Here is a 139,722-nt window from a genome sequence, read left to right on the forward strand (position 1 = left end):
AATCGAACCCTTGTTGCACAGGTGGCAAGAAAGGTCTCACAAGTTACAACCATTAGGCCAACCTTGACGCGAAATAAGTAAATGGGAGTGGATGTATATTGATTAGTATTCAAGTGCAGAAAATGAAGCTTAAGATATTTTGTTCAGAAATAATTATCACATTTGTACAATCTTCCAAGAAGAAAACAGAGAGTTACATGCGTTTTGCATACTTTTGTGTTTGTGCCCATGTCAGTTTGTCATCTAACAAAGAGTGAACAGATTTCAGGATCTGTCATCAATTAATGAAACAGCACAGCAAATGCAAATGGCATATGAAAAGCATTTTTTTGCCACGATCAGCCGAGAGCAATATGTAAGTAAATAACTCAACAATAAATGATCTTTCAGATCATTGTGTTCAAACAGTAAAGAAAAGTACAACACAGTTTCATAGTAAGTCATAAATTTCTTTCACAAAAATGTAATAAATAACCAGACTACAAGAATGTGTGACAATTTGACAGCTTTGTTTCATAACATATGAATACAATTTGTGTAAAAGAATGAGAAACTGAAAATAAATATTTCATTTCCAATCAAAATCATGGATCTTCCTTTCCACATATCCCAGATGGAGAACAGAATATGAACTGAAAGCATAAAACTTTCTTCTCCTTTTCTGTCAGGGGACTTTTGAAGTCCTGGATAATTGTGTGAGCTTAACATGTAAAAACTGAAAAGAAGAACCTCCTCACTCATGATCACTATAATCATGTTACAATCAGCAGAACCCAACAAGGTTGGTTAGCTTGCATTATCCTCAAAAGGAGGAGTCTTGAGTTAAATATCATGATTTTGATCCACCACGTCGAATGTCAAACTGATCTACATATACCAATGGTGTAGCCGTCTCATTCCTCGTCCTCTTGATATTTGGACTCAACAAACCCCTATGCCTAAAGCCATACAACTTCAACACCTGATTATCCGCAAAGTTAAACGCTCTTTCCATACTCTTCAAGCATTTCTCAACAGGATAATCGGCGTAACTCCCACAAGGCTTACAACCCACGAAATGGGTCACAAATGGCCACCTCTCATCACCTAATCCTGGGTGGTACTTCTCCAACATCTCCTCATACTTATCCACCAACCCAGTCCAAAACCCGTGCAAATAATACGAATTCTCCACAAACACCTTATTCATCCAAACCTCCTTCTGAGAGATCAACAAGTAAATCAAAGCCGACTGATCATCCGCCTCAAATGCAGGTCTCCCACTCAAAAACGCGGTCACTAACCTCCCCGCCTCATCCCTAGTAGGACCTTTGGGACCCATAGGAGCCCAAGTATCAAGCAAATCCAAAGTCCACTGACAATTCCTAAACAAAACACTCCCAGTATTCAAAGCAATCCAAGACTTCTTCTCAAACAACAAATCAGGATACCCATGAATCACCAAATTATGATCCTCATACTTACTAACAGGAATCTCAAACACCATATCAGTAAACAAAGCATCACTATCCATCCACCAAATCCACTCTATTTCAGGGTGTGACAACATTAACCTTCTAATCAATGGCAATTTAGACCAATACCCAGATAAATCCTTATCTAAATGAGCCATATTATAAACAATTTCAATCCCATGAAGTCTACAATAATCAATCTTATTCTTAATACTCTTAAGCAAATAATGATCACCAATTGGATTATCACAAGGATTAGGAGGAGACCCACTTACCAACAACATCCGAGGTTTCCCATTTACATAATTTGGGTACTCTTTATTCAATCCAAGCCATTCTTTTCTTTGATCATCCCAATTAGTAATCTTGGGACCAAATGTAAATGTAATGTTTGGATTAAATGGTGGCTCATCATCATCAATTTCAGCTCCATCAGATCGAATCTCGGCGATTACTCGCATAGCTTCCGCTTCGAGATTCGATCTCTCCGCATCGGAACTAGTTCCAAGATTCAGCCCTATGGTGCCTCGAAGTACCAAGATGGTAACAAACCCACATAAAATAGTGATCTTTATGTTGTTCATTGTTTTAGCTATTTGTCTACCGCGGGACCCACGTGAGCGGTTGTTGCCGGAGGAAAGTGTGGTGGTTGGAAGGGTGGTTCCTGTTGGGCCGGCTGTGGGCCGTTTTTGGGCCGTGAAACCCTCTTGGCCCATGATTCGGATTTTTGAAAAATACAGATCTAATTAGATTAGATTAGATCAGATCAGAAAGATGTAGATGTAGTAGTAGTAAGTAGTAGTTGAAGATGATGAGAATTGAGAAGAGAGTGTGAAATTGAAATGGGGTTTTTTTTGGGAGTAAAGTAATGGAGCGTGGTAGGGTGTAAGAGTAGGAGAGAGAGAGGAAGGAGGAAGGAGGAAGGAGGCAGGAGTCAGCACCGACGATGGGGTTGTCCACTCTTTGTCTTTTGTTTTGAGAGTTTTTTTTAGGTTTGATTATTATTACAATAGTGTGCAAAAAGGCTAAGATGTGAATGTCTGAATTTTTTTTTAGCATGATTGGTGGAAATAAGTAAAAATAATTTGTTTGTGCATTATTATTAATTAATAATTCTAATTTAATTTGTTTTGAATTTTTAAAGATAGTATAGTTTATTAGTAATTATTATTATATTTATGATGATCGTGAAAATTAACAAATTCTTTTTTTATTAAATTGGATCAAATATAATCATTGATTACTTCTATTTATTTATTTTTTGTTCTAAAGAAAGGATACAGGTAACTATTTATAATACATCAATTTTGGATTTTTGTGATACATTTGTGATAAGTGCTGCCGCTTGAAATAGAAACCGGGATGCTTTTGAGTTTGCCTCATGACTTGAGTCTTGGAATTATCTGTGAATGAAATTTTGTCCTCATATGGAAGGAGTGTGCATTTCTGAACAACTTTTGTGCTGCATTTGGATTACCCAAAATTCAACCTCCCTCTGCCATCAATAAAAAGAGATATAGAGAAAATTTTCGACCAACTCGAAAAATTATTAACAACGACTCATACTATTTAGGACTGTCTCGATTGTACTTCAGGTTAATTATATAACGAAAGGGGGACTGGACGGTAGGTAATTAATCTCGTCAAATGATTTATATTACCAAACTGGAGGGTTTTTCCTATCCACCTGAGATATTCAGAAGACTGATCCATTTGTCGTATTTTATACAAATCTCATCAACAAATCATTTTGATTGTAATGACATGTGAAAAACGAATTCTCCGAGTTACTAAAAGAGAGAGATAACATCCGATATATATGGGTAAACATGACTAAATATATGGGTAGAACAACTTACATCTTTACTCAATATTAGTTTATACACTTATCGTAGCATATGATTTTATGAGATAAGTTGTTTAGTGGATATCAATTGTTATTTTATTGAAAATTGGATGTAATAAGACTTAATTAGTGGGGTATACTTTTATTGAATGATAGAGAAGATGAGGTACTTTTTATTTGCAAAGACAATTAGGTGAATCAAAAGGCAATGGAGAAGTATTAAAAAATATTAAAATGACCATTGGGGACGAAGTGGGGTTAGAGATGAGTTGTTATATGGTAAAGAATGTTGGGCCATTAAACAAATCCACGGTTATAAGTTGAATGTCGCGGCTATGTCAATGTGTATAATGTTAGATGTGTGAAGATAAAAAAATATCTGCTGAAAAATGAGATTATTAGGAAGAAGGTGGGAATTACTTCTATTAAGAATAAGAAGAGAAAGAATCACTTGAAATGGTTTGGATATGTCAAACGCAGATCAACTGATGCACTAGCTAGTTAGAAGACTTGAACTCTTGAAGAGTGGCAAAGTGGTGCAATAGTAAAAGGTTAGGGATATATTTAGAGGTGTTCATAAAAAGTCGAAACAAAAAAATAGTAACGAAAAACTGAAACCGGACTAAAGTGGTGGTTATCTTACCGATAAAAAGTTCTAATAGTACGGTTACCGAACCAATAAAAGTAATGATTACATGGCATGGTTACGGTCATAAATTTTGAGTAAATGGTTAACCGAATAACCGAAATATTTTGTTCCCTATTTAATTATTGTCAAACATTTTCCAATAATTTCATTAATTCTAATATTTGTTATTAAGTAACAACAATTAGAGGAAGTATGTGATTATTTGAAAATTTTAGTATTAATATAGATATTATAATTAGGAAATGAACTGAATTTTTGGTGTTAATTACCTTTTCTAATGGATTTATTATTCACATTATAATACATTTTTATATTAGAGTATATATAATATTAAAGTATATGCACAAAAAAGTAGAAAATATACATGTAAATGAAGTAAACTATAATAGTATAATTTGAATAACGATTAGTGGTTAACCAAAAAAGTACTGAAAAATGGTTAACACTTAGGCAGTGACCGGTCTAAATAGTTACGGTTATGGCTTGCAAAAAGAGTGAGCCGAAATTTAGGGTACCGATTTGAAATATTATTTCAAAACGATTAACCACTCATGAACATGCCTAAGTAAACCTATATATGAAGGTGAGATATATTAATCAGTGGATAAATTGTCCATAAGCACATACGGAGACAATGTTCAACACCAAACGGAATGAGTCGAGGTAGGTGGTGGACAACATTATTCCCATCACTAAGCACATGTGACCATCTAACAGAGGCAAAGTCCTTACATAAAAAATCACATCTTCTAGCACATCTGAATTAGAAAAATAGATAGCACCTCTAGACAACCTATTCACAATAGTCAAACAATCAGTTTCAAAAATAACATCATGTAATCCATAATTTCGAGCCAACTTGATTGCAAAACATAAATCCTTTCCCTCTGCAACTTCAATAGGCCACCAAGCTCGAACCCGACGTGCAGCGCAAAAAATCACCGACCCTTTCGAACTTCGAGCTACCACGCCTAAACCAATCCAACCATCCTCTCTAACTGATGCATCGGATTAGATCTTCCCACTACTAGCAGGTTGAGGCATCCATTTACGCACAAGAGTCAGGGCTTTAAAAATCGCGTCGTTATAGATCTTCTTGGAGTATAGGCCATAATCTTTCGGTGAACTCACAGTCACAACATAGGACATTACAAGATTATTCGGCATGCACCAAGCTTAGAACACCATTTTATACCTTCGCTTCCCTCGTGTTTCCCTCTAAAAAAAAAAAGTAAACCTAAGAAAACATGGTTTTCTTGGAAAAGATTTTTAAGAGTAATATGAACTTATTTAGGATTGAGGTAATGACGTCGAATAAGGCGAGGTGGACGGAGAATCTATGCCAATGACAAAAGTTTGATTTTGGTTTTCACCATTTTATATTCATTTTACATTTTTTCTGTGTATTTCACAAACTTTTTCCCTCAATTTATTTTATTTTTATACTTTTCTCAAACCTTTTAATTTCTTTTTCTTTTTCACATTAATCTTCTCAAATTTTATTTTACATTCCCATATTTTTGTTTTCTCTTAATACCTCAATCGATACCGTTTACCGGTGTTTGCCATACTTTATAAAGATTTTATGAACAAATTAATTTGACTGTAATGAAATGTGAAAAACGAACTTCTCTGAGTTACTAAAAGAGAGAGATAACATTCGATATATATGGGTAAACATGACCCAATATGTGGGTAAAACAAACTTACACCTTTACCCAATATTAGTTTGTACACTTGTCGTAGCACATGGTTTATGAGCTAAGTTGTTTAGTGGATACCAATTGTTATTTTATTAAACCTTGGATGTAATAAGACTTAGTGGAGTATATTTTTATTGAATGACATAAAAAACGAGTTACTTTTTAATTACAAAGACAATTAGGTGAACCAGTTGGATAAGCTTAAAAAAATATTAATTAGGGACGAAGTGGGGTATGACATGTGCTGTAATATGGTAAAAAATGTTGGGCATTTACACAAGTTCATGTTTATAAGTTTAATGTGGTGGCTATGTGTATTATGTTAGATGTGTGGATATAAAATAAAGAATCGACTGAAAATTGAGATTATTATGAAGAAGGTGGGAGTTACTTCTATTAAGAATAAGATGAGAAAGAATCACTTTCAATGGTTCGGATATGCCATACGTACACCAAGTGATGCACTAGTTACAAGACTTGAAGAGTGGCAAAGTGGTGTAAGGGTAATAATCACCTTTAATGGTTTGGATATGTCAAACGTACACCAAGCGATGCACTAGTCATAAGACTTGAAGAGTGGCAAAGTGGTGCAAGGGTAAAAGGTTGGGTGGTAGACCTAGTGATTGAAAGATGTATGGAAGGTTTTTGTAGAAGGGAAGGTAGAATAGGTTTTGGTTAATAAAAATAAGTTCAATCAAGTTGACATTTTATTTTGATGCATAATTTATTAACAAAAATCGGATGAGGGAAGTACCTAATCTTTTTTTTGTAGGGATGACCACAAAAATATAAATATTTTGGGAACACACTAATTTAAAAGTAGGCGGTCTCACTAACCATATTCCATATGCTACAGAATCCAAATATATGGACTCAAATAAATATATATATATATCCAGTTATAATACTCTTAAAATTGGTTCGTTTAAGAGTAAAATAAAATCATAGAAATAAATTCTATGTAAAGTATCTAAAGCTGATATTATACACGATTTCATATGATATAAGCATACTTATTTCTAAGAGTGTAAATGAGACGAGACAACTCGCGAGCTACTGGAGATCGACTCGGTCAAAATCAGGTCAAAGCTAGACTCGATTGAGCTCAGATAGAACTCGAGATGTTGGTGAGTCAATTTGAGCAATTCGTTACTTAATTTGAAAGCTCATGAGAAGCTCGAATACCTATTATTTGTAGCACAATATCTAAATTGAACATATTTTCAACTTTAGGGTTGCTTTTAACATAAGAAACTTGAAAACAATTGAGATATACTCGATGGTCAAAGCTCAGTAAAAACTTCACTCGAGTGAGCACGACTCAGGATACTAACAAGTTAAGACGAGATAGCTCAAACTCGAATTAGACTCACAAAATTTTACACCCTAGCTACTTATTTCTATCAAAGTCCACGAATCCACATTGTCAAAATCGATGAACCTCCCACATTATTGTATAAGGTAATGATCCACAACTTAAAACATAAATAGCTTATTTTATTAATTTTTTTCCAAGAAGTTGGTTTTATTAGGAAAAAAACTTTATCTACCCAGTAAGTCAACAACCCACTACTAATAGAAATAAATAAATAATGAAATCCAACTCATCAGTTCTATAGTTTTTTTAATGTGCTATTTCTAGTGGGTTAACTACCCACCGGGTAGATGTAGCATTGCCCGTTTATTTGTTTTCCAAAAATAATCAAGTATTTTGATTTTGAGTATTACAAAAAAGATACTTATTGTTTGTTACCTTATTACGGTATTACCCTTGTTTTTACCATGTTCCTCTACCCTCCTTCCATTACAGTTTGCATCACTCTCTCTAGATTCGTTCTCTTCAGATTTTTATCTAAAGGGTTGACGAACTACGACACACTTTTTCGAATTATCAGCGTCAAATCAAATTCCCTAATTTCAGGAAATACTCAGAGAATCCAATTGAGGGCTAATTCAACTTCTTCCCACGCGATCGGAAACTTGGATCTTCCCAAAATCTCAAGGTTTGTTCTACCACTGATTCTTTAGATTTGAAATTTGGATCTTAAATTATATTTTGAGCAATAATTTAGAAATTTTTATGCAATTATCTCGTTCATTGGTAAGCTCAACGAAGAATTTGGATTTTGGGGTTTAGTTGAACCCACTGAAAGCTTATAGTGGTAGATATTTCATAGTTGTATGGAATGTAGTGCATTTGTTAGGGTTTTGAGATTAAGTTTTGGGAAATGTATGGATTTCTTGAATTGTTCTTCAGCTTTTGGCTTGGTATTCAATTGTTAAGGTTAAGATCAGAAGTCAGTAATACTTTTTGTGTGATCTGAAATGGAAGGATTGCAATCATTTTAACCCTTTTCGGATCGAATGTTCCTTCGACTGTTTGGAGTTTAATTTATTGTTCCTTGCAATCCAATTAGTAGAATAATTTTACCCATTTTATTTTTGTTTTGGTTTGTTTGGTGATCAAATTCTACTAATTTCGAAACTGAGAAGTACATGAAGCTCAATTGACAACCCAACAAACTAACACTTATCGAGGAAATGTAAATCTGGAATTGTAATTTGTGACATTGAAATGTCTAGCTGTCAGTTTCAACTTCCAAGTGAAATAACTTGGCTGTCGTATAATGCTTATTTCAGATATTAGCACTGGACTGCTGAGAAATTCTGGGTCTCCAAATAAAGTTGTAGTGTGAACATGGGTCGTCTCAAGCTACAATCTGGTATAAAGGCGATTGAAGAAGAACCTGAAGAATCTGAAGTTACCTCATCTCATAAAGATGCTTTATCATGTATGATTAACTCAGAAATTGGTGCTGTATTGGCAATCATGAGAAGGAATGTGAGATGGGGTGGTCGATATATGTCGGGGGAAGACCAATTAGAGCATTCTCTTATTCAGTCTTTGAAAGCATTGCGTAAGCAAGTCTTTATGTGGCAGCAGCAGTGGCATAATATTAATCCTGTTCTGTACCTCCAGCCATTTTTGGATGTAATTCGGTCTGATGAAACTGGTGCTCCTATTACTAGTGTTGCTTTATCATCCGTTTACAAGATCCTAACGCTTGATGTGCTTGATTTAAACATAGCAAATATTGAAGATGCCATGCATCTGGTTGTTGATGCTGTCACCAGTTGTCGGTTTGAGGTTACCGATCCTTCATCAGAAGAGGTGGTACTGACAAAGATTCTTCAGGTTTTGCTGGCTTGTATGAAAAGTAAAGCATCTGTTGTATTGAGTAATCAGCATGTTTGCACCATAGTTAATACTTGTTTCCGGATAGTTCATCAAGCTACGACAAAAGGTGAATTGTTGCAAAGAATGGCAGCACACACAATGCGTGAACTTGTGAGGTGTATCTTCTCACATCTTTCTGAAGTTGAGAGTGTAGAGTATTCTTCGGTCAATGGAGGTCCAATGAAACCTGAGGTCTAGCCCATTTTCTTTCTGGCTTTCTTATCTTGTTGCCTTTTGTTGCACTAATGTTTTTTGATTTTTATGTTGTCCTTCAATTTACACTAACCGTCTTTACTTATAGTCTTTCGTGTTCCTTTCTTCGATATTGATACAACAAAGTCTTTTGAAAGTTTGTTGCTTAGTTAATACCAAGGCACCAGATAGCAAATAGACTCAATAAACTATTATCAAATGAACTAAACCACACATGAGCATGAATTATGCGATTTACAGGGAGGTCAGACTGTCAGACTGCCAAAGGAAAGATAAATTATGTCTGTTAAAAGCTGTTGTCATCTGTTGCTGCTGGAAAATCACGAGAGCAGAGTTGCAAAGGACCTTTAGTTCAGTGAAAATGCCAAATGTTAGGACTTAGTAGTTTCAGCACTTCATAGGTGGGCATACTTCTTTCTTATGGTCGGGCATGGGCAAGGATAGTCACAAGTGCACTTCATAGGGGGTGAGGGAAGGTTGGTGAGTTGTGACCTTTGCATGCAATGTTTTAGATCTTACAAGTGTGCTTTTGATTTGATTTGTGTGTTTGCTGCTTTAACTTAGATTTTTGAAACACGCTGGGTAGACATCTCTGGTTCAAAACTTGATCAGAAAAGCTCATTAGATAATCACTACTAACTCTCTAGGATCCTTTGTTCTTTTGAGGTTCTTTGAGCCTGTTAGAGAGGCATTGCTATAATGTAATCCCTTTAACGTCTAGGCATGCCCTACTGAGAAGGCAATTAACTTTTGTGGTGGTTAAGTTTCCTTTTACCCCTATTACTAGTTATTAGGCCCGGGCTATGCTCCGGGTAAGAAAAAATTTCATTTATTAATATAATACTTTATGATAATGACACTAAATATAACTTAGCCTAGTGGTTAAAACTTTAGTATATGTACTTGAGATCTCGAGATCAAACCCTATACTATTCAATTTCTTAATTTTTTTATTGTACATGGATTACATGAACTAAAACTCCCTAGGAAGAGCGCCACGTGGCACAATTTCTTGTTTTCGCACTCCTTTTAATATATTTGTATAGATTCTTGGATGAAGTTTCGGTCCAGTTAATATATCATTGTGCCAAATAACTGATCAGGGGTGCAATAATATGACTAATTGCTTCTGAAGAACTAAAATTCTTCTTTCCAATCTTTTTAAAATTGGGTAGCAAATAATTTCACATTTTATACATTAAATCTACTTGTGTTGTAACTATTATCGTCATACCAGGAAGTCAAGTCATTGTTAGTAAACTTTTCTATCATGATGCAGATTGGAGGCCTCGATAACGAATATGCTAACGAGTTTAATAATGGAAACCGTAGTTCAGAATATGATGGTCAGTTGCCCAGTACTAATTTTGGCTCCAATGTTCCTGTGGGTGTGGGTGGTGGTGTGGTGGATGAAAATGGTGCTGGAAATGGGAAGGAGACCAGGGCATATGATTTGCATGTGATGTCAGAGCCATATGGTGTACCCTCCATGTTTGAGATCTTTCATTTTCTATGCTCTTTGCTGAATGTTGTTGACAATATTGGAATCAGTCCTAGATCTAATGGTTTGGCGATTGACGAGGATGCGCCTCTTTTTGCTTTGGGTCTCATAAATTCAGCTATCGAGTTAGGTGGAGCTTCTTTCCTCAGGCACCCCACCTTACTGAATCTAATACAGGATGAGCTCTTCCACAATTTGATGCTTTTTGGTCTGTTACCAAGTCCTCTGATTCTCTCTATGGTATGTAGTATAGCTCTGAATCTATATCATCATTTGCGGATGGAGCTTAAACTGCAGCTTGAGGCTTTCTTTTCTTGCGTGATCTTAAGACTTGCACAGAGCAGATATGGTGCTTCCTACCAGCAGCAAGAGGTTGCAATGGAGGCTCTTGTTGACTTCTGCAGGCAAAAAACATTTATGGTAGAGATGTATGCTAACTTAGATTGTGACATAACATGCGGCAATGTGTTCGAAGATCTTGCTAACTTGTTGTCAAAGAGTGCTTTTCCTGTAAACTCTCCTCTGTCTTCTATGCACATTCTTGCTCTTGATGGGTTGATAGCAGTTATTCAAGGAATGGCTGAAAGGATTGGCAATGGATCTCTTGGCTTAGAACAGGCACCAGTTAGTCTTGAGGAGTATACTCCATTTTGGATGGTCAAATGTGACAGTTATAGTGATCCTAATCACTGGGTTCCATTTGTCCGTCGTAGGAAATATATCAAGAGAAGATTGATGATTGGTGCTGATCATTTCAATCGGGATCCAAAAAAGGGTTTAGAGTTTCTTCAAGGTACGCACTTGTTGCCTGAGAAACTGGATCCACAGAGTGTGGCTTGCTTTTTCAGATACACTGCTGGGTTGGATAAGAATCTTGTGGGGGACTTTCTAGGGAACCATGACGAATTTTGTGTTCAAGTTCTTCATGAGTTTGCTCAGACTTTTGATTTCCAAGATATGAATTTGGATACAGCTCTGAGACTCTTTTTGGAGACTTTTAGACTTCCTGGAGAATCACAAAAGATACAGAGGGTGCTTGAGGCATTTTCCGAGAGATACTACGAGCAAACTTCACATATCATGGCCAACAAGGATGCTGCATTTTTACTGTCATATTCCCTTATTATGCTGAACACAGATCTGCACAATGCACAAGTTAAGAAAAAGATGAGTGAAGAGGACTTTATTCGCAATAATCGACGCATCAATGGAGGGGAGGATCTCCCACGTGAATTATTGTTGGAGTTGTACCGTTCTATCTGCAAAAATGAGATCCGCACTACACCTGAACAGGGTGCTGGTTTTGCTGAGATGAATCCAAGCCGGTGGATTGATCTAATGCACAAATGCAAGAAGACTGCACCATATATCGTGGCAGATTCCAGGGCTTATCTTGATCATGATATGTTTGCTATAATGTCTGGTCCAACAATTGCTGCCATTTCTGTGGTATTTGATCACGCAGAGCATGAAGAGGTTTACCGAACGTGCATCGATGGTTTTTTAGCTGTCGCAAAGATATCAGCTTGCCACCATCTTGAAGATGTACTTGATGATCTGGTTGTTTCTCTTTGCAAGTTCACTACACTTTTGAATCCATCTTCTGTTGAGGAGCCTGTTTTGGCATTTGGTGATGACATGAAAGCAAGGATGGCCACTGTTACAGTCTTCACCATTGCGAATCGCTATGGTGACTATATTCGCACAGGATGGAGAAACATTCTGGACTGTATCTTAAGATTGCACAAGCTTGGTCTTCTTCCTGCTCGTGTGGCCAGTGATGCCGCAGATGACTCTGAGTTATCTTCCGATCCTGGACAAGGGAAACCCCTCACAAATTCATTATCTGCATCTCATTTGCCATCCATGGGTACTCCTAGAAGGTCTTCTGGGCTGATGGGCCGGTTCAGCCAACTGTTATCACTAGACACAGAGGAGCCAAGGTCTCAGCCCACTGAGCAACAACTTGCTGCTCATCAACGTACACTTCAGACCATTCAGAAGTGTCACATTGACAGTATCTTTACAGAGAGCAAGTTTCTTCAAGCTGAATCTTTATTGCAGCTTGCACGAGCACTCATATGGGCCGCTGGTAGGCCTCAAAAAGGAGCCGGTTCACCAGAGGATGAAGACACTGCAGTGTTTTGCCTTGAATTATTAATTGCAATTACATTGAATAATCGGGATAGGATTGTTCTTCTTTGGCAGGGTGTGTATGAGCATATTGCAAATATTGTGCAGTCCACTGTCATGCCCTGTGCCTTGGTGGAGAAGGCTGTCTTTGGACTTCTTAGAATTTGCCAGCGGCTGCTTCCTTATAAAGAGAACCTAGCTGATGAGCTTCTTAGATCTCTCCAGTTGGTGCTCAAGCTTGATGCTCGAGTTGCTGATGCATACTGTGAGCAGATCACCCTGGAGGTGACTCGCTTGGTCAAAGCAAATGCTACTCACATCAGATCACAAATGGGTTGGCGCACCATTACTTCTCTTCTTTCTGTAACAGCTCGACACCCAGAAGCTTCTGAATCAGGATTTGATTCTCTGGTGTTTATGATGTCTGAGGGGGCCCACATGTTGCCTTCTAATTTCATTCTTTGTGTAGAGGCTACTAGACAATTTGCAGAGTCACGTGTTGGACAATCTGACCGGTCCATCCGTGCTTTGGATCTTATGGCTGGCTCTGTTAGTTGTTTGGTGAAGTGGGTTCTTGAGACTAAGGAAGCTGTGGAGGAAGATGCTGTGAAGATGTCTCAGGATATTGGGGAGATGTGGTTGAGGCTTGTTCAGGCCTTGAGAAAAGTTTGTTTGGACCAGAGAGAAGAAGTAAGAAACCACGCTGTTTCGTCATTGCAGAAGTGCTTGACCGAAATGGATGAAGTCCACCTCGCACACAGTTTGTGGCTGCAGTGTTTCGATGTGGTTATATTCACAATGCTCGATGATTTGCTTGAAATTTCCCAGGGGCACTCACAGAAGGACTATCGTAACATGGAAGGGACGCTTACCATTGCTATGAAGCTGCTCTTCAAGGTATTCTTGCAATTACTCCCTGAACTCTCCCAGTTGACAACATTCTGCAAACTGTGGCTGGGTGTTCTCAGTCGGATGGAGAAATATATGAAAGTCAAAATTAGAGGGAAGAGAAGTGAGAAGCTTCAGGATGTAGTGTCAGAACTATTGAAGAACACATTAATTGAGATGAAGAACAGGGGAGTCCTTGCTCAGAGGAGTGCTTTAGGTGGAGATAGCTTGTGGGAATTGACATGGTTACATGTTAACAATATCTCTCCATCTTTACAGTCTGAAGTATTTCCAAGTGAAGGAGTTGACGTGAGTAGTAATACACCTCCCGCTGAACCTGTGGCCTTAGAAAGTTGATAGATTTGAATCTTTATCCTGAAACTTAAATCTCTGTTGAGAAAATGTTCCGTTTCGGATCACACATCTGCTGAGAGAGCTGAAGTTCTGTGTAAACGCTGGTTTATACAAAGGGTGTTTAAAACTTAGGGGGAGAGAGAGAATAGGGTATGCATTGCGTCGGGTATTTTTCACTAAGCGAGGTGTTGTTGAAGATGGAATTTCGACTTCAGCGCTTGAAGTTCTGTAGTGTTTCTAGGTTTTACAATAGGAGCGTATTGAATGTACCTTTTTTTACATATGGATTAGCCAGTGAAAGTGGATACCTGGTCGTCCTTGTGCTAGATAGTTACAAGTGAAAACGTAGAGCATTATATTGCCGTGTAATTGATGTACAGATATTCATCCTGAAAGTATCTGTCCTTTAATGTTGAATACTATCCTGTATTGGTAATTTTGGCATATGAACCTTTCATGTGTTAGCTAGCTATGAATTTTTCTGTGTATATAGTTGAGGGGAATACCAGAAGCTGGTGCCATTAGCATGGCCATTATGCAGTCTGTTGCTAGTTTCAGAACACACTGCGGCAAGCGGTTTCTGGGTATCTTTTACCCATTTGTATTGCTTCTCGTCTGGAAGAGGCTTAATAGTTGAGAGTTGGAATGCCCAATACTTGAGAGTTGAACTTGAGACTATTAAAAGAAAAGATATCCCAATACTTAGTGCTCTCTACTTCTCTTTCAACCGCATCCGAAAGTCCTAAATCAAGGCACATATAAGATGTGCCAATTGTTGATTGATTAAAGGTATGTTCTCTTCAATTTATTACTTATTTTGAGAAAATTAGGAAAAGTTAAGAAAAATTATAAAGATTTAGAAAAAATAATGAAAAGTTCAGAAATAGTATAAGGAATTTTAAAAAGTTTTGAAAAATCAAGAAAAGTTCATTCGGAAAAAATCATGTAAATTGAAGTTAAATAAGTTGGAGTCATGCACTCATTGTCAATGAGGGAGAGGTGGTAGCTCAGTAAAGTAGCACCCGAATTTCAGGGCATTGTCCATGAATTTGAATCCTCATCCCAACAATATGTTGGGGAATATACTTTTAGCCTGTTTAGCCTTGTACCTAGCCTTTGAGCTGATATGCCCTCCAGGCTAGTAGCCTAACAAGGGTTGATTTTCATACCAATTATCTTTTCTATAAAAATACACTCATTGTCAGTGGTGGATCTTGGAACTTTTGCTATTAGGGATAATTACCTACTTTAGATCTGTAGTTGATATTTTATTTTTGGGGCTCCCATTGGGACCCTTTGGTAAGAAGATAGATCCTGCTGGACCAGCACCCCTCGCAAGCCAACAAGCACAATTACACAAGTCAATGCTTAAGAGTAGAGGGAATAAGGAAATCCCTACTCCTAAGCTACTCTTTAGATCCGTAGATGATATCTTTTTTTTTTTTTTGGGGGGGGGAGGGGGGGGAGGGAGGGGGCATTGGATAATGATAAAAAGAAAATTCAATAGTAATTAAGAAAATAAGAAAGGAATCCTTAAAAAAAAAGTCAAAGCACATGACTAAAAATAGAATAAAGAAAAAAAAAATCATCAAAATGATAACATCCTCGATTCCTCGTAGTTTCGTGCATCACTATTTTTGTTTTTATTTTTACAAAAATGACATGCATTAATAAAAACATTAAAGTACAAGTAAGTCCTTTGCCTAGCTTGTATTACTAGGTTGTGGGATTCATTTATTTGAGGACGCCTAATACATAGACTTACAAGACCATCCTTAGACTTACTACTAACCGATTTTGCACAAGGACTTGAGACACTGCTAACATCTAACTTACTAAATAGCACTAGGAGCAACGATACCAACACAAGAACTTGAAACAGTTTTTTCTTGGTCTTTGGGAAGGATCTTTATTGAAACCAACTTTCCTCTTCATTCCAGCACAAAACCTGCCAATAAAATTACACAGTTGTATGAAGTAATTTGTACTCCCTCCGTCTTTTTTTATTTGCTACATTTTGCCATTTAGGGGTGTTTCAATTTATTTGCTACATTTGCAAATATTTCCATATATAGTACATAGGTCCCACACTTTATTTACAAATTTGCCATCACTCCCTTCTTGATTTTGTAAATGTTTCCATATATAATACATAGGTCCCACAATTTACCTATTTGTTTTTTTATTAATTCCATTTATGTCAATGGTCCCCACTCCCTCCTTGGTCTTTGTGAAAAAGTGCTTGTAGCAAATAAAAAAAGACGGAGGGAGTAATTCACAGCATGTGGTTCCCTTTCCCATGTCCTCTTTTCCTTTCTAACACACAATTGGCTATTTCCACGTGCTTGGCTATTTTGGTCCTTTTATAACAAGCTAAGAAAAATAAAAAAAGTTGTCAAAAAAAATTCCCAAAACTTTTTAGCGGTTAGGCCAGGCCCAAACCTTCCCCTAAAAAGCCCATCCCTGCTCATGATGACATTAACGATGCTAAACAAGTTTTGTTGGTCCTTTTACTCTTACCTTTTGTGAGTGTTTATGCCTTTATGGTTTTGTGTTGAATCTTTATTATATATGGTAGAGCTGTCAAAATATTACCAACCCGACCCGAACCCAATCCATTAATAATGGATTGGCTCAAAATTTCAACCCATTTAATTAAATGGATCGACCTAATTCAACTTGTTTAATTAAATGGGTTGGGCCAGGTTCATAATTTCGACCTGATTTTAAACCGTGTAACCCATTTATATGAAAACAGCCTAAAACCCCTAACTCATTTCACAACTTAAGAAATTGGGCGTGCCTATATAGAAAGTTAAAAAAAGTAAAAATTCTAACTAATTACAGTTAATGTTGAACAATTGAGTATGTTGTTGTAATGGTGTTGATTTTGAACTACACTTGGGTTGATTTTTTTTGTTGATATTGAACAATATCTAACATATGGTTATTTAGTAGCTTAATGTTAAGTTGCTGCTTACTGTTGCTTTGTAACCCTCTTTGTTTTATTTTTTTCTAGAAAGAACACGAAAAAAAAATAAACAAGTTGACCTGAAGGTTGACTCGTTTATTATAAGACTGGGTTGGGTTGTAATTCTCTACACATTTAAGTTAACATGTCGGGTTGGGTCAAGGGTTTTCAGCCTATTAACCCGCCAACCCAACCTGATCTTGACCCAATCCGACCTATTGCCATCCCTAGTATATGGCAACACATGGGGTCACTAAAAAATTGAAAAAAGGAAAAAAGGGTGTAACTAACTATTTCATATAAACGAAAACGAGAAAAAAGTAAGACATTTAAACTGAACTGCTGTTTTCTGTAAAAATAAAATGAAAAGACAGTTTGCACGCCAATGCGTGCATATGAGGCTAATAAGTAGTAACTATGATCTGAAGAATGGTTTTATCTTTTAAAAAAAAAAAATCCCATTTTCAACTACAAACACTTAAGGGAAAAAAACTCAAGAGGTTTTGAGCATTACAATTTTTACCATTTGCAGACCATCATATTTTCTATTAAGTATGCAATTTGTTTTCGTGGTATACAACACGTGCGTCCAACTAAATTTACTTGCAAGTCGCAACCGTATATACACAATAGTCGTTAAAAGACAATGCAAAATTACAATAAAAAATTCCTACTTTTGGTTATAAAATAATCGTCAATATAAAAAAGTGCATAATGCAAAGAGAAAAAACACCTAAAATTTCACAAAAAATATTATGTAAGTGCAATTTCTCTTAAAAGCAATACAAATCAATGCAATTTTTAAAATCGAAAATAAAAGTATCATTCTCTTACTTTTCTTTTATAACGATTCAATTAAAATTATAATCAACCAACCGATTTTATATTATTTTATAATAAAATAATAACACTAAGGCTCCGTTTGGTAGGGCGTAAAACGTTTTCCCGGAAAACTGTTTTCCTCTATTTTCAGTTTTACATTGTTTAGTTGGTAAAAGAGTGTAAAACCATTTTTCCTTGGGGTAAAATTACTCTCCCAATGATGGAAAACCATTTTCCTTTCAAAATGAAGGGAAAACTATTTTCCTTATCTCTCTTATACACTCCTCTCACTACCTTCTTAATTTCCCTTTATTTTCCTTTCATTTCATCATTTTTCTTACATCGAACCAAACAACTAGAAAACTAATTTTGAAATTGTATTTTCCATTGCAAATTATTTTCCATGAAAATCATTTTACACTGAAAACTTTTTACGCCCTACCAAATGGATAAGTCAGAAATGTGACAACACCCAAAATGTAGATAATAACTAGCAATCCAATAAGTTTCCCTCTTCTTTGTTTCCCCAGCAGGCCAGCACCTCTCTCTTTCTTTGTCTCACACACTACAGTCTACCTTTCCTCCGCATGTGAGTTGTGAGCTTGTGACTGCTGCAATGTCAATCCCTCGCGAATTATACCCTTCAGAAGACGACCTTCCATACGAAGAAGAAATACTGAGAAACCCTTTCAGTTTGCGACTATGGTGGCGTTATTTGGTCGCAAGAACCGAATCTCCCTTCAAAAAACGCTCAATCATCTACGAAAGAGCACTCAAAGCTTTACCTGGAAGCTACAAACTCTGGTACGCTTATCTTCGTGAACGTCTTGAACTTGTTCGTAATCTTCCTATTACACATTCTCAATATGAAACCCTAAATAATACTTTTGAACGTGCTTTAGTTACTATGCATAAGATGCCCAGAATTTGGATTATGTATTTACAAACCCTAACTCAACAAAAATTGGTTACTCGTACTCGTCGAACCTTTGATCGAGCTTTTTGTGCTTTGCCTGTTACTCAGCATGATCGAATTTGGGAACCCTATTTGATTTTTGTAGGCCAGAGGGGTATTCCAATTGAGACTTCACTTAGGGTTTATAGGAGGTATTTGAAGTATGACCCATCTCACATTGAGGATTTTATTGAGTTTTTGATTACTTCTGAGAGGTGGCAGGAGGCTGCTGAGAGATTAGGTGGGGTTTTGAATGATGATCAGTTTTTTTCGATTAAGGGGAAGACCAAGCATCGGCTTTGGCTTGAATTGTGTGATCTGTTGACGAAGCATGCTACCGAGGTTTCTGGGTTGAATGTGGATGCTATTATTAGGGGTGGGATTAGGAAGTTTACGGATGAGGTGGGTAGGTTGTGGACGTCGTTGGCGGATTATTACATTAGGAGGAAGTTGCCTGAGAAGGCGAGGGATGTGTTTGAGGAGGGGATGATGACAGTGGTGACCGTTAGGGATTTTAGTGTGATTTTTGATGCGTACTCACAGTTTGAGGAGAGTATGTTGGCGTATAAGATGGAGAACTTGGATTTAAGTGACGAGGAGGAAGAGATTGGTGGAGAGGACGAAGAGGAAGAGGAGGAGGATATTAGAAGGGATGTTGAGCTCTCTGTGGGGAAGTTTGAGAAGAAGATTCTGAAGGGATTTTGGCTCCATGATGATAATGATGTAGATATGAGGCTTGCTAGGTTGGAGCATTTGATGGATAGGCGGCCTGAGCTAGCTAACAGTGTTCTTCTTCGACAAAACCCACATAATGTGGAGCAATGGCATCGCAGGGTGAAGCTCTTTGAGGGTAATCCAACTAGGCAGATATTGACCTATACTGAGGCAGTCAGGACTGTGGATCCCATGAAGGCCGTAGGAAAGCCTCACACTTTGTGGGTAGCTTTTGCTAAGCTTTATGAGAGTCATAAAGATCTTGCTAATGCTAGGGTGATTTTTGACAAAGCTGTGCAAGTGAATTATAAGGCACTGGACCATCTTGCTAGCATTTGGTGTGAATGGGCTGAGATGGAATTGAGGCACAAGAACTTCAAGGGAGCATTGGACCTGATGCGACGCGCAACGGCGGAACCCTCTGTTGAAGTTAAACGTCGAGGTAATTAATTTTGTTTTAGACATGTGGTACTTTTAGTATCTCCTTTTTGCCATTGCCACTTGCAGCAGGTTTTACTTTGAACTTTCCTCTTACCTCTAAGCTCCAATAAGCCATGAGATTTCATTATGGTAATTATGGGCGCAGAGGCTGTGAACTTAGTTATTTGCTTACTCTCTAGCACGGGTATCACTTACCCATACCCGATGCGATACATTTCCATTACGGATACGTGTACCCTGTCCTAAAATGTTGAAATCTTGTCGTTTTTCGTCCCCGTACCCGAATATGAACCCGCACCCGAATTTGAACCCGTACCCGGATTTGAACCTGTACCCGAATTTGAACTCATACTCATCTCTGTGCAACTTAGTTTGCTCACTATGCTTTGGCTTTATGCAAATTTTCTAGAATATCAAGGAATACGTATCATATCAATTATATTGTCTGGTGCAATGGAGAAATTACCTTAGCTGACTATTTTTTGCTGCTCAAACTTTTAGAAATATATTCAAGGGCTATATTTGCTCTCCTTAATGTTCGGCTCGGCAAAGCTATAATAGAATTTGGCTGAAAATCCTTGCACATAGTGACATAGAGTTGATTTATACTATTGCTTTGGGCAGTAGAGTGGTTTATACATTTCTGTACAGACTTGAGGGTTGGGAAAACATGGATTTTTCCACTGATACTTAATCTAGTTAATGCTGTTGTTTGTTTTCTGCATGTCCTACGGCATCATGAGCTGACTTTGTGCTTTCGTGATCAGTTGCTGCTGAAGGTTATGAGCCTGTGCAGATGAAGCTGTACAAATCATTAAAGTTATGGACATTCTATGTAGATTTAGAGGAAAGTCTTGGTTCTTTGGAGTCCACTCGTGCTGTGTATGAGAGGATATTGGATCTAAGAATTGCAACTCCTCAAATTATTATTAACTTTGCAATGCTTCTGGAGGTATGATATCTCATATATGGTTTACTAGGACACCATGACTTGCTAAGTTGCTATCATGATGCTGTTGCTTATATTTTAATACTCTCGCTGAATGTCTATAGGAGCATAAGTACTTTGAAGATGCTTTCAGAGTGTATGAAAGAGGTGTGAAGATCTTCAAATACCCTCATGTGAAGGATATATGGGTTACGTATTTATCCAAGTTTGTGAAGAGATATGGGAAGAATAAGTTGGAACGAGCGAGAGAGCTCTTTGAGAATGCTGTCGAAACGGTATGTCCAAGTTATTGAATATAATAATAATGTTCTGTCCAAGTCACTGCAAGTTATTAGTTTAGCGTACCTGTTGACCATCTATTATTGATTTGTATTATCTGAGGAACTAGTTTTTTCCCTTCTTTGACAACGTCCTTTTTGGAATAAGCATGATTTATTATACATATGGCCATATGTTGAAAATTAAAATCTCTTTAATTGGTCCTTATAGAAGGGCCTTTGTCTAGCCGTGTTTCAGGGTCTGCTTTCATGTGCTTCTGTATTCTGGGAGATGGCGGAATGAAAGGTCTCGCTGATTCTTGGTCTGCCTCATGCTTTAAATACGTGATGTGTGGTTGACTGGATGGGAATAAAATAGACCCTGACGTATTTCAGTTAGTAAATATATTTTTGTCTGAAATTTGAACATAAATTGAAACAGGGTTTCAGAAATCTATTATTTTATTGATTTCTATTTCTGTTTCTTAACGTTTTCATCCATTATTATGCACATCTATGATCACTAATACTCATGTCTTTAATTTGAAATGTCTCAGAAATATTCTTTTTTAAAATTTCTATTTCAGGCTCCTGGGGAATGTGTAAAGCCTTTGTACCTGCAATATGCCAAGTTAGAGGAGGATTATGGCTTAGCAAAGCGTGCAATGAAGGTTTATGACCAAGCTACTAAAGCTGTTCCAGCTAGTGAGAAGTTGAGCATGTACGAGATCTACATAGCTCGTGCAGCAGAAATGTTTGGTGTGCCAAAAACTAGGGAGATATATGAGCAAGCAATTCAATCTGGTCTTCCTGACAAAGATGTGAAGACCATGTGCATGAAGTATGCTGAGCTTGAAAAGAGCCTTGGGGAGATTGATCGTGCTCGTGCAGTCTACACATATGCCTCCCAGTTTGCGGATCCAAGATCTTATCCTGATTTTTGGAGTCAGTGGCATGAATTTGAGGTCCAACATGGAAATGAAGACACCTTCAGAGAAATGCTCCGCATTAAACGAACTATTGCTGCTAGTTACAGCCAGGTAGGTCCATCTTGTTTCGCACTTCATTTGATTTTTTTAATTCCAATAATTTATTCAAAAATTTTGGTGTTATGATCATCAATTCTTAATGCTGCGTAGGAGGCTTTCTTAATAGTGACATCCATGTGCTTTTTGTTTATATATGTCTTTGCTATGAATTGTAGATGTATTGGTGTGTTGCCTTTTAGCTTTGACTGTTTTCTGTCTGTTGAATATCTTCCACTTATGTTTCGGTTAATGGTCCGTTTTTGCCTAATATTGCCGGGAGTTTTTTTTTTCTTTAATCATTCTAATGATCCCCTAGTATTGCTTAAATGTAAATCCGTGTGATAGCGTGCTGTGATCCTTTACTTGCTTGAACTTAGGCAGTTTGGCTCGCATATCATTTCTGTCATTGCCATTTGAGAATGTCATTTTGCAAGTTCAAAACATTAACTCCACGTCTTTTTTTACGTATTCCTGAGCCCTAGGAACTGTAACCATTATCGCCTTATCTAGTGTCAATGTGAAAGGACAGTCTGAAGTGTACAACAGTATTTCCAGTCAGGGTGTTGAACACCTCATTATCATGACATCCCCAGTAAGAAACAATGTCCTTTCTTCTGAGTGCTATTCTAGCATCTGTCTTTGTTTTGTGATGCTCGAGGAACATACTCTTTCATTGGTTAAGTGAACTTTGCTTGCTGTATTTAAATGTGCTATAGGAGTAAGCAAGCATTATGGTGTGCAATATATTGCCCTGAAACGCTACCTCTCTTCTCAAATGCAGTGTTACTAGGATTTAGCATTAGCCATTTACGTTAATTATAGGATGATAATTGATTCAAACCCCTCTGTCCACGGTCATGCAAGATATGTCTGTACCATCACTATCATGTCATAAGGTTTAGTTTATAGCGCACTCTTGAGTCCTGACTGATGCTGGAATACTTTCAGGATTCTGCTGGAAAATATTAATGTGAAGATAATCAGATAATTGTATCTAAATAGAAAAAATACCAACTTTTTACCTCACTGTAATGCAACACGACTGGCTGTAGAAGACCTGGACTGGAGAAGTTACTGGGCAAAGTCGTGTAAAATGAAATTATGAAGCTAACAAGGTTATTTTTGTGCAAAATATATAAATGATAACTAATAGAGAATTGATTTTTTTTGCTGGAAACACTAATTGCATTTCTTATAATAGTCGTTTCCCTATTTCAGTCTTTTTCGGATTTTTGCCCTTTATTGTGTCCATTTTCTTATCTTCATGCCACCAGAAAGGTTGTCTGTTGATCAGATCATTCACGTTCTCGAACCAGGATAGTTCATGTAAACTAGTAACTTGTGTGCATTGATGTTACCCACTTGTTTGGTGTAAAATAGTTTTTGAACTTTTATCTAAGTAGTCAGGCAGGAAATAAAAAAAGGGGAAAGTAATGAATTTTGAGCTCGATTAGTCCTTAATGCTTGCATACTTGAAATTTTTAGCTCAATTAATCAATACCACCAGCTTATGTGACTTCGACCTGAAAACTATAGAAATAGAGGGAAAGCGAAGAGAAACTAAGAATGTTTTGAGATACGAATTTTACCTATTGAGTAATGAACAAGTAAATCTAAAATGTGTATGAATGTATTTACAATGTGAAAAGAATCTGTTCTATGGATACCAGGTCCCTGCACTTGTGTTATGTGATTGTGTCCACTTCCAGGATAGTGCTCCTCTGCATGAAGTTTTGAACTTTAGCGTGTCTTGACACTTGCGTATGTATTTATATGCAGCAGTCTACCTGTGTGTGTAAAATATAACAGTTGCTTATCTGTAACGATCTGTCCCTTCTGTTTCCCTGCCACAACAACCTTGTTCCGGTGTTCTCACATTGCTCTCGTTCCACCAATCGTACACTCCACCTATGGCTTCTGGCTGGCAGTGTCATCTGGTGGATTTGGGGATGTCAAATGCCAGACCTTAAATCCTTGAATCTTTTCAGACCGTGGATGCTGCAAGTATGCTGTTGGTGGTGGTGGTGTAAGTGTGTATCCCAAAACTACATAAAAGTGCGCAGGGCTTCCAAATATAGTATAAAAAGGGAAAAGAAGCAATTCTACACCATCTAAACAACCCAAGACCGCCATATCACTTGCCGTTCAAACCCCCTTTAATGTCACATGTTAACTTCTTTCATTATCTGCAAAGCGAGCCACATATGGTGCCACAGCGGCCCTCATTATCGCGCAAGTCAGGTCTTTATAACTCTCGGTACTTCACACATGCCTTGATGCCCACCCACAAGCATGACCCATTTTCCTAGCACACTTGGCCAGACACGCTCCTTCGTGCATAGCACCCAAGGTTAGCTCACAGACCTGACGTGGACACATGTGCGCACAAGCTAGTATTAGGAGCACCTTTGCACACTTGGGTTTCCACTCTCTCTTTGGCTGAAGTTGTATGGGAGTATGGTTGAAAAGAGAGTTGTAAGAGCACACAACTATTTAGAGTGAATTGCCCACTCCCTCATTCATTATATGTATGTAGGTTACATTTTCGGTGCTGAGACTGCTAACATTCTAGATACATCCATCCTAGAATGTCCTACACACTATGTCTGTAAAAGACGACTTGAATGTACTAGATCCTTCTACCTCCTTGGATGTTACCGCAAGAGCCATGGTGACCATATTCTAGAGGCTTTTCACATCCAAGGCTTAGATGCCCATGTCCTAGCACATTCGACATCCACTATAGGTCCATCACAACCCACTTAGGGTGCGTTGTCTTCAACTTATTCTGGCTTATTTGAACTTGTCAAAATTTATGTGAAACTTGTCAATTGTCATAATTTGTTTCAACTTATTGGAAGATTTTGACATTATAAAGAATTTCTTGATTAAAAAACATAATTAAATTACTTATTAATATTATCATTTTATTAGCATTATTACTAGTATTATTTGAAAATTTTATATACTTCCTCCATTTTAAAGAGATGCTCTATTTTGACTTGCAAACTTGCCGATACACAACATTGACCATTAATATCTCGAAGCATCATTATTTGAAAAATATAAAAACTGAGTACATTCGTTATTTGAAATTTTTTCAAACATTTAAAATTGAATTTTTGAAAATATACGTCGAGACTCGAGACAAATTCAACATCTTGTATGCTAACATTGAATTATATATATATATATATATATATATATATATATATATATATATATATATATATATATAATATATATATATATATATAAATATATATAATATATATATATATATATACTTCCTCCGTTTCAAAATAAGTGCAACATAGCTCAAAATGGAAATTTTTTTTCTTTTATTTACAAAAATGCCATTACTTAATTTACTCAACAACTTAATTAATTTATCATTAACCAATCTAAACAACATTAATTAAACAACCCACCCAACCCCTCTCTCTCCTCAACTCAACCCATCCAACCCCCCTCTTCTTCACTCAACCCACCCAACCTCCTTCTGCACCACCAACCTGCCACCACCACCAACCCGACCACCACCAACCTGTCACCACCACCAATGCAACCACCACCAATGCGACCACCACCAACCCGACACCACCCACCCGACACCACCACCCGCCACCACGCCCAGTCCTCTCTCTCTCAAAATGAAGAACCAGAAATCAACAATGGTGGAAACTAATCTCTTCAATTTACTAAGCAAAGAAATCATCTTCATCGTCCTACATGACCTCAACGACAACAATCTACAATTTCGATTTTAAATCGAAGAACCCTAAAACCTAAAACCTCAAAGAACATCGCAATACCCTAAAATCTAAAACCTCGAAGAACCCTAAAGCACTTACCTTCATTCTCGATCGCTACCCTCAGATTTGGATGCTAAATTTATCTCTTTGCCCTAGAATGCGATTTTTCTCTCTCCATCATTGCTTCAACGTGCCCAGGTTTCGATTATGTGGTTCTTCTGTATGTGTTTTTCTCTCTCCATCTGGAATGTTGGTTTCCGGGGTGGGGGAGGGATGATAGGGTGTTTTGCGGTGGGCAGGTTTTGAGGAGGGTGGTTTCCGGTGGGAAGGGGTACGTGGGGGAGGGGAAAGAGATTTTCCGGTGGTGGTAGCGGTGGTCCGCTGACTCGGTGGTGGGCTGGTGGCATTGTTGGGGTGGATGGCATGTGGAAAGTGGTGGGGCATAAAGTTGTTGGTGCAATTAGTTAAGAGTTTTATTTAATTAAATTGCCTAATCTCTCTTCTAAATGTGGTCCCTAACTTTCTCTCTCTAGATTCCTTGGTCTGTGTGCCACTTCTCTATGTTGCACTTATTTAGAAACGGAGGAAGTATGTAGAAACCATAAGGCTCATATAAGAAAGTCTTACCATGATTTATGGTAATCATAGTAAGACGTGGGTAACTTGTTGCCCTAAAGGGGTCACTTATGGTACACATGACCCTTTTAAGACACGGGGTGATTCATTATCTAAAGTGATCTTTTAACTCGTAGAATAGCCCTTTTAACTTACAAAGTGATCCTTTTAGGGAACAAATTAAGGTTGACTTACACTAATTTTATTGTAAGATGGACGTACACAAGACTTACTAATGTGAATACTGCAAAAGTCAAAATGGAGTTTCTTTCTATTTAAAAATAAAAGGAGTAATATTTAAGCTGTTAGAACTTATTGGAACTTATCTAAAACTCACTAGAACACATTTGAAACTTAATGAACTGATATGAACTTGTTTCTTTTGAAACAAGTCAGAAAAGTTGACGAAGACCATGCTCCCTACTAGAACATAGCATAGTAAAGTTGGGGGTGTAGGAGACGACCAGTGATAGTATGCACCGAGAGAAGCGGAAGAGAGAAACAAAGAGAAAGCTACCATAGAATTGCTGAATTATCACGTCTTTCTGTCAATGTAGCTGGAAACTTTCCTTGGTGCCTTAATTTGTCATTGAAGCTATACATCCGAGTAAATCAGATTGGCTGTATGATGGCGAGTTATTGCCCACACGCGGACAAAGAAGGGTAAATGAAGTAATTATGTTTGGACTGGGCTGCTGCTAGGTTAGGGGAGGGAGAGAAACTGCAATGAAAATGCAAAAGGTTTTTCTTTAATTCTCGGGGGCAGGGGGATTGGAGGGAAGTAATGATTGATGCAGAGAGGTCACTGATAGGTTATGACTGAGGTGGACTGCAGGTCAAGTGTTTCATCTTCAACATACCAAATGTTAATAAAGCAAACACAAAATCTTTACCATTCCCCAATAGAGTTTCTGTAGTGGACGTTCCATGCTCTTCTATCCTTTGTAATTTCTTCCACATGAACCTCTTAATGTAGAACTTTTTTCAAGGAGAAGCAAAGTTCTTGACCGCTGATATGAAAAGACAACTACCACGAAAATTGATCTTGGCTTGCATTTCAACTGGAAATTTTGTGCTTGAACTTTGACCATCCTTTCTTTGCATCTGGTGCTATATTTGATGTTCAGATTTGAGCCAGGGTTTTCATTATTTTAATGGATTTCTGACTGTACTTTATTCCCTGCAGACACATTTCATACTTCCTGAAAATATGATGCAAAAAGATGAGAAGGTAAGCCTTGATAAGGCTGTGGATGTACTAAGACAAGCTGGGGCTGGTGAAGATGAGATGGCCGCTCTGGAAAGGCAGTTGGCTCCTGTAGATGATGATGTTCCAGTCAAGGACAAAGCCAGGACGGTCGGGTTTGTCAGTGCTGGGCATGAATCTCAAGCTGATGATGCTGGTAAAAGAAATAATGTAAATCAGGAGGAAATTGAACTGCCAGAAGAGAGTGATGATGAAGATGTAGAACCGGTTGAGATCGCACAAAAGGATGTTCCCAGTGCTGTTTTTGGTGGCTTGGCTAAGAAGCGGGAAGACCCTGAGAAAGATGAAGATGGGGAGGAGGAGGCCAAAGGGGCTGCTGATGCCCGTCTTGGTGCTCTTGAAAGATTGAAGCGTAGAAAGAAAGAATAATGAAAATCCTTATAAGATTTGGTAAATCCATTTAGTTGCCTCAAGTTACACTTCAATACCTCAGACTTTGTAATATTTTTTGTAGCCTACTTTTCAGTTGTAGATTCATCAAATATGTGATCAGATCATCTTCTGTTATGTTACAATAGTAGATTTTTTTTTGTAACATTTGTTTATAAAGTTACTGAAATGTGAAGTAATCACCATTAACAAGTAGAATTCGAACATCTGTTTTGAGTGATCCACTTGGACTATATGATATGCCTTTTGACGAGGAAACTACGTCAGAGCGCGTTATCTAACATGCATGACCAATTTAGCATCTAGAAAATAAGTGCCATAATATTACTAGGATTAGCCTGATAAATTTTGGTTTTAAATAGCTATTCACTTATCGTAGATGGGTAATTTTTTTTTTAAGGTAAGATGAAGTCTCTTGTAAGGAAGGGGGAAAATTGGGGATCCCTTCTTGCAAGGGGTGAGACTCGATCCCTTGACCTCTGATATCGAAAATGATGTCAATACCACTAGGCTATCACCTGCTGCTCATCGTAGATTTGTAAATGTCGTAATATTTTGTTAGGAGTGTTTCAAGCGTATATCATAACTAGATTTGTGTCCGTGTACAATGATGTATATTTTCTGTAGACAAAAATTACAGATGAAAATAATAATATTTTTTTTAAAAAAGAATTCAAGTAACTAAATAATACAATAGTTGATAAAAACCAATTATTTTTAATTTCTTCTCTTTTGTTTGGATGATCTTCAATGCACAATTTTAATCACCCATATCTCTTATTATACATTTGAGTAAAAAGTTAATTTTAAAAATATATATCAAGATAGAATTTAATTGGTCATACACAAATTTTCTATATATTAGTGATTATTCTAATTCTGAGTCTTCGACCACGAAAGTAAAAAGAAAAAGAACAAAATGAAACTAAAAAGAATATGATGGAAAAGAATTACTATATAGTTACTAATTACACTTTAGAAATTTTAGTAATGGATTATAATTTGTAATTTTACTAATTAGAATTTATATAGTAGTATGATCAAAGATAGTAATATAATCTACCGTCAAAATTTACTAATTTAAGAGTCTTGCTAAACGCCGCCCTAAAATTTCCACTTAACGCCCTGTATTTTTGTATTTGTATACATGGGTTGTATTTCCCTCCTACATCTCTTTCATCCACAATAACTCCGGCAATTATTCCGGCTAACTTTCCCAAAACTCCGACAATTTTCCGGCTAACTTTCCGACGACAATATCTCCTGCACAATAAATCCGGCAACTTTTCCGGCCACATTATTGCATTATTAATATTAATTAAATTTTATAATTATTTTAATACACAAAATCGGACTATATTGACTTAAAAAAAAAGTGTCCAGGCACCTAAATTAGGATCCCGACCACAGGTTCAGGCACCTAATTTAGGTGCCTGACCACAGGTACAGGCACCTAAATTAGGTGCCCGAACCTGTGGTCAGGCACCTAAATTAGGCGCCCAACCACAGGTACAGGCACCTAATTTAGGCGCCTGTACCTGTGGTTGGGCGCCTAATTTAGGTGCCTGACCACAGGTTCGGGCACCTAATTTAGGTGCCTGAACACTTTTTTTTTAAGTCAATATAGTCCGATTTTGTGCATTAAAAGAATGATAAAATTTCATTAATATTAATAATGCAATAATGTGGCTTTATCGGAATTATTGTCGCCGAATTTACTATTGTCGGAAAAATTGTCAGAGTTTTTGATGGGAGATCTTTGTTGATGGAGAGTGAAGAGAGTGATGGAGTGATGGAGAGTGAAGAGAGTGAGGGAGGGTGAAAGAGAGTGGGATAGAGTGTTAAAGTATAAATACATGTATATATATTTATACAGGGCGTTAGCAGGAAAATCTAGGGCGGCATTTAGCAAATGAGTAATTTAATCATTTACCTTGATGGAGCTACATTAAAATCTTGTTCGCATAACTTAACTGTCACTCCGTGATCAGCAAAGCAGGAAGCTGGGAGGTCGTCCTTTCGGTTGTCTTCTTCACCTAACGGACTTTTTAGGGTGGCGCTTTTTCCCGTTTCCGCCATTAACAACGCCGCCTAGCTTTCTCTCTCCTCAAATACTTCTCTCAATTACTTTAGGAGAGAGAAAATGAGTGAGGTTTTCGATGGCTACGAGCGCCAGTACTGTGAGCTCTCGGCTAACCTTTCCAACAAATGTTCTTCCGCTTCTCTTTTATCAGATCAAGGTAATTCTTTTTCTCTCTCATCTTTTGCCTGATTTTTTTTTTCCGGTTTTTGTTCATGTTTGATTTGATCGAATTGCTGGTAACTAATTCTATCGCTTTAATTTGTGAGAAAAATGTTTAGTTCTATGATTAGGGTTTTTGGAAACAAAATTGGATTTGGAGATTGTAATCGTTGATGATGTAATTCTAGGTTTTGGCGGAGGGATTTGTTGGTTCTGAGCTTGTGATGAGTGAAATTTGCTGCGTTTCTGACCTTTATAATGTCCGATCGATCTACCTTGGTGGTGATTCTGGAGCTGAGGGGTGGGTGGGGGGGGGGGACTAGAAACAACATTTTATTGGGTATAAGAATTATAACGTATGTGATTCAGGCAGCTTTGATAAAGATCATTCTTCCGTGAGTCGATTCGAGTGGCTTATTGATTAGTGAAGCAGTTGGTTCTGCTTTATTTTGAAATTGTGCTAAGATTCTTATGTTGTAATTGAGCAGTATCGCGAACTTATTGATGGGTAGATGTCATGTTACTATTGGTTAAACCAAAGTAATTTTGGTTGAGAGATTCGAGTATAGGTTTGTGGTTAGGTTCAATTTTGTGTATCTTGTGAAACAGTTTCATCTCTATGGAGGTAAGAAAAAGTTTTAGCCAAGTTTGCATAAGGTATCTATTGAGCAGCACACCTGAACAGGAAAAATTAGAAGAAAAGAAAACGAAAAATTGTTAGGTGATCCATGGTAAGTTGGTAACCATGCTGATGTAGTTCCCTAAATTAAGAAATTGTAATCATGAGCCAGTATCATTTTGTTTCCGACAGGTTATTGGTCCTCACATAGGATTAAATATGATTATCATATATTTTAGGTATAACTTGGTGCTAGTGGTTTATGAAGTTATGTGGTCATTTTCTTTACTGGATTGTCATGTTACTAGGATGACTTGATGATCTTGGTTCAACTAATTTTTTTTTTTCCCGTTCATCCCATCCAGAGATGAGATAGATGCTTGCGATTTCAGAAAATGTGCTATGAGGTGAAGAGTGTTATGTTTTTTTTCTCTTGTGTGCGCGTTTGGGGGGGGGGGGGGGGGTTTGGGTGGGGAAAAGGAGGAAAGGGAGGGAGGTTTATGCTCTTTCCCCCATATATTATAAGGGTTTGTTGCAAAGCCAACTTGTTAATTCAAGGCCATGATATACTATTGATGAGGTTTAACTGAAAATAGAAACCCCTCTGTTTTGTAATCCCACCATTACATGACAATTCCTAATAAAACTTAAGTAGAATCCGAGTTTTACACTTAGATACCGGTATCATCCTTGTTTTATTGTGTGTATTCATCTCATTTTCACCTCACATAAAGAAACCACTTTTTGTCACTTTATCTGTTACTTTTGGCCCTTTAGATATGTTGTTCCCTATTTCCTACTTTTACGTAAACGTATATTATCTAACTTGACGTTATACATTGGTTGAAATATTATGCGAAATTCTCTACTACAATAGCCAAGTGATGTCTCGTCCTTATTGCATCTGAGATGTATAGGGTCTAATTATTATGTAAAGTCTGTAGCATAAATTTGTTTTCCTGGATTGATTTATTGAAAAATTAGCCAATGTTCAGAAAATCATCAAATTGTTTTGATCGCTCTTCTCAAACAATTGTGCAGATCAGCCTTTTTTCCTCGTATGCAGTTATTCAATAAACACAAAAAAAATATTTCGCTCTCTTACACCAACCATTCTGAGCCAATCTGCACACAAAAACTTGGCTATTATGTCTTTACAATCTAGTTGGGGCTCACAGAAATGTATAGCAAAGGCTGCATATGAGAAGTATAAGATGTCGTTGCTACTTCTGGTTTTACCTGTGACATCTATGATAATATCTGTAAAAGCACAAAATTAGATTGATAGTTTACTAAAATAATTTTGACATGGCATATATCTGAGGCTGGTGTCAGATTATGGTGATAGGAGAGCGTATACCTATATTATATCATATATGTTTGAGAAACTTGTGCTCTGCAGTTCTTTGTTTGGGGGTAAAACATATTCATGTTTTGTACTTTTTGTGTTCTTTTATAGATGCAACATTTTGACTTTTACACGGCTTATGTGACTAACTTTGATCGTATTTATTGCTAATATATATAGAAAATAAAATGTTATGATATATGTTGTTGGATTAATTTCAATGTGTATTTTCATAATATCAACTTTTAATAATTTACTGATTGAATATTAAAGATGTCAATGGTCAAAATAATGTATTGGGAAAGCTTAAAGTCATAACGTTGCAATTTTAAAAGAACGGAAGAATTATTTATTTTTGATGTTCAATTTTCCTTTGGAGATTATATAATGTGCTTCACTTTCTTTTTTTCCCATTGATGTTTCTTCTCCCTAGCTATACTGCGGTAGATGGTTAGTACCATGGTAACTCTTCTTTGATTTCACAAATGGCTTTAACTCTTCCTTGAAATAGGACAATAATGGTGAGCTATGGTTTGTTTATTTGATAAAATTGGCAAAGCATGTTAATATCAGAGGTGAAATTCCACTAAGTGGTTGGATAACATGTTTTTAAATGAAACCTAGAGGATCTTTGTTCAAATTGAATATACAACATATACTCCTTGGTCTTGAATGTATGTCAGTAGTAAGTGTACGACATGTGAATCTCTACTGATTAAGTCTGTTCCCTATTTCTTCTCCCCACAAATTTTTTTCTTCTCCCCACAAATTTTTTTTCTTCTCCCCACAATTTTTTTTTTCTTCTCTTCCTTGTCATTTGGGCAAGAGGACATGATAAATGTAGCACGTAAAGACACTGAAACCACTATTGGAGTGGCGAAGCTCTCAACTTCATGCTTCTATCAAGGTTGTTTTACTACTGTGAAAACCTACTATATTCAATTTTGGTGTAGCACTTATAGATCTATGTTTCTCATTGCTTGCTAAGCTTCTTTATGTCTAGATGTGATCTAACCAAGTGCTTGAAGAGTATATCTCCTGAAATAAAGACGAAACAATTCCTGTGATAAGTTATTCCTGTCATCTTCCTCTATGTTGTTTATGAAATGTTGTCCTTTTTAAGGTTCCTTTCCAATTCCATCTCTACTATAGAAACGGACATGAGAGATTGGACCCCTAAAAGTTTGGAGGGGATTGGCCCTAGCTTTGTTGTGAATTCTCTTTGGGTCCCTCCAAGAGGCTCCAATATGTCTGGCTATGGCCATTTGCTCCCTGTAGTGACTCAAATGCTATAGGATATTGAAATTTTAGACATGCTGTTGGTCACCTCACAAAGTGGAAAAGACCTTGTTCGTAGTTTCGCTTTCCCTTAGTTACCTCACCAGGTAGAATACGCCTGCTGTCTTAAAATGCCGAGGACAAATTTGGAGTGCGAAAAGCCACAGCAATTTATTTTAGGAAGTACAGCATGTAGGGTTTGTATCCAAGCACTGGAAGAACTTTAATATACATATTCTCATGACATGGTACTTCTCTGTTTGGTTCCTCTCCCGTTACCCTGTCCAATTGGTGAATTCCCTTCCATTACTGATGGCTCCTATTCAATCTGTCATTCAAAGTAACAGTTTCTACAATCTGTTGTGCATGGACTTCTGATATGTGTCATGTTTGCGTGATTTGCAGAGCAGAAACAGCAGAAGCTGACGGATATTAAGGCAGGCCTGGATGAGGCTGATATATTGGTATCACACTCTAGTATGTCTTTTGATGGATTTGGATTTTCATGTGCATAATTCTGTGATGTGACCATTTTCTGGCTTTATTCAGATACGGAAAATGGATCTTGAAGCGAGAAGCTTGCAACCTAATTTGAAGGCCATGCTTCTTGCAAAGCTGAGGGAGTATAAATCTGGCTTGAATAACCTGAAAAGAGAGGTGAAGAGAATCAGTTCACCCAATCATGATCAGTCTGCCCGTGAAGAGTTGCTAGAAGCTGGAGGGGCAGATGCATACAAGGTACTTATGCATAGCACCTTACATGATTTTTTTTTTAAATTCCGAAAGCTGCTATTTAGAGGACACTAAGAAATCAATCTGCTCTTTGTTCTTTTATGTTTCTAATATTTTTGCGCCACCATCTCCTTTTTTTTAAAGGTTCTTTGCATAGCATTGTTGTTAGAAATTAGAATATATTGCTCCTAAAGCTTCAACAGCAATCATACCCTTTTATTCATACTGGTGCAAGTAATTTAAAACTTCTACCCAGCAGGGTTCTTTGGCTGGTGTGCTGACACTTGTAACTTGCAAGTATCCTGGAAGTGTTTTTTTGATGTCACAAATCATATAGATGGTATTTGGCATGTTATAAATATACGTCTGATGCATCATGATTTGTTCATGCTGGACCTCAACACTTGATATTCACTTTCAACTCCTCTATTTAGTGAGATTCTTTTAATTATAAGGGTTCGGTTGCTTCAACTTATTTTAACTTCATACAAAACAATTTCAGATAATTCCAGACAAAATAAATTGTTATTAGACAATTTCGAACCAAAAAAATGTGTGTTTAGAAAAATAAATTCAGATAATATAAATTCAGAACAAAATCAGTTGAATTGTACAAAGTCCAAGAACTACAGATTTCCCTCATTAGGCTGCCTGCTGAAAGCATGTTAATAGCATTATATTCTCTGAAGAAACCTGTGGACTTATTATTGAGAACTATAGCTGGTTTGCAACTCTTAGTCATTTGTTCTTATAGCTTTAACAGTTTTAGAAGTTTGCCCACCAAATGCCAATCCTTGTGTTTCTCATGTGAGAAATGTGCAGCTTCTGGTTAAGCTTTTACTAATTGAGATTGCCACTGTAAGCCGGTTCAAGAAATGTAATGTCTTTGTCAACAGATTGATTATTATCTTGCATCCCCAGATGATTCTCAAAGCTGTATGCCTTTGACTTGCTGAGTTGATTTGCTATTTCCTCTTTGTGCATTTTTTCTTTGCTCTTTCCTACTGTTAAGGGATATGTAAGAACTACATCAATCGTCTCTTGTGCAGACTTCTGCAGACCAAAGAGAAAGATTGACATTTTCAACCGAAAGATTGAATCAGTCCAGTGACAGAATTAGGGAGAGTAGGAGAACTATACTGGAGACAGAAGAGTTGGGTGTTTCGATTCTTCAAGATTTGAACCAGCAGCGTGAGACCCTCTTACATTCACACTCGAAGGTATCCTCCCTATGCTTTGCTAAAGTTTTAATGCTCATGCATTCATTCTTTTACATGAAAATCATGAATGATGGAGCACCTTGGGAGGTAAAGGAGTGCTGCTTATTATTCCTGTCATTTTTTTTTTTACTTTACTGTTTAACTGAGTTTGGAATGGACCGTAAAGTTTTTTGCCACAGCACAATCTGGAAAATGAATAAGTTAATCAAAGATTGAGGGAGTAGAATCTAATGGTCAAAAGTAAGAGCTTTAGCTCACATTTAGACATGAAGTCCCCCTTATATTATAATTCCTTTGTTTCTTAACAGATGCATAAAGTGTCGATGCACATCTTTGACTATTAATATATTCAATTATGTATTATAAAAAATTATAAAGAAAAAATATTTTGAAAATATACATTGACTCATCGAGATTAATGCAACAATAATTAGAATAACGACAACATGCATATATATAAGGGTTATGCTATATGCAGCCCTTAGGGTTGCATATAAGACATAAATACACTACTTAAAATGGAAATAAGTTGTGAATTTATGAATTTTTTTTACATCAACCGATGTAATAAATGATCAATTAATGCAACTTATTTCCATTTTTAACTTCTTATATACAATCCTTAGGGCTGCATGTAGCTTTTTCCTATATATAAATTAGTGATTTGTTCAAATTAGATATCCAAATAGTGTTAAAAGTTAATATGATGTATCTATTAAGAAACAGAGGAAGTATATATACTTCTCCTGTTATGAGATAAGTGCTTAATATGCGCACATAAAAGAAACTAGCATTTCACTTATTTCAGAATGGAAGAAGTATATAATCTTGCACACAATTTGATATAATAACGTAAACTTTGCTGAGTGAACAGTGGTCTTGAAAACCATCTACTTGTTTTGCTTGCAGCTGCATGAGGTAGACAGCGCCATTGACAAAAGTAAGAAGATCCTAACTGCTATGTCACGAAGAATAAGCAAAAACAAATGGATCTTTGGTGGAGTCATCGGTGTTCTTCTCCTCGCCATCATTTTTATCATATATTTTAAGCTTACTCACTAGTCCTCCTTTGCCAATTGCCACTATAGATGACAAGTCTGATTTCTGCGTTTCGCTTGCAAATCAGACAACCAGAAATGGAGACACAAATTGTAATGCGATTGATCTGTATATTTAGAACGTTGCTGTTGATGTATGTAATCCAAGAACATTATCTTTCGTTTGTATAAAATCATTACTGTCCTGTTGCTTCCATAACTTAGTACTGGGATTTTACTTTAGTGGGAGGCTGGGAAGCCCAACTTAAGAGTGCTGTTCACTCATCTGATCAAGAATTTCAATCGCTCATCTGTCTCATACTACCTCTGCTTATTTTAGTTGCAACGATTAGACATTTTCCCTCTCTACTTTATGTCAAATCGTTGCAATTAAAAAAAACAGAAGTAGTATGATGGACGATCTTTCTAGTGAAGCATCCTGTCATAATCCAATTTGGTTCTCATAATGCTCATACATTTCCTCGACTATTACTGTTTTCACATTTCTATGGCATGTCTTACAAGTATTACGTTGGAAGTGTTGGCCATCTCCATTGTTTTCTAGATTCTTACCATGGTGTTTTCCTCTAAACAGTAGGTATACGACTTCTGTTCGTTTTTACTTGGAATGTTTCTCATTTTAAGAAGTTGTATATTACTTGCAACATTAATATTTTTGACAAAATATTACAAGATGATAAACTCGGAACTTGTAGGGAATAATCCATAGTTGGAACTTGGAACTTATATTAAAAAATGAATAATAGTTGGGCCTTTCTTGTGAATTTCTCCAAACAAAAAAACAGAAGAAGTATTATGATTTGCTGAATATAATTCCAAAAAAAAAAAAGGTTTCTAAACCAAAAATATTCAAACGGTTTTAATTTAGACTTTTTACGTAGTAGGCCACCAAACAAGGCCCAACTAACACCAAAATAAATCAACCAACCAACCAACAAAAAAACCGAATTGAGATTTCTTACTCCAGTTTTCCAAGTAACTCAAAACTCAAAAGGCTGCTGAAGAAGACGAAGAAAAAGTAACAGTAATGGATTCTCTCTCCTCTGTATCTCCCTCAATCATGCTACCTCCTCTACGCCACCATCTCAACATTCCTACGAACTACAATTACACCTTTCTCTCTCCTCCTTTCTCATCCAATTTCTCGATTTCCGTGAAGAAGATGAGAAATGTTCCGGTGTTGCGCGGTAAATCGATCAGCAGCTCTGATGGAGAATCAAACGGTGATGATGAGGTTAGTAGTGATGACGTGGAGGTAGAGAGAGCCTTACGATTGGACGGAAGTATCCCTGGTACTTCTGATGAGTTTCTGGAGCAGGTTTCGTCACGTGCTTACGACATCCGACGCCATCTCCACCAATCTCTTGATTCCAGCTGCTATGATGGTATATTTTTCTTTATCTCTCTGTTTTTTCTTATTTTGATTGAGTTTTGTTTGGTTGATTTAGGTTTGATTAGAATTTTAGGGTTGTGTTTGTGAATTTTGGTAAAGAAATGAAGGAGATTGTTAGTATCATCTGTATTTGATTGTACATGAGAATTAGGTTTAGATTGTGGTGATTCACAGTTTTTAAGCTGTTGAAATTGGCTTCGGTTGTTGATCCTGTGCCGGTTGAATGTAGCTAACACATGCTTAGTGAATCACGTTAATTCTTGTGTCGATTGTTCTTTAATGCTTCGTTGCTTGATTGTGTCCGTTATAACAAACGATTTATCACAAGTTTGATGTGAAAATTTGGGTTTTCTAGAGTTTGAGGCTTCATTAGGAGAGTTGTGTTACATAGACTTTGTACTTTCGAAAGGCATAAATGACGAGCAACGGAAGAATATGAAGGGTTAATAAATGATGTAATTGGATGTATTTGTATTTTATGAATACGAGTGCCATGGCTTCCGTTCAGGGCGAGTGGTCGTAATTCTTTCACAGCCTGGTTGTAAATCATTTTACAAGTTAGTACTTGATAAGAAAGGCATGATTGCTATCATATTGAGAAATTTTGGTTTATGCGACTTCCATGAAGGTATCTTTCTCAAAAATAAGAAGAATTGAAGGGAGGGATTTTGTTCAATTGGGGATCAGTGTAACATTGAAGTTAAGGGTGCACTAGCTTCATCTTAAATAATGAAAGTTGCAGGTCTAATAAGTTCTAGTTAGTTTCCTCAAGTTCTAGTAAGTACCACTTCTAACAACTTATAAAAATAATTTTCAATAAGTTGAGATAATTTCCAATAAGTTTAGTTGTTTCCAATACCTTTAGGAAAAATAAGGTGAAGAAAATGCACCCTATGTGAAGTTTGATACTCGGTAATAAGTTGCAATGATGGTAATGAATTTTTTCTGTATCTATGTAAGAAAAACCTGATGCCGACGTCTATTGTAATAAAACTTCATCCCCAAAAGACAAACACTTCAATCTGAGGCGGACTCTTGGAGCCATACCTACACAATAAATGGGAAAGAGTATCTGTGTCTAACCTATATCAGGACTTGCTTTCTCTAACCATATCTCTGGAAAGGATTTCCAATGAGAAGGAAAGTGAAGGATGAGAGAGGGCTCAAATTCTTTCGCAATCTCTCCCGTAGGGCCTGGGTCTTTGCAGTATATGTTCATCTCATTTATTATTTAGAAGGCAGAGAAATGTCTTCACCTCTTCACATCCACTATCTATCCAATTTTACTAAGAGTCCGGTGATAGGCATTATAATATCTACATCCTGGACCCTCTTTCCCCTCTGTAGCTCCCATGCATTGCGTTGATTTGCTGATACTATTTCACCTGATGTTGAGGAGGGGTTGCTTGAAGCTACCGACCTAAAAAAACCCTACTAAGACAAAGGTAACCCTTCTTTTGCAACATGTTTATCATTTCTACGTAATCATAGTCATTCCTTTGTCCCGGCTTTAATGTTTGATAATGCTATGCTGACATTTGTTTTGGAGGGAGCTAGTATGAGGGCACAATTTTACCACTGAAGGCACAATTATGATATGAATGTGAAAGTGACCCCTCTCCCTCTTCATAAGCTTCCTAGTTCCTAGGCTTGCAGTGAAATTGATCTGTTTCCCTGATCTTAGGTTGGTACTCATATTTCTCAACAGAAGCATGACTATTGACTACATCTGTATAAGCATTTGACCTTAGAAAGCTCTTTGATAGCAATAGTTTAGTCTCACTAGGATGTGTGATGGTGCATTTATTAATTATGTCATTGTTCTATTTCACTTCTGAGATTTATCAGCTATGCACAGCAAGTCCTTCAAATCTACTGTACCCATTACCCAACGTCTCTCACTCTATGGGTCTCTTGTCCATGAAAGATGGTTTATGATGTCATTCTGTTTATTAGTTCTGCTTCTATAAAGGACTAGTTGTTGGTGAATCTTGGGAAGTTGGATATGATGTCTGATGCTCACTTAACATGTATGTACATGCGCATATCACTAAATAAGGATAAAGGATGTGAAGAAATTAACAAGGGGGTGATAGGGAGATAAGGTGATCATTGGCAAGCAATTTCATGTTGCCAACTGCCAACTAGACTAAGTTTCTGCAAGTGTGCTCTCTGTATCTGGAGTCTGCAAGACTGCAAGTATGTTCTGGTTGTATATAGTTGTGTTGCTTTTTATAAAGCAAGTGCATGTTACTTGTAGAATTCTGTAATATACATTTGATATTATACCTTGTTTTTCTCTGTTGCTTGAAAAAATGACCATTTTGCCTTCCGCAGTGCTGGATGATAATCCGTGGAGGGAAACTTCAAAACCTGTGTATGTCCTAACCCAAAAGGAAAACCAACTATGCACAATGAAAACTCGAAGGAATCGCAGGTTTGCTATTGGATCTATGCTTTAAAATATCTGCCACAGTGCCATCTCAACCTCTAAAACTGGCTAGCTGTTTCCATGCTAACAATTGAAATTTCTTGCTATAGTGAAGTTGAAAGGGAGCTTGGGATGTTGTTTTCAAAGGGAAGCAAACGGAGCTCTGAATTTGGCAATCAGACTAAGCAATCAAGAGGCAGCAAGAAGTTTCAAATGGTCGTGGAGGACGTTAGGGAGGGAATACTTGTAAGCTAATGTTTTTATCATTGTATTTTTGTTTATTTGCTTTGTTCTGTGTGCCATTTTTTGGGGGTTAAGAAGTGTGGATAACCACTTCTGAATCCTTTATAAGGATAAGATGTCATGTCGGTAGATTCTGGTTTGCAACTTGGTGACCTTGCAATGCACTTCGGCTTTTATGTTCGAGTGGAACAGTTGGTTACAGTACACGGGAAACTTTTTATGAATTCATTATGCATTAAACTTGTCTGAAGACTGGAACTATTTAACTCTGATTTCTTATATTACCTCAAGTACATGTGTCCGGTCCTCGACACGCAGGCATGACTATGAACACTTTGACACTTTATTTTGGACCTTGCTTTTTTCTGTCTATATGAATTTCATCCTTCTCATATTAGCAGTTTTCTGTGTGAAACAGGTATTTGAAGACCAAAATGAAGCGGAGAGATTCTGTGACCTAATGCAAGGCGGCGGTCAAGGCTGTGAAGGTGTTGCTGAGATAGAAGCATCATCTGTAAGAAACATAACTTGTTCTCTCATGCTACATAAAACCAATGTTCAATTTTAGCTTGACGCAAATAGCTGTTGTTCAGGTTTTTGATCTATGTCGGAAATCGAGAGCTTTGGCTGTTCTATTCCGCAGAGGCAGGACACCACCTCAACCTGAAAATCTCCAACTTAATTTGAGAGCTCGAAAGCGATCTCTTGAAGATTAACATGGTTCACTACTGCAGAGTGTATATTTGTATAGAAATACAGAAAGTTGTAAGTTGAACACTGTAACTTAATATAGTAATACAATGATTATAATGTATATACACAGCCCAAATGGAGTATATGTCAAGAAAATTGCACAAATATTCTTCTTTCTATTGTCATATATTCTGCCCCCTTTACTATTAAATTTTTGGCAAACCTGCTTTGAAGAGTCGAAGTTGACTTTACACTGAGAGAAATATGCTTTGCATATTCCATGATTTTACTTAATTAAGCATTACATTTCCATGTAAGGGAGTCAAATTATTTCTCAACTTTTGGGGACAAGAAAGTAATGATTGTATTGTGTTAAACAAAGATCCAATTGCTAAATTTAATTAGTAAATTAGGAGATTATCTTCTTACTAATCCCTTTTTCTTGCCTCAAGATCGAGTTTATATAATTATAGTTTATCAAATTGACATGAATAATCCCAATTTTCATCAGTCTTCTTAAAATAATTCCAACTTTGAATTATTATAGAATAATCTCAACTCTAGGGGGTACTTTTTAAAAATAATCCGAACTATTAATTTTCAACATATTATAGACCACCTAAAATGGATTAGTGCACGCAAGAAAAAAAAGATAATTTAGCTTATTTTGAGAAAGTCCCCTCAAAAGTTGGGATTATTTTGAGAAGACGGGTGAAAATTGAGATTATTCATGTGAATTTTTATTCTTTGTTTTTCTTTCATGATTTTCTCATTGACATAGGATTAATCGTTCATGTATTGCGAGTGGATCTGTGGATGAAAACATATTATCTAGGATTTAAAAATATGGACTCCAATGGAAACATCTATCAACAAATTGTGAAGAAGTGAGTTCAATAGTTCACCCTCTATTAACAAGGTCATCCAAGAGTATAATATGAGAGTGGATAGCCCTAGAATATAATATACACACAAACACTAATTAAATCACCCAATTGGGATTAATGACTGAGTCTTTGAAAGCACTGTTTGGACGGTGCAAACTAAAATGTCATTGTCAATTGTACTTAGTTTTTTTATTCAAGCGAAAAATATTAAGGTTTTACTAATCCTCCTACTAGATAACCATGCTATCATTGTCCTTTTTTCATGTTGAAAGTGTCCAGAAATTGCTAAGTACGGATATTGTATTCATGAATTAGGACATCTTCATAAGATATCATGTTTACGAAACTACCGTTCTACAATTTTGGGTTCTATAGTGACAGTATTTGGATTAAATATAAATTGGCATTTGGCACCATTTTTGGACATTGGTTATTCACTTATTCTAATAAGAAATGACAACAATTAATGAAAGAAAGGTGATGTTTAATTTCACAGGAGATTGAGAAGGAAGATAATATCAATGATGTTTATATGACCTTATTATACCTTATTAATGTTTATCTAAACTTATTTTATCAGTGTGTCAAATTTTATTTCGTTGAATTTATCTGAACTTATTAGTCTTTATCAGAGCTTATTTGAACTTATTTTTTTCTTATAAATATTGAAAATAAGTTGAACAAAATAGAACAATGTGAAATTCAAAAAAATATCTCGATTTCACGTTTAGATAGTCTTTTAACCATGACTTATGTTTAGGCCTTACCGCCTTAGGGTGTTTTCTCTTTGGCCGAAAAAGTTAAAGTTCAAGTCTAGTTAGGCCTAATCAGAAAAAAAAAACATAAGATACAATTAGAACTGATCAAGTCCAATAACACATCTCATAAACTCAGTTTAAATAAGTAAAAAAAAAAAAACACAACCAATCATTAGTCTTTCTCAAAGTTTATTTAATTACTTCAACAATATAAAGAAAATCCATTAAAAAAAACTCCATAAAAAAAAATAAGACGCGTCAACTATGATGAAATAATGAATCACCTGTAATCCTTGTGTAACAGAACTAGACAGAACAAACAAAATTCTGACAAAAGAAAATGTAAAGAAATATAAAAAGGACGAATCAAATCTAATCTAGTAAGGAAAAAAAAAAAGGAAAAAATGGAAATAAATATACAGTACTTGGTAATAACATAAATAAAGAAAAGTAAAAGGAAAAGCCAAAACAACCAAACAGAATAACGGATATCACACAAACAAATCATTCCACTTCCGCGTCTTCCTTCTTACTTCTTTCTCTCTCCTCTAAATTTCTTCTTCCACACTCACAAATTTCCAAAAATCCCTCACTTTTTTTTTTCTTCTCTGATTTCACTGATTCATTCATTGATTGATTCAATTTGGACCGTTTGATTCGCCGGAGATTATGAGCGACGGCGGAGAAAGCTCTTCGGGATCAACCGGAATGGACGTCGGAGCATCGCCGGCGCCATTACCGCCGACGGCGAACAAAGGAGGTGAGAAGCAAAAGGAGAAGGAAAAAGCTAGGGTTAGCAAAACTTCGGCGATTTTATGGCATGCTCATCAAAACGACGCCGCTGCGGTGCGGAAGCTTCTCGAAGAAGATCGTACTCTTGTTAATGCTAGAGATTATGATAATCGAACTCCTCTTCATGTTGCGTCGCTTCATGGTTGGATTAATGTTGCTCAGTGTTTGATTGATTTTGGCGCTGATGTCAACGCTCAAGATCGCTGGAAAAACACCGTATAATATATAATTTTCTCTCTCTTTCATTAATTTCTTACTTCGTTTCAGGAATTCACTGCTTTTAGTTATGATTTTGGAGTTAATGAGGTTGAATTTGACGAATTTTGTTGGTGGTTTTAATCTCGGAATTTTAGTTGTGATTGTGATTTTGAACTTCAGTAGAGCAAAATGAATTTGTTGCGAGATTTTGTTACTTTGATGTATGTGTTGTATGATGGCATGTAGTGCAAGAAGATGATCGTAGAGTTCTTAGACATGCTTGATCACATGACTTTTTAGGAAGTCTCCATAATTTATTGGGAGTGTAGTACTATTTAAGCAAACAATATTGTTTCTATGTTTGTAATGTGAAGTAAGATTACCTCTTCATAGTGTAATTTTTTTGGTGTAATTGACACAGGAAATATCGTGAATTCGTAGTTACGTGGCTTTATTGTGATGAAATCTTCAAAGGGCATAAACATTTGTTAATGGAGGATTATGGTTCCTAGGTTGATTTTGGACTAATGCGTGTTCTTTCCTGAAAATTTTCTTGTATCTGCTTCAAAACCGAAAGTTAAGAGATTGCATCTACCAGTAAAGAGCTTTCTATCAATTTTTTTTTTTTTGGGCACAGGTCAACCTAGAGAGTACTTGTTTCACCAAACACCTTACCATATAGTGCTAGATAAAGATGAACACTCACCCTTTTTTATGAACGTTATGATTAGCATGTGGATTTTGGTTAAATTGGTTCTATTCGTTTTGAGTCGTAAGACTGCAGAGCCTTTTTATAGTTGCATTGGCAAAGCTGCATTTATCTGCCTGTCCTCTTAAGTTGCTTAGGACAAAGCCTAATTACAAGCATTGGTTTAATCCCATAATGATAATATGGTACAGGAATTGGTGAAATTTGACCCATTTTATTGGAGCTTGGACGGTAAAATTCTTGACGCCTAGGTTAAAGCGTCATTCTGATTGCATGTTAAATTTTGTATTTGTTGTTATTTCCTCCATTATAAAGATTTATTTGACTCACTAAGAATAACTAGTTGGATTGCACTTAATTATAGCTTTTTGGTTCATGACAGCCTCTAGCGGATGCTGAAGGTGCAAAAAAACATGGAATGATCGAGCTTTTGAAGACATATGGTGGTTTATCTTATGTAAGTTAATCTCTTGCATTTCTATGTACGACTTCAATTTTATGTAGTAGGTAGTGGCTATCCCTTGGTCCATGTGTTATTAATTTGGAAGTGGAAGTACTCCTTCCATCCTTGCTTAAAGCTAGCAATAACTACCATTGAGCTCACGCACAGAGATTAAGGAGGGAGAAAAAGTATAGAAAGGAAGTGGATAAAAGTAGAATGTTAACTTTGAGTTGAGACTTGGGACATCTTTTATGGTTAATGTTTATTTTGAAGTGGGGCTTAGGGAGTTTACATCATGTTTTGTTTTGCTTCAGGCTAGAGATTCCGGGGTTTTCATCATATGTCTTGCAATAACAATTTATCTCATGGACGATGTTTGGTGAATTTGTGCATTATTTGTCCTAATTTTTAGCTTGAAGCATTTTAGTAGTGGACTTATGTCCTCTAAAAGATCATTAGTTCACATTTAGATCCCTCTTTGATGATACATCAAATTTTTTCATGACATCAAATTGCCTAGACTTTGGGAGTCTCGACGGGTAGAAACTAGAAAGTAGTTGTATATTTCGAATTATGTGAGTGCAACAGGATATCTTATTGGAAGGTGATAACTGTTGTGTGTACACTATAAATTATAGAGAATAATCTCCTCTTGTGTATTTTATGCTGTCATCAGGATTAACATATGAGAACTCAGATTTGCAATTTGCTTAATTGCTTTTCTTTTTGCAACTAATAAATTACATATGTGATGAAGTTTTTTGACTCATTACTTTGTTCTTTCAAATGCATCAATGGTCTGAACCATGATGTACTCATAAGCCTATTTAGTATGCCAGTGTTACTATTTTGAGCCTTTCGTTGGCTGATCTATTATATATCCGCTGTGTCAGGAAGCATGCCTACTGGTCAAGATTCATAGTTTCTGAGTAATTTGAACTTTCAGGGACAAAATGGAAGCCATTTTGAACCAAAAGCTGTTCCCCCGCCCTTGCCAAACAAGTGTGACTGGGAGATCGATCCTGCTGAGCTGGACTTTTCACATTCAGCAATAATTGGAAAGGTGTGATTTATGCATTTCTTTTAGATCATCTGTAATCAACTAATTATATCCTGTGATCATTAAGGTTAATTTTTATCTACTTCTTTCTTAAACAAATTTATATTTTTTGAAAAATAATTAATCCTCATCTCAGACACTTTTCTGTCATATTTTACTTTTGCTTTTCTTCTTTATTTTCTGATTCAATGTATCAGCTCTCATTTTGATGTCATCATTGTGTAAGACAATGATAAAACTGGGTGAAATTTATTTATGATAATTTGCAGTTCCGCAGTCTTCAATTTAAGGTCGTTGGATAAAGGTTATGGCCTATGGGTGACCTTGTATGTAGTTTATCTGTGCCCAACCTCTCCAAGATCATGCTTAGAAGTTGGGGGCAATGAGATAAGTTAGGGGTTAAAATAAGGTGGTTGTTGGTTCTTGATCAAGGGGGAACCTATAAAGTGTAAATAAGTAAGAAAATTATTGCAGGCGGAAACAGTATCTGAACATCAGGAAGTCCTATGAGTGGCTGGTTATTAGCATGTATCTACCTTAAACTCTTTTTTGTCATGTCATTGGCTTCCAGCTCTCTGATGCATATGCATCTGCAGATGGTGGCTTATGTTATGGACTACTTTCTAGTACTCTTTTGACTTTTTATCCCCTTTTGATAATAGTGTACTTCATGCAGGGATCATTTGGTGAGATCTTGAAAGCCTACTGGCGAGGAACTCCAGTTGCAGTCAAGCGCATACTTCCATCTCTTTCAGATGATAGACTGGTTATGTGAGTTCAAAATTAAAAGATAGCATTTCCCAGATAAGCATATGATTTTAACATTTTTAGGATATTTTTTATGATGATCCAACTTGTTTACTTATTTTTCCATTCCATATCTGCTTGTTCAGTCAGGATTTTAGGCACGAGGTCATTTTACTGGTGAAGCTTCGTCATCCTAACATTGTTCAATTTCTTGGAGCTGTTACTGAGAAAAAGCCCTTAATGTTGATCACTGAGTATTTGCGAGGGGTAAATTGATGCACATAATATTTGTATTCGAGTTTTTTAATTACGGTCAAAAGAACTTGCTTCAGTTACATGTGACTAGATTGATTGTTATGCTCATCCTTGTTCATATTGTAGGGCGATCTTCATCAGTACCTTAAAGAAAAGGGAGCTCTTAGTCCAACAACAGCTATAAATTTTGCATTGGACATTGCAAGGTATTCTGAAGCTTTTTTCAGTAGCAATTACTTTTGTTCTTTTCATATCTGTAGTATTCATGGACTGCTAGACAAAGTGGGCCTTTGCAGAAAGGTGTTACACGATTTAGATGTTTACTATTAATGTTCGTTCCATGGATGTAGTTGACTGTTGCTAATCACCTTAAGCAATGTGTTGGAAGGAGAAAGGATTGAAGGGAAAATAATAGCTTAAGGAGTATTAATATCTAAAAATGATATAATTTTATAGGATAGTGGTTCATTAAATTAGCTTTCTTCAGTGCCTAATTGTCTTTTGTTACATTGATTCTCAATTTGTCAGTCTCTTCTAGCATTTTGTCATTAGTAAATTATACGGCTGATACTGAAAAAAGTTCTATTTTTTTTGTTTTTTTAGAAACTAGTTACTGATATGGCTTCTCGACCAAGTTGGTATCTTTACATTTACAGACGATTGCAAGGCCTTTACTTCTAGCTATGTCAGTTAGATTCCTCTTGGATCCATTTCTTAATTTTTCTACAATAAAGTGGTCCAAAATATAGCTGTTTCATTGGAGTTTACGTAAACCTAGTCAAATCTGATACCAGTAACCAAGAGCCCTGGCAGAATGCTCACCTGCTTGTCAGGCATTACATGATACAAAAGTTCTATGCTGATATGAGAGCCACCAATGGTAGTGCCTTTAGCTGTATGTGGCTCTCTATATTAAGGTTATCATCTTGTAGAGATGCAGAACGGTCTTTGTCTCTTTGATGATGCGTATTTCACTGTTTCTTATATATATATATATTTTTGCTAGTTTATGGTTCTGTGTGAGAGTTATAATCCATATCTAACAGTTATATTTCTGAAAGGGGTTAGAGTATACTAATTCATGTCCTATTGGAAAATATATTCTATGGAAAAGAGTTTCGCTTTTTAGTTCCACTGCCTATCAGAAAAAGAAGTTATTTGCTTTCACTGACATTGGAAAACCACTCACTTCTCTTTCCTCCTATCCCCATACACCATTTTCCATTTGGAGTTTTTCATTGGAAGCCTGACTTGATCTTCCCTAGTTGAGTGGGAAGTGGATATGTTGGAGAAAGTTGCACAAGAAGAAAAAAAAAAAAGTTACACAAGAAGCAAAAAAGAGGAGGACGCAACATAATGGAGGGACTGAAAATGTGTATAATTTACTCTGAAGACTAAAGAGGGGGTCAGAAAAATTGAAATTTGTATCATATAGGAATGTCGTATGTATCCCATGTTGTCATAGGTTCATAGTTGTACAGTTTATTTGAGGATCATAGAAGGCTGACTCTGTGTACTCTTTCCTTCTGCCTCTTCTTTGACCCAACCTACCATTTTGAGAGCCTCAATGAGTGTGCTTTATGTGACCAAACTACCATATACAGATTTTCTGTATTATATGTTCCACATGTGCAACTCCCACCTCTCTTCTCATGATCAAAGCTGCCACATTTTTGTCTTGGCTACTTTCATTTGTTGTTATTTCTGGTTAATTTGATGACTATTAGACTGTTCTTTCTGTCCCATAATTATTGTCTGGTACACTATTTACCCTAAAATTATCTTCCAGTCACGTACTTCAGTAAAAGTTTTCAACCCTCCCAGTCGAAGTGGGTCCTCTGTTATCTCTCTCCATCATGTTAATACTCAAAAAGTCTATCTTCTCTGAGTCCAATTACTTTAATCTGTTATTCACACTTAACCACTTTTTGGCCTACCCCTTACCAGTCTTCTTGATATCAATGGCACATAGGGAGTTGAAATCTTGATAGCCTTTTTTATAGTTCTATGGCGCTCCTCCCTTCTGTTTGGATTATCATATATATTAACCCCTGCCCTTGGTCCATCAAACCAAGATACTTTGTTCATCCTGCTTTGTCAATCTTAAATGAGTAGTCCAAAGGTTATATTTACATAATTTAACTGATAAGTGACAACTATTTATAAACCAGGTTGATCTGAAATGTACAACTATATTTGTCGGATCCATCTTCAAAAGTAGTTTTTGGACACATTTCTTTTTAAAATAATTTTATATGCTAATTTTAGCTCAACTTGGCAAGTCTCTTCCTCTTTGCAAGAGTAATGGATTGTATATGTTGTATGCATTGAGATGGATGTGTGGGGACATCTTACTTATATGCTGTATCGACTACTTTTCTCTTTGCAGTAGTACTATCACAATAGTCTATTTAGCAACACATAGCGTGTTATCTGCTGTATGCAGACGATACTGTGACATATGGATGAATAACGGATGAGACTAGAGCTATAGACTTGATACTGAGTTGGAGTTATGGAGTTTAAAGTTAGAACACCTAGTGTTTAGACTGAGTTGTAATTCAAGAATTGGGATTATAGCTTATATATATTCTCCCTCCGTTCTCTAACTTCTACTCACTCAAGATATTTCAATAACCGAGGAATATAGGAAAAGGGACCATCCATGTGTCTTTTAGTTGATTTTAAGGTGAAAAGACTAGAAGTGAGTTTGATGTTGTGGGATATTGGAGGATAAACGAGGAAAGAAGTTAAACAAATACGGAATAAAGCAAAGATGAGTAGAACTTAAAAGAGCGTATGTAAATGGAAAGCGAATGAGAATTAGGAACTTAAAGGGAGTACTTTTTCTAACCTTCTCTTCTTATTTTGTGCATAAATAAAAAGTTGTCTATAATATTTTTGGAACCTTATCTTGTTACTTTTTAGAACATTTATATTGTTTATAATATGAGTATACTTTATCTTGCATGAATTTAAGGGTTTCAATATGCATAGCAATTTTAGAAACTGGTCATTATAGCTAATATGGTGAATTAGTATTATGGATGTCGCAGTGTTTTAAAATCATATGTTATTGAATGGGAGGTTACATAACGTCGCCTTTACATAATGGGATGGCCTTGTTTTTGTCCCATGGTGCTGATATATTCATCAATCACGTTTACTAAATTAAAGCTATCGGAAGGTATTGGAAGGAGTTTGTTCTTTTTATTTGGGCTGCTTGTTGGTTTCGACTTAATCTGCTGTTACTCTGTGTTGCCTTTTGGACTATATTTCCCTATGTTATTCCTTTTTTTTTCTTTTGAAAAAGAAAATACTTCTTATGTATGATTCCATTTGAAAATCGAGGCTAATATTTTGGAGGTTGGGCTGGGAGGAATGGTCCCCTTTACATCAGAAGATTTTTTGTTCTCTGTCTTGTTAAAACAGATTGTTGTAATGTATCAAACCTAGGGAAAGGGGCACTTTTGGTATTGCATAATTAGTTAGTTTTAATAGTAGCTTGTAGAATAAGTTAGAGAGTTAGTGAGAGAAATCATGTTGATAAGAAAATTGGGTGAGCTTTTAAGAGTTGAATGGGAGAGAACAAGCCTCTCAAAAGCTTGTAATTATCATCTTATTTTACTGTTCTTCCAGAAATTATCAATCAAAGTTCATCTTACATATATATCAGTTTTTTAAATCCAGTCCAAGCTATGTCAGTTCATTACAATTGTATTTTATAAAGATTCATCTATTTGCTTCCTCATGCAGCATTATGTGATCTGATAACCATGCTAACCTGACTTGTTTAATTGTTATTTTTTGCAGGGGAATGGCTTATCTGCATAATGAACCTAATGTCATAATCCACCGAGATCTAAAGCCAAGGTCGGTGCACTTGCAGTTATTTGCCTCTCTCTCTGTTTGGGGTGGGGGATTGGATTGCTCGTACTTATCAAAAAAATTCACGATGTGCTGCATGCTATTTCCTTGCATGCCTCTAAGTTCAAGAAGATTGTCGCTGACTATTTGACACTCATGTGACTCGTCCACATGCTTGATAACCTTTTTGATTTTGCGATGGTTTCAGGAACGTGCTCTTAGTCAACTCTAATGCTGATCATTTAAAAGTTGGAGACTTTGGACTAAGCAAGCTCATCAGAGTTCAGCATGCTCATGATGTGTACAAATTGACTGGCGAGACAGGAAGCTGTGAGTGTTCTCACTGTTCTGTACTTGTGGGTTTGATGGGATATTATTCATGCGATCACTAATTGTTCTTCATCATTTGATTGATTAAAAAAACAGACCGCTATATGGCTCCTGAAGTATTTAAGCATCGGAAATATGACAAGAAGGTTGACGTTTTCTCCTTCGGCATGATATTGTATGAGGTGAGTTCATTGACATGTTACAGTAAAAAATTGTTCCGCCTATCCTTATCTGATGGAATAATCTTGCAACTTTTCTCAGATGATTGAAGGAGAGCCTCCATTGGCAAGCTATGAACCATACGAGGCAGCAAAATATGTGGCTGAAGGACACAGGCCTACGATTAGGTCTAAAAACTTTGTCCCGGAACTGAGAGAGTAAGTTAAAGTGCAAATATATGAAGATTGATTGAAATTTCTCCACCACATCTATGTACGATGTGACCTTGAAAAATTTTCGTCTTCCGAGATTCTGTTTCTGATCTTTTTACTGACTACATTAGTTTGTAAATAACTCCCTTTCCCCGACAATGATTTCCACACTTCTGTTAAAGAGATGTCCCAAGTTGCTTTTCAGCTTTCTCTTTTGAGTTGAAAAAACAAACCTTTTTTATCACATCAATCTTTTTTTAATCTTTCCACATCCATCCACTTATTTTCTTCTCTTTATCTAAGAATCATCTTTAATTCTGCTTTTGTAAGCACTCTCATTTTCTTAAGAAACTGCTATGAAGCCTAGAAAGAGTAGAAACCTACGGGACTTGTAGTTCCACGTGTAGAAGCCCGGAATGTATTTGTGCTAATGAAGCTCGGAAATGATCGGGACCTAAGATTTTCCCATTTCAGAAACATTTCTGTTTGCGAAACCCCAATAGTGTATGCCACATAGATGAAATACCTACCATGTCTTATGCCTCACACCCTCACCTATATCTACCCTCAATAGTGTGCCAAACCCTATTGTGTGGAAACATTTTGGTACAGAATAATTTATCGAACCTGATGGTAGAAAGCTTTGGGTTGGACCATGTGACTGGAATTATTTTTGCAAAGCTGCTTTTTAGTCCTATGAGAAAGTGAACCCCCCCCCCCCCCAACCCCAAAAAACCCCACTTAGACACATCCTCCCTCTTTTTTTTTTTTTTTTGGTTTTTACCCTAAGGACTCCATTATTTTTTCACTATCTGTCTAATTAACCAAATGTTAGCACAATTTAGCATGCTTTAAAATTTATGTTGTCGTCTTTGGTCATAAATCATGACAATGCTACAATTTTTTTTTTGGGTATGTTGTGTATTTTATTACCTTTTCCTTACAATTGTTTTTTTTAAGAATGTTTTTTTGGGGTGGGAGGCGGGGTGGAGAGAAGGGACATTGCATGATTGGGGTATTGGCCTTGATTCTTTGAGTAAATATACATGTAATGTTCTAGTGTAGTCTCTGTCATTAAGAATGTTTTTTTGGGGTGGGAGGCGGGGTGGAGACTGGAGAGAAGGGACATTGCTGATTGGGGTGTTGGCCTTGATTCTTTGAGTAAATATACATGTAATGTTCTAGTGTAGTCTCTGTCAAAAAAAAAAAAAATTTGTTCTAGTGTAGTTTCTGTCAATTATTGGTTTTTCCATCTATGATGATCAATTCTTTGTTGGTATTCAATACAGGTTAACTGAACTGTGTTGGGCTGCTGACATGAACAATAGGCCTACCTTCTTGGAGATTCTTAAGAAACTTGAGAAAATAAAAGATAATCTTCCAGCAGAGCATCACTGGCACTTCTTTTCTGGATGACAAACTCTGCATTATTGAGCTCGTAGTCTGACGACTTGCTTATTTTTTTTACCATCACTGTCGATTGTTCGTTCATACTCACATCCGCTGTGCAAAACTGGCTCAAGGTATCACCATTTCAAGCTTTATCAATCCCTTGATTTTGTTTGAAGGGTGTAACACCTGTTTATTAGCTACCATCATTTGAACATTATTTTTTAAGTCGGGTCATTAGCTAGCATGTCCAATTCTAGCCAATGCACCTTGTTCAAACATTATAGGGTTTCTATTACAGATCTTCAGTCTCATTTTTGTATCGCTTTGGTGGGGTTAGATTATTACGTGTTTGGTGTTGTATTCACATTTGAAAGTTCAAATTTTTTTTCCCCTTCCTGTAAATTGTACTATTTGTGTCGTATGTTTGTAATTTCTCGCTTTTTTTTCCCTTTTCTCATAGGCTTTGTAAATGACCTATTCTAATGGAAATTGAAAAATAAGCGTTTCCAGCACCTCCTAGTTTGTGTTGTGTAATTGCAGAAGAATTTATTTTCCCCTGCTTGCTGTTATCATCGTATCTATTGGACAGCGGGAAATGGCTCTGTATTGTTCTCATTTCCCCTAAACACCAGACTTCAACATCACGAGAAGACCTATCGGATTTATTTGCTGCACTACAAGATCACTACAGATCGTAGTATTTCTGTATGCTTTTGGTTAGAAAATCGTCAATTGCTGTTCGTTGCATAATGAAATGTGTTTTATGATTGTTGATTGAGATATTATTGGCAAACAAGGGAGCTTATGTAACAATGGAAAAGAGACCGCGATCATTTTATAGACTGGAGTGATATCGCATATTTGGAAGGCAATCTCTTTTGGAATGAACGATAGGTCACAAGTTCGAATCCCCCACCCCTTCTTTGTACTTTGTACCACCTTCGTGGCTCATATGGATAAAAAAAAAAAATCAAGTGCTATAACGCTTAAAATCTTCTGGCCTTCAAAAGGAAGCTGGCCAATATATGAGTCCAGTTCTAAGCACATAAACTAAGCGAATAAGAAAATCAATCGACACTCTATGGTTGCATCGCGTGGTTGATAGCAAGATAGCCAAGAATGCATGCTATGGTCCTGTGAACAAGGCATGCTGATATTGGGGAGCCCCATGTATTTATATATAACTTCTTTAACAATTAAGACTAACAATTAAACTGAGAATGAGAAAATTGTCAAGAATCTTAAAGAGGAAAACATGTAGATATTTCAAGTGGCTTAACTATTTCAATTTCATTACAGTCGAGAAAATTTTACAATAAAAAATAAAAAGTTGAAAATTGTTAGCTAACTTAAAGCAACTTTTTTCTCTCAAAGAAACTCTTCAAGTGCCACACTTGTAAGCCCGCGACGGATAGGCAAATAACAAGTGAGAGGAAACTCAACCAATACATTCTGGAATTAGTTGTTCTGTTCAAAACTTGCATCTCTTCTTCCCTGTGGAGATATCAAATGGGAACCTTATTAGCAACAAGATTTATTTATAGCAGAGAACACTTAAGAAGACAAAGCTTCCTTTAATAACCTCCTCTTAGTTTAGCTGAGGAACAAAAGAGAAAGCTTACCTATCACGAAGGTAGAACATTTCCTCGTGAATAGAATTTACAGTATCCATTAGCTTCTTTAACTCTAATTCCATAACCTGGTAAAAAAAAATTTGTTCAATCACTTATCTATTCAGTAACTAAGCTTCGTAACATGAAGCAAATGTACAAACAAAACTATGTCAAATTTCATCATTGAGAGTTGAGACACAGGCTCAATCAAAGTTTATAAGAATAAATGGACACAAAAGTAATACAACCCAAAATATGAGGAAGTACTAGTTTCTGTCTAGTCCCAACTCCACATCAGAGCACTGTTGCAGCATAAAATAGGGAAAAAAAATAAAAGATGTCTCAATTGGTACCCAGAACCCTCTTCAAATTGGTACTCTCCCTCCATAGCCTGTCCTGTTTCCTCCAAAGGATCAACCCCCCACACACCTTCCCCCACCCTGAAAAAAGTAATGGCATACTCTGCACGTGTTGAGATAACTTGCCATATTAATTATCCAATGCTGTAACCTTTCCCATGTTAAGCTTTGGGGCAAACAATTCGTTGCTTAGTTCGAGCATAAGCAAAAAAAAGATAATGCCTCACAACCATACACAAAAGCCACTAGACAATAATTGAGGGAAGAAGACATCCCGCAACAAATGCAGCAGTGATTATAAAAGTTTTCTTCCCTCATCTTCCTTTCTATTCAAACAAGACAAAATGTTTGTTCTTCTCCCCCCCTCCCTTTCCTTCCTAAATCTGTATCCAAACAAAATGTTACTGAAGTTAGTTCGAACATGACAACTTTCACCCAATTCAAATTTCATTCACTCAGTTCAACTTTCCCTCAAAATGTAACAAAACATGATTCAGTCAAAAGCATACATATCAAAAATAAAGTAAGGGCACATTCAGCATGATACATAAAAAGAGACAAGAGCTTCAACCGACAACTTGATGTTCTCAAAACTTCTATCAAGTAAACACAGTAGGACAACCCCCCCCCCCCCCCCGGCGCAGCCAGAGTGAATCAGCAAGGAGAGAGATCCACTTTATCCATGAAGTGAGGGAAGAAAGATATCAATGTAACAATGCTGATCGCTTTCCATTTAAGCTAGAAATTTCAACTATAGGTCTATGTCAGGAAAATTCCTGTATTGCTCTGCCCGTATCCTTCTTCATTTGGCTTTTGTAAGAATTGGTATAAATACAATAGTAAAATAATGTAACCCTCTCTTCAGAGTTCAGGCTCTAGCAAGATTCTAACTCAGAATTTCTACTTTACATCACTCATATCTCACAAGCGACCATCAGGCAAAAGGTCAATTGTACTCCTCTTAACTAGAGGCAATAGAAAACTCATCAGAGGGGCATTTAAGTGAACTGAAGAACATCCCTTGAGTTACATAATACAGATCCATTTAGATAAAAAAGTGTGGCAAGACTAACATTGGAAACCCACCAATTTCTTGAGCAATGGTCAACAAAAAATTTCTTCTAACACATAGATAAGTATATAACAGTCATCACTCGACAAAAAAAAAACAATAAATACATAAATGAAAACAGAAAGAAACAAGCTCAAGACATTCTATCACCAATACAACCCAAGTCACGAACTGCAAAAATACCAAAATAAGAATCTTGAAAAGCCTCGCCTGCATTTTCCCTCATCACAGCATAATTCACATATAAGAAACATAAAACGGTCGTTACAACTGTTTAAAAGTCACTCAACTCAAATTACCATAACAAACACAAAAATAAAATTTAAATCACCTATGCCCTTAATTCAACCTTGGTCTAGCCACAAAAATGTGGCTACATCATATTCGATTCCGAACCTCATGCTTAGATATAAGTGCCCTGCCAAAGGAAACCTCAATCACCACCTAAAGCTCACAACTTTGGATTTATATAAACCCCCACCAATCTCCATCATCAGTTCATCATCATCATTCTACTTCATGCCATTATCTAAACTCTAGCTACCTCAAAACTCAATAATCACATAAATTACAATACAAAGAGCATACGTTAAGCATCAATAACTTCAAATGTCAAAGATTGAACAAACAAACAAATCAAAAGAAATTGAAAATTACCTCAACCGATCCCTTTTTAACAACACTACCCCAATCTTTAGCAGCAACACCAGTCTTCCAATCAAAATCTATAGTCACAGTAACAGAAGGATTATGTTCTGGAGTCCAAAAGCACGCCATATAATCCCCAGTCTCAGCTGCGGTAAACGCAAATTGTCCTGTTTCAACATGATCTGCTGTGTGATAATTATTCCCATACGACGACGTCACCTACAAACTCAAATCAAATCAAAATTAGGGTTTTTTTTTCAATTCCACAAAATCAACCCTTTTTTTATAATTTCAATTGTCCCCGAAGAAATCGATTTCAAGGATGAATAAAAATTACCCGAACAGTGACTTTATGAGTTTCTGGCAACGGAATTCCTTCATTGGGATTGACGATGTGGTACTTTCCAACGGTCATGGAATTAGTCCTGATGTCCTCGGAAATGCATTTTGTTTGGCCTGATAGAAGATCAAATCGTAGAGATTGAGAAAGATTTAGCAAAAACCCTAGAATTAGGATAATTTGCAGTGATTTCCGTAACATTTTGAAATTTTTTTTGTTGAAAGATTGAGATATTCTTCTCTCTCTTCTCTATTACAGCGCCTGGAATTTTTGCGATGAAATCGCAGTCGATATAGAGAGGAGAGAGAGAGAGAATGAAACGAAGGAGAAGAGAAGAGAGTCAAAGGAGGTGTTTGGAGAGTTGAGTAATTAAATTTGTGAGAAGACGTGATTGGAAGTTGGATGTTCATTTGCTGATGTGGAGGCCCCTTATTGGAAGGAATACGTTTAATGGAGGAGGTTTTTTTTTTAAATTTATTTAGGTTATTTTTGTGTTGATTTTTTTTTTAGTGTGGTGAAACTTGGAAGAGGTGGGAGGTCATGAAAGGATTTTGACTTTTTTTTTATTTGATGAAATTTAGTTAAATTCACCTTAAAAGAAATTTTCCATTTGATGAAATTTAATTAAATTCATCTTAAAGAGATTTAATTTAGTAAAAATATTTTTAGAAAAAATAAGTTTAGTTGCAAAGAAGACGATAATAATGTATAGTACAACAATACATATTAACTAAAGTATGTCTTTTTTTAGCAATAATGACATTACACATGTTTTCAGACAAGACAAGTAAAGTAGTTGTTGACTCGGACGACTCCATATATCATTTACCAATGTAAATTTGAAGTGTTAAATTAAACACTTGCAAGAAGTGAAAAAAAAAGTTGTAGATATTGGATTGTGCTCGTGAAATAATCTTCCGATTCTTTTAAATTTCTACATAGTAAATTATAATATGATTATTGATCAGTATAATTTTAGACTTCAAGAGAGTATATAATATATATATATATATATATATATATATATATATATATATATAGAAGTGAGTTCATATGAGAATGCATACTTATATGAGAAATGAAAATGAATTTTACACGCTATAACTCTTATGAATAACTTATGTAACTCTAATGAAAAAGTGATGTAACTCCAAAAACAAAATATTTGAAGAAAAAAAATTCAAAAAAAATAAATTTTTTTTTGAATTAAAATTTTTTTAGAGTGATATAACTCTAATGAATAAGTGTTGTAACTCTAAACCAATCGTGTGGTTGAGATTCATTCTCATTTCTCATGTAAGGAGCATTCTCATGTGATATATATAATTACAAAGACTATAATAAAACCTTTTTTTTGAAATTTAGGTTCATGTGTGTGATTAAATAGTGTAATGGCGTTAATTAGGGAGGTTATAAAAATTTTAAGAGTTTTTTTAATAATATAGTAGTACTGAAAAGTAGAACAGATTATTATTACCATTAGATTGATGAGTATTAATATATACATTTGTACTTAATTATCTTTAAATGAGAAATATTATGTTGTCTTTAAATTTTTTAGTTTCCTGCAAACCCGATGTAGGTGGCAAGTTCAAAAGAAATTTAAGTTGTCCATATAGGCGATCTTAAGAAAGAAAAAAAACATAATATAATATGTCCTTGCCCTCTATGAAGGCAAGATGTACTTCTTACTTCTACGAGAATGTTGGGTTTTTTATGAGTCACTCGAATGGGTATCAGATGGTTGGTTTGGATCTTTGATGGGTATCGAGCAAGCAAAAGGAGTGACTATTAGTAGTAGCAGTATTGCACTTTTACTCGAGCTATGTTGGCGAGCCACATGAGCTACCAAGTATGTGGGCCGTAACTTTTGAGATAGTTGGATGTAAATAATATGTCTCCTCAATGATTATTGTGGGAGGTAAGTAATTATATCCTTTAATGCTTTTCTTAGATGTAAGTTATAGTATATATTTTTGTTTCCCATAAAAACCAAAAAGTGATGGTAGAATAGTTGGTTAATGGGTTTAAATTACAAATGAGAGGTTGCGTAATCGAGTCTTCACGTATATGCAACGTGGCATTTGTTTGCATTAATTTTTTTTAGATATATATATAGATAGGGCAGCATAATTTCTCTCTAAACAATGTCACTCCGTCTCCTTTGACTATTGCCTTGCTAAATATTGATCCAAATTTAAAACCAACTTTAAATAGTTAACTCATTTTGGTTTCTTTAGGTGCCTCTTCTGAGAGAAGGGTGCCATAACTTTTCTTCTTGTACCTTTTAAACAATATAGTCATAATATTACAAGATACATAAACTTGCTGAAGGTACATTAACTTGAAAAGATATATGATAATCTGATACAGATCAGTAATCATGAAATATTACAAGATCTAAAATGTTATTCTATATTTCCAGAATTCTTGTAGCAAATATCAATCGCATTTAGTCATTTACATACATAAATGAGAAACAAATGAATCATCAAGCTGAACATTCACAAAGTTAACTGAATTTTCAGTCACCTCCAGCTTCAACTTCACATAAGAATTTGTTTCAGAATGGCTTACAGTAACTTCATAATCACCATGAAACAACTTAACTTCAGAAATTCCTTGTTCATTAGCTGAAATTTCAAATGTTTTTGAGCTTGAAAATTCCGCGATCAGCTTATCAACTACATCTCCATTTGGTGTGTTGTTGAAGTTTTGATCAGTCAAGCACATCTTGCACTCATTGCTGAATGGTGAAGTTGGCCATATCACAATTCCTTTAACACCGGGATGTGAATATCCCTCCCTCAAAACTTCCTCCAGATACTTTGCCTGCGTCCACAAATAGTTAAGGGTATGACATGATCTTATAGACCTTTTAGAACAGTTGTGACATCAGGAAATTAATATATAGCAGAAAGAGACTTCTTATTCCGAAGATTAAATTGTATATGAGACTGTTAATGATAGAGTATTAAACTATCCATGGGACTCCAACCATCAGCTTAAGTTTTCAGTTGAGTTGTTCCTTTGACATGGTATCAGAGCCAGCGTGACATAAAGGTCACGGGTTCAAATCTCATCCACCCCCTCCTTTCTAAGTGGAATTAGCGTCAGGTATGAGGGAGACACTCCAACCATCAGCTTAAACTTTTGATTGAGTTGGTCTTTTAACAGTTAAGGTCAAAATGAGTTTATGTATCAGATGGTTTGCTCTCAATATCAGGCGTTAAAGACCTTTTGCTAGTAACTTACCTGAATCATATAGACATATAGTCTACAAATTCTACTTACTATGAATAAAGGTTCTTTCATAACAAAACTCAAATATAAAAGATGCACATATTCTCTACTTGTACTAACAAATAAGAGATATATTCAAGTACCTGGTTCTCCCCTTTATCGACAAAGACTTCAGTGAGCCACAAAGGGAATCCCATTGAAGCTAAGTAATCCATTCCTGCTCTCATATAAGCAAGGTTGGGCTGACCAGGCACAAACCGCGATTGCAACCCTATTCCCAGAGGCAATGTTTCATTACCATTATCCCTCGTTTCCTTGTAATATGATGATATGTTCTTTAACTTTCTTGCATATTCTGCTGGTATTGATTTTTCATCTTCACTAAACTCTATAGAATTATACTCGTTCATGAACAGAATCGGCTTTTGATCAAGCTCGTATGCTCTGGCATAAAACTCTGCTGAAGCATTTTCACCTAGTTTATTCTCATAGAAGCGAAAATGCAAGTTTTCGTTCTCAACATCCCAATGAATTAATCTCCCTTTATACCTCAAAATAACTGATTTCATCCTCTTTTCAACTACTTCTTTCAACTCTTCTGAGGTAGTTTCGCCATTTATCCAAGTAGGTTGGTATCTTGGATCGTCCCAAACAATGTTGTGACCTCGAACATCAATATTGTTCTGCTCACAGAATTGTAGCATAGCATCGGGAATGGCATAGTCTTCTTCCCCTCGTGTTTTTTCTGTAAAGTACCATTTCATTTCGTTCCCAAAAGCAGTGATCGAAAATCTTGAGGCAAACCAGTTCTGGTACTTGGTGTTGTTTAGGATATTTAGGTTTATTTCACAACCCATAGGGAAGCCTGATTTTGTTCGCTTCAGAGTAATCTTTGCTCCTGCTGCTCCAATATTCTCTTTGCTTGTCGCATTAAATCTCACCTTTCGCCTTTTCACCTACATGGATTATGATCTTTGGGAATGAAAATCATAGACTAAGGCCTATTCACTTCAACTTAAAAGAATAACATTGATTAAAAAGCAAATACATTCAGTAGATATTAGTTTCACTCAGTAAAACCAAGTGTACATAAGAGAGAAGCAATAGAGAATCAGTAAAAATCAGTCTTAAACTCTTAATGAGTAGCAAAATTGGGTTTCAAGCAGTAAAACTGTAAGAGTAAGAAGTAATGAATAAGCAAAAATCAATTTAACCAATAAAAGTCAGATATACACTATGTAACTGCAATCATGTTGGTTCATTCACCTCTGTAATGGTTTTTTCTTGGTGCAATCTCCATTGCTTCTTAGTAAAAGGTTGCAAAGCGACATTATCAACCCAGATTTCAACACTTGTGTTCTTGGTCTGTACTTAAAAAGGCCAAAGACCCACATTTTTTGCATTAGCTTAAGGTACAAAAATATACTTCTATAAAACCTAAGGAGAAAAAACTTACCTCGAAAGTCAAATCGACAAGGCCTGAAAATGTTGCAACTATTCCACCTTTAAGCATGCTCCAACATCCTTGCTCAGCTATAACTGTACCTCCATGGAGATATTCACCACTAGGGCTTCTAAATTTAACAGATATTATTTCACTGCCTTCACTTAGTTGAATCCATGCTGTAAAATCAATACATTTGAATGAAATCTAATCAAGACTGGATTTTGATCAGGATAATCCTCCTACACTCGAATGTATGTGGGGTGTAACATAACAGTCGAATATCCCATACCAAAGATGTCTTGGCCTAGTGGTTAAGATTGAGGTGCTGTGAACAGGTTCGAATCCACCTCACCTTCTTTGTAATGCCTTCGTGGCTCATATGGATCAAAAAAAAAAAACAGTCGAATATCCCATAGGGTGAAACCAATGACTCATTACACAAGTAGGAAGCAAAACTATATCTTACCAAAGATGCACATTTTGGTTTTTCAAAGGATTTGCATCTTCAATAAATAGAAGGTTTATGAATTATGAGTCATAATTAGTTGAAAAACACACCTTGCTTAAATTCTTGGACAAAGGGAAGTTACCTGAAAATGCATATAGTTTGCCTTTTATAAGCTGCACCCTCTGCGAAAGGCCATCAGATGGCTGAGTTCTGTTAAGAGCTGCTATGAACTTGTTGCCATTTTTTGTTATTCGTTCTTCAATTTGCCCTTGTCCAAACACGGTCCATCCTTCAACACCATTATCGAATTCTGGATTTTGTATGATCCCTCCACCATATTGAACCTTCCAAGCTTCTTCCAAACACTTTGATCAACATGCCAGTAGGAATGGATGAATTCATGTATCACAACAACAAAGGCAAGCAACATGATGTATGAATCTCGCATGACTATATTTTTTCTTGTATATTGGTGATGAATTGTAGTCAAAGTTAATAAGGCTTGACATTAGGAAAAGCAAATTATTAATACGTAAATTAGGATAATAATGGTCTTGTTAACTGTAAGAAAATATATAGATGAGCTGATATCGTTTGGAGGACCTAGTACCTCTGTGGTTGCTGTATAGTCATATGTCAAAGCTTGCAGTGTATCCCCTGCATCAATTTAAACCAAAATATTTCAGGAAAAAACAACTCATACGACATTCACACACTATCATATCTTGCTACTTGCTACTCCCTCCGTTAATAAACCTAAGGTAATCACATATTTCGCTCTATTGCTTTGACCATTAATATCATTTATAATATACGAAGGATGTCTTAGCCTAGTGGTAAAGATTGAGGTGCTGTGAACGATAGGTCATAGGTTCGAATCTCCCCTCCCCTTCTTTGTACTTTGTAATGCCTTCGTGGCTTATATGGATCAAAAATAAAAATATCATTTAATAATATTTAAGGATATAGATTATAGATCTTCGACCTCGATATATACTACAACAGTATTTCTAATTTTCACCTTTGCAAAATGACGAAATAGGAAAGCCAAAAACTCAAAACTTTAAATAGCTAAAACATATGTAAGAAAAAAAATGGGCCAGAGCACCTAAACCTACAATGAAGAAAAAAATCAACATGACAAAATCCATACATCACTATTGTCTAATAGTTGTATAACGGGTACTCATGTGTGGTCCCTTCCCATTTTCTCAATTATTTTGGGCCTTTTTTTAGTAGACTAAGCAAATTAACAAAGTTATAGTATTTTTTTTTCCAAAAAATTTAAGGGATAGACCCAATCCTGCCCCTTTAAAAATTCGCCCCTCGCATTCTTGACTTCCTACATACAATTATACAAAGCTAAACTCCCATGAAAATGCTCTAGATATGCACAAGTAATATAATCATCCACATTAGCCATGAGAAGAGGAGGTAAAGGGGGAGAGAAAGAGAGACCTAGATATAGTAGAAAGCATGCATGCCATAATAAGAACATGGTCTTCATTTCTTGGGATAATCAAAGGCAATGAAATATTTGAGTTTAAAGGCCTGCCAATTTTCTAGGAAGTGCACTTGGAGAATGTTTAGAGTCCTTAATATATTAAGTAATTGGGTGGCTTAGAATTTGTACAAAAACAAGAAGTAAAAAGTGGATTACTGCAAGAGAAGTGGATTTTGAGTTGAAGGCACAAATATCTCACCAACCTATATATATTTGTGGCATATAGAAGAATCCATTGGAAACTTACAAGCAAAATGTGTTAGATCTTAGATGTGACATACTTCTTTTGTTCTTAATACTCGCTACACTTTTTATGATGGGAAGTTTCACATTACTTGTTACACTTCTTTTTTAGGCAATAAACTTTCTTTATCTCTTTCCTCTCACATAGGTCCCTTTTCTTCTTACTCTCTACCTCTCTTTTTTCCGAAAATTGCCTAGAAATCCGTGAATTGAGAAGTATAGCGAGTAATATAAGACGGAGGAAGTAATAAACATCTTTCATTGCTTTTATTCTAGGAATTTTTTCTCTTCTTTGGAAATGAAATGCTAGAGGCCAAACTTAGACGAGTCATTTGTTTTGATGTAAGTTGATTAAGTAAGGATTCAAAGATTCTATGATTATTACAATTTTATGAAAAAAAATAATGTCTATCTTCATTGGAGATCAAAATATCATACAATATGAGTCAGGTCAATATTGATCTACATCAAAATCATATCAAATTCGAGTTCACTTGGAGCCTTGATTAGGTAATATGTTTGAGTAGACAAGTATGTGTTCTTTTCTATAAGAATTTTTTTTATGAAGTTAGCCAAAGACCTAGTGTTTAGATCCATCATATAGTCAAATAAATGCACTCAAAGTACGCGCATCAGCCTTTTGAGATGAAAAAACCTTTACTATAAAAGGGAGACAGCTTTCCTAAAAGGATAGACAGAAACACTAAGTATTTTGTTATCTTGGATGTGGACATCTATAACTCCAACCCGATCATAAGAAACAGAAATGGTGCCAACCAATTCCGGTATTGGATCCATAAATTTTAACCGAGCACCAGTTTTGCTTACTCCAACGTATGAGCGACCACTTCAACATCATAAGAGCACTTCCTCCTTACAAGTATACAAGCCAAAAAGAACAATCCTTCTTGTTTGCTTGTTGAAATAGCTCATCTTTTCACTCTTTTTTTCTTTTTCTTGGGAGGGGGACTGGTGTTGAGCAAAGGTATAGAGTAATTTCCATCTAAATGAACTCCATATGGGAGAGAACCAACATCAAAACTGGCAGTTCATCGCATTCTCTAATTTACACAATCAACTAATCAAGAATTACATATCTTTTGAACCCGGGGCTTCTTTCATTCCATATCTAGAAAAGGCGTCTGCAAGTTTAGCTTTCTCCCTGACTTTTAACCTGCATTATTGTTAGAAAGTATGTCAAGAATGAGATAATAAGACCGGAACCAGACATTGATGCATACATTTCCAACATGCTAACTCAATGGTCATGCAATAAACAGTAGCTTACTTCTTTGCAGATCCTGGAATACTTAGTTTTGGCTTCTTGTTTGTCTTTAGGTTTGGTTTCTTGTCTGTCTTTACGTTTGGTTTCTTGTCTGTCTTTACGTTTGGTTTCTTATCTGACTTATTTGTTACCTCTGGCTCCTTTCTAACTGCTTTAATCTCCTCTTCATACAAGGCAGCACGTGCCAGCAGTTTCGCTTCTAGCATTTCTATGCGTTTTATGCGATCACTAGCACTTAACTTTTCCGAGTTCCCTAAAACATATTTGCCGTCAGGGCCTTCAACCAATTCATTAAAATCATGCTCAACATCATCGTCTTCATCGTCCTCTAAGACAGTAAAGGTTCCTTCAGAAGTGGTGTTGTATTCGTCAAAAGATGATCCTCCATAACTAGCAATGGCATCAAGCGGCTTCAGAATTTCACACTTGATAGGCTTCTCAGACTTGCCAAAAGGAACAATTTGGCCTGAGAACTTCTGAACAAAGCTGTTGTTGACAGAAGAAATCATTTAACTCACAATTTTAACAAAAGAAAAGAAAAGGTGTGAATTGAGAATTTTTACCCATTTGGTTTAACACAAAGCTTAAGCGTCAATTTGGTGTGAGCCATTAAGTAGATAGTGAGGTTATGAAGTAAGACTGGATATGGTTTTATATTCATCTCTTTCTTATAAAAAGAGAAGCGTGGCCACTATATATTTTATTACGTGGACCATCTCTAAATAAGGAAATGGATAAAGTATTTTGAAACATCCCAAAATGGGAAATGGGTAAAATAATTGAAGACAGAGGGATATAATTCTACTTCCAGGCTCCAGCTTCCGCAATCATAGAGGCAATAATATCTGAATGGAGAGAGTACATGAAGGGTGTGTCCAGCACAAGCTTTCTAAGTAGCTTTTAGTGTCTTGACTAGGTCAAAACACTAATTAAGAAAAATAGTGGTGTTTGGCAAGTTAGTGGTGTAAGTAGCTTTTAGTGTTATGAGTAGTGTTTTAGTAGTGTTTGTGAAAAGCTACAATTTGTAGCTTTTGGGGTAGCATTTACTACTCTAACAGCTAAAAGCTACTACCACACTATTATTGCCGAACACGCCCGAAGTAGTCTCGCAGAACAGTTTGCTATACATTGCCTTATATATAGCACAACGGATTTTTTTTTCATTTTTTCAATGAGAAGGAAAATCACATACCTGTCTGCATCCTTCAAAGATTTGAAATCCACAAAAGCGAGGCCTTTGCAGACAGGATCCCTTGTCTTTTTGTTTCCAGAATTCACCGGTGATATGTTTATTATTCCAGGAATTCCTTCAAAGGCTGACTTTAGATCTCTGTGGATATTGCGTTTTTTTGGAAGGTTGTTGATACGAACACGAATTCCACCAGGAACACCTTCAGAAGCAGCAAAAAAACCCAGATATTAGTGCATAATCTATTTGATGATACCTCTATTAGATATACAGCAGCTCTTCAACATAATCAACAGAAGTTGAATTTGCAACCCACAACATGATCTACTGGTGGTTGTAAGCAGTGCGAAAGATTCATGAAGAATACAAAGTCAGCCATTATAACCACATAAGTTTCTGCTAAAGACATTTCACATACACTTCAGAAAATCAGCAAATAATGAGCATCACAAAGAGTCAAAGAGAAAGTTTATAACCTGAGCTACCTGTGGAACAATACGATTTTTCTTTTATACCACAGCATATAACCCATGAAGGCTAGTGATTGGAATTTTATGTTGTTACTGTTTATCACACTTCCTCTCTGAAGTCTAAACTAAATGTATAGCCTACCAGTTCCTGAGAATGCAATGATTAATCGAACTTCCCAAAGAATTGATCGGCTGTATTGCTACTTGCTAGATTCCGAATAACACCATACAGCTGTACAGTAGCCAAAGTCACAATAAGCTGCATTGTTGCCTTTTCTTCCTTTAGTTTAGAGAAGAGGGTAATTTAATCTTGCAATGATTCCCATCAGTCACATTAACCAAGCAACAATTGCATGGAGGGTTTAGTAATAAAAGGTCAAATTGGCACAGATTTGAAGCGGGTTTGAATTTCCATCATTCCACTGCCAACAAGAGTGCGAAGAGTGTGATTCAAATCAACCTAGCAGGTCGCATAACATACTGAATTTGAATCTTATCAATTAACTAAAATTTGTAAACAAGTGAATCAGATGAAAAATTCTAACAACAGTACACTAACAGCTTTCTTTAAGACAATAATGATTCAGGATCCCTAATCTTGAATAGCTAGAAATCATTTTCGTTTAGGAGTTCATGAGGAAGGCTACAAACAGACTGACATTTTTGACTTTCTAAAAGAATTTCATTACCAGCAAGAATGAGAGCGAGCATAGCTGATGATATTGCGCAGGATTGAAGGATGGAACAGAGGAAGGTTGGTCAGAAGAAGTGGCAGCAGTATGCAGCACACTGCTGTTTAGGATGAAGGCTTCCAAGTCTTCTTTTCTGGGATCTGTAGTTCGTACCGTTTATTGAATCACAATAACCATTGCTTATCCGCTCGACACCTTTAACTTAAGAACTAAGGAATTATAGACGATTGACATCAACTGGCAGGAGTAGACTTCGAGTATTGGACTTAAGCGAGCTGGTCGGGTCAAGGAACCGTTTGGCGAGTAGCCTTTAACGATGCTGATCTACCTCAACTTCTTTCCCATTGAGAGGTTCTAATAAACTTCGTTTCACCACCCTTATTTCCTTACAAACAATTGAAGGGAGCTCTTGCCTGAAAGTGTTCTTAATCTAAATTTCATGCTAATAATATACATAATATTATGAACAATAATCAGTTAACTCCAAAAATCAGCAACCATCAGTTCTACATTTTGAGAATAATAACACAAAGGTTGCAAAAAAGTTATCCAATCTCATCACACTACATAACTCTTGTCGTCTATCAAACACTTCTATGCGATTTAACTCCACTAAAACTTCGTATATGAAAAAAAAACTCAAAACTCCCAACACCAAAATGTGAATTTTTATTTTCATATTACTCGCTACACTTCTCAATTCACCGACTCCCACGCAGTTTTTGGAAAAGAGAGAGGTAGAGAGTAAAAAGAAAAAGGACTCATGTGAGAAGAGAGAGATAGAGAGAGAGTTTATTGACCAAAAAGTAAGTGTAGCAAGTAATGTGAAACTTCCCACAATGAAAAGTATAGCCAGTATTATGAAGGAAGTACTATCTAAATTCATGAACCACATAAGATAAGATATCATACGAGTCAATCTTCAACCAAAAGAATTCAACAAAATGCAAAAAAATCAAAGCTCTAAAACCAAGAAAAACAATTACATACCTTTAAAAAACTCATCCTGGAGCTCATTCTTTGGCTTAGGCTTAATAGGTTCATTCTTAAGCTTATTAATATTAACCATTTGAGCTTTAACACTTTGTTCAATTTCTTCAAGCAACTTATCTTCAAGTGCAGTATCATACACCTTTCCTTCACCAAACCCTTTTGGTTTTTTCACAAGCCAATCATTCATCCTGTTATATGGGACCATAACCTCACCATCTTCATCTACATCTTCATCTTCATCTTCTTCATCATCATCAAATTCTTCATCTTCATCATCAAATTCTTCATCGTCAAAATATTCAAACACATCTTCTTCTTCCTCATCATTTTCATCCATTTTAATCTCAATAAAGCTTGGATTTTTTTCTTTCTTTTGTGAAAATAAGCAAAACCCAGTTCGCCCCTGAGAATGAAAGGCAGATAAATTAAAAAGGGTATTTCCAAAATTGTTTCTTTAAGCAAAAATTTCAAATGCAAGGAAAAAAGATGGGGAAATTATACTTACTGAAATTGATAATGGGGAGTAATTGAAGAGTGGTTTGTGGGTTTGGTGTTGGAAGATAAGAGAGAATGGAAGATTGTGGTTCTTGTGAAGTAGAGGTGGTGGTGGAAGTGTTCCTACGCCCAACATCGTCGGAGGAGTGAGAGAAAGATAGAGCAACGTGCGACCGTATAGGGAGGAAGAAGACCAGAAGAGAGGAGATGAGGCAGTGACGAGGAGCTTAGCACTGTTGTACTTTTGTTTGAAGAGAGAGAGAAATACTTACAAAAATGAGCCTTTTCTACCCTTTCCTATCCTCGAATGAGCTCTACCGAGCTAAGTTTGGCATAGTGGTAAAGAAATAACCTTCCAATTCGAAGCTCGATCCCTATCTTTTATTTCCACTCTTAAAGTGTCTACCCGCAAATCGATATCAAAATAACCTAGAGAAGTCCAGGTTTGTTATGTGTACTTTATTTTAATCGTAAAAAGGTTTTGATTAGTTTTTTAAATTAAGATAAATTTTGTTCAAGAAAAATTAAATTTGTCACACTCATAAAATAATGTCTGATAAATTCAAATAAGCTCAAATAAACAAAAAAAAAAAATAAGTTGAAAAGAAAATACTTGTATGCTTCATTCCATCCGGCTTCTCATTTTTTATGTACTCCAATTTGATCAGCTCCAATGTCAAAATTGAACGTAATACAACTGATCAATCACATTTGAGTTTGGAAATAAGGAAGTTTAATACTCCCTCCGTTTCAATTTAATCTACATACTTTGACATTTTACACTATTCACAAATTTCTCTTTGACCATCATTTGTGATTTATACGTGGATGCATATATAGTCATGTGTGATCTTGTTAAATTCATCATAACATGGATTTTATTAATATGTACTTTTTATAATTTTTACAAATACAAAACTAAAGATATATGTCCTCAAAGTTTTGCATTGACATGCGTGAAAAGTGTAAGTGTGTAATAAAGTTTGAAAAATGGAGTTAAAACTCATGTCTCCCAATTTTTAAAAACTGCTCCCTAAAAAATTGAGTGTAGTTGGCAGTTTAAAGAATGTGATTGGTGCGTTATACCACCTATCAATGCTCACATGGTGCAACTAAAGCAAGAAAAAATGTAGACAAACAAAGTGTAGGCTTGATTGAGTTGATAAATACTAGGTTTTCAACCTATCCTTTTTCGGTGATTAGATGGTGATTTCTCCTCGTTGATAAATACTAGATTTTCAGCTTAAAAAGGTTATTTTTTTTTAGTTTAATCTAGTTACTTTTTGTATAGTTTATTGCTCCATTTCCTTTTTTTAGAGTGTTCTTCTGCTTAATTAGTTACTAGTAAAGTGTAGGCTTTTTATTATAAGCCCTAATTGAGTTTCTGGTATTTTAAAGGTAGTTATTCTGGATCTTCAATTATTATGTTTTCGTTGGAGGTTCATGAGAGTCTTAAGGGGGAGAGGGGGAGATAATTGATTCCTCATTGAGGAGGAGAATCTCATGGATTAAGATAAATTTCTGATTTAGTTAATCTCAATTAAGTTCAAAAAATTCAAACGGTGTTCTAAGTTCTACAAAATAGTTGAAAGAGGAAGGTATTTTATATTTTAAGCAAAGAAAATTGATAATGTCCTAGAGAAGTATGGCTATGCAGGGTCATTCTTGCTTGGTATGAATTTGTAGAAGAAAAGGACACGGTTTTAATGTTTTGAGTTAGCTATTTATATTAAACTATGCAACTTGCTTTAGCAGGAAAAATGAGTTTGAACATGTTGGTCTGATTTGTTCGGCGTCTTAGATTTTCAACTGAAATAGTGTTAAATTTTTATTTAGAAAAGCCATGGCTGCAATAGAGTTAGGGTAAAGAGAGTGGCTTATTGGGACTTGTTGATGGCGACCAAGATTAAACCTGAAAATTGAGGGGTAATCATGAAACTTGAAGAAATCAAAAGCTCTCTATACAAGGAGAAATTAAAGATACACCTCCATGATGATATCGCAACAAGTTTATGATTAGGACTTTCTTATCCAAATAAGAAGGCAAAAGCATATCTAGAGAAGGATAATTTTGAGCAGGATGATATACAAGAGAAGGACTCAGGATTGAATGATAAGAAAGAAGCTCATGGTTTATGTGCTATTGGAAGGAGGTGAACTCTTTTATTTCCATCTCAAGGAAAGATTATCGAATATTTATGAAGGAAAATCTATTCATTGTTTTAATTCTAGGTTTGGTTCTATGATGACTAAAAGGACAGTCATGAGCTCAAGAGTTGGTGTCAAGAGGAAGGATGCATGTCAATTAAAGAATGTGGATGAGTCGACCATATTTGATAATTGGAAACCGTAACAACCCTGAATTTCCGGTACTTCTAAAAACACATCTTATAATAAATAAACACATCTTATAACAGTAGCTTTGGAAAAGTTTCAAATGGAGTACACTTGCACAAATCCAGTTATTCAAAACTAGTCCAACTCCACAAGACTCAAAAAAGAGTGATTTTCATAAATAAATAGTAGAAAGATTCTAGAATACTCCCTAAAATACAAACTAAAATAGGAAAACAATCTTATGTGTACCAATATTTCTAACCACAAAAATAATGCACATGATGTTTACCATTCCTACTTTTTTACTTATGATTAGCATTACAAATACATCTTTATCATCTCGAAGACGGAAGCACCACATAAATATCTCATGGTAAGGCAGGAAGCTCAACTTTGTCAAAGGAGAACAAACTGACTCGTCCATCGTCTACATGACCAATTTTCAGAGGAATGCCATTGCTTTGTCTCTCCAGTTCTTTGATATGAGACAGCGAAGGTGGATGGCCACTGTATAACAGAGTATTAATTGAAATGACTAAGTGTACATCTAAAAAACCTTTGGAAAGAGATATATTAAACACAACAATGTAGATGGGATTTGAAAGTGCTTCACCAAACAAGAGTAAACTCCAAATATGCTCATAAGCAATGATATCACTATGAAGGCATGGTTGGATTCGAGAAACTGAATCAGGGGGGAGGGAAATAGGAGAAAACCGAGAATGACACTGGATGGAGGTGGTGGCGTAGTGCTAAATGGGATAATGTAGTGACGGTGTGAAGAGGGGGAATGAACAAATCAGACTCATTACCCCGGTTTTGGGGGTAAGTTACCCTAAGATGGTGGTGGGTAACTAACTAACTATAATAAATCCCTCTTCCTCATACCATCACTGCATTTCCACATAGTGCAACTAACCAGAAGAATAACATATTTGTCATTTATACAAGTAGTTTTTGTTTGCCATGCATTGATCACACAATAACGCATATCCTTATATAACCACAATTTGATATCTAATACTACATTCAAGGAAATACATCAATTGTCAACTATAATAATTTCCTATCTTCTTTTTATCATTCAAAATCTTATACCAGCAACATTTCTATGCATACAGAAGCAATGAGATAGTTATTTTCAGCTTCATTTATATACATAAATTAAGCCATTTTTACTAATCTAATAAAATACACACTATGAAACATCTCTCTTAAACATACCATGACGGTTGGGTTTCTGTATTTGAAGGCCATATTCATAAAGCATAACAACTAGTGTAATAATCATACGGACCGTCAAAACTTTGTGGCAGGGATATGATCACATGCAATAATACTGCCGATTCTCACAAACTTGAGATAAGAGTGAATGCTTTCTACGTTCTACAACTTTCAAGTTTCAGGTACATATCTCATCTGTTCTAGGAGATAAACATGCATTGGGAAGCTCATATCACATGAAGTCACTTTCTGCAATTCAGCATAAAGATTTGCAGTAACTTTAGCCAGAAAAAAGGAGGAGAAATTAAACATGTTACCTGGTTGAATAGACAACAAAATTTGGATCTCCAGGACTTGTCTTCTTGAACTGGCTGTTTGGAAGATAAACTTCATAAACAGGTAACTGGACAACGAAATTTGATTCTTCAGATTTTTTCTTTTTGAGCACGTTTGTAAGATAATCTTCAGAAAGAGGACATTCTTCATTCAGTCGTAAATCTTTCATTGACTGAGCAAAGGAAGTCCCAGCCACTAAAATTTCCGCAGTGTTGTCTTTCTCTGAAGGATCCTCAACAAGCATTGTGCAACTCCTTATGCTCTTCAGGCTCCAGGCAATGCCAAATCTCCCTACAATGTAGCCAAGAGACTTAAGATGCTGATAAACCTTGAAACCTTCCCAACTGCAACCACAGTTTTCTTGTGCAACTTTCGGATGGATCTCTCTTAATGGCATTTCTGTATTATTATCATCAACTAGAAGCAACGCCCCTATTTGCACTAAAAACCTATCATATGATGCAATTATCAGACTCAAGCAGGTTTATATCTTCTAACTGTGGAGAGCTCCAAACATCTTGTTTAACGATAGCATTTCCAAAAAAAAGCTGGACATAATTATCAGAAAATACTAAGGGTACAGAGATTGCTTGCCTTAATAGATAAGGATCATCTGGTGTCAGAAACGCAGATTTACCAAATATAAATAGTAAGTATGCAAAAGAAAGCCTTATAACTATTTATTAAAAAATTAGTGTTACCTCATAAGAGAAACTAGTCAGTTTTTTCGTCTGAGCAAACTAAGGATTCAAATGGTAAGACCTAAATTTTATTTGTTAAAAGCACAAAAGGAACTCAAAAACAACAAAAGCAGCAATGCCCAAAGAAAATCTGAATTCTGAAGCTAGCAAATAAGGAGAATACGCGTGGTACTCAGACCCCCAAAAAAAACAACCACCTTATATCATTGTAAAACTTCTTCGACAATGATGGGCATGGAGATTATTTAACGAAACAACCTCCTGGTAATCAGGTAATAGTTACCAAGATGTGCACCAAAATCCACTTCACAATAATTGCAATTGAACTGATGAAAAAGGTACATATCATCATTGAAGTAAGAGAAATAAAAGGTGAAAAGCTCAAGCTAAAATGGTCACTGGATTACTTACAGAGTCTCTTCAATTGAGAGATATATCTTGCCATTACGATTAATCCCCATTGATTTCAACAAATTACCCTTGTGATTCATAATCTCAGCCATCGCCAAATCATCTTTCCAACAAGCCTTCAAGACAATACTCCTAGAACAGAAAGATAATATGTAGTTTAGTACCAATACTATACCTTACATTCCTTCTTAACTTTTACATATTGGAATACATTACCTGAATTGCAATTTGAAACCGGAACCGGTTTCACTGCACAATTCTTCATCATCGGAATCCTGCGAAAAGATGTCAGAATCACTCAATTCCTCTAAAGGGCTTGACGGCTTTGCCACCTCCGCTATATCATCCATTGATGTGTTATCACCAATGATACAAAAAGCGAGATCCTATTTCATATCATGAGGTTCTTCAAGATCAGATCATGTAATCATAAAATCCCTAGAAGATTTGGACCAAATAAAAAAAATCACTTCAGTATGGTAGAATCACTTATGTCTGAAATTCAATAGCATTAGACATACTTGAGCTGTCAAAATACTCTTATTTTGGGGGGTAAATAAAGCACACAAAACCCCAATGTAACAAATTAATCCATAATGAACACTGTTTAAATCCAGTAGACAACATAAAAGTCACAACCATTGTTACAAACCAAAAAAGACATTAACTAAAAGATTAACAATTGTTCACGAGGTCTCATACTTTGGAATGAATTTATTATCTTAGAATAATAGGTAAAGTTACATTTTATAAACACATAACAACTTCTTAAGATCACAATTAGCACAAGAGCACAACAACTATCGCACATTAATAATGACAACCATGAACTATAGCCAACAGGGCCAACACTAATAAGAGATCTGATCAACACATATAATCCAATATCATGCTATTCATTACATAAGAAATGTGTTTCCCTATGACCTCAACAATAGGCATTATCTATGAAATGTTCCTTTCCCATTCCGATGTAATCCTATACAAAAAAACAGCCAGTACAATCTTTTGTATGTAAATATTGCTCCTAAATATGTCGGAATCAACCAAGTACCCACAACAAGAATCAAAGAACCCATAAACAAATCTCTTAATGGAAATTTCAAGAAAAAAAACATAAGAATTGTGGGACAAATCTAACCTGGGCACGGTGGCGGATCCAGGAATTTATGAATGATGGGTAACTACAAACCAGTCCATGGATTTTTCTAAAAATACTTCAAAAAGAATCATTCAAAATTCATATTATAATCAAATACTTAAAAATAATTAAAATTAAAGAAATCAGAAACAAAAAATGCTCCAATGTCCAAGTACTAAAAGAAAATAGATATTATGCAATAAAGTAATTTGAATTTATATTTCAAACATTTATTCGAGAGGGTTTAAAGTGAGTATCCAACTATCAGTGCTCCAATTAAATAAAGATAACAAATCAACAACCAATTAACACAAACAACTTAGCAACAAGAAATTAACATTAGGTTTAGTCATTTAGGTAAGTAGAAATTAAATCACCTATATTGGATGTTGGAGTTGGCGAAGAGGGGTGCCGCCGGCCGTGGGCTCCAGCCTCTAGGGAAAGGTGGGCGGTCAGGCAGTGAGTGTAGGTGGCCGGTAGACGGATTCAATTACCTAAATTCGATGCAAGGAGCAATTAAGGAAAGAGATACAACAGTATAGTTAAATTTGATTCAATTACCTTCTTTATTCATTGATGATAAAGTTAAATTTGACTCACTACAAATGCATGAAAAAATTTCAACAAAAAAACTACCACTATGCTTAATTTATATGGTACACAATAATAACAATAGTTCGGTGAGTACTCAATTGTGTAATTTCAAATTTATTGTCAGACTATTCAAAGTCTACTTGGAGGTCATCTTTTTTTCCTTTTCCTTGGGGTGTCATCTGTCATCTGTCATACATGACTCCCCTACGAACTGACTCCCCTACGTTGACTCCCCTACGAGGGGGTCATTTATCAGAAATGACCACCCTTTGTCACGATCACCTATCATAAATGACCCTCTCATAAGAACTTCATAATGTTTTGATCAATGTTCTTTTGAAGGGATGTTTTGATCAAGTTTTAGTAATGCATAATTTTAATCCCAATCATTTTGATTGCAGATTTTTTATTTGGAGGATGTCTAAACTTAAGTCATGTTTATTTAATAGAAAATCTTGCTTCTCGTAATTATTACTATGTGTTGATTTATTTTTTGTATGTTCAATCAGGATAGTAGCGGAGATGAGAGTCCATACACTTGTCGCTATTTTAAAACCGATCAAAATTTTAAGAATCGCCAAGAGTTGGAGGAATGGGTAAGAGAAATTGAAAAAGAGTGTAAGATTTGGTTTTATTTGCAAAATTCTTTTCATAACCGTGTGTACTTAAGATGTGAAAAGTTTTTGTGAACAAATGAAGGAGCAAACATAACCACAACATAGGTAAATATAATAAGCGGCATACTTCGGTTGCAAAATTGATGAAAGAAGAAGTTGCAAAAATTGGCACGTATTGTCAATCTAATATAAAAACCAAGCAAATACTCAATCTATTCAAGAAAGCAAACCCCAAAAATACAGCTCAATTAAACACGTTAACAATGCTTTGCAGAAGTTGAAGAGGAATATAATGAGTTCTCTTTCACCGATGCAATTCTTTTTCAAGATAGTAAAAGATTATAATTATTTTCAGTGGCATAGGAGGGAGGAAGTCACCAATGTGTTAAGTAATGTACTTTCCGCACACTCAAAAACTACTGATCTACTACATCTATTTGTATGATTAGGCTCTTCACCAAAATGGAAGAATGAATTTAAGGCATAGTTATTTTATTTAAAAAAAAAATACAAACTACAAATCAAACAACATTCATTTTATCATCAAATTATGCACACATAAGGGGAGATGATAACACCAACAGAAAATATAATTGCAGCAAATGACCACAGTTTCTACTACAAATTACAATACAGAAGAATTTAAAAGAGATACAAATGGTAAGCATAGTTTACTCGCGCAAACAATACACTTCAACAAATTCAGACTATTAGCTCAACGTTACTGCTTCATACAGCATATACTCAAATATTCAAGCTACAGCACACCCATTATATTATAGTGCACATAGCCAAGATGAAACTCTTGAGAGATCTTTTGCTTCAACGAAAGCGGATACAGAAACCACAAAAATCTATTGAGCCAACCAGTTAAAAACTTATCTAGACTATGATAGGAAAAAGATCAAAACAATTTTCAGTCTATCATGAAAGCATGCAAATATACTGGCTAATCATAATTCATAAATCATAAATCATAACAGCAACATAAAATGGATACAGCAAATGAGCATGTTTTCTACTGCAATACACAAGATTATTAAGGAGATAATTTGGCAAGTACAGTTTACCAAGCAAACATTTATCAATAACTATATTTTCTATGGGCAGCAACAAGTAACGAGCACCACGAAGACTAGTTTTCTGAACCTGATTAAATCATACTTTAATCAATAACTATATTTTCGATTCAATAATTCATACATTCAATTGCATCGATAAAGCAATTAGAAACCTAATTAATTCATGATTAATCAGTGGCGGACCCAGGAATTTGAACATGGGGTACGGAGTTACGGACGTACAACAAACACAAAAATAGTAGAAAAAAAGTTCATAAAAAAAGTTCAATACGTAAGTCTTACAACCAAAATATCCATAGTCATAACCATTAAACTTAAAAAAAATGCATAAGATTAAACTTTAAACTAAAAAATGAATTGTTGAAGATCGGGTTGCTTAATTTGTTTTCCCTTGGATTTACTTGACTTAGGTGTATCATTTGTCATTTCCTAATTGTATTCATAAAATTAATTGTCTTTCGAATTTCAATAAGTAAACCCTAACTAATTAATCAACAATGTTCAAATTCAACAATTTACACCTAAATATTCAATTAAATTAAGAATCTAACGATATATAAACTTAGAAAAGTTGAAAAATCTGAAATTGAAACACAAAAGTATAAACTAAGAAGTAAGAACTTACAAGCTTGAAGCTACGATTTGCGAATGAGTTCGAACTTCGAAGTCCGTGGGTACTGGCCTACTGGGTCGCGAACTCGCGATTCGTGAAGCCGAACTGCCGAAGAAGGCGAATTGGGCGGCCACCGGTGTGGCGGCGTCAGCGTCGCAGTCGGCCGTTTTTGTGAGAGAGGAGAGAGAGAGGAGTTCAGCGAGAAAATGAAGTTGAAACTTGAAACGCAAAGCGTGTTCGGTGTTCTGCTGCGCGAATTTTTTTTATTTTTGTTATTTTTTTTTTTTTTAACCCTGTAGCCCATGTCCCCTTCTAGATCCGCCACTGATTCATACATTTAAATTACATCAAAAATCAAAATTATTTTTCAATTTAAGTAGGTTCAATAAACTGACCTGGGGTGGTCGTATGATTTCGGCGAGGGCAAAGGGATCGTCAGTGTTGGGCGTCGCACGAGAAGGAGGAGTTGGGGATGATGGTTGCTGCTGTAGCCTGTAGTCGTAGACTGTAGTGCACTAGTGCTGTGGGCATAAATAATACTTCCTCCGTTCATATAACTCAGTTACACTTCTCGATTCACAGATTCCTAGCCTCCTAGGCAATAAAATGGGACTCATGTGAGAAGAGAGATAGAGAGACTTTATTACCTAAAAAGAAGTATAACAAGTAATGTGAAACTTTTTACAATGAAAAGAGTAGCGAGTATTATGAAACATATGAAGTAGATGACTTAGGCTATGTTTAGTTCACCTGAACTTATCTGATCTGAACTTATTTTTTCTGATCTGATCTGATTTACAAGAACTTATCTCTTATAAAATATATTATTACTTTGTAATTCATTATTATGCAATAAATTATAAGATCTTATTTATAGTATTACTATTATTATCATTTTATTTCTATTACAACTTTTACACAACTTTTATTATTAATAATAATTATTTTTATTATCATTATTATAATAACAACAACAATAATTATAATCATAATAATAATGATTATTACTAAAAATAATTATATAACTCAAGTAATTAATTTATAAGAGCACTTATACAATGTTTCACACTTTTCCCTTAAAAAAAATGTTTCACACTTGAGAAGTCGGCAGATTCATCTCTTTTTTTCATATAAAATAAAATAAGATATACAAACAATTATGACTTGCACAAGAAATAAATAAATAGCGTGCAACTTCAAATAGCTAGAGAGATTTGGAATTCAGCAGGAAGATGTATACTGAATCTAAATTTATAATTTGTATCTCGCACTTAGCTTATTTTGAAATGTAATATGAACTTAATAGTTTCGTTGTCATGAATTTGAGATATCATATTTTATATATTTCTCATTTTTACGTGAATCTTATGTTCTTAACATGTGGCTTTTAATTTTTCTATTATTTAATAACAACAAAAATAACTTAAAATAAAGATAACAATGACATTTATAATGATAACAACAAGATTAATAATAATTATCAATATTAATTTATAATAGTTTCGTTGTTCATAAAATTTCCTAACATATTATTTACTCAAGACGGACCTCGTACCATTGAATTGAACCAACATCTCCATCAATTTCAAGCTCACATACAGATTTCACTAGAAAAGAGACTGCATCGTTGAGTGTTTCAAATCGAGCGAGGTCAGGTGGTAACACCTTGTTTGGCCAGTTTTTTGGCCAAACTTTAAGCTTCATCTTCAATTCTTCCTCTGAGACAAACTCCTCACTCTTCCCTAGTTCCAAGTAGACATAAGTATTATTTTTCAATTTCAGTTGTTTTTCTTTCAGTTGGTCTTATGTGTTCTTTCAGTTGGTGTGTAATTTCTTTCAGCTTGTGTTGTTTTTTTTCATTTGGTTTTCTGTGTTCTTTCAGTTGGTGTGTAAATTTTTTCACCTTGTGTTGTTTTTTTTTCATTTGGTCTTCTGTGTTCTTTCAGTTGGTGTATGAATTCTTTCAGCTTGTGTTGTTTTTCATTCATTTGGTCTTCTGAACAAAAATTGAAACCAACCGAAAAAAATTTGAAACCAACTAAAAAAAATTGAAACCAAGTCCGACCAAATATTATGGTCGGACGCGTCTGACCCAATACATTCTCTTTAATATAGACCTATAGATTCGGATATCATCTACCAATTAATATCTCGTTTTTATATCCAAATATTGCAAAACAAACCTATCATTTTGACAAATTTAAATTAAATTCCGAATCCTTCTTCATCTCCTCGCAAACAAATATCCAGAACGGGAGTCTAACCTCTAAGTATATTGAACTCAAAAATCAAATAAATATTGTTTTTTCGCGAGTATGACAAAATCAAGTACTCCTAGTAAATACCTTTTGAGAAACTACAAGTTAAACTTGCGATTACACATGATGTTATTCTTATGGTTGGATTGGATTGGATTGCAATGTTTGCACATATACTTGATCTGGTGTTGGTCTTATTTCGTTCATTTGATGTTGGTTTTATGCATGTAATAATTAAATCGAGATTTTGTATACTACTATTCTCGTAATGGAAGGGAGAAAAGACACTTTCTGTTTTGGACATAGTAGAAAAATAGGGAAAACTGTCGTGCGTTTGTAGGACTTTAGATGCTCAATGCGGAAAACGAGTATCTTATACTCAAACATTTAACCCAAGATCTTTGCATAAAATTAACATGAATCTAATAAGAGTATAGAATAATACCTCTTGATGCGTGAATTCCTCTTACACCACAAGCCTTCTAGTGGAGATCATTTAGAACGTCAAACATCGTTCCTCTAATGTTGGTCCACGAACAACCCTTGTATCATCACGTATGCTAGTGCGGAAGAGAGTAAAATTCTCTTGCTTTTGAGGTGTATGGTAGTCGAATGGGGGGAGGAAGAGTAAGGAAAAGATCATATTTTCTTTCACAAGGTGATGTATGTACTCACTCTGTAACTCTCGTATCCCTATATAAGGTGGTTGTAAAGGAGGTGCTTCATGAGGCTTTATTTGCCTCATAATGTCACACAACTTAATAAAATCATGAGTTACATTTCACTCCACCCATCTAAAAAGCATCCAACCATTTCACAAATAGATTCATATAATATCCAAGGGTGTCACATTGCGTGACTTCATAGGACCTAATATAGTAGTAATTGGTTCTATTTATACTAGCCTAACAAACCGCAATTAACTTCTGGAAAAACATTGCAGTCACCTAATATTATTAAATATATTATCGCTATAATTTATCCATATACATTTTAGTTTGTTACACTCGATCAAGGACAAAATCCTCCAACATTTTGATTTAGTACAAGACGTGAAAGACGATATTGCCCTTACTGCAGTATGTTTTTTCAATCTCTCTCTTCTCCTATCCTTCTCATTTTCCAGTAAAAATTGATTATTGACATTCTCTCGAATTTCCACTTCTCTTCAATCTACCCCATCTGATTCTGCGCTTGAATTCTTTTGATTTCAGAAAATCGTGCTACATTCTGCTATTTTAATTTCAGGAAGTGGTCACTGCAACCGAAATTAAGATCAGGTAATTTCGGAAACTTTGCTAATAATTAATGTCTTTCAGCCTAATTGAATTGTTCTTGTAATTGTATTTGTAGAAATTAGGGTTCGGCTAATTCGCGTGATTGCAATTGAATCCTTTACTTTAAGATATGTGATTAATGTATTATGAGTGTAATAAAGGTCAAAGTAGAATTAGTAATTTTTGTTGTTTTCCGAATTAACTAGCGGTATTCTGTTTAATACTCCTCGTCCGAATAAAAGCGTATCTCAATGCTTGCAAAATTGAGTTGATTAGTTCCTAAAAAGTTATGATTTGTAGAATGATGATCCAAACCCTATTATCAGCTCAAAAATGAGTTGTATACAAATGTGAACCACTCACACATGTAATTTATCACTAGAAGTAGCACAAGCGTATCGACGGCACCAACAAGTCATCATCCTTTTCCTAATAAAAACCCTAACTACAAGGCTGCCACTTAAGGAGCTAGTGCTAATGTTTGATCTCATAACGTTGTATATAATCCTGATGGTTACTAGAACTCGCTAAATTTTTAACTTTCGGCTTTCGTTTGGTTTGACTAAAAAGATTTGCAATGGAAATAAATATGAATCTACTATTGGATGAGAAAGAATTTTTTATTCTATGTGCTAATCCGAATGAAAATTATGCTACTAGTAACGGTGATCACAATTTGAATGAAAATAATGATCCTAGTGTTGGTTGAATTTTCGCCTCTAAAAGTGTTTCAAGGATAGCACTTTTTAGATAGAAGCTTGTATTACTACTTATTTGGTAAGAAACAATCATAATCTAAGTATATTATAGATATTTTTGAGATCGTTGTACGTAACTTTGAATTTTTTTTAATATAAGGGCCTCATTTTTAACTTTGAGCACAGGGCCTCCATATTGTTCGGGCCGGGGCTGGAAGATGATCCCTAAACTTCATTTTATCAAGATATAGACCAAATTTAGGATGAAAACTTGAGGTTTATGAAACTAATCATCATATTTTATTTTATTCTATGTGCTAAGACCTTCAATTTTATGATTTGATGAATATTAGATTTAGTGTTGTTTGGTTGAAAATTGATGGCTGATAGGGCTGCATTAAGTTACTTGGGGTTTAGGCTTATGATTTTCGTTGTTGATGCAGCAAAGCATTTCCGTAAGTTGGAGTTATTTTCCATAGCATCCTCTAGATCACAAATAATTAGCTAGGGGATCTAATTTAGTTTTCTAGTAGGATTATGTATTCATTCCAAATAAAAGTTAATGCGTTTGTGATATTTGGTTACTCTATGTTATCAGTCATTCATGAAAGTACATATGCTCATAATAGGCTGGGGTAATTGCTGGTCTCTGACATGCATAAGAGCTTCGAGGAGCTTATGAGATATTAATTCTGCCAAAAATAAAACAAGAAAATGGAAGAGCTCCAATCCTGACTCAAGGTACCTGAGCCAAGCTTGAGCATATATATTGAGACCATTTCTGGCAAATGTCAGGGTGCAAATCAGCTTTGATCCATGATCCATGATCCAATGAGAGAAGATGGTTGATGGAGTATAGAAGGCTAGAACATTATAGATTTATGTCTTGCCTTCTTCATTGTCTATTGATATCAAGTTCAGCTGATTCAGCATTTAGATTGAGCCTAAAGAATTAGAGATTCACTATTCTTTCTTCTGGAGTTAGAGTGGATGGTATAGAAATGGCTCCTTGAACTTTTTTGTGCTACTTTCTTACTGCAAAGTATCTAACTGTCTTTGGTTTTTGAGTAAAGCAGCAACTGGAAATGGTATCTCTTTGTTGTTAGGGTGAGGTTTGTAGTGTGTACTTCAAGTCTCCGCCCCCTTACCTCCGGATCTTGCTCTTGCTGGGAGGTTTTTAGAGGCTAGGGATGATATCGATATATAATGAAGCTAATATAGAAAGTAGCTCAGAGTTCAATCTTTGCGTCAGGAGATGGTGAATAGTTCACTGGACATTTTGCTGTCATACTATTATGGTACTCTGTGTTCTGTTTTATTGCTTACGGAGTTATGGTTGATTAAAACTTTAGCTCATACGTTGAGCTTGTTTGTAATGTAGAAGATTCGCTGAGTGCTTAATGTAATCCCTTGATCTATCAGTCAATGACTCAAACTTGTAGATATGTTCAATGTTCAATGTTCAGTTTTTATTGAGTTGTCAAATCGCAATGCAACCAGGAAGAAACAAGGCTAACCACCGCATTGTTCCCTTACTAGACCATAACTTCTTGTGAGATTGCTATTTACTGACCTCTGATGTTTTACCTGGCACCTAGTTTTGGAATCAAAAACAATTTAACCAAGAAGTTCCATACTCTAAACAAATACAGTGCTACTTGACCTGACTTTGAATTTAGCTTTTGCCTCTGATTTTGTCACAGATTAGGGTTGTTTTGCAGTAAGAAATCCTTCGAAGCTGTCTGTTTTCTCTGTAAATGACTTTTTTTTTTCTCTCTTGCGTCTACTTAAAGATGGAAGGATCTGAGGGGGAAGCGATTAGGACTGCATCTAATGAGGTTTCTCATGAAATCAAAACTCTGATAAACCCAGATTCTATTGAGTCACTCAAGCAGATGCAACACCTCATATTGGGAAGATTGCAGGACAGCAATGCAGTGCTTTCATATTTCAATGAATACTCGGAGAATTGCTATGCAGATGTCATGGGTGACTTTTCGAAAAACACTCGTCTCTTGAAATCAATGAAAACAGACCTTGACTACATTTTTCTCAAGTTAAGGAGTATGAAGTCAAAGATCTATGCTACTTATCCTGATGCGTTTCCAAATGGATCTTTGGAAGTGATTGACACGAGACCAGACCTTGACGCGCTTGTGTGTGACGTCAGTCAACAAGATCAAGCTAGTTCAATGGATTCCCATCAACAACCAACTGTGTAATATATTTCTTGAATGTAAGTTGTATATCAAGTTTGTGGTTTAAACCCTGTTTAGTGAGTGCTACTTTGGGTCAATCATACTTCTTTATATGTAAATCTAGCCTCCTTCAGTCAGCTTCCTAGGGCACCAAGAATGTTGATTGATTCTTTGAAGTCTGAACAGTCAATAGGGCCATTTGATTGAGTGATTAGCGGAAAGGGAAATGAAATTGTGTTTGCTATCCTTTTTTTCATTTTCAGTTTTCAGCTTTTTAACAATGAAAACAAAATTATCGAAACTACATCACAAGACTTCCCTAATAATTTGGCAAAACAAATGAAGTTGACAATTATCTTGTTTGATTCCTTCTCTTCTCTCCATTTTGATTAATAAGTTTATCCCAAATTTCTTACTTATAGTGTGTTCTCCTCGTCTTCAATAAATATGTTTTAGGGATCATTACAGTTCATCAAGTCGAATCATATGCAAACAGGGTTAATTAGGCTCAATCGGGTATAATAAGTCCAGTAAAATAAGTTCGTGTAAATTACATATCCTCTAAGGTTTCATCACCTCAAAACTAACCACCATTGCCAAACTATACATACCAAACACCGCCTTCACCGCCTCCATCCCTTACCCTACCAAGCAACCCTATACAAACCATCACTACATCACCTTTAACAGACAGTTAACAAGGAATGGAACAAGTATATGTATTTTTACTGGTATTACTAATTTTGGGTATTGGAATATTTACAAATTAACGTTTATGGTGAGGTATAACAGGTATTATTATGGTATGTTATTATGTTATGTTGATATTGAGGCATGCAACACGCAGCATGTTTTCGGTGAAGACTGAAGAGCAGATAACAGCTATTTGAATTTTGACTTTGTATTGTGATGAGAATTATAGCTGCGCATTACAAGGAAGTTTTGGTGTATAGTTAGTATGTTAGGAGTTTTAGGTGTTAGATGGACAAGTATTAGTTTACGTGTCTTGCAAGTTGCAAGGTCTTAGTGCCTAATGTGCGAGAAGTGTCAAACTTAGACTTTGCTGAGTTGCTCCTTTTTCTTTTTCTTTCTTTTTTATTGGGAGGGGTTGGTCCCTTCTCTAATCTTACCTTGTTTTAGGTTTTATCACAGGAACAATGATGTCTTGGCCTAGTGGTTAAAATTGAGGTGTTGTGAATGATAAGTCATAGATTTGAAGTTCTCTTTCATTTTTTGTCCTGCCTTCGTGGCTTATTTGATTAAAAAAAAGAAATGTAAGAGTTAGTCTTGTGTGGATCTGGTCCATAATAATATTATTGTGGACCAAAAACACTTATTTAACATAGTGACCCTTTTTTCATATCTTAACATAATAATACGGACATACGGTTATATCTACCACAATGACTGTTTATTTTAAGAGAACGTATTGTGTCGGACTCGTCCGACCATAATCTTGGTCGGACGACTTTCAGGTGGTTCCAATTTTTTTTCAGGTAGTCTTCATTTTTTTTCAGGTGGTTCCAATTTTTTTTCAGGTAGTCTTCATTTTGTTTTCAGTTAGTCTTCTTTTTTTCAGTGGGTTTTTGTGCTTCAGTTAGACTTACTTGGGTTTCAGTTGGTCTTTATTCTTTTTCAGGTAGTCTACATTTTTCTTCAGGTAGTCTTCATTTTGTTTCAGTTAGTCCATTATTTCTTTCAGTTGGCCCATTATTTCTTTCAGTTGGTCCAACTGAAAGAAAAAAAAGTCCAACTGAAAGAAAAGAAAGTCTAACTGAAAGAAAAGAAAGTCCAACTGAAAGAAAAGAAAGTCTAACTGAAAAAAAAAGAAAGTCTAACTGAAAGAAAAGAAAGTCCAACTGAAAGAAAACAAAGTCTAACTGAAAGAAAACAAAGTCCAACTGAAAGAAAACAAAGTCCAACTGAAAGAAAACAAAGTCCAACTGAAATAAAACAAAGTCCAACTGAAACAAAACAAAGTCCAACTGAAAAGAAAAAAAAACACTAACCTCTGCTTTCTCTCACTTTTTCCTTCTTCTTCATTCCTCTTAACTGATTTTTTTTTATGACCACCCTTCATTGGAACTAAATAGTTTGCAGGAAAAACAACATTTTCTAAACAAATTTATTAGGATTTGAATTCTCGTGAAAATTTGAATCTCATCTGCATCTTGAAGAAATTCCCCACAACAGATACGAGTATACGAGAGATTATTGTAAAAGCTCCATCGTAGGCTTAGAATTCCATGATAATTGTCTTTAGTAGGTGCATCACCATTTTTCGCGTCCAAGTTTTGATTTCGGCGAATCCATTCGGCGAGGCGAGGCCTACAGAGACAAGGCCATAGTCGGCGTTGTTGATGCGGCGAAGAGAGTTTGCCGTCCGACGGAAAGTATTGGGTCAGACGGTCTGACCCAATACTTTCACTTATTTTAATATAGTCACTTTTTCTCACATTAGTTTATCAGGATAAAATTTTCACTTTTTGACATAGTAACTTTTTTTTCACGTAGTCAAACTTCATAATCTATATCTACTCATCTTTTAAATGTATTTTTTTTATAAAATGACCTTTTAATCACATGAATTAGTATTAAGCCTTCACTTATTTAGAGCGAACCAAGTCCATATAAGTTTTTTAAAATATAAAATTAGTGTAGTAGTGGAGTCTTAGATTCTAATTATATTTGGTGATCTATTTTGTTTTTAGTTATTGATTCAAACTTTTTTTTAAGCAGCTTGTTTGGATTGGGGATAATGAATTAAGGAGTAATAAAAATCGAATCACCTTAACTAAAAGAAAATGAGGGTGAGTACTTGAAGAAATTGCAAGGGGAAGATATAGTGGTGTTATGATGATAAGGGAGGGAGGAATAAGCTATTATGCTCTCTATGAGGGTAATAATTACCCTTGGAGTGGTGGTAACTTACTATTACTCCCACACATGAGGTAAGTTTTTTCTTCTTACCAATACTAGTTTATCCTCTTTACCACTTCATCCCCTTTATCAACACTCTAACCTCCTTAATTTTTATTAATTTGATTTGTATTACCCATTGATGCATTATCCTCAATCCAAACATGTCTAAATTTAGTCGTCAGTTTATTTAAGTTCTGAAATCTTGTTAATATATTTCTTTTTTATAACCTTTTTCTAGAGTAGATGGGAAAAATCCAAAACTTTGGTGTTTAGGTTTTAAAGTATTTCAAATAGAACTTTGACAATATTGATTGGTTTAGCAATATATTATACTCTATCCGTGTTTTAAGATATAAGGCATTCACACTTTACGAAAATTTGCTTTGATCACAAATATCTCTCATAATATGATAGACAAAAATTATAAAAAATTATACCCTTGGATTCGTCTTGAAAAATACTATAATAACATTATTTTTTAAAATTTTTTATCAACATAAATTGAGAGTAATTAACGGTCAAAATTCGACCTCGAACATTGTATATGCCTTATATTTCGAAACAAAAGGAGTAAGAGATGATTAACTGTTACATTGTTATTTAGTACCTTAATATCTTATATTTTCTTGTTAACAAAGGAGTGTATATGAAAACATATTCATATATTGAAGTTAAAGCTCCTAATCATGCATTTTTTTTTCGTTTCTAAACAATTTTTTCATATTAGGCCTTGTTTTGGTTGTATATAGGAAGTCATACTTCCTATTAAGTTATACTTCCTAGGAAGTTATTTTTTCCATGTATTTGAAATTCCTAGGAAGTGTAAAATTGTGTTTGGTTGATAATGGAAAGTAGAACTTCCTATGGGAAGCTCTACTTACTAGGGGGACCTAGGTAAGTAACTTCCTCTATTTTGGAGGAAGTAGAACTTCCTAGGAAGTGCAAATTCTCATGGTTTTGTCAACCAAACAACTTCATATACTTTTACTCCATTGGAATTTGCACTTCCCATGATTTGTTTTATCAACCAAACAAAGCCTTAGTCTTTATGCGAAAGGCCCAAAAGTCATTAAATGTATAATACTTCCATATTAAATCCTTAAGCTGATTAGAAATACTCCCTCTGTTCCAATTTAGTTGCTACATTTGCTTTATCACAGTTTACGAGATGTAACTTCAAACACCAATATCTTGAGTTACATATATGAAAAAATTATAAAAATCATATATTTGAAATATACAAATTGGGACGAATCAAACAAGATCCAATATGACTATGTTTTTTTCCTATGTATATGGAGTACTCCCTCCGTCCCAAAAAATAGTTGTCATTTCATTTTGCATAGTCTCCAAAACGTACCTTTGACTTACGATATCTTCTATTTCTTATTAATAAAAAATATAAAAAGTTGATATTAAGAATTTATACATTGAGACGAAACTAACAAGACCCCTCATGAATATGTTCTTTTGTGTACATTAGTTAGAATATTTGGTCAAAGTTTTTAAAATTTGACTCCCAAAATAGAAATGGGAACTATATTTTGGTACGGAGGGAGTAAAAGATAGTCAAAGTTATGACGTGAATAGTACCTACGATCAAAATATAGCAACTAAATTGAGACGGAGGGAGTAAAAGACTGGAATATCTCTATTATATAAGTCAAGGGAGGAGGTGTGGTGTCCTCTTTTGAAGTGACTAAAATACCCTCTAATAATTTAAAATAATGTTTTTCTTTTTATAAAAAATTGAAAAATGAGAATCAATGAAATTTGCCATATGAGTAGGTCAAAAATGGAATATGCAATACCATTAATAACCTGGCAAACTAGATTGACACAATCAATTCATGAAATCAATTAGAATCTTCAACTAAAAAAGTTAGCAACATATCGTGATAACATCATATTTCATATTTACAAAGTTCAAACAATATGGTTTATTAACATCTATAATTGTTAAAGAACTATACTAAAGTCACTGAAAAGAAAATTATTAAATGATCAACCAAATTTTATATTGATGGCATTGAACAGTTAAAAATCATTCACCTTTAATTTAACGGTTATGCTATATGCAGCCCTTAGGGTTGCATATAAGACATAAATATACTACTTAAAATGGAAATAAGTTGTGAATTTATGAATTTTTTTTGCATCAACCGATGTAATAATAAATGATCAATTAATACAACTTATTTCCAATTTTTAGCTTCTTATATACAACCCTTAGAGATGCATATAGCTTTTTCCTTAATTCAAAAAGATAATATCTACAAAAGAACCTCAATAATTTACATCACTATCAAAATAATTTTAGATATAAAAAAACATGTCCATTTACGTATAACTATATAAGATCATCGTCCATCGACACACGCATCGCATGCATATGCAACTATTACTCACCTAAAAAAGGAATTTGTATTCAACAAAATCTTGTATGGATTATTTATTAGATCCATTTATATGCTAAAAGAAAGACATAGAAGTGAGCGAAAGTACAGAGTTAATTTAATTGAGAGTTGCTTTAAATTTAATGTGCTAATCACGTAATGCCGAGAATCGCGAATTGGCGATGTTCATGGCAAGTTACATGCGCCGATCCCGTCATAAAACAAGGCCTACCTGCTACAGCTGCTACTAGTACTCATATCATATTCATATTTATGTAAGTACCACTCTAACTTGAAATATCCTTTAATATTGATGATGAATCCTATAATTATCACATTGGAGACAACACACTCAATTACTCATCACTTTACAATTACGTTTCATCATTTCTAACTTCTCTTCTTCTGTTCCCTATCAAAGTGCCTTTTCTTTTGAGATATTGTTGCTTACTTATTTGCGTATCAACGTATTGTTATTTGCTGTCTTGCACTCTTACTTTGTGCTTGTACACAACATAATGAGGAATTTTTTACGTTAAGAGACTATGTTCTCGTAGATGAATAATGAAATGGAGTAGTAAATTATACTTCTAAACCGACATGGCACTAATTTGTCTGTTTTTTTTGCGGAAATATGTTGTGCATTAAGGGTCTGTTCTACCCAACTTATTTTCAGTTTAGTTCAGTTTAGCCGTGGACAATACTTTTAATCTCACATATCACTATTTATTTCAGTTCAATTCAACTATTTTATGCCGAAAAGAACATGTCCTAAATACCTGGTAAAATGTTCGGTTGTCCAAAAAATGGCAAAATGAGAAAAGTGGAATGTGTTAGGAATCAACGTCTTGCAACATTAAGGAAGTACCTACATACGGGATGGTAAATATTCCCATAAAAATCTACTTTTCCTGTTGTATTGTCAATCAAACACTTTTAACAAATATACGTGAATTTCGTTATAGAACTTAGTTCCTGCACTTGAAATTTCATGGAATTTTGATATTTCATATATATGAATTAAATCAAGCGATCATTTATTTGCACTCCATTCTTTAACGATTTAATCTATATTGCAAGAAGTTGTTGATGACTTCCACCGTCATATCAAGTTAATTTCTACAATTGATCTTATAAGAGACGACCTACTTTTAATTTAAAATTAAGCTCGGTCCCAAGCTCAATATTAAGAAAAGAACATGCCACCTTTATTTTAATATTGTGACCGATTTAATCTATTCAGTAATGATATTCTTTAACCTATTTAGTGACAAGTTTGATCCATTTAGTGACTAGTTTAGTCCGTTCGATAAGACTACTGAATTATTTTTTGAAATTGTCTGTTGTAGTTCGAGAATCAAGAAAAGAAAGGAGAAAAGAAGGGATGACTAGAATAGTGTTGGGTTAGAGTGAAATGAAATAGGCTTGTTAGAAAAATTCAGTATTGAGTTTGTCTAATTTTATATTAAAATTAGACCGCCTATTCTAATAATTTGTGTAATTTCTATATCAATTTATACCAACTAATGGTGAAGAGGAAAGAAATATATATATCTCACGGTAAACAAGGACTATCTTTTCTCAACCATCGGCCTCTTCTATAATTTACCATATAGTACTACAAAATAGTTATGGACGCATCCTCAGGTGAGGGCTGAAGTTATTTGATGTAATATAGTGTTCCTTAAGTATATACACATTAGTTATTTCAAAAAAAAAAAAAAGTATATACACATTAGGATTTGAGGATTAGAAGATGTATGAGAACACAATCATACTTTACAATCCTTTTTTATGGGAAGAGTATGACATTTGACAAATATCTATATTGCTTTCCTTAAACTACTACTTAATTTCACTACAAATATTAGTGTATCTTATATTTAGATAATGTTTAATTTCAATATTATAAGTGAAATAAATCAAGTAGAAAAATAGACCATCATGTAGATTTTAATTCTTTTAGATGTATATTTTTAAACTCTGAACTTTATAATTTTTGAAAATTTATAACTAAAGATTCTACTGGTTAAAAAAGCGACTTGAAGGTTACAAAAAGTTTAATTGCAACAAAAAATGGTGGAAGTGATAATTAAGTTATAAAAATAAAAAAGTAAGACAAAGTAGGCAATTGAGTATAGTATATAAACGGGTGTAGCTGTCTAAAATATGCCTCAGTCACCCAAATCACATGAAAGTCAAATTCATAATCGAACGACTTCTTATGTAATTTGAAGTGATTATAGTCAACCGCATTATACATTAGTATATATAAATTTTTTGGTATTAAAACAAAGAATGATTTACGAGCTCTAATTTGACCTAAATTTTATCCTAATATGACTCTTGAATGTTTTTTAATAATTTATTATGGCCTTCTTTTTAATACCAATATAGTAATATGACATATTGACATATCTTATAATACTTTGACCTTTTGTTCTCTTTAGACGACATTTACCTTAAGATGTGCTTGTAAAACAATTAATTAATGCTAAAACATAGTCCAAAATTCTTGTTTGACATTTTCACAAAGATAAACCCCATAAAAAATCATTAAAAGAGACGGTCTAACTTTAATAGAAAAATAGACTTAGTTACTAAATGGATTAAATTAGTTACTGAAAGAAATTAAACTAGTCACTATTAGATGGACTTATCGTTACTTAATTTTAATTTAAAAGTAGGCGGTTTTCAACAAGACAAACTCAAATCCGATCGCATCATCCTCATTAAAAAAGGAACCATGTTAAAAAATTGTATACCAATTTCTATCTTTACAAATCACAATTTGACCAATTTAATTTGAATTCAAAGGAAAAAATTATTCAAAAAACAGAATTCCTAGAAAAATCAACATTTAGACGGTTGTACAACATTCATTAAATTCTCCTTCCTCTCTCTTCTTTCTCTCTCCTCTCTGTTTCTCGTGAATTTTCTTATCTTCCTCTCTCTCTTCTCTCTCATGATTTCCGCGCTTATCATTCCAATTTCACATTTCCACTTCTTCGATCCACATTGCATTCATCATCATCATTTTCTAGGGTTTCAAATTCGATCACAAATTTTTCGACGCCATTGAAGAGTAAAACCTAGAGCTTTTGATTCTTATCACGAATTTCAAATTCTTCATCGTCCGAATAACCGCATTCATCAATTTTTACACCTGCAAATTTCTCGCATTGTGTTCTTCGTTCGTCGAAAAATTTTCAAATATAAAGTTTTTTTTTACCTTTCTTCCGATGAATCGGCGATGAGGTGGAAGAGGAGAGAGAAATGGAGGTTAGATCAGACGGTTTGCAGCAAGTGAGGTATGAGAAGATACCGGTAACAACAGTGATTGAGAGAACTAGGTTAAAAGTGTGGTTTATTAGGGTTTGCTCAACTTTTGTGGTGTGGACTTGCTTGGTTCAGCTTGTTGCCATTGAAGAGTTATGGCGTCCAAGTTTCCTCGCTAATTTTTCATATACACTGTCGCATATTTCTACAGTTCCTTCGATTATCTCTACTCCTCCTCCACCAGTTCTTCTTCCTCCAAGTGAGTTGATGTTTCTGTTCTTGAATTTTTTTTTGTTGGAATTTATGCTATTTTTTTTTTTGGTGAAAAACACTGTTATTTGTTGAATTAGCTAGTTGCTTTAGTTTGCTTGATGTTGTTATACTTCTCAATTTGTTGCTGACTAAATTTGGCGGAGAATAGTTGTGATTGTGGATGGGCTCGGATTTTTTAACAATCGATCTTCCCCAAACCGATGTTTTTGGGTAAAGATAGAGTTGAAATTTCTCATGCAATTTTATTTGCTGAGGAATCGGAGCTTTTTTTTTTTTTTTTTTTACATATTAGTGGGTGGGTTTGTGGAGGTTGTGAGGACGTATTTATCTAATACTTCTGATTGATAGACTTAATAAAGTTATAGTGTTAGATGAATAAAGTGTTAGGTGTATGTGATGCGACATAAGAAAAAAAGTTAGAAGCATAATAGTTATCATTATTGTGAATAGTGAATGTAACACCAAGGCTCTTACCGCGGTTGAGGTATCGTTCCCCGTACTCGTATCAAAGGTATGGCGTGTTGGATGTTTTCTTCGTTCCCTGAGTGACTTTACTGGAGTAGCATTTGAGTGTAAGGGTGTGCTATGTGATTCTGTTGAATATTTAACTATTCGCATTCTGTCACCGAAGCTGCCCTCAATTTTATGATTGTTTTCTGGTGTGACTTTGATCATAGTTCAGCATACAGAGGCCCGTTTTATCTTTTGGGCTTTGTTACCTCAACACCTTCATTTACCTAACATGACATGGCACTTGGATCCTTTGTTTCAGAGCTCAGACCAAAAAGTTGACATATTTCTATGAAATGTATGAGTTCGAACTCCTGGATCCGATTAGACACTTTATCTGAGTTTGAGTAACATAGTATCTGGGTTTTGTTCATAATCTTGTAATAAGTTGTTCCTTACTTTATGATTCGTGTATTTTTTCGTTTGTTTATCCTAGTCTCTGGTATAATTTAGGACATAGTGATGTTACGAAGCTAAAAGGTTTTATTTAGGTGATCGTGATCGATTCTTTATTTACTGGTTGCAGGGAACTACACAAGTAATGGGTTTCTTAGAGTAACATCAAATGGAGGCTTGAATCAAATGCGTGCTGCGGTTTGTTTTCTCTTGGTTTTAGTTTTCGTGCGCTTTTTCATTTTTAAATCAAATGTTCTCATCTTAGCATGTCTTGGATTACAGATATGTGACATGGTGACAGTTGCTCGGTTCTTAAATCTCACTTTAGTTGTCCCAGAGCTTGATAAGACATCTTTCTGGGCAGATACAAGGTATATTTGCTTCAGCAGGTGTTATTTCTTTTCTCATTGACATGACTTCTGTGGAATTTTAACTCTTTTAGGTTCTTGTGCAGTAACTTTGAGGACATCTTTGATGTGAACCATTTCATTGATTCCTTAAGGGATGAGGTCCGGATCATTAGGAGACTACCAAAGAGGTATAATAGGAAGTATGGATTCCAACCGCTGGTTATGCAACCAATTAGCTGGTCCAATGAAAAGTACTATATTGAACAGGTTTGTTCCTTTGATCAATTTCACATTTGAAACTAAGGAAAGAAACAAGGATGACAAAGGAGTTAATATGGTTTTTTTGTTGTTGTTTTGACATGGAAACCAGATAAATATGATATATGTAGCAGTGAATGTCCTGATATACCATTTTGTTTGCCAAAGCTTGGTAGTAAATCATTATGCAAATAGACATCATTGTGAAAGATTTTGAGGGATGAATTTTTTTGAGAATCATGTATTTATAAAGCTTCTATGTTTGAGTTTATTGATCTTTTCCAGCATTAATGATTTTATTCAATTACATACTAGTCGTTTCTCATTCATTTTGTTGTCTGTTAGTCATGTTTATTTTTGAGGGAAGTTGAGTGCTAATGCGGTGCATATGACATTCTAGAAGTAGCGATGAACTTGTGACTGTGGTGTGACATATGGAAATTTCTGAACCTCTGACTCATCATTTCAATTCTATGAACTCTAACGAATAAGGATTATCTTTTTCATCTTTAATCCATAACGTTTCCATTGGTTAACTACAGAGAACAGTCTCTTTTTGCTGTTTGTTTGTGCCTATGTTTGGAAATGAAGTGTAGATTTTAGGGTCTTTAACTGATTGAACTCTGTTTAGGCGAGATAGTTCTTTCGAAACCATAAAGATGCAGTTGTTGGTCTTTCTAGAGGACTTCTTCAACACCTTTTGTGATATTTTCCTTTTTCTTGGCCTATAGTGAACCTAGTTAAGATATGAATATAATTAGTTGTGCCACTATATTGTCTTAGCTCTATGATTTGTATGTTTAACTATGGTAAAAGGAAAGGGAGTTGAACGAGAGAGAGGAAAGGGGGAGGAAGGGGAGGGAGCGAAAAGTGGGCTTGTGTTATCTCTTTGAATTTCTGATTGCGGAAGGATTTGGTTCACTAAAAGGGAATGAAATTAGTTTGTTCGATTTCCCTCCCTCTTCTTTTTAATTAATTAAAAATAAAACAAATGCATCACTTTTTGTCCATTGTTAGTGACAAGCACTAAAAGCAAGTAAGCAGTTTTAAGGAACAAAAAAACTTAATATGGTTCCTTTCTCAAGTAGGGTCTTGACCTCTAGGGTGATTAATCTGTTCAAAGTTGTATCTAAGCTTGCAGCTCATTAGGAAAGAGGATGTTTCCGATGTTCCTGAAGCTAGTATGAACATTTGAAGGTAATCTGTTTGTGAAGGGGAATTGTTTAGTCATATCGCAATTCCCAACTCCCAACACAAAATTAGTTTAACCTAATGATGTGGATTGTGGATACATCATTTGACTGTTGAAATTCCAGAAAAGGGGAAATGTTGAAGGTTCTAATCGCATCAATTTAAAACGAACACCTAATGTTGAAAATATGTTATGCTGGTTGAAGCTTGTTTTTGCTGACCCTGGTCTTCCCCCGTTAATGGCCCTTTTGATGACCTGATATAAACTCGCAAAGGTGGTGGCGTGTCAAGTAGTTTACCTTTTCTACTTGCTCCTAAGAACTTTTTTCCCTAACACATGCTCCTTGTCTGATGGGCATTATGCAGGTTCTGCCTCTTTTTGAGAAGCATGAAGTGATACATTTTAACAAAACAGATGCGCGTTTAGCGAACAATGGACTTCCTCTTGAATTTCAGAGACTCAGGTGCCGTGTCAATTTTCAGGCCCTGCAATTCACTCCTCAAATAAAGGCTCTGGGTCAAAAATTGATCCGCCTACTTCAAGCAAAGGGGCCTTTCGTTGCTTTGCATCTAAGATATGAGATGGACATGCTGGCTTTCTCAGGTTGTAACTATGGCTGCTCCAAGGAGGAAGCTGAGGATCTCAAGCAGATGAGGTTGGTTTGCTTACTTTCTAACATAATTTTTTTTTGCTGAGCATGCTTGCCTTTTAACTATGGGCTATGATGTGAGTGAAGGCTTTATTTAGAGATTATGGTGAAAGGATATAAAAGCATAACAATGTGGTTTTTAGTCATCTTATATACGAGTTTTAGGTTGTAAGCAATTGTCTTGAGTCAGGATATTGGAGCTGCTGCGTATTTCATGTTTAAAGGTTTCCAGTTGGAGTTAGGATATTATATCCACGTGGCTTGATTACAAGGATCACTATAGTATTAGACTATTAGGTGTGAATGTGACATTGTAGCAATCATGAAAGATGTACTAGTATGTTTAAAAAGCCTTTTATTTGGACATTGATTATACTGTAGGCCAGTACAAGACTTGCACTATCAAAATAAGATAGAAATGAGGTAAGGAATGCAGAGAATTTATTTGTTTTGCTCTTTGTTTGAGCAACTGCAAGTCTGCAATGAATACCAGGCTCATAACTTTAGAATGTCATTATTGAGGATTGCAAAAGGAAAAGTGTGCACTCATTTGAAACCTGATTGTTTAGTTTTCCTCCTAGCTTCTACTTGTATGGGTGCAGTTGTTCTCCATAGACACAGGGTTTGTTTGGAAGTTGTAGCTTTTACTGTCAGTATATATCTAGCTCAATCTGTCTACTTATAAAATATGCAGTGTCATAGAAGTTAAATTTTGTAGTATTTGCTAAACACTACCCAAATAGTAGTCCTCTAATTTAGTCAAAATACTAAAACTACTCTGCAAGATGTTGCAAGAAATTCCTAGAGGTCATGCCTAGTATTGAAGTTTGGTAGGTGGCAATTATGTCCACTACCTAATAGTTGTGTACTTGTTCCATTGAATTTTTTTAGGACTGATTACCAGGAGTTTTTTTTCTCTCATGTCTTCTTCTCTGGAACGAAACTTCTATTTGTCTTGTGTGTATCTGTCCTTGTTTAAAAGTCGAGTCATTCAACTGCACAAGTTATATTCATTGAATTCCCTTATCTGATCCAATACTTCTAAACATAGAAATTTATGTAGCATTTGTTGCATCTACCTTTTATCTAGGTATGCATACCCATGGTGGAGGGATAAGGAGATCAATTCTGAGGAGAAGAGGTCCCAAGGTTTATGTCCTCTTACACCTGAGGAAACAACTTTAATTCTACAGGCCTTGGGTTTTGACAAGGACACCCAGGTATATATTGCTTCTGGAGAAATTTATGGTAGTGAAAGAAGACTAGCAGCGTTAAGGGCTGCATTCCCCAATACGGTAAGTGATAAAAGTTTGTTGTCTTTTATCGTGATATTACCTCTGCAGCTATCTACTACCTTGTCTGATTTGGCAGACTGCTACTTATATTGTGATTTTATGGCTATCTGGTAGTTCGTGTATGTGTTATAAATAAAATGTGATAATTATCCAGAAATATTGTGGAAGTATAGAGAAACAAATACTTCAGGGATCTTTTGTTGGGTTGTGTTGTTTATTTGGGTTGGTAGAAGGGATCACTAATTTATGGGGTGCAATTTCGTGATTTGTGTGCTCTGTTTAGGGCTTTAGAACTACTTAGTGAGTGAGATAGATTGTTTTAATTGATATGTGGACGCATGGAGCTGTTGCTTGCTTTGAAAGTTCAAGCAACTAAACTTGCCTTTGTTAACTATTCTTTCTTTTCTTGTTCATTATGAATTAACAAATTGGCAGCTTAAGAGTTATGACTTCCCTTATAGTGCTTAGATATATTCTCGTCTGTGAAAGAGTGTTACTTTTGTTTAGCTCTTGGTTCCAAATCTAGGATATGCTGAGAATTAACTTTTATTGTTTTAACGAATAAAATTGAGAACCTTAAGGATGTATTTTAGTATTTTAGGCACAATTACCAATTGGCTTGATGTAAATTAACAGTTTGGTTTAGTTTTTGCTACGTCCAGTGATTTTGTGGACAATACTCATATATACCATAAATGATTACAGATTAAGAAGGATATGCTGCTTAATCCAGATGATTTACGGCAATTCCGGAATCATTCTTCTCAAATGGCAGCGTTAGATTTTTTGGTTTCAGTTGCCAGTAATACATTTATTCCTACATATGATGGCAACATGGCAAGGCTAGTTGAAGGTCATCGCAGGTATCCGTTCGTACTTGTCATTGGATTCTAATTTATTATGAAGTTTTCTGAACAGAAGTGGTAAGACTGATAGTATCTCCTCTAGACTTCTCAGACAGATAATAGGAAGAGCTATTTCACATTAAGATGTGAAATAATGATGCTGATTCCTCAAATCTATTTTCAGGTATCTTGGTTTCAAGAAAACCATTTTATTGGATCGGAAAAAGCTTGTTGAATTGGTAGATTTACAACAGAATGGGACACTTCCATGGGATAATTTTGTTGCTGGTGTTAAGGATGTGCATTTAAACAGATTAGGACAACCCGTTCTCAGGAAAGTTATTCCTGATAGACCAAAAGAGGAAGATTACTTTTATGCCAATCCCCAAGAATGCCTTTGTGAAGATCCTAATTGCAGCGACTTAATAACAGCCAGTAACACCAGTGTTCTACATTGAGATTTACAATTTTGTTCTCAAGTGTGCGTAGCTTAATCAACAAGTTTGAGCTAATTTATGAGCGTATTATTTTCGAGTGATTGAGTAACTTGTTAAAAGCTTATGGTAAATTATCCTGAAAGGTTTGCTTGGCCATGAACGATGGTCTTGTGAGCTCTCAGGGGAAGTTGAAGAGGAGGAACACTCTGCAAGTTAGTAAGATATAGTGTTTTACCGAGCCGAAAAATAGGAGGTTGTTCCAGTAGGATACGTCAGTCTGATGGTGTGTTTGATTTGGCACATTTCTGCCAAGTGAATAGGAGAAATTGTCCATGAAGTGTTATAAGTAGGTATAATCTGATTCATTCTGCAAAAGAAGCAGTTTGATTCTCTTTTCTGCCTTCCTTAGGTTCTAGCAAAGCAGTAGAATTTTCGATGTCTTCTTTTTTTCCTTCTCTCCCTAACTTGTATAGTGTAATTCATTTTTCGCCTGAATCATATTCCACAAGAGCTGATATGAATTATGGAATGTAATTCTTTGCTTGGAATAAATTTGTCTACTGAACTTGTGCATAGTCATAAACGATGATCATACTGGCTATGAAGGAGAAAGAAGCATCAACAATTAAAAATCAATCCCAGTTAAGATACGGTTTTCTTTTATGATCATTCTTACTGAAAAAAATGATTTAGGCTTAAATAATTTGGCTTAAAACCTTAAAAAGACAAAAATTAGTAGGAAAGAAAAGAAATGATGTAGGCTAAAAGGTCTCCACAACAAATTTCGGGTGGAGCTATTTTATATTAATGGAAAATTCTACATAGTATCATTATACTTTTGACTTTTACGTTTGGTATTTAAAATAATTTTGGATTTTATGCGAGACATGCAAACGAGATAAAAGTCTAACCTTAATTAACCCCCCATTCCAAACTACAGTCGTACTACGTAGAATTCAGAACAATTTTGGGTATCATACTTGAAAAATCAAAATTAAACTAGTACAATGTATAATTTTCCTATACTAATGTATGGTGAATTGAAACTGACAGTATCATAGAAAGCTGACTCTAATAGAGAAAACTGATTATATCATAAAAAACTGACTAATGCAAAAGGTGATTGAATAATACAAAAACTATATTAAGTAAAAACTTATTATATCACAGGATACCTGGTGTATAGTAATATATTGAGAATCGCATTAGTCAAATTTTTTAAGGTTTACTAGTATTATGATTAATTTTATTTAATGGTAAGAAAAAAGATTCTAATAAGGATGATATTTGACTTTGATATGAGTTCAACTTGATTCGGTGTAAAAAGAACCCTTGAGTCTATTTTTCCTTCTAGACCAATTATCGGGAATAAGAAATACATAAAAATAACTTTTGAATGGCAATTTCATTAAGTTCATGTAGATGCTCCCAACAATCCTTATCGAATTTTAAGGTTATAATACATGTTTTTGGGGGTCTCACAAGGCTAGGTAATAGTCCTTATGAAATGAATCTCGAGCCATAGGATACCATTTGAAATCACATCCATGAGTTGCAACGAACATATGGTTGGCAATAGAGACGTAAGGAGCTATTTCAAGTTGAACATCATTATTCTTCCATTCCCTTTTAATTTGTAACACTTGGATATTCCAATTTACTTGCAATATTAGTTATTATTCGTTTTCTTTATCTCCCTTCTCATCGCAGGAGTTCGTTTATTCTTCTCTTTGCCTTAATTGTCTTTCACCCCATGCTGCAACAGTATCAGAACATATGACCTATAAAATAAGTTATACAAGGAGATCTAAGACAATGTAGAAGGTCCTAACCACCCAAGAATCATCCCAAGCCAACCCCAATCAATTGTTATTGTCTTGGATAAAAACATTATAAGAGTGAAAAGTCCAAAATTTGCCCCATAACAACAAATTTGAAGGTAATAAAACACGCAATTAGGACATTCCCAAGTCTAACCTCATGGGATACAACCCAGGGCCATAAAAAACCATTTGAAAGTATATCCATAAGTTGTAAAAAGCATATGGTAGGGAATTGAGGCCTTTAGAGCATTTTTAAGATTGGAAAAGGTCGAAAATGTAGGGTGTTTCTACCACCCGGAAGATCTTGGATAAATAACATCAATAGGATCGAAAAAATTCAGAATTAGCCTGAACTAGTCAACATTTGAAGTCTATAATACACATTTTTGATACTTTTCAAGAACTCGAGAAACTAGCCTTATCGAATGCATCCTAAGGCCATAAGAGACTATTTAAAAGCAAATTCTGGACAATGCCTAACATATTGTTGGAATGAAGATTCAAACTATGAACAATATTCTGAAATACGAGGTGATACTCTACTGAGCTACCAGCTGTCCCATGTATACATATTTTTTGGGAGAGGGAAATCTCCTTTTAAGAAAAGACATCCCCTTTAGACCAATCGTATAGTAGATGTCTTAACACGATTACACGAGTCATCAACTCATCTACTATAAAAAAAGAACATCTAGATTGTGAGTTCCTCTTTCCAAGGTGAGTAACAAGCAAAAATGGCAACTTTGTTCACTCTCAGCTCGTCATCAAATCATGCTTTCCTCGCTTCTTCCAAAACCCAAAAACCCCATTTTACAACCTCATCTACTCCCAGAAATCCTCTCTCTATCAGATGTTTCAGGCCACCGGAGCCCGGCCCACCTAAAGAAGTCCAAACTTTATGGGCCTGGCTCACTGATAAAGGCATAGTCTCACCAAAAAGCCCAGTAAAGCCAGGCATTGTTCCAGAAGGCCTAGGATTAATAGCCCAAAAAGATATAGCTAGAAACGAGGTCGTTTTGGAGGTACCCAGAAAATTTTGGATATACCCAGATACTGTAGCAGCTTCAGAAATTGGGTCTGTTTGTAATGGGCTTAAACCTTGGGTGTCTGTTGCTTTGTTCTTGATGAGAGAGAAAAAATTGGGTGATGCTTCATCTTGGAAACCTTATATTGATATATTGCCTGATTCTACAAATTCAACTATTTATTGGTATGTTTTTTGGTCAATTTGATTGATGTTGAATTATGGGTTTGTTTTTGTTTGCTGTTTTTTGCTCAAGTTGATTGATTTTAGTTTATGGGTATGTTTTTGTTTGCTGTTTTTCTGCTTTAATTTGGTAGGGTTTTAAAGTTTTTACATGGGTTTTTCACAATTATGTTGGTTAGCTAAATGAAATTTTGGTTGTTGCTTTTCAGAGCAGGTCAGAAGAGGAACTCTCTGAGCTTCAAGGTAGTTCAGTTTTTCTAATCAATAGTTGCTTGTAAGTTGTAGTTATGCTATCTTTATTCACTCCCTCCATATACAGAGAAAATAAAACTACACTTCAACTTTTGTGGTCCAACTTTACCAAGTTTCAAATTTGACTTCATTTTCCTCTACTAATAGTTATATTGTGTTAATGGTCGAAGATATGCATTAGAGATCATGAACGTCAATGTATTGATGTTATCTAACATGTAGTGAGTATTGTTTAGTGTCCCACTTGGATTTAGTTGTCACATTACTAATATGGTTCGCTAGCATGGTAGAGTTAATATACCGACGGAGGGAGTATCAACTGAAACAGTTGTAATTTTAAGTCATATTTTGGTGTATGGAATTCTAGCTTTAATTGTTGACCACCTTGCCGTAGCATTATGTTAGCCACTCGTGATAAGGTTTCATTCTGAATTGAATACTGACTAATATTGGGACAATGAAGCAGGTGGCTAAACAGAATTTCAAGGAAGCTTTTAACACAGATTCTTGTACCGGTGGCTTTGTTTCATTGACACTATTTTGTTCTTCTTTGTACCGATTTGTTCGCTGTATAGTTCAATCAAACCAAGTATATGCCAAGTCTGCAAATTTTATATACACTTTAGCCTGAACAATGAGATCATGGAGACTCATTGAACAGATTTTGGTTCAAATCATTGATTTTCTAGTATTGATTTACAAGTATTAGATATGTAATATATATCAAAGAGAAACTAGAGGAGAAAGAGAGAGACTTTTGATTAAATGGAGGTCAAAACCCCAAGAACAATAACAAAGAGAAAGCTTTCGAGTAGCCTTCAAACTCCCACTATACTAAATTTCCCTCAACAATTTTCATGCCTTTCTTATTCTTCCTCAACCCTATTTATACTGCTAGGTTGTACTATTTTCTCTCTCTACAAGATTTGTCTCTCTTTTTGTGCCATATTCTGTGCCATTCTGTACCATATTCTCTGCCATGATGATGAGCTGTCACTCGTGAGCCGTCAACAGGTGCTCGTCATCCCCTCTAGAGGTTTCCAGAAGGATCACCAGGTTTGCCTTTATTTTGGTGCCTAGTGTAGGTGATTTTAACTGGAGGCCTCCATTCTGTTACAAGATATTAAGCTCCTCAAACAGCATGAGTGTTCTTGGCGCTTCATTGTATTTGCTGTTGCTAGGACTTGGGGGATATGAGAGATGTCGTTTGCTTTAGGCTAATTTGTCAAATCATATCAGTCACGTACAAGTCCTTTGGTCGGGTTTAAGAGCTAAAGTTAAATTTCTATATCGTATACCTCATAAAACAATCAAATTAGTGTTAAGATAGTGAAGGGTTTTGTTTGGGCCAGTTTCTAGTTTGCCAACCTTAATGTGGTTGGTACATGTTTACAGGTAGCCAGCTGCTGAACACAACACTGGGTGTGAAAGACTTAGTAGCAAATGAATTTGCAAAACTCGAGGAAGAAGTAATAGTTCCTCACAAGAGACTTTTCCCTTTTGATATAACACTAGAAGATTTCTTTTGGGCATTTGGAATCCTAAGATCAAGAGCATTCACTCGCCTCGAGGGCCAAAGTCTTGTTCTAATCCCCTTGGCTGATCTGGTATCCTCTCTTTTGATCTCCATCAAGTGCATAATTTGATTATTACTATATTTAGCTCTTCGGTCTGAGTAATGGCTAATATGTGCATTTAAAATGTCTAATAAAGTAATAACCAATGTTAAATCAGTTGCAACTTTTAGCTGGGAGGTTTTCTTCGATCTAACATGTAAAAATGGGCGCAACAGATCAATCACAGTCCTGATTTAACAGCACAGGACAATTCTTGGGAAGTTAGAGGAGCCGGTCTGTTCTCTAGAGATCTCCTATTCTCACTAAGGAATCCCACCAGAGTGAAGGCTGGTGAACAGGTAGCCTTTCCATGTCTAATTGAACAATGAACTACTATAATGCTTAGTTTTTGTCCTTATCTATTTTATTTGTGTGCAGCTTATATGATAACACATGTTTCTCAAAATGTGAATTCAATAGTCAAATGCAAAAGTTTGCTTTTACATCAATAACATTCCATGAGCATCTTCATCATTCATAACCACTCAAATATTTGTAAACAGGTTTTGATCCAATATGATTTGAACAAGAGCAATGCCGAATTAGCCTTGGATTACGGGTTCATAGAATCTAGGTCAGAACGCAACACATACACCCTAACACTAGAGATACCCGAATCAGACCCCTTTTTCGGGGACAAGCTAGACATAGCTGAGTCAAATGGCATGAGGGAAACTGCATATCTTGATATTGTTCTAGACCAGCCTCTTCCAGCAACTATGCTCCCATATCTTAGACTTCTGGCACTTGGTGGAGGCGATGCATTTCTCTTGGAATCAATATTTAGGAACTCTATATGGGACCACCTTGAGAGTCCTGTTAGCCGTGACAACGAGGAGCTTGTTTGCCAAGTGATACGTGATGCTTGTAAATCTGCTCTTTCTGGTTACAGTACCACTATTGAAGAGGTTAGTCATGCTTGTTCCTGTTTGGATGAATCCAATCCTTATTCCTTCTTTTTCTTTATTCTCTTTTACTGATTTCTTCATTTGTTCATGTGACAATGTCACTTGCTGTAGGATGAGAAGTTGATGATACAAGACGATCTGAATCCAAGGCACAAGATAGCTGTAGGGATAAGATTGGGAGAGAAGAAGGTGTTGCAGCAGATTGATGGGATTTTTAAAGAAAGAGAGATGGATTTGGGTGTTTATGAATACTACCAAGAAAGGAGGCTTAAGGATCTAGGATTGTGCGGAGCACAAGGGGAGAGAATACCTTGGATAGGGGAGGTATAGTTAGTCTTTGTTTATAGTTCAAAATGCAATGATGGACCGTGCAAGACCTGTTCGCAGTTCATAGTTTATATTGGCTTAGAATCACGGCCTGAAACTAGGAACGAAGAGATGCTATGGTATCCCATTTCCGATGTTGATCAATGTGTAGGATTGTAGACTAGCAATGATATGTCGAAAAATTAATTGTTATGCTTGGTGTATTCATGGGTTGATTGGTTATATATATGTATTATACCAAATATAGTAGCATAATTGATTCCTATCATTCAACAGTTGTATCATAGTTCAAAATTATAGATATCTATCAAAGAAGGTTTGGCTCCCTTGGTGATACTCTTAACCCATATTCTAAAGGTCAAGGGTTCTAATCTTACCAAGTAAAGGTGCTTGAGCGTGGGAATTGTGTCACCGAGGTTGAGGCTTAAATCGATATATAGAGTGGCAACGGATTGGATTTTACAAACTCTATATCTCACCAACTTCTATTCGAACTTGGATTATTTAGAATCAGGTTCGGACTTTAACAGGTGATATGAGGAACGCACAGAACTCGAACAAGTGATATGATTCACTGTAAAAGCCGAACAAGAAACTCAAAAGCTTGTTTGAGCTCGGGCCGTGCTTGAGCACCTATAGTCCTTATCAAGCTTAGCTCGAGCACGTTAAAACTAAGTTTATTTGTAGCTATTCACCATTCTCTTGTTTAACCAATTTGTTTTATTTCTGCATAGTCCAGTTTCAATATTGCTAACTTGCTAGTCAATACAGCCATATGAAGCCCTTATTTTAACTTACCAAATATGAATTTGTTTTGGTTGAAAGATGAGGGTAGTTCATGGTTAATTGGTTATTGCCCATCCCACGTTATAGACGTTTTCAAATTCGTGTTGTTTTTGCGGATCAAATTTTGTGTTATTATCCCTTAAGCACGCAAACATTTGTTTCATTCAGAAGAATTCTCCCCATAATTATCGAAATACCTCACAATTTTGATTTCCACTAAACCTCACACGTCCCATTTAATTAGTGGTTATAAATAGTGGTAATGGTAATAGAATTTAATATAAATTTGTAACGAAGTTTCCATGTCAATGACCATGTGATTGAAGCTTTATCATGAAACATGGATTTCCTTTTCTAAATTTCCATTACCATTCAATACCACCTTCCCGAGTGATAATGGATAGTAATGAGATCCTAGAAACAAAATGGATATCTTGGAATGGAGTAGCATTACCATAGGTAATGATATTGGATTTCTAGTACAAATTTACACTATAATGCATTACCATTCCTATCATTTATGACCTCTTACCGAACGAGCCGACAGAGATATAGTAAGAGTGACCGAGGGAGCGATAGTGTGCCAGTTTTGCCTAAAGAAAAGGTTAAGTATAGAACCTGTGATACACTTCGCCATTGTCGTTGTAGAGCTTGCTGGTTAAGGGGGCATGGAAACACGAACTTTTCTAGAGTAATCTGCATTTTCTGAAAAATGAACAAGGCTCTATTTCTTGCTGTGGTTTATATAGTCTATATCCTTTTTTTTGCTTCATCTCTTCCCTTCCCATCTCCCAACACCATTTTCAATTCTACAAGTTCGTTCTGATTCTATTCAATATACCTATCAATTCAATTGAGAACTTGGCTGCCGATCCACTGATAATCAACAGGAGAAGTTGAATTAGGCCTTCCTAAAACTGATTACTCTAAATATCATAGGCAATATTATAGGATACATCTTAAGGGTTTTGATTGCGATGTTTCTTGGAAGATAAGAATCCAAAAGATTCGGGTTCCAGGTTTCATATGAGATAAAGATCCATATGATTGACTGAGCAACGATCAATTCTTTGCCTGCAGGCTGCAGCTCTTCCACAAGGGTTTCAGAAAGAACTCTCTAAGCTTGACTAGGTGGTCTAGACCTAATAATAGGCAGCGTCTAGCATCGACTCTAACAGCTAAAAATGTTGAGCTCGTCTCAATCCATCAATTGCAAATCACTTGCAACAACCTCCGCTAAGATTTTTTACCATCTCAACATGACACCGCCAATCTTTCCCAACAATTACATCGATGACACCTCTATAGTAGTGTGTGGATGCAGCATTTGAGAAAGTGGATTCTCAGCCACTCTGTATTGAGTGGTTTACTATCACACATTCAGTGCGTTTTAGATAGCTTACTAAAGAGACCAACTCGTTAATAACACCAAGGGCGTCCATCATTCAAAGAAGGTGCATAATTGTGATAATCAGCAGATTTATACAACTTACAACCCACCATCAATAAATCTCAGAATTCCATAGATTTATCAGTTCACAGAGGACCAACTACAACAAGCCTAGAATGGGTCGTGTGAGGAGAGACATTGAGTCACACTAGAGTAGGACACTCAAAGATGCACCAATGCTACTCACTAAGTGATTAAAGTTAAAGTCTTCTACTATAATCTTCTTCTACTGTAAGAGAAGGTCAGATTGATTGAAGGCGTCGACTCTAATAATAGCACATCAATTGAGTAGTGCAACTTAGTTGATTGAAGGCCTCAACTCTTCTAATAGAACTTCGATCAAAGTGAAGATTGGTTGATTGAAGGCTTATTCTATAAACTGCTTTCATCAACTAAAGTTGATTGAAAAACCAAACATGAACATGGCCCATAAGAAAGGCCTAGAATTTGCATCATCAAGTAATCCAATAAGCAAGATCTATTGCATACATGTAAACAACACCCAAACTTACACACAACTACACAAGCCCATAGTAACAAGAAAAGAAAACAAAGAGAGACAACAACACATCAATCATGTAAATAATTTGAGTTAAAATTCCATGAAAAATCACAGAAATTGGACATAAAAATGTATATGATTTGTCCCAGGACAAAATCAGTATCTGCTTATTAATTATCAGCAAATTAATCTCTACCAAGTAGAAAATCTTAATGCCACATGATTCTATAAAACTCAAATATCTCAAAATTTGCCTGAATTACCTAAATTACAGGAATTGCTTCCTACACCTAAACCCAAAAACAGAAATCTCCAATCTTTAGAGCTACCAATCAAATTTCTGTATAACAATTTGACAACAAAAATTTGGGTTTTTTTAAAAAATTAACAAAACCCTTAAACTAACCCTCTTTTTGAACTTCAATCTCTGCTTTTTGCTCAATTTCCTCTGAAGCAGAATTTTGCTGGTCATTCTCTCGCTCCATCTCTTGTTTAACCTCTTCTTCAGCCGCTTTTTCTGCCCTTAAAATAGGTTCATAATACTCTGAATGAGCTTCCATACATTTCTTCAAATTTCCAGTAACTTCAAAACATTTCTCAACAATATCTTCATTATTTTTCTCTGATGCTTCTACACATTCCTCCCAAGCTATAAATGCATCCTTGCAACCTCCACCTTTCATGAACAAGCAGAATCCACACTCACCTTCCTCCTCTTCTTCTTCGCCGCCATTTTCTCTCTCCTCATCGTTGGTTTGACCCTTTTGATCTGGGTTGTTGGGTTGATTTGAGATTTCTGGGTTTTGATTTTCTGGGATATTGGGATCTGGGTTTTGATTTTCGTTGGTTTTGGGATCTGGGTTTTGTGGATTTTGGGAAGGTGAAGACATGTATGAAGCAGAGAAAGAAGTGGGTGTTGTGGGTTCGGAAAGGTTCTGAGAGTTAGGGTTTTGAGATGATGATGATGAAGAATTAGCTCCCATGGTTGAATTTTTTTTATATATATATATATAAAGAATTTAAGTATGAAAAGTAAAACCCTTTGTTAAACCCAGTGAAGAAGAGTGAAGAACAAGAGTAGGCGAGTACTTGGGTATTGGAATGTGGCCGCCTGGAGATGGAAATTTTGGTTGTGGTCTGTGGAGTGTCCACAATGGGAAGATGACTTGGAGGAAAAGTTCCTTGAGAAAAATAACTCAGTAAAAATTCGAAATTAGAAAGATTTTATTATTATATATATATAAAAAAAACAGATAGATTATCGAAGTTTTAGATTAGAGGATAAAAAATGGTAATTGATTTTGATTTTTTTATTGAGAAAGATAATTGGTCCGAGTACTAACACATGTAAGGCTAGTAGCGTGCAAAACACACCAGCTCAGATGTAGAGTACAAGGTTAAATAGTCCAGAAATAAATTCCATGAGGATTTGAATCCTGGGCAATGCGCTTGAATTCGGTATGATACCACTGAGCTACTACCTCTTTCTCTCAATAATTAATTTTAATAAATTCATATATATATTTTCCAAAGAAAATAATAATATAGAAATTGCAAACTAAAGTTGATTAATTTTGGTAATTTGTAGGGGTGATATTACTCTTCAATAGATATAAAAATGTGTCGGATTTGAGATGGGTCCAATAAAACTAGACTCGAATTTTTTTAAAGTAGACCTAGACCAGTCCCGAACCTATTGGGTATAAAAATTTTAGCGTCTTACCTAGACTCACTAAAGAATAGCGGGTCATGGGTCTAAAATGGTTCCTTAATTAGGTTACTTGATTTAAATGCTCTTTTTGCCAAATTTTGTGTGTGTATATAACAAAGTTAGTGTTGAGTATGATTATTAGAGAATAGATTTACAAATCAAGAAAAACTATTACTTCCTCCATTCTATAATAAATAAAATACTTACTATTTTAGACCATTCCAAAATAAATGAAACGTTGATATAGTTGGTACTCTCTTACTATCATGTGGGTCCTTCTTTTTCTATCTCTCTATCTCTCTCAGTCTCTCCTCCAGCATGCTTTTTTGAACATTAATATCTCTAATTGCATATAAGAGCATCTCCATTCATGGGGCACCCCATTTTTTCTCTCTCCTCACCTTATTTGTGCACCTCATTTTCCACTACCTCCCCATTTTACCTTACTCAAATTTGAAACACATACCTCCACTCATCTACCTCCCCATTTATCTTCTCTCTCTTATATCCTATACCCCACCACCTTTTCTCTCTCCTACTTTCCCCGCCACGTGTAAGCTTCTAATTTCTTCTTCATTTGGGCAACTCCCCTAAAACTTGAGCATGCTCATTAAATGGGGAACCAACCCCACTCATGTGGAGGCCCATTTGAGGAGAGAGACTCCATATGGGGAGGGTATTTTTACCCATTGGAGGTGCTCTAAGAGCATCTCCATTCATGGGGCACCCCATTTTTTCTCTCTCCTCACCTTATGGTCCACCTCATTTTCCACTACCTCTCCATTTTACCTTACTCAAATTTGAAACACATACCTCCACTCATCTACCTCCCCATTTATCTTCTCTCTCTTATTTCCTATACCCCACCACCTTTTCTCTCTCCTACTTTCCCCGCCACGTGTAAGCTTCTAATTTTTCTTCATTTGGGCAACTCCCCTAAAACTTGAGCATGCTCATTAAATGGGGAACCAACCCCACTCATGTGGAGGCCCATTTGAGGAGAGAGACTCCATATGGGGAGGGTATTTTTACCCATTGGAGGTGCTCTAAGTAAAAATTATAAAATGTTGATATTTGGAATCGACACATTGAAATAACTTTACAAGATCTAATATTACTATGTTTTTTCTTATATAATGGTGAGAGAAAAATGGTCAAAGTTGATTGATGAATAGTGTCCAAATGAAAAATGATACATGTATTGTGAAACGGAGTACATAGAATACAATCATGACTATTTCAAATTCATACATTTAAGGCTTTTGACCTTTGAGCATCTAATAAACAAAAGTAGACTTCAGTACAATCCAGTCAAAAACTTTCAGCAATTTCTTTCTTTTTTTCTTGCTTGATCTTCCTACACGAATTATAAGCTCATAACTGAATATAAGCAAGCGTGCAATATGCTTAGGGATGCTTATTTTACATACCTCCAGCGTAAAAAGAACGAGTATGTATTTTCTGAGTGCATTGTAGAATTGGCAACCAATTACCATCATAAAAGCTACTAAAAACTCGTACAAGCATGAAGAGCCTACAAAATCTATTGTACACTTACATATACATAAAGGTAGATACACCAACAGACGTTTTTCTAGGCGCATGTGTATGTGACGCGCCTTTACGAGTCACATACCACTCGTGCTACACACACGACCGCACCTGTGCAGTATATACGCACCATGCTCCCCCTGAGCATATATAGGCCAGGTCAGGTGTATGATTGACACTAATAAGCCCACAAGGAAGAGGCCTGGAAATAGGGCACTAAATAAAACAATGGTATCGTAGCTTCCCACCACCAACTCCCAGGTTGCAAGGCTAAGGAAGCCAAATGATTCCAGGATTCTCAAATAGCTAGACCTCAATGCAGGGGTATCACCTTACGTTATAATCAGGTTGACGGAATTTTTGGTTTGCTTAATCGTCCTTCTCATCATCATATTCATCATCACCAGCATCGTGTCGATCATGGTAGTTGAACGGAAGCGGAACAGATCTAAAAGCTCTAAATTTACCCACATTGTTCAAGTGCTCATTTTCCAACCTGCCAACAAAAAAAATTCATGTCTTAGAGAGAACATGGACAAATGATCAAGGAGAAAAGATATATCGTGAACTTGTTCAGCACTAAACAGTGAGGAAGAATTGTAGGGATCACCCATTGAGTAGCCACAATGCCCCCTCCTCACATGTTCACTGAAGAACCATTTTCAGAATAGCATAACTCATAAAAAGGTCGCAATCACAATGTTCACATTGAAAGGGAGAACAAAGACAGCATCATTATTTCCAGACACAGTGAATATACCTAAAGAAGTTCCAGATCCCACGACGAATTATTTCCAGGCAGGAAATAGTAGTCGAAATTGCTGTTTTGCGTAGACCTTTGACATTAAACTCTAGAACAAGCTGTAGCCAAGCAGCTCTTAATAGAACATTTATAACCTGCAAAATGAGCCTTGTCAGAATTTTGAGTTACAAAATAAGCAACATTAAGTGCTGTGAGAATGCGAAGCCAACTTATAGCCAATTACCATAGCAAAGTAGTACACACTCTTGTGTGAAACTAAGAGTCTATCCCTTAAGAAGAAGTTTTTCGAATTCCGTCTTAATAGTCCCCAGTCCATCACAATATCCCAGTATATATTATATGCCACTGCCATAGCTGAGGTTAGCAAGGCCATCACTAACCAGGGTGTTCCGTTCTTGAGTTCATATACTGTTCTCATAACAACGGCCACTATTGCCGTAAGATACTTCAGTGCATTGTATCCATGTACATAGTCTCTTTCTTGAACCAATCTACGAAGACACTATACATAAGCACGAAAACTGTCATTCTTCAGAGGACAAAATTTCATAGGTATGAACCAATGATGAGCTTTTCATCTAGATAGATTATTGTAGATAAAACCAAAACTGGCTCATGATGAAGAAGAAAATGCACCTGAAAGCAACGGATCCAGTATGGTATAATGGCTATTACGAAATAGAAAGCATTGTATGCTCCATTGTGGTGGCACTTGCTTTGTCCTTCAAGGAAACCTCGTTGACTGTAGTAACAAATGTAGAATTCAATAGTCCTTATTGCCTGAATCTGATACCGTAAATTAAGAAAAACTCAGCAATGCAAGACAAAGGAATAAGGATACACGTATCAAGCGGTGAAGTAATCGACAAAGAATGAGAACCTGACTTGTTATCTGGTCTGCCAAGAAAAAGTCCGGAAGTGTGACCTGGAAAGAATATTATAATATGACTGATAAATAATACATACCATCTAAATTCTATAATGCACCAATACAGATTTTTCCTCGATTTACCTCATAAAAGGGAGCACATACGCATCGAAATAAACATTTAATCAGAAAATATCGACTTGAGCGATATATGATATTGAAAGGACAGAATGTGATACCAAGAGACACCTGCACCGCAATTATCATTTGCTTAGAGACAGTTCAGCTTTATCTCTTCTATAGATGAAATAGTTATTCAACACATTCACTATTAGGAGAACATTTATGTGATTCTTATTCTTACCAAAAGAACTAGTAAGGGGATCAACTTGGCATAGTTCATGCTCTCTGTGACTGTCAAGCCGATAAGCATGTTGAAATTTGCTAAAAAACAAGCAAGGGCTAAAACTGCAAGTCCGCTGCTGAGAAGGAAAACTTCTCGATAACCCAGTTCCGTTCCCTGCTTAAAATTGAATATAAATGGATAATTGACTTGATACCGTTTCCATAAGTATATGTCTGCAGCATACATGAGCATATGTAGAACTATATACAAAGATAAGCTGCAATGAAGATGATTTCTTAGTGAGGATGGGAAAAAATGAAAAACGAAAACTTCTGTAACCAAAACCCTTCTACGATTTAAGAGAATTAGATTACCTGTACAGTCCGAACATGTTTTCCATGTAAAGGGATCCTTGTCCTTTCTCCATAATTCTCCTTGCTCGCACCATAAGAATAACGGCAATAACAAGTGCAATTGAGCAGCCAGAAAAGAAGCCTGAAAAGAACAGCAGAAAAACCAGAACACATTATCTCCATTCAGCATATCTAGGGAGGATTCCTGCATCCAGGAATAATACTACATGCAGTATTAAGACATTTACTACATGAGTAGGGACATTGATCCTGCACTGCACACACCTGAAATGAATGTTACTCTGTGCTTTTCTCTTCGTTTTGTGGGTCTCAGAGGCTTCATGCCTTCTCTTCGATTAGCATTAAAGAAGTGCTTGACAAATGAGTGTTCTACTTCCTTTATGAGTTTCATAATCTGTATTGATAACAAAGTGAATCAGAGAATTTTATGGAGGATCATCAGCATATATAGTCTCACTCTCAGGAAGTAAACAAGTGTAATTCTCAAAGAAGACTTCCACTCAGCAGCAATCAGCATTTTATTCCAGTAATCACTAGCTACTTTTTTTTTGTATTGTGTGTAAGCTGGAAAGGAAAATGTCAGGGACTTGGATATTGCAATCTTTCATAGTTTTGCAGCAGATAAACAACATTATTTAGGAGTTAGGAGCTCTTAGGGTAGATAGATAGATTTAACCATACCTCATCGCAGCTCCCCAGGTAAGACTTGTCCACGATTTTCATGTATGATCGAGCTGCGTACCTTAGCGTGGTCTAGCATCATGCATTATATCAGTAAACAAAGAACTAATGTATCAATTCTTAGTTTCCTAAAAATCTCAAAACAAATAAGGATACCATAAAAGGCCCTCTGCTCTCACCTTCTCATACTTCTTCATAATCTTGGCAAATGCTGAGAGGTTTATGAAACTTGCAAGAAGCAGAAATTAGATGAGCAATGGATTGAAAACAAATTGGTAGCTACTTCATACTGAAATTGTTAATGACCTTAATATGAAGGAGCTTACAGTTTTCTACCTGTAGTTCTTTAGAAGCCGAAGTTTTTGATAGAATTCTGTAAAGACAACTTTTAGTCGTTCTTCAACTTGTTTCAATTCATCCTTGCTAAAACTCAACTCTTTCTCCTTGGATTCTCCCAGAATTCCTCGTATCACAGATATTGGACCTTGATGTGTGTTATTGATCTTCACATGACTAAGGAACCCCAAGGGATCCGATCCATCGTCACACGGACTTGTAATTTCCCTGCCACCACTTGTGTTATCTGAAGAAGGTGCTTCTGCAAAGACAGTACAAACTTGAAGTTCACTTTGAAGAATAAGACATTGTAAGCGTGTCAAATATGATAATTAGGCATTTTAGTTACCTTGAGTTCCCACTCTTAAGGGTTCCATAGCAACTTCTACATCAGAACCTTTAATATTAGGATTTTGCACCTTAATTCGCAAGGCAATATAAGCATCCATTTGCTTCTTCAATGCAGCTGCTTCTTCTACAACTTCATCAACCTTATCCCGATAAAAAGCATTGACCTTGTTGAGCTCCTCATCAAGTTTTTTGAAAAACTTAACTTCATCCTGTCCACCTAATTCTTCTGATGGCAAGAGCAGCCTCGTCCTATAGAACGTCCTGTTACACTCTCCTACAATGGGACTAACCTTAATCACTTGGTCCTCAATATCCCCAGCATTTTGTCGACCTCTGGGATCTACTTCTACCCCTCTAAAAGGACTATACATTGAGAATCGCTGCTGCAAGCTTCTCAAAGGTGTTCGTGGCGTTCTTGGGGCTTGACACATACGGATTTCCCTCAATATCCTCTTTAATCCATTGTAGTCCATGTACGCCTCTACCCACTCGGGCACCATTTGCATCTTGTACTCCTTTCCAAACTTCATCGTGACAATCAATCTTCTCTAGCACCTCCTCTAAAGCTAAACAATATTTTCTCACCACTTTTCCTATGATTCAAACTACAGAAGGAAAAAACACCCTCAGTTTTCACACTGATTGAACACAACTAAACGAATAACATACAAAAACTGCAATACAACCAAAACCACAAAATTCGGACGTTATATAATATCTTGAGGAAACCTCCTTAATTAATAAGATAAAAATCAGTCAAGCCACATACATAACACGATTACTTCTAAAACCATTCTAATCAACAAAGAAATATAAACAAAGATCTAAAATATCATCTTATGTTATTAAATCAGCTGAAATTTGCATTGACTTCTTAAATAAAGCAAATAATCATTACTAATTTAAGTTAAGCCTTGATAATTGATAAACACACTCTGTCACAAAAACTTGAAGTAACATTTAATTAAACTAATGAACATCTTAAAATTTTGTGTTAAAGCATATCCAATATAGATTCCAATTATAATTAGTTGTCTCATACGCATAATGTGATTGCAAAATCATCAACAAAATTAGCAATGATGAGTCAACGACAACAACTTCACCACCATCACTCCACCATTTCAGCAACAACAACAACATAATAATTATAATAGTAGTAACAAATAAAAATTAGCAGCCATGCAAAAACGAGCTTAATTTAATCTCTCTTATATAATCATATGATAAAAAATGATTAAATTATACTGAAATTCTGGACTAGAAGTGAAAATTTCTACTAATTCTGAGAATTGAACAGAAACATACTTGATGATTGAAATTGATGAATTTCTCGTTACTCAAATTGATTTATGTTTGATTAATAAATAAGCTTGTTTTTGATCAAGTAACAAAGCGTATAAAAGATGAACACGCAAAAATGTCTGTGAATAAGATCAAATTCTACTGAAATTCTGGACTAGAAGTGAAAAATTTCTACTAATTCTGAGAATTGAACAGAAACATACTTGATAATTGAAATTGATGAATTTCTCGTTACTCAAATTGTTATATGTTTGATTAATAAATAAGCTTGTTTTTGATCAAGTAACAAAGCGTATAAAAAAGATGAACACGCAAAAATGTCTGTGAATAATTGTATTTTGTACCAAAATTTGCAAGGAAAATGTTTGTCAAACGCGTAAACTATAATGAAACCAGCTGTTTTAGTTTGCATAGTAGATAGAAAAAAAGTAGAGAGAGAGAGAGAAAGAAGACCTTAATAAGGCGCCATTGTTACTAATTAATTTCTATCTTCTTCTTGTAAAGTGAAAGTACCTAGAATAGATATACAAAGTACAACTGCGAAGCACTTCATTTATTATGGTGTCGCATTTTTTCAAATTTCCAAAAAGAAAGAAAGCGTAGAGGTTAAAAAAGTTCGTTATGTAGGTGACTTGTTTTGATTGTGTAGTTCCGAGAATACAGTAGCTATTGGCGTCAGAGTCGTCTGATTATGCGAAAACACGTCAGAGTAAGAGCACAATCAATAGTTGCCCTATAATTTGAAGTCATTAATTATTTTATTATTTTCTTACTCTTTTACCTATCTCACCATTTTTTCTCTCTCCTCGATTTTCTTCTTTGCTCCTCTTTGGCCAAATTTTTTCTCTCTCCTAATAAACTATTACTCCCTCCGTCCCAAAATATAGTTCCCATTTCCCTTTTTTCACAGTAATTTATGCAAGTTGGGATAGTAAAATTTTTTTGTTTATTTAAATAAAAGTTGTATGGGAAAAGATGATTTTAGGAGAGAGAATGGAGATAATTGGTGAAAGAGCATTAATTGTAACATTTTGGTTGAATAAACTAAGGAAAAAACAAAATTCAAGAAGCAAATAAATGATGAGACACGGTTTTTCTAGACAAATTACGGAAAAATGTGGAACTAAATATGGAAATGGGAACTATATTTTGGGACACCCAAAATGGAAATGGGAACTATATTTTGGGACACCCAAAATGGAAATGGGAACTATATTTTGGGACGGAGGGAGTATTATTTTATGCTCTATCTCCTCATAACCCACAAGGAGGGCAACCATCGGGAACACTCTTAGTGCGGTTTAGTTGGGGTCTTTGGGAGTTTTATGGGGAGTCTCGAGGAAAGTCTTATGGTAAGACTCGATAAGAATAAGACTCAACTATATTTGGGTAAAGTCTTGGATAGAGTTTTGAGTTGGGTTTTGATATTTAAGACTCTTGTTATGCAAATTATATATATTTGGTTAGTAAAAAAATGTCATGTGTCTTTTTTTTTTTTTTTTTGTGGAGTGAGTTTGAAGAGAGTTTGAGAAATAAAGTATAAAATTGAAATGAGACTCAATTAAGTATGTAAAATTTAAAATTATTGAAAAGCTAATGTAGCACAGTCTGAAATTTGGAGTCGTGTATGAGGGATAAACTAACCTATGTTGCGTGACTTAATTTGATGTATAATTTAGATAATACCTAACTTTGAATTATTTTTCTCGAGCCGTACGAGGATAAAACCTCCTATACGTCTCTGGGGGTATTGTTGATCGAATCTATCCTAATGAGCCGTCTATCGAATCGTTGTAATTGATGTTCGTTTCGAAAAGAGGGAAGAAATTTGCAGAAAGTAAATTTTTATGATTCGATAAAAAAAATCAAACTTATTCAAATGTTCCTGTCATTATAAATTTTATTAAAAAAGGTGCTCAACCTACAGATACCTATGATTGGGGGTATCTACTTTCTCCTTATTTTTTGGTTGAGGACTTTCCCTCTTGGGTGTGAAATGATGATGGGAGTAGGGGGCAAATATGGTGATAACACGTTGCGTCTTCAAATATCATGCTATGACACTTTGAGTGATTTTCATATCCTACGTAAGTATGAATATGTGATGCTTTGTTTAGCCAATTTGGCTAAATTTTAATGCGTACCTAGTTAAAATTTATGGGCCACGTTCTCTCAAAAATAAAATATTATGGGCCGTATTGGGCTGAGTTTTGTTAAAAAAATAAAGTTTGTTTTGGGCGAAATTTCCATGCCAATTTTTTTAGTGCCAAAATTCGTTGTTCGGGTCGGGCTGTGCATAGTGAACTTTTTGGGTCATTTTTAGCTAGGCCGAAAACTAGCGTGAAATTTTGGATTCTTTGTTGTCCATATTCAGCCCTTTTTTATTCAAAATTAGATGGGCTGAAATAACTAGTATCATACTCGAAACCTGCTATTTTTTTTTATCGAATGGGACCTGATACCAAGGTCAACGTTGATCACCTTTATTGTTAGTGAAAATTGTTGTGTTTCATTGAAATTTAGCAATCCAAGTAACTAAATTGCAAATTCTAAGGAGATAGAATTAAAGAATAGAGCTTAGAGAATAACCCTTTACCTACAATACATAAAACAATTTCACAACTCTTCATATTTGAACTAATAATTTAAATATATCAGCTTCCAACCGATATACAGGAAGACAAATGAACAAATATCCAAACTTGCAAAAGCATCCACAGTGTATGAAATGCATACTCCTCCATATGAAGCCAAAATTCTATTTAAACATAAGTCCAAGAACCAAGTTATCAGGCATCAATAAAGTAAAGCAAGAAAATTTCAACACATGGTGTCGCAGACGAATTTAAGTACATACCCATTGGGACGGGGATGAATTTGAAAATTTCCCTCGCAAGTGGATGATAGGGTGGGGTTGGAGATGGAAGGTGTGGAGGACTATCCTTTGCACCCACCCCGCCCAATTAGGGGTGTCAATCAAGTTGAGCAGCTCAAACTTGACTTGGTCAAAACTCCATTCGAGTTAGTTTGAGCTCGAAACTCGATAACCTTGCACATAATTCAATTATTTTCAATTAATTTATCTTTGAAATAAAGAAATACATTAAGGAAAAAGCTATATGCAGCCCTAAGGGCTGTATATAAGGAGTTAAAAATGAAAATAAGTTGCATTAATTGATCCTTTATTACATCAGTTGATGTAAAATTTTTCCATAAAGTCACAACTTATTTCCATTTTAAGTAGTGTATTTATGTCTTATATGCAACCCTAAAGGCAGCATATATCATAACCCATACATTAATACTCATTAAAAATAGATTGATATAGTATAAAAGGAAAAAAAAAAATTGTAAAGAAAAGAAGATATAATAACCAAATGCCTAAAACCCAAGTGTATTGAAACTTTAAATGAGCTGCTCGTGAACTAAACTCGACTCGAAACTTAGCAAGCACAAGTCGCACAAACTCTCTGCTCTGCTCATGATCGACTTACTCGATTAACACCCCTACACCCAATAAACATTCCTATTTCCCACCATATAAACTCATTTACTCTTCACACAGCTTATACTATTACTCTAGTCTCAAACTCTCAACTCTCAATTAGAGTAAAATAAGTGAACCATAAAGGGCCCAAAACAGTCTTCATCAAGACCTCAACTATCAATGTTCATGTGACAATGTTACACACATTCAAAATTAACGGTAGATCATAAAAGCCACCACATCAACTACAATTACAAGTTCACTACTAGTACTAGTCAACTACACCTACAACTAACCAAGAAAACATCCCACTTCTCAATAAAATTAAAAATAAACCATTCAACCCTTCAACATCGCTACATTGTCCCCTTGTGTTTTGTCTTTGATAATAGTTGTCCATCACTCACTCACTCATAAAACTCTCTTTCATTCTTCCTACAAATGTAGTCGGTAGCAAATACACTGTACTAACATCAATATTTCCATCAAAAACAAACAAATCAATCAATCAAATGGTATTTATGGATCTAAATGAACTAAGAAAGCGATTTTCACCTTCTAAACCTCATTTCACTAACTCCATTGATGATTCTTCTCGACCTCAAATGTCTCGACCTTTTTTCTCCTTCAATTTCATAGCCTCTAATCTTATTAAAACTTTCGCTGCTCTTCTCATTATCTTGCCTGTTTTAGCTACTTTATCTTTCGTTTATCGCGCACCTCAATCGGATCATCGTCTTTCTTCTCATTTTGCTGATGCTAGGGTTTTCGATCGTAACTCATCGCATTCATTTGGTAAATTTTCTTCAACTTTATTGTAATGGATTTCAGTTGCATTTTCTCTCTGAGTTGACTTTTGTTTATATGTTGGGGTTTAGGGATTTTGTTTGAGTAGTTTATATTAGGGGTTTTAATAATGTATATGTATGTCTATATTTGGATGATTTTGAGCTTTTTAATGTTGAATGATATGGTTATTTAAGCTTGTTTTATTCACTCTTTAATGATTGCATAACTTAGATTCGATTGATTATGTTACTTCAATGTATATGTATGTGTATAGGTGGATGATTTTGAGCTTTTTGATGTTGAGTGATGTGGTTATTTAAGCTTGTTTTATTCACTCTTTAATGATTGCATAACTTAGATTCGATTGATTATGTTATATCAATGTATATGTATGTGTATAGGTGGATGATTTTGAGCATTTTAATGTTGAATGATATGGTTACTTAAGCTTGTTGTATTCACACTTTAATGATTGCATAACTTGGAATCGATTGATTTTGTTATTTCTTTTCGATGATGTATATGTATATGTATAGGTGGATGATTTTGAGCATTTTAATGTTGAAAGATATGGTTTCTTAGGATTGTTGTATTCACTCTTTAATGATTGCATAACTTGGAATCGACTGATTTTGTTATTTCTTTTCGATGATGTATATGTATGTCTATAGGTGGATGATTTTGAGCATTTTATTGTTGAAAGATATTGTTTTTTAAGGGTTGTTGTATGCACTCTTTAATGATTGCATAACTTGGATTCGATTTTCTTTTTCTTTTTCAACAAATGAGATATCTGTAAAATTGTAGTTTAATTGATTTGGTGATTGGTAGAACATTGGTGTAATTATTGACTAGATGAGCAAGTAACGCCTTCATGATACTACAAGGAGTGATGTTAATTGTTAGTCTAGCACATTTTCTTCACAAATTAAAGTCGAAACTGCTGAACAATAAGCCACCACATGAAACCAAATGGCTGCATTACAATATCCATTACCTGAGAAAGGCAGTTGATCTAAGTGTATTGGCGGAGCTCTTCTTAGCATTTGTCGTAAGAGCGTATTTTTTTCACCTTAGTTCTGAGGGACTTTCCCTTAGCATCCTTGTTGGACCATATAAGCTCATGGTTCAGCCCCCATTTTGTACCTTGCACTCCAATTCACCTCAACATAGCACTCTAGAATCCAGTTCCCATGAAAGAGGGTAGATTGATGGAAGAGGTGCTAATATGCTTTGCAGAATGACCCACTGAGGGTATGCTTGAGATGAAAGAAATTAGTTAAACTACATTGGTGATTAGATAGGTGGAAGTTGTGTTGCTTGAACGAAGGGAGAGCCGTGGGAGAACTGCTGTCGTCATTTGGGTCGAATAATCTATATTACCTGCTTCCTCTGCTTCTCTATTATCTCGAATATACCACTTTCACCTAGTCACAACCTTTTCTTTTTAACCTTATATGAGTTCCCAATTCCAAGAGACCTATATATATAAACACATTTGGAAACTGTTTGCTTCTTTATGAGGAAGTAAGTTGAAGATTTTTTTTAGTCCAGATAGCTCACACACAAAGGTGTAGCAGGTTTTTCGCTGCTGTCCCACACTACGCTAAGCCATCTAAGCTAATTCCTCAGCTCTAGCAAGCATGTCCTGTAGAGGAACCTGGAGGTGTAATACTCAGAATAGGCCAGGTGATGATAGAACTGGAAGGCTTTCCTCTAAACCGGCTTTGGTTACAGAAAAATTGCTCTACAGCTGAGCAGCTGCTTTTTAGCAATCATGAGGGTACCAGCATTTCCATTATGATTTGCACCTGGAGTGTCTTCCTTGGAAGCTAAGATAAGCATGACCTGTTGTCACTATTTTCTAGGTATTATTTTTTGCTTCGGATGTAAGCCTTGACCTATTTATTGCTAATCGAAACCTTACCTCTACCAGTGTGCTGCATCACCTTCAGTATAGTTACCTTATTTTTACTAAAGTTATCTTTGATGCCCAGCCTCCTTTGAGTATGGGTTTTCACTCGTCATACTGTGGGGCGCAGGCTGCTTTGCTTTCCCAGCTTATTTCAAACTCAAATTTTTGTGGTCATATCTCTAACCTGTGAGAGTTTCTAGGCGATTCTTCCAAGCAAGGTGCGTAATACCTTGGTCCATCTCACGGATTAAAAGCAAGCAGAGTATATTTTTTTGTTGGTTCTGTGAATTTTTTTGATTCTAATGCATACAAGTTTCTGTTTTTGATGCAAATGCATCTGTCTGTGTTAGTTGGCTGTCTTGACTCTTGCTCTTATATCCATGATGCCCCACTCTGTTAGGCAGCTCCCATTTAGTACATAAGATCTTCATTTGTTAAGAACGAGTGCTATTAAGTTATGAAATTTACGCATTGCATTGGATAGCCAGATTATGCAATCTTGCATTTTAGCAAGAAGTCACTCACCGACTTATTTCTGCTTTTTCAGAGTCATCACATGCCTCTGTGGAAGATAATCTGGCGGATGACAAATTGCTTGGTGGACTTCTGTCCTCTGAGTTTGATGATGCGTCCTGCTTAAGCAGATATCAATCTTTCATGTACCGGAAGGTATCACCTTTCAAGACTTCAACTTATCTTCTCTCTAAGCTACGGAAGTATGAAGAGCTTCACAGGCGCTGTGGACCTGGTACTCAAGCATACACTGAAGCTCTTCAACAACTGAAGTCTGGCAACCAGAGTGCTGTGCCTACAGAATGTAAATATGTGGTCTGGATATCATACAGTGGCTTGGGCAATAGAATTTTGACAGTGACAGCATCTTTTCTTTATGCTCTTCTCTCAAATCGGGTGCTGCTTGTTGACCCAGGAACTGACATGACTGATCTTTTCTGTGAGCCATTTCCAAGTACCTCATGGTTTTTACCTCAAGACTTCCCTTTAAACAATAAATTCAAGGGTTTTCACCAGAAATCTCCTAGATGCCATGGTCATATGCTGCAAAATAAGCTTTTAAATGCCTCAGATGGAGAATTACCTGTACCATCGTATTTATATCTTCATCTGGGTCATGATTATAATGACCATGACAAGCTTTTCTTCTGTGATGAAGACCAAACTCTTCTTGCGAAAGTTCCGTGGCTGTTATTGAGAACTGACAATTACTTTGTCCCTTCTCTTTATTTGATCCAATCATTTGAGCAAGAACTATTTAAATTATTTCCTGAAAAAGTAACCATATTTCATCATCTTGGTCGCTATCTTCTCCACCCAACTAATCAAGTTTGGGGGTTGATTACAAGGTATTATAATGCTTACTTAGCCAGGGCAGATGAGAGGATCGGAATCCAGATCAGGACATTTGAGGAGGGACCAGGTCCGTTCCCGCACGTAAAAGATCAAATTCTGTCCTGTATATCCAAGGAGAAATTACTCCCTGAAATCAGCAAGGACTATTCATCTTTCAGTTCATTGAAGAACCCAAGATCCATAGCAGTTCTCACCACATCCTTGGATGCAGGATACTCCGAAACTCTGAAAGAATTGTACTGGGAACATCCAACTGTTACTGGAGAAGTGGTTGGATTTTATCAGCCAAGTCATGAAGGGTTTCAACAAACAGAGAAGAAGTATCATAACAGGAAAGCCTGGGCAGAAATGTATCTGCTTAGTTTGAGTGATAAGTTGGTGACAAGTGCGTGGTCTACTTTTGGCTATGTTGCTCAAGGTCTTGGAGGGTTGAAGCCATGGATCTTGTACAAGCCAGAGGACAAGAAAACCCCAGAACCGGCTTGTGGTCGAGCCATGTCTATTGAGCCTTGCTTTCACGCGCCACCCTTCTGGGATTGCAAGGCAAAGACAGGTATTGATACTGGTAAGCTCGTGCCTCATGTAATACATTGCGAGGATATCAGTTGGGGTCTTAAGGTGGTTGATGGCCGTGAAGAGTTATAGGTCAGATTAGGCAGTCAAAATACTAGTTAGTGATAAATTAAATTTCATGAATGAATTATTTCATTTGAAAAAACATCGTGACCCTGGGATTCTGGAGATGTATAAAGTTGCAGTTTCAATTGATATTGTACATGTAGTATCGCGTGAACATGGCCAACTTGGGCATCAATTGTTATAGCGGAGTTGAGGTCATAAAGGCAGAGGGAAATTAGTTTTTCACAGGTAATAAAACCCTGTTTCTACCATTTTCTTTCCTATTCTGTGCTGATCACTTAATGCAGTTCTCCTAAATTGGTTACTGGCAGTTGAATGCTGACATTGAAAAGGTCTTTTGCCGTTCTTTTGGTGGTGTAAAGACGAGCTTTTCCTGCAATCATGAGGTTCAGAGACCACCTCATCTTCTGTGGTCCTTACTGCATTAAACTGTATGTGCCAGTACTTTTGGCGAACATTCGATACGTACTTAATGATATGGATGTTTTATTTAGTTAGATATGTCTAATGGTACGTACTGTGAATTTATAAATGCCTGTCTTCTTCTGTCCGAGATCAAGTGTCAAGGGTTTTGTGTTCCTTTTTTTCATGGGGCAACGAAGTTGGTGTGTTTATGGTGCAATCCTTGCTGCCCTTCACTTCAGTTACTAAGTTGCTTTAGAGATCATAAAAAGGCAAATGAAGTAATCAAATCTTCGGAACTCATTTTCTTTTTATCTTGTTGTATTCGAACTTTACTTTATTTAGTTGAATTGAACTCATTTTTTGTTGAATTGATTTATTTTTACTAAATTCTACTTATATTTGCTGAACTTTCTTTATCTGTACCTTGTCGAATTTTATTTTTTGGTAAGTTGTACTTATATATGCTGAACTTTACCTATTTGTAGTTTTGTACCTTATCGAATTTGTTTTTGCTTTAATCTCATTTGTATTAGTATGAGAAGAATAGAGCAGATATCCCAGCTACTCTCAAATCTCAATCCCTCACATACCAATAGCATGTCCAATTGGTTCTACTTTACTTTCTCTCGTTTTTTAATATTTATGCAAAAAGCCAATTGTTACATCTAATAAAAAACGGAGGTAGTGTTAAGAGAAACTGACGTTTTGCATGTAAAGGTGTAATGGTAATCTCATAATGGGTTGGACATTTTGCTGGACTAGAAAAACAGGATTTTTGTACAACATAAACCAAATGACTTTTACCAAATCAGATCAGCTAAATGACCAAATTTTCCATATCTCTAGTTCTCCATTATGAACCACTAAAGTTACACTATGTGCTTTGACAAAATACGTGTCACAATTTGAGTGGCTGTTATCCTTATTTGGATACTCCTGCGGTCTTTCTCTGCAACCTTCAGAAACCCATAACTGAAAAAACCTCCAACTCCACAACATATGCACAGGTGAAATCACCACCAAAAACAATTCCACAGCAACATGAAAACCCTTAATTTCCCAAAAACAATGAACCCAGTTAACTTAAATCCTTTATTTTCACCCAAAAATCTCACCTTTCTCTCTCCTAAGTTGCATATTGTTAAATACCTCAACCCTCCATTGTCACTAGCTCTCTGTTCCAGAAAACCCAACAATCACAATCAAACTGATAACATAATTGAGGAAAATCCCAATTGCAAATCCAATGCAGAATTCGAATTCGACCCGAATGAGAATGACCTACAGGACACCCAACCCAACTTCATTTTCAGCTCAGACAACCCCACATCTACCCCTCCTGCACCGTCCTCTAGGGGCTTGATCTTTAATCCAGGCCAAAGTGGGTGTTGGGATAGTATTGAGATTGGTTCCCCTGTTGTAAAAAGATTCTTGAGTGACGATGAAGAGAGATGGTATATGTGGTACTATGGGAAATCTGAGAAGAACTTGGATTCGGGTTCAATCGGGTTGGCGATTTCGAGCAACGGGGTGCATTGGGAGAGGGGAGAGCAAGCTGCTGGTGATTCAAGTTCTGGTACAGGGATGGTGATGACTTGTGGTGAAGATTGGTGGGCATTTGATACAAAGAGTATTAGACCTTCAGAAATTATGATCATGTCTAGCAACAAAGTTAGAGCTTCCTCTGCTGTTTATTGGCTTTACTACACAGGTTATAGCTCTGAGGAGGTGGAAATGGAAGTGCAGTCTCCACAAGATTACTCCCTTCAATTTACTGAAGCTGTAAACGGGCCAGGGCTTGGGATCGGGCTCGGATTCGGGAGAGTTTCAAAGTCATTGCCAGGGTTAGCCATAAGCCAAGATGGAAGAAATTGGGCAAGAATTGAAGGGGATCATCATAGTGGAGCCTTACTTGATGTAGGATCAAACTTAAATGGGGAATGGGAATGGGATTCTTTGTTCATTGCTTCTCCACATGTTGTTTCCCATAGCAATGGAGATATGAGAATGTATTACCATTCCTTTGATCCTCAAGAAGGGAAATTCGGTATTGGAATCGCGCGATCAAGAGATGGGATTAAGTGGGTGAAGCTAGGCAAGATTAAGACAATAGGACAAGGATCAAGCAATGAGGAGTGTTTTGATGAAATGGGTGCACTAAATGCTTGTGTAGTGAAAGATAAGAAAGTTGGAAACTATTTGATGGCATATGAAAGTGTTGCCAAAGATGGGAAAAGAAGTATTGGAATGGCGGTATCTGAGGATGGATTGAAGGATTGGAGACGAGTAAGCGATGAGGCGGTTTTAACGGCGTCGTCGGAGGATGGCTGGGATAGCAAGGGAGTGGGATCTCCATGTTTGGTTCAAATGGATGGAGATGAAGATAGGTGGAGATTGTATTATACAGGACTTGGAGTAGACTGTAAGACTGGAATTGGGTTGGCTGTTTCTCAAGGGAGTGATATTACAAGTTTTAGGAGATGGGCAGGGTTCCGCTTATGATTACATGATTTAGGATTAGAGTGATTAGAAGTATGCATTAACATCCAATATTCATGTTCTAACTTCTTGTTGTGTTTGTGTCCCTTTTGAAGATTGGTTTTTTCTTTTATACTGATCAGTCTATCTCACTTGAACCATATTGTTTTTCTAGTATGTTTTAAAACAGTGAGAAACTTGACATAACAATCTCAACTTCCACCGATCTTTTCAAATAATCTTAATGTTTCGTTATTTTTAATAATTGAAGTTTGAAGGTACTTTTTATAAAATAACTCGAATTCTTGATTCCATATATAATATAATATACCCGAGTGAATTAGAGAAGAGTAGAAAAATAAGAGTTTGGATTATATTAACAACGTTCTCCGAAACTTGAATCTTAATTTTTGAATAATACAAAGTTGAGATTATCTTAAGAAAATGAAAAAAAGTTAGAATTAATTTTTTTTATTAACATGTGATTGAAATTACGTTAGTTATTTTCAAAATATAGGTTTTTCATTATCTTTAGATGATTAAATTTATGCAATGACAAACGTGAAAATCAAGAAACAATTTAAGAACTGAAGGATTAGTTGGCCATGAAAGGTTTGACTTCTGAGTGGCTATGTGGCACATATCTATAACTGGGAATCTAATATGCATCCATTTGAAACTCAAAAGTTTTGGAGTTCTCTAAGAGAAATTAAAGTTTAGCATACTTGAGATGCTACACAATCAAATATGGGCTAAACTAGCCTTTAACACGATTTTGCACTAATAATTAAAAAATATTATTGGAGCAATAACATAACAACTATATTAATAAAAAAAATTATTCGACCAATAACCAACATGATTAATTTGTTTGACAGGTCTAAAATCTCAGGATAAATTTCTTATATGAAACCTAGGTCACATAATGTCTTAACCAAACAATCAAAACCTCTATAAAAGAGATGCCTTGGAAAGCTATTAGAGTAAATATGATAATACAGATTAATATCAGAAAGAAGAAAGGCCAGCAATCTGCCTAAATTTTTCATAAGAGACCCAAAACATAAACTGCCAAGGACCAAGTCTTGCCCATGTAGGAAAGAACCCCTTCCATAACGCCTTCGCTCCTTCAAGCTTAACCGTCTTTACCAAACAATCATAAGAATTTTTGTACATCAGCTTACCATCTTCACTTGCTGCTTGATTCATCATTCTTGTTTTTACTACATCAGCTGGACAGCTCAAGGTCGTAGCTGAGAGGCCTGACATGATAGATGCTAGGGTATGAGCATATATGTTGTCATTTGCTATCTGATTCCGGATAACAAAGTGCTTTGCGTGATCATAGCATGCCAATTCTCCCATGTTTACTAGAAATGCTCTTTGCATGTTTGGGACGACCCCTTTCCAAAGTCCTCGGAAACCCTCTGCAGCAATGATCTTGCTAAAAGCATCAATAGGGCCAGAGTATCTTGGTTGCAGGCCTTGACAGATCAAACGACCATCAGCTTGCATTCTAACCTTCACTAAATCAGCTGGGCTTGCCACCACCTGTACACCTAGGGGTATGAACGAAGATTTTGAAATTTTTGCAAGCAAGATAGGATAGAGTAAAGAAGACAACAACGAAGATATACACAACTATCAGCTAATTCACAAGTCATTAGTCTGCAAGGAGAGAAATACTCTTCTTTTTTCATTCCCTATACCAGAAACTGTCAAAAGTTGGATAACACAAGTAGCAGGAAAAGTTATATTGGTCACACGCAAGTATTCTAACTTCAACCAGAATATGACATTTGAAGGCTGAAGCCATTTTAACACAATATCTGCCTGCAAACTGTACTTGCTCAGCGGACAAGGAGAAGAGCCTCCAACATCTATCTTCATCTTGTATGCAATTTCAAAAGTAAAATAACTTGTTTTGGATCCAGTATATTTGCTGGTTCCCATAGCTTATATATACCCTTCTCAACCAAATAAAGTTCGTAACAGGAACCACTGGCAGGAAGAATTTTATGTGGAAAACCCGGTTCTTTTTCAGCAACAATTATCCTCTAAAGGCAGAAGAAAGGAACAAGAAAAGCACAAACAGAAAACCAATCCAAAAGAATGGATATAATATCTGGACATTCTTTCACATTAAGTCTTTTAAGTCAACATCTTCTAAAAAGCAGCAGTGACAATAAAAATAGTATAGCTCTACAACCTGATCATTGTCACGACATTGTGTGAAATTTACACGAACTAATAGAGATGGTTTATAAAACCAACAAAGTTATTTCAGCACAAGGATGTGTATAAAAACTTACAAGTTAAAACTAAAAAACTTAGTTACCAATCCAATTACATAACTAAGCTGCAGTACACCCACAACTAAGGATGAACTTAGGTAATGAAGGAGAGATGTGAAGGAGAAGTGAGGTACGCGTGCCTTTGATTAAAAAAAATTGTGATTCATATTTCATTCGAATAGTAAGTCATCACCATATTTTGTGAAATTTTGTCCTCGAGATAATCTCCTAGGCAGTAGGCACTCAGCTATGTTCGTAACAAGTCATCCATCTTCAACCCTTGTAAGACCAAAGATGTTTGTGTTGCAAGGAAGATAAGGATGAAGAAGGGTTGGATCACTAATGCATGGAAGATGGTTCCAGCATCTAATAGTGCAATCAGAGAGAGCAAAACCAGCTGATCTTTGGCTATGATCAGGCTAAAGGTCCAAGCTTCTACATATTTTTTGAGGCCACTATATAGCTGGAGGCTGAATCCATATCACAATCAGGATCGTCGTCAATTGATATTGTATACAAAGGTATGCATGATAGCTAATGTAATCATATTATCGGCTCTAACTTTCCTTCGGATCATGGCTAACAGTCCCCTGGATGCCTGGAACTATAATTCTATATCACATTCAGCATCGCCATTTCTTGATTTTCTAAATAATGCATAACTGACAAAAACGAAGACAAATTTCTGAAACCGAGACTTTAGAAAAGCAAAGCTCACAGACTCACAGAAGTTTCATTAGTTAGTCCAATTTCCTGTCAATTTTAAAACTGCTCTGTCAACTTCCTGAAGAAGTAAAATGCGATCATCCACACACAAGATACCACTTACCATTATTTACCAACCTAAATTCCACATAACTTTCATTAGTTAGTCCAATTTCCTAATCAATAATGACATAGGATACCAAGTTTCACCCCTTTCACAAATTATAGCTTTCTCTCATCACCACAAAACCAAAATCCAGCAAACTGAAAACACCTAACTAATGCATCACAATACAATTTTTAGAAAAATTCACATAAAATGAAGATTGAAGAAGATAATTCTACATACTAAGGGTGCATTCTCTTCACCTTAAAAAAAAATGAGTTTTGGCGCTCTAATTAGGTCTAATAAGTTCAATTCAAATAAGTTTCGAGGAAAAGAACGCACCCATATATCAACATCACATAGCTCACTATTCACCAATCAATAAACCCCCCCAAGATCTCAAATCACTAATCAACATAATCTTAAATCTGCCAAAATATGAAGATTCAATTTCACAGAAGAGAAACCCAAAAAAGGCTAGAAAGTATGAAAGTTTTACCTGAGCAATAACCCCAGAAAGGCCTCCAAGAAGGGCCTTGGAGGAGAGAGAAAGAGATTGAGATTGAGCAGCAAAAAGGGTATTTCTAGACTGCTCATAACACAGAATTCGAATGGGAGTGTAAAAAAGGTGGCGAATGATAGCAGGAGATAAACCTTGGTATAAACCCAGAAAACCTTGATTTGTTACAATGTTGAGAGCTACTTTGAAGGCGTTAATGGTGGTGGAAGATGAAGCGTGAAGTTGAAGTCTGGTTTTAATTATGTCGATGGGAAAGGTGGTGCTCTCGGCCACCATGGCTGAGAAGGAGGTAACTGCCACCTTCTTGTATGTGGCTTCTTCCATTTGCTGCTGCCTCGACTTCATTGTCCACTCAGGGGAAGTGGTGGCAGTTGGCAGAGGAAGTAAGTGGTGGCGGGTGGTGGAAAAAAAAAAGAGAAGGGGAGCGATTTTAAGTAATTTGGGGCGATGTTTAACCGCAAATTTGTAGGTGCACTAGAGAGCATGATGCTCTCTGTGGACCTGTTTGATAACGGCGCCGTTTGATTGAGTAGTGCGTGAAGTTTTATCTTCCCCTTAACTAAATAAAAAAAAAAAGAATTTTGTTAAACGTAAATTGCGGCAGTAATAACTACCCACCAATATTTCCCATGAATTGCGACAGTGGGACGATCCTAGCAAGTATCTCCACATATATCAAATATATGTACCTTGTGGATATCATCCATCTTTTTTAAAAAACTACTATTATGTATGATTTTGAGTAAATTTTGACAACATTATTAACACTATATTACTAAATTACTTGGATTGCATTCACTTTGTAAATAATAACACTAATAATGATTGATTGTGAATTTCGAGATGAGTTTTGAATGACGTTAATAATGACGAAGCTATATTAGATGAAATCGGCATAGAAAGGGAACATATTTTTATATTATTTCATTACTCTAATTTTTTCTAACCATTAAAAATCACATTGCCATTAAAAAGAAACGTAATTAGTAGCATAATTGACACAATTCGTGGACTAGCAAACTGTTTTCTAACAAAATGAATTTTAGAGTAAATTTTACAAATACGAGTAAAATCATAAAAAGAACATGAAGGTGTAAAATAAAGAACATCATACTGATTACAAGGAACATTGCAACAAAAATATCAAAAATACAAAAATGAATAAAATTATAAAAAGAACATGAAATATCAAACAAAGAAACATCATAATAACTATAAAAGAACATGTGCATATAGTACTTTGGAATAGGTACCCGCCTCTTGTAAATGGGTATGTGCATATAGTACTTGAGAAACAAAAGGCTATTAAAAATTCATAAACATATAAATAAATAAGAAAAGAACATTAAAATATAAAACAATGAACAATTTACTGATTGTAAAAGACATGTGTATATAATATTGAGATTCAAAAATTATTAAAATTACAAAAATGAATAAAACATAAAAAGAACATGAAGTATCAAACAAGGAACATCATATTAATTAAAAGAACATAAGTATATAAGACCTGAGATATAAAAAGCTATATAAAAAATCATAACAAAATAAAAATAAATATGAAAAAACATGAAACTATCAAACAAAGAAAATCATCAAAAAGAATAAAGAGCATGTGCATTAGTAATTGAGAAAAAAAAATGCTCTAAATATATTATTCAACAATAGACTAAAAAAACAAGTATTATAAATGGTAGATAGAGAAGTGAGATAAGACCAAAAAAAATATAAAAGTTACAATGTCTTCTAAATAAATAAAAGTAAAAAAACCAAGGTTTATCATTTTTTTTTAAATTTGTTGTCAGATGTTTAAGGCCAAAAGCCTTTTTCCTTATACTACATTATATTGTTAGGAACACATGTAAGTGATACTATGCCTTTTCCTCCAGCAGCGTTTCATTAAATAAGTACTGCCGTTTCATGCCGGGTGTATGTAGATTACTATACACCCGGGTCCATGTTCCACAGATTGAAGTTATTTCGCATTATTATATACTTCCTCCGTTTTTTTTTAGATGTTACACTTTTCAAATCACGGACTCCTAGGTAATTTTTGGAGAGGAGAGAGATAGATAGAAAGAACAAAAATTATTGAAAGAGACGGTCTAATTTTAATATAAAAGTAGACATGGTCACTAAATGGATTAAACTAGTCACCGAAAGAAATTTACTTAATCACTATTGGGCTAATTCTCTTTCTAATATTGGGCTTACCATTGCCTAATTTTAATTTAAAAGTAGGCGGTCTCTTACAAGACAAACTCAAATAAAACAAAAGGGACCCATGTAAACATGTGATAGGAGAGAGATAGAGAGAAATTATTACCCAAAACAAAAGTGTAACATCTAATTCAAAATTTCCTAAAATAGAAAGTGTAACATCTAAAAAAAACGGAGGAAGTATATATATAATAGTTAATTGAGGTCTGATTAGATTTTGTGTCAATGTAATGGTTCCAAATATCAATTTTTTATAATTTTTACTTATACGCAATTAGAGATATTGACGTTTGAAGAAGCGTCTCGACAAACCTGAAAACTAAATGGCGCAACTATAGAAAAAAAAAGTATGTAGTTTTATGTAAGTACATCCCTGTATAATCTAACTCATTCTCCTTCCCTACTCATAAATCATAATCCCTTACTCTCTAATTTATTTTATTTTGGTGAAAAGAGAACATTTGTTACATAATCATATTAAGAGTTCGTTAAATTTTTTTTTTTAAAATAGAAGAAATTAATTAAAGTTCAAAGAAATAAGGAAAAACTTAGTGAGAAGTTACAGAAAAGTTCATAGAGTGTGAAAGTTTCAAAATAATTTTAAAAAGTTTTAAGTTCAAATAACATTAAGATAAGTTCAAGAAAAGTAGGTTGAAAGTAATATACCCTTATAAGGTCTTCTCTCAAAATAATCAAAGCTAGAGTATAAGCTACTCGGGTAGATGGTAGACACCAATCTACCATTTAAATGGTGCGCACCATTAAACACAATGAACAAAACAACATCCTCAATGAACAAACTAAACAAAAGAACAACACACGAGACTCAATGAATATCTAAATCAGCAATGAACAACAAGAAAAAAAGATGAACGTAAGAGGAAAAATCTGATGAACAATCGCTCAAGCTAATGAACAGACAAAGAAAACACAATGAACAAAGAAATATTTGCAATAAAACAAACTAAGAAACATAAAGATAAAGATTAACAAGGAGAATCATCGAGATCGATATTCATTGGAGAACAATTGATGTACATTAGTTTCACATGTTCATTGGAAAACAGTTGATGTACAATAGTTTCACGTGTTTTATGGGCTGCGTTTTGGCCCGTATCTACCATTAGAATGGTAGACATGAGTCCACCATCTACCAATTGGGTAATTATAGGTCCAATTCAATTCAAATTAAGTGATTGTTTGGTATATAGGTAATTATTTAGGCAATAGAAAAGTGATTTTCTGATTTGGCATGGTTTGCAGGAAGTGGGAAAAATGGAGGCAATGAAAATCCTTGAAAAGTTAAAATTCTCATAAAACGTGGAAATTCATTTGCCCACTCCGAATTCCCACATCAATTCATGGGAATTGCACATTCCTTGATGTCAACCAAACATATTAGGAAAATTTGTCAAAAAAAAACCTTTAAAAGCATTGTTTATAGAAAAAAAATACCATAAACTTAATTTTTTTTGGAAGATGAAACATAATCCCTTTTTTCAGTATTCTTCATCATGATTTCATTCGTGGTAAGCCCATTTTCACCCAGTTTTTTAGTTCATTTTCTTTTCTTGTTGAAGAAATTAGTATGTCTTTATGAGATTTTTTCAAACCCTGTTATGGGGAATTTAGTCTCTGTTGTGGAGATCTTCTTCACCCTTATAAGAGTTGTGAGTATGTTTTTTTTTTAGTATGAGAAATTGTTCTCATTAGTTAAAGTTTGAGACTCGACATAAAAGTATTGGAATCTCGGATGCGATAAACATAGTTAGATCAAGAATGTTTTTCCCAAACTATGTCAGAATGATAGACTTCTTCATCAATAGCTGCTTGATTCAGCAAATACAAAGGGGTTGTATTGTATTGCTCAATCTAGTTCATTGTAATTTCTTCGAAAACGAATTTGATTTAACCTTATTTCATTGTATTTATTTTTTCTTTAATATCTATTATAGATCTCATTTGACCTTCAATTAATGAAATTTCTCTTTAAAAAAAAGTAACTTTTACCGTAAATTTTTTTTGTATTGGTAAAGGAAAGTTAAAATTTTTTTTAAAAATTAGGTAGGTAAGATGAAGAATTCTACTAAACTGGCACCTCGCTCACGTTTAACCAGTCATATTTGCAAGTCAAACTCTTTGGGAGGAAAGATGATAGTAAGGAAAACCTCACCCCAAATAACCCCTAGTGAGATTTGATCCCATGACCTTGATTTGATTAAAGTTATTATTAGCTTGAAATCTATAACAACTTACAAATACAAAAACCAACTGTATTGGAAGACAAAAGAATGGTTAAAGTGCATTCAAACAATAGTATCTCTTCTCCCCAATAGCTACTCAACTACCCTCTGGGCTCTGGTTAGCACATGCCTCAAGTAGATTTATACATTAGCAACAGAGCTCAAGCCATGCATTTCACCTTACATCAAGGAAAAGACGAGTAGCGCAAGTTGATTCAATTATTGTGCTTAGCACCACAAACTATGAGCTTATAAGACGATCCATGAGCATTTTGACAACTTCTGGAGCATCAACTGTGACTGCCACCTTAACTGTAGGTTTATCGGTCCATTCGGTCACTTCTTCAAACCTATTAGATGCGCAAGCAAGTAAAGCAGAAAAATAAGCAAGTGTAGCAAGTAATAGAGGTAATATTGAAGAAAGGATTGTCCCATTAAATGGAAAAGGAAAGGAAAGAAATATACACCCATTGTCCCACAGTCCCACCATATCGTTCTAATTCCCAAATCTAGCCATTTTAGTATGAAACTCTACTTGACTAAATTTTAGCTAGCTTTACATAAGACAGAAAAGATATAGGCCCTAGGCCCTCCACATAGTACAGTTATAATAAGTGCCTAAGACACGTATTTAGTGTAATTCATTTGACTAATAAGTGAGGTATAGGCGGTAATCATACATTGAGACTGCAACGACGTCTTTTACATATCTTTATGCACATAATTAAGTGTTATGCCATGAATCTGGACTGCATACCTTTTCTGTTTGTTATACAGAATTGTGAGACCCCTACTAATGCCACTTGTTTGCACTCTTACAGCACCTTCTGTCCAAGTAAACAATGAAGGATCTATAGCAGCAAGCATGGTGGCTGGATCATGAAGATAAACACCTGCACATCACCAAATGCTTTTACCAGCTACTCGGACAAAAGAAGTATATAAAGGAACTCTTTCCGGAGGGTAAAACATTAGGAAAATTTATTCAACATACCTTTCATATTGTATGAATCATGATGGTAAAAATAATACACGTCTAAAACCTTGCACAAGTACTGAGCTAATTTTCCATTTGATGCTGCCAACTTCTCACGATCAGCATCTGCAAGTAAGAATATCAATTAACATTAATTGTCTGAGAAACACTTGACAACAAAATCCTAGCGACAATGTATGCCTAAAACCTTTACTTCATCGAGTATCAACCTCCAACTCTTTATAAAAGTCAAGTAAAGCATGATTTACAAGTTGCACAATAAATATACACTATTTTTAATTGGGGGCGGGGGGAGGTGGAGTGTAAAAAAAAATATTAAGGTATAAGTTCCAACATAATGGGAACAGGCCACAACTCGTCCTACTAGTTGGGATATCAGACTCATTATAAGGTGCAAAATATTGAAAAGGGTAGACAAACTCTCAATAAAGCCAACAGGCTCAACACTTGATGGAGTTACAAGTCAGGATCTAATGATGTAGAGTATCAATCTTCGGAAAGATAACGACATCAACCAATCCCTTTTATTTCAAAACTAAACTCTGCAGTTAAATCAACAAGCTCGGAGAAGAATATATGGTGTCAATAAGAAACTGAGAACATTAGCACTCACTAAGTTGCAATAACATTATACTACATGATTCACATTATTGGAAGATGTTATACAACTATCATGATAAACAGGTAAAAACCACCACATAATAATGCTGGCATGTTACCGGTGAAAATGACCTGGTGCGTCACATTTATTCCCACAGCGAGAATATCAGCCCCACTTGTGAAGACAATATCTGCAGATTCTGGATCACCGAATATCTGCCCAACCAATCGAAGGTAAAAAGTTCAGATTCATCCGGAAAAAAACAACACAATCCATTATCAACTTGTAGCCATGTTTTGACACAGAAATATACTCTCACAACATGTAAAAACAACACTCTCCCAATAGGAAAGCCTATACACCCAAAAGAAAAACAAAGGAAGATAAGTGATCATCCAATTCTAAAAGTCTTACAGAAATTATGTATTGAAAACAGACCAAAACAAGTTTACATTCTTAAAACCAACAAGGAAAAAGTACAGTAAAATTTAAGTATATCCACTCATCCCATACAACTTAAATTTTGATTCCTTTACACTGCAGTATTGTTCAACGAGAACTATGATATTGGACCTATGTGGACCAGGAATTTTTGAACACTGCGAAACTTACATTAGCTTCAGCTGCAGGATTTACATTGCCATTTACAGCAAAAGCTCCACCAAGAATAACAATTCTCCCAATGTTTTTAGTAAAGGAAGGATCTAGTTGGATTGCCTGTGGACCAAAATTTTGAGAGTGAACAAGTGTGACAGATAAAGGAAACAAGCTAATACAGCAAATTCCATAGAAATATGGACAATTATTCCATTTCAACTCCCAATAACACAAACAGGGCATAAGGTGTATAAGATCAAGTAAAATAAGACCAACCAAAGCAATATTCGTTAGAGGTCCAAGAGCCACCACAGTAACTTCTCCAGGATACTTATTAGCTTGCTCAACAAGAAAAGTAGCTGCTGATTGCTCAATCGGCTTCCCATTTGGAGGAGGAAAGTTTTGGTTACCCAGCCCATCTGTCCCGTGAACAAAGTCAGCTATGCGGAGCTTTGTACCTTTCTTTAACGAGCAACAAACAATGTGAAGAATATCTTCAGAAGGGCATCTTAAAAAGCTTGCAACATGATAACTTTAAAATAGAATTGAAACAAAAGGGTATTTCACGACAAAGGACATACAGTGATGGTCACATGAGATCCTTCAGCCACTGGGATATCCGTCCTTCCAGCCACCTCTAACTAGACCACACAAAAAAAGAAACCCGGGAAAAAATAGAAGAATTAACTTCAATTGAAAAGATATTGAGTTCAGTGATGATGCCAAAAGTCCATATTTGTCATATCAGTATATAGCTACGTTTCGGGTTAGCGACCTTTATGTTTGGCTATACAATTCTAACAGTGAAGATGTAAATCTTAACTGGGTCCTTTATTGAAATTGAGTAAGATGAGAAACATGCATGCCTTTAACTCTGCATATTTTTAGTTCAAAGTAAGTGACTCGCACCTGGCCTAGCCCTGTCCGTTAACAAACAGAATTCAAACCTATTGACCCGCAATGGCCCACTGCAACCCGCCCAAAACGGCAAAACCTGATGCCTAATGTAAATAATATCTCCATCATAACCACTAAAGCTAAAACCTCACTGGCATACTCACATCAGTAATTAAAATAAGACTTTAAGACTTATGTGGAACATCAGATCCAGACATGCTAGACAAATGCCATCTACAATTGTAGTTAGATGCCACTGAGAAAAAGTTTAAAGGGAGATTGGTACGATATTAAAGCATACCAAATGCAAGGCATTTCTTGTTGCTAGGGTGGTGTAGACATTGCCATAAATAGTAGTAAGACCAATCACCTCCAACTCAGGTGATTGGAGTGCCACAAATATTGCCATAGCATCATCTGCATTTATTCAAAATCATAAAACATAAACACAAATATAAAACCCGTTGCTAAAGAAAAAAAAATTAGGAGGCATAGAAAGTCACTAAAGCTTCAAGCAAGCAAGCATGATAATGAAGACGTACCAATGCCAGGATCGGTGTCAATTATGACCTTTTTCTTCCTAGGCTCCTCTGCCATTTTTTTAAGGTTGTCTCCTGATGATGAATGGCAATGAGGGTTGATAATGATACCCTATGAGTTATTGAATAATTGATAACCACATGACATCCCATATTTCTACCAATATATCATGTTAAATAGATACATAAGACCTTCAAGAGACAATTTGACAGAATTTCCTCTGTAT

General features: G+C 35.5%; 19 protein-coding genes across 26 annotated transcripts in view; 10 read left to right on the forward strand and 9 right to left on the reverse strand.

Annotated features, from left to right (window-relative positions):
• Positions 1–428: 428 nt before the first annotated feature.
• LOC104897850 (probable xyloglucan 6-xylosyltransferase 5) lies at positions 429–2,456 on the reverse strand. Its single transcript, XM_010684807.4, has one exon. The coding sequence runs from the start codon at positions 2,168–2,170 to the stop codon at positions 830–832; it is 1,341 nt and encodes a 446-aa protein (XP_010683109.1). The 5' UTR covers positions 2,171–2,456; the 3' UTR covers positions 429–829.
• Positions 2,457–7,435: 4,979 nt separating this feature from the next.
• LOC104897851 (ARF guanine-nucleotide exchange factor GNOM) lies at positions 7,436–14,446 on the forward strand. The gene is made up of 3 exons (XM_010684809.4): positions 7,436–7,655; positions 8,293–9,082; positions 10,383–14,446. Exons 2-3 carry the CDS (start codon positions 8,351–8,353, stop codon positions 13,980–13,982), a joined length of 4,332 nt encoding a protein of 1,443 aa, XP_010683111.1. The 5' UTR covers positions 7,436–7,655; positions 8,293–8,350; the 3' UTR covers positions 13,983–14,446.
• A 3,806-nt stretch (positions 14,447–18,252) lies between these two features.
• Positions 18,253–28,365, forward strand: LOC104897852 (uncharacterized). Its single transcript, XM_010684810.4, has 5 exons — positions 18,253–19,883; positions 20,650–20,834; positions 20,936–21,106; positions 21,676–22,128; positions 27,673–28,365. Exons 1-5 carry the CDS (start codon positions 18,389–18,391, stop codon positions 28,120–28,122), a joined length of 2,754 nt encoding a protein of 917 aa, XP_010683112.1. The 5' UTR covers positions 18,253–18,388; the 3' UTR covers positions 28,123–28,365.
• Positions 28,366–30,105: 1,740 nt separating this feature from the next.
• Positions 30,106–36,839, forward strand: LOC104897853 (vesicle transport v-SNARE 12). The gene is made up of 5 exons (XM_010684811.3): positions 30,106–30,383; positions 34,036–34,094; positions 34,180–34,368; positions 35,412–35,582; positions 36,492–36,839. Exons 1-5 carry the CDS (start codon positions 30,287–30,289, stop codon positions 36,642–36,644), a joined length of 669 nt encoding a protein of 222 aa, XP_010683113.1. The 5' UTR covers positions 30,106–30,286; the 3' UTR covers positions 36,645–36,839.
• Positions 36,840–37,580: 741 nt separating this feature from the next.
• LOC104897854 (hypothetical protein) lies at positions 37,581–41,585 on the forward strand. The gene is made up of 5 exons (XM_010684812.4): positions 37,581–38,025; positions 40,371–40,470; positions 40,575–40,710; positions 41,126–41,221; positions 41,301–41,585. The coding sequence occupies exons 1-5, from the start codon at positions 37,668–37,670 to the stop codon at positions 41,421–41,423; spliced, it is 813 nt and encodes a 270-aa protein (XP_010683114.1). The 5' UTR covers positions 37,581–37,667; the 3' UTR covers positions 41,424–41,585.
• Positions 41,586–43,556: 1,971 nt separating this feature from the next.
• On the forward strand, positions 43,557–53,720 carry LOC104897856 (serine/threonine-protein kinase VIK). Of its 2 annotated transcripts, XM_057395492.1 has the most exons (12): positions 43,914–44,053; positions 44,936–44,975; positions 45,127–45,201; positions 46,133–46,249; positions 46,923–47,017; positions 47,140–47,260; positions 47,375–47,454; positions 51,062–51,121; positions 51,324–51,445; positions 51,542–51,627; positions 51,707–51,822; positions 53,106–53,720. In XM_057395492.1, the coding sequence occupies exons 3-12, from the start codon at positions 45,163–45,165 to the stop codon at positions 53,230–53,232; spliced, it is 963 nt and encodes a 320-aa protein (XP_057251475.1). In that variant the 5' UTR covers positions 43,914–44,053; positions 44,936–44,975; positions 45,127–45,162; the 3' UTR covers positions 53,233–53,720. The 2 variants fall into 2 exon arrangements, with proteins under 2 accessions (XP_010683115.1, XP_057251475.1); XM_010684813.4 differs by lacking the exon at positions 44,936–44,975 and having other exon boundaries at positions 43,557–44,053.
• A 725-nt stretch (positions 53,721–54,445) lies between these two features.
• On the reverse strand, positions 54,446–57,594 carry LOC104897857 (transmembrane emp24 domain-containing protein p24delta9). The gene is made up of 4 exons (XM_010684814.4): positions 57,238–57,594; positions 56,910–57,119; positions 54,831–54,907; positions 54,446–54,702 (listed from the first exon to the last, which is right to left on the reverse strand). Exons 1-4 carry the CDS (start codon positions 57,439–57,441, stop codon positions 54,558–54,560), a joined length of 636 nt encoding a protein of 211 aa, XP_010683116.1. The 5' UTR covers positions 57,442–57,594; the 3' UTR covers positions 54,446–54,557.
• A 2,035-nt stretch (positions 57,595–59,629) lies between these two features.
• On the reverse strand, positions 59,630–64,743 carry LOC104897858 (hypothetical protein). The gene is made up of 7 exons (XM_010684815.4): positions 63,837–64,743; positions 62,989–63,035; positions 62,521–62,743; positions 61,940–62,106; positions 61,750–61,848; positions 60,627–61,439; positions 59,630–60,072 (listed from the first exon to the last, which is right to left on the reverse strand). The coding sequence occupies exons 1-7, from the start codon at positions 63,883–63,885 to the stop codon at positions 59,701–59,703; spliced, it is 1,770 nt and encodes a 589-aa protein (XP_010683117.1). The 5' UTR covers positions 63,886–64,743; the 3' UTR covers positions 59,630–59,700.
• A 370-nt stretch (positions 64,744–65,113) lies between these two features.
• On the reverse strand, positions 65,114–69,516 carry LOC104897859 (uncharacterized). Its single transcript, XM_010684816.4, has 5 exons — positions 69,260–69,516; positions 68,752–69,157; positions 66,603–66,801; positions 65,414–65,896; positions 65,114–65,299 (listed from the first exon to the last, which is right to left on the reverse strand). The coding sequence occupies exons 1-5, from the start codon at positions 69,383–69,385 to the stop codon at positions 65,215–65,217; spliced, it is 1,299 nt and encodes a 432-aa protein (XP_010683118.1). The 5' UTR covers positions 69,386–69,516; the 3' UTR covers positions 65,114–65,214.
• A 2,121-nt stretch (positions 69,517–71,637) lies between these two features.
• On the reverse strand, positions 71,638–75,889 carry LOC104897860 (hypothetical protein). Its single transcript, XM_048646434.2, has 6 exons — positions 75,777–75,889; positions 75,400–75,466; positions 74,475–74,533; positions 74,259–74,390; positions 73,128–73,595; positions 71,638–72,093 (listed from the first exon to the last, which is right to left on the reverse strand). Exons 4-6 carry the CDS (start codon positions 74,348–74,350, stop codon positions 71,955–71,957), a joined length of 699 nt encoding a protein of 232 aa, XP_048502391.1. The 5' UTR covers positions 74,351–74,390; positions 74,475–74,533; positions 75,400–75,466; positions 75,777–75,889; the 3' UTR covers positions 71,638–71,954.
• A 5,779-nt stretch (positions 75,890–81,668) lies between these two features.
• Positions 81,669–84,982, forward strand: LOC104897861 (kxDL motif-containing protein LO9-177). The gene is made up of 2 exons (XM_010684818.4): positions 81,669–81,843; positions 84,332–84,982. Exon 2 carries the CDS (start codon positions 84,332–84,334, stop codon positions 84,758–84,760), a length of 429 nt encoding a protein of 142 aa, XP_010683120.1. The 5' UTR covers positions 81,669–81,843; the 3' UTR covers positions 84,761–84,982.
• A 7,914-nt stretch (positions 84,983–92,896) lies between these two features.
• Positions 92,897–100,103, forward strand: LOC104897863 (hypothetical protein). The gene is made up of 8 exons (XM_010684819.4): positions 92,897–93,592; positions 94,643–94,710; positions 94,795–94,883; positions 94,967–95,129; positions 96,678–96,967; positions 98,052–98,256; positions 98,962–99,119; positions 99,286–100,103. The coding sequence occupies exons 1-8, from the start codon at positions 93,331–93,333 to the stop codon at positions 99,557–99,559; spliced, it is 1,509 nt and encodes a 502-aa protein (XP_010683121.1). The 5' UTR covers positions 92,897–93,330; the 3' UTR covers positions 99,560–100,103.
• A 1,891-nt stretch (positions 100,104–101,994) lies between these two features.
• On the forward strand, positions 101,995–105,939 carry LOC104897864 (fructose-bisphosphate aldolase-lysine N-methyltransferase, chloroplastic). The gene is made up of 6 exons (XM_010684820.2): positions 101,995–102,571; positions 102,783–102,811; positions 104,216–104,427; positions 104,613–104,735; positions 104,940–105,344; positions 105,456–105,939. Exons 1-6 carry the CDS (start codon positions 102,096–102,098, stop codon positions 105,672–105,674), a joined length of 1,464 nt encoding a protein of 487 aa, XP_010683122.1. The 5' UTR covers positions 101,995–102,095; the 3' UTR covers positions 105,675–105,939.
• A 2,547-nt stretch (positions 105,940–108,486) lies between these two features.
• On the reverse strand, positions 108,487–109,615 carry LOC104897865 (uncharacterized). Its single transcript, XM_010684821.3, has one exon. It carries the CDS (start codon positions 109,390–109,392, stop codon positions 108,811–108,813), a length of 582 nt encoding a protein of 193 aa, XP_010683123.1. The 5' UTR covers positions 109,393–109,615; the 3' UTR covers positions 108,487–108,810.
• A 1,706-nt stretch (positions 109,616–111,321) lies between these two features.
• LOC104897866 (phosphate transporter PHO1 homolog 10) lies at positions 111,322–117,293 on the reverse strand. Of its 4 annotated transcripts, none has more exons than XM_010684823.4 (14): positions 117,149–117,293; positions 115,389–115,995; positions 115,040–115,301; positions 114,883–114,931; positions 114,704–114,775; positions 114,287–114,416; positions 114,023–114,143; positions 113,667–113,925; positions 113,447–113,551; positions 113,315–113,359; positions 113,071–113,220; positions 112,658–112,936; positions 112,432–112,568; positions 111,322–112,167 (listed from the first exon to the last, which is right to left on the reverse strand). In XM_010684823.4, exons 2-14 carry the CDS (start codon positions 115,918–115,920, stop codon positions 112,041–112,043), a joined length of 2,268 nt encoding a protein of 755 aa, XP_010683125.1. In that variant the 5' UTR covers positions 115,921–115,995; positions 117,149–117,293; the 3' UTR covers positions 111,322–112,040. The 4 variants fall into 4 exon arrangements, with proteins under 4 accessions (XP_010683125.1, XP_048503273.1, XP_010683126.1 ...); XM_048647316.2 differs by having other exon boundaries at positions 115,389–116,064; positions 117,149–117,289; XM_010684824.4 differs by lacking the exon at positions 117,149–117,293 and adding an exon at positions 116,899–117,096.
• Positions 117,294–120,493: 3,200 nt separating this feature from the next.
• LOC104897867 (galactoside 2-alpha-L-fucosyltransferase) lies at positions 120,494–125,705 on the forward strand. Of its 3 annotated transcripts, none has more exons than XR_790705.4 (3): positions 120,494–120,977; positions 123,434–125,121; positions 125,205–125,705. XR_790705.4 is itself a non-coding variant. In XM_048646114.2 (3 exons), exons 2-3 carry the CDS (start codon positions 122,815–122,817, stop codon positions 124,897–124,899), a joined length of 1,491 nt encoding a protein of 496 aa, XP_048502071.1. In that variant the 5' UTR covers positions 120,848–120,977; positions 122,552–122,814; the 3' UTR covers positions 124,900–125,705. The 3 variants fall into 3 exon arrangements, 2 of the variants coding, with proteins under 2 accessions (XP_010683128.1, XP_048502071.1); XM_048646114.2 differs by adding an exon at positions 122,552–122,839 and having other exon boundaries at positions 120,848–120,977; positions 123,434–125,705; XM_010684826.4 differs by having other exon boundaries at positions 123,434–125,705.
• Positions 125,706–125,882: 177 nt separating this feature from the next.
• On the forward strand, positions 125,883–127,909 carry LOC104897868 (uncharacterized). The gene has a single exon (XM_010684827.4). The coding sequence runs from the start codon at positions 126,340–126,342 to the stop codon at positions 127,798–127,800; it is 1,461 nt and encodes a 486-aa protein (XP_010683129.1). The 5' UTR covers positions 125,883–126,339; the 3' UTR covers positions 127,801–127,909.
• Positions 127,910–128,614: 705 nt separating this feature from the next.
• LOC104897869 (mitochondrial uncoupling protein 3) lies at positions 128,615–131,851 on the reverse strand. The gene is made up of 2 exons (XM_010684828.4): positions 131,381–131,851; positions 128,615–129,327 (listed from the first exon to the last, which is right to left on the reverse strand). Exons 1-2 carry the CDS (start codon positions 131,744–131,746, stop codon positions 128,785–128,787), a joined length of 909 nt encoding a protein of 302 aa, XP_010683130.1. The 5' UTR covers positions 131,747–131,851; the 3' UTR covers positions 128,615–128,784.
• A 3,974-nt stretch (positions 131,852–135,825) lies between these two features.
• Positions 135,826–139,722, reverse strand: part of LOC104897870 (probable uridine nucleosidase 2) — a 5,594-nt gene continuing 1,697 nt past the window's right edge. The window contains exons 2-10 of one of the 2 annotated variants that reach the window (XM_010684829.4): positions 139,499–139,570; positions 139,258–139,373; positions 138,641–138,700; positions 138,336–138,521; positions 138,075–138,179; positions 137,581–137,677; positions 136,859–136,966; positions 136,622–136,757; positions 135,826–136,214 (exon numbers count right to left, since the gene is read on the reverse strand). In XM_010684829.4, the coding sequence (XP_010683131.1) occupies positions 136,106–136,214; positions 136,622–136,757; positions 136,859–136,966; positions 137,581–137,677; positions 138,075–138,179; positions 138,336–138,521; positions 138,641–138,700; positions 139,258–139,373; positions 139,499–139,553 (972 nt within the window). In that variant the 5' untranslated portion in view covers positions 139,554–139,570 and the 3' untranslated portion in view covers positions 135,826–136,105. Of the gene's footprint in view, positions 136,215–136,621; positions 136,758–136,858; positions 136,967–137,580; positions 137,678–138,074; positions 138,180–138,335; positions 138,522–138,640; positions 138,701–139,257; positions 139,374–139,498; positions 139,608–139,722 lie in introns of both variants that reach the window. The other variant, XM_019250517.2, reaches the window with a different exon arrangement.

Source organism: Beta vulgaris, chromosome 6 (assembly GCF_026745355.1).
Source record: "Beta vulgaris subsp. vulgaris cultivar EL10 chromosome 6, EL10.2, whole genome shotgun sequence".
NCBI lineage: Eukaryota > Viridiplantae > Streptophyta > Magnoliopsida > Caryophyllales > Amaranthaceae > Beta > Beta vulgaris.

Excerpts from the sequence above, each read along its gene's own strand:
- LOC104897850 (XM_010684807.4), bottom strand. The coding sequence starts at position 2,170 with ATGGGCCAAGAGGGTTTCACGGCCCAAAAACGGCCCACAGCCGGCCCA.
- LOC104897851 (XM_010684809.4), top strand. The coding sequence starts at position 8,351 with ATGGGTCGTCTCAAGCTACAATCTGGTATAAAGGCGATTGAAGAAGAA. Across the intron at positions 9,083-10,382 it reads GAGGTCCAATGAAACCTGAG|ATTGGAGGCCTCGATAACGA; the intron begins GTCTAGCCCATT and ends ATCATGATGCAG.
- LOC104897852 (XM_010684810.4), top strand. The coding sequence starts at position 18,389 with ATGTCAATCCCTCGCGAATTATACCCTTCAGAAGACGACCTTCCATAC. Across the intron at positions 19,884-20,649 it reads TGTTGAAGTTAAACGTCGAG|TTGCTGCTGAAGGTTATGAG; the intron begins GTAATTAATTTT and ends TTTCGTGATCAG. Across the intron at positions 22,129-27,672 it reads TTGCTGCTAGTTACAGCCAG|ACACATTTCATACTTCCTGA; the intron begins GTAGGTCCATCT and ends TATTCCCTGCAG.
- LOC104897853 (XM_010684811.3), top strand. The coding sequence starts at position 30,287 with ATGAGTGAGGTTTTCGATGGCTACGAGCGCCAGTACTGTGAGCTCTCG. Across the intron at positions 34,369-35,411 it reads GAGGGGCAGATGCATACAAG|ACTTCTGCAGACCAAAGAGA; the intron begins GTACTTATGCAT and ends TCTCTTGTGCAG. Across the intron at positions 35,583-36,491 it reads TCTTACATTCACACTCGAAG|CTGCATGAGGTAGACAGCGC; the intron begins GTATCCTCCCTA and ends TTTTGCTTGCAG.
- LOC104897854 (XM_010684812.4), top strand. The coding sequence starts at position 37,668 with ATGGATTCTCTCTCCTCTGTATCTCCCTCAATCATGCTACCTCCTCTA. Across the intron at positions 40,711-41,125 it reads ACGTTAGGGAGGGAATACTT|GTATTTGAAGACCAAAATGA; the intron begins GTAAGCTAATGT and ends TGTGTGAAACAG. Across the intron at positions 41,222-41,300 it reads CTGAGATAGAAGCATCATCT|GTTTTTGATCTATGTCGGAA; the intron begins GTAAGAAACATA and ends GCTGTTGTTCAG.
- LOC104897856 (XM_010684813.4), top strand. The coding sequence starts at position 43,715 with ATGAGCGACGGCGGAGAAAGCTCTTCGGGATCAACCGGAATGGACGTC. Across the intron at positions 45,202-46,132 it reads CATATGGTGGTTTATCTTAT|GGACAAAATGGAAGCCATTT; the intron begins GTAAGTTAATCT and ends TTGAACTTTCAG. Across the intron at positions 51,122-51,323 it reads CACCGAGATCTAAAGCCAAG|GAACGTGCTCTTAGTCAACT; the intron begins GTCGGTGCACTT and ends CGATGGTTTCAG.
- LOC104897857 (XM_010684814.4), bottom strand. The coding sequence starts at position 57,441 with ATGTTACGGAAATCACTGCAAATTATCCTAATTCTAGGGTTTTTGCTA. Across the intron at positions 57,120-57,237 it reads CTCATAAAGTCACTGTTCGG|GTGACGTCGTCGTATGGGAA; the intron begins GTAATTTTTATT and ends TTGAGTTTGTAG. Across the intron at positions 54,908-56,909 it reads TTAAAAAGGGATCGGTTGAG|GTTATGGAATTAGAGTTAAA; the intron begins GTAATTTTCAAT and ends TTTTTTTACCAG.
- LOC104897858 (XM_010684815.4), bottom strand. The coding sequence starts at position 63,885 with ATGAAGACCATGTTCTTATTATGGCATGCATGCTTTCTACTATATCTA. Across the intron at positions 63,036-63,836 it reads ATGCTTTCTACTATATCTAG|GGGATACACTGCAAGCTTTG; the intron begins GTCTCTCTTTCT and ends AAATTGATGCAG. Across the intron at positions 60,073-60,626 it reads TCGATAAAGGGGAGAACCAG|GCAAAGTATCTGGAGGAAGT; the intron begins GTACTTGAATAT and ends TTGTGGACGCAG.
- LOC104897859 (XM_010684816.4), bottom strand. The coding sequence starts at position 69,385 with ATGTTGGGCGTAGGAACACTTCCACCACCACCTCTACTTCACAAGAAC. Across the intron at positions 65,897-66,602 it reads TCTTTGAAGGATGCAGACAG|CTTTGTTCAGAAGTTCTCAG; the intron begins GTATGTGATTTT and ends TGTCAACAACAG. Across the intron at positions 65,300-65,413 it reads ATTCCAGGATCTGCAAAGAA|GTTAAAAGTCAGGGAGAAAG; the intron begins GTAAGCTACTGT and ends ACAATAATGCAG.
- LOC104897860 (XM_048646434.2), bottom strand. The coding sequence starts at position 74,350 with ATGGCTGAGATTATGAATCACAAGGGTAATTTGTTGAAATCAATGGGG. Across the intron at positions 73,596-74,258 it reads CTCTCAATTGAAGAGACTCT|GTTTTTAGTGCAAATAGGGG; the intron begins GTAAGTAATCCA and ends ATCATATGATAG. Across the intron at positions 72,094-73,127 it reads TTTGTTGTCTATTCAACCAG|TGGCCATCCACCTTCGCTGT; the intron begins GTAACATGTTTA and ends TCTGTTATACAG.
- LOC104897861 (XM_010684818.4), top strand. The coding sequence starts at position 84,332 with ATGGAAGGATCTGAGGGGGAAGCGATTAGGACTGCATCTAATGAGGTT.
- LOC104897863 (XM_010684819.4), top strand. The coding sequence starts at position 93,331 with ATGGAGGTTAGATCAGACGGTTTGCAGCAAGTGAGGTATGAGAAGATA. Across the intron at positions 95,130-96,677 it reads AAAAGTACTATATTGAACAG|GTTCTGCCTCTTTTTGAGAA; the intron begins GTTTGTTCCTTT and ends GGCATTATGCAG. Across the intron at positions 99,120-99,285 it reads CTAGTTGAAGGTCATCGCAG|GTATCTTGGTTTCAAGAAAA; the intron begins GTATCCGTTCGT and ends ATCTATTTTCAG.
- LOC104897864 (XM_010684820.2), top strand. The coding sequence starts at position 102,096 with ATGGCAACTTTGTTCACTCTCAGCTCGTCATCAAATCATGCTTTCCTC. Across the intron at positions 102,572-102,782 it reads ACAAATTCAACTATTTATTG|GTCAGAAGAGGAACTCTCTG; the intron begins GTATGTTTTTTG and ends TTTTCAGAGCAG. Across the intron at positions 104,428-104,612 it reads TAATCCCCTTGGCTGATCTG|ATCAATCACAGTCCTGATTT; the intron begins GTATCCTCTCTT and ends TGGGCGCAACAG.
- LOC104897865 (XM_010684821.3), bottom strand. The coding sequence starts at position 109,392 with ATGGGAGCTAATTCTTCATCATCATCATCTCAAAACCCTAACTCTCAG.
- LOC104897866 (XM_010684823.4), bottom strand. The coding sequence starts at position 115,920 with ATGAAGTTTGGAAAGGAGTACAAGATGCAAATGGTGCCCGAGTGGGTA. Across the intron at positions 113,552-113,666 it reads TCCCCTTACTAGTTCTTTTG|GTGTCTCTTGGTATCACATT; the intron begins GTAAGAATAAGA and ends ATTGCGGTGCAG. Across the intron at positions 112,569-112,657 it reads GTGTGTACTACTTTGCTATG|GTTATAAATGTTCTATTAAG; the intron begins GTAATTGGCTAT and ends CTCATTTTGCAG.
- LOC104897867 (XM_010684826.4), top strand. The coding sequence starts at position 120,695 with ATGGTATTTATGGATCTAAATGAACTAAGAAAGCGATTTTCACCTTCT. Across the intron at positions 120,978-123,433 it reads TAACTCATCGCATTCATTTG|AGTCATCACATGCCTCTGTG; the intron begins GTAAATTTTCTT and ends CTGCTTTTTCAG.
- LOC104897868 (XM_010684827.4), top strand. The coding sequence starts at position 126,340 with ATGAAAACCCTTAATTTCCCAAAAACAATGAACCCAGTTAACTTAAAT.
- LOC104897869 (XM_010684828.4), bottom strand. The coding sequence starts at position 131,746 with ATGAAGTCGAGGCAGCAGCAAATGGAAGAAGCCACATACAAGAAGGTG. Across the intron at positions 129,328-131,380 it reads TTTCTGGGGTTATTGCTCAG|GTGGTGGCAAGCCCAGCTGA; the intron begins GTAAAACTTTCA and ends CTAGGTGTACAG.